This window comes from Miniopterus natalensis, chromosome 4 (genome assembly GCF_054644295.1).
Source record: "Miniopterus natalensis isolate mMinNat1 chromosome 4, mMinNat1.hap1, whole genome shotgun sequence".
Lineage (NCBI taxonomy): Eukaryota > Metazoa > Chordata > Mammalia > Chiroptera > Miniopteridae > Miniopterus > Miniopterus natalensis.
In genome coordinates this window covers 87,029,762-87,173,940 of record NC_142084.1, presented here as the reverse complement: position 1 = coordinate 87,173,940, position 144,179 = coordinate 87,029,762, and the positions used below count along the sequence as shown (strand labels likewise).

Sequence of the window (144,179 nt, the reverse complement as noted above, 5' to 3'; positions counted from 1 at the left end):
AGGTTGAGAAATGAAGCCAGTGGGCCCCCAACCAAACCCCACAGTTGCCCCCGAAGGACTTCGAAAAACTCCAAAATCCAAAATGTTCTTCAGATCACACTTTGAGGACCTCTGCTCTCATGTCGTTTTCTTCACTCTGTTTTCGAAAGAACCTTCCTCAGCTCCATGTTCGTGTATGTCGCAGGAAGCCCACAATCCCTCTGACGTCAGGGGTTGTGCTTTTATCCATTTCAGTCGCGTTGCCCTTAAGCTGCCTGCTTTCCAAAGTGAAAAAATCCTAAAATTTTCAATAAACCAGAAAATTACTCTTCTTATCCTATCATCCCTTATTCTAATCATTGGAGTGATTAAGAAGAAGTAGACTAAAATTTTCAAAAAAGTTTTTAATCTGGAAAAAAACACAAGTAAAACTTTGGAAGTATTGAAGTCCATGGCTCATCCTGGGGCTGGAGAGGAGGTAGATGGGTGACTTCAGCAAATTCTCCACTGAGGCATCTAGGGGTTTCTTCCTTGTAACTTGACATTAAAGATCCACACGGAGTATGAGGATTTATTACTAAAGCAAATATAGATCAGAAATTGAAATGGCTTTTTTAAGAGGCTGAGTGGATTAACAAAGATGATAGATAAAACTGTCAGCGTTCATTGCTCATCAGTCCTGCGAGGGCAAATCTCTGACACGCAAGCCCCATTCCCATCTCCAATGCCCTACAGAGCCTACAAGGCAGAGGTCACTAAATGATCAGTTGCCCCCGAAGGACTTCCAAAAAATCCAAAATGTTCTTCAAATCTCAGGTGCAACCCCTGAGTCTTCCACAGCACAGAGTTCCAGGCAGCCACTACCAGGGGCCCAGCTCATCCTGAGAGAGTCCTTGGTGGTGGGCAGGGTAGTCATTGGATTTCAAGTGTGCGGACCTAGATCCTCATTGAGCCTGTGACCTTGCTCTGTGACCTTTGGTAGGTCATTTAGTCCGCCTGGACTTCAGGGTAATCCACCATGCCTACCTTATAGCATGGGCGACCCAAATGAGAAATGGCCCAGGGAAATCTAAAGACTACAAATGGAAGGAATCATATTTTTGTCTTTTCCCTGAAAAAAAAAGGGAGTGGGGGGGGAGACCTGCCCCCTGGAGTTTGAATCGGCTCTACTTTATCTTTATTGTCTTACATGCACAAATGTCTTTTTACATGAAGATTTTTATTTTATTTTTTTTTACTTAAGGTTGGAAATGTGGCTGCCTTACTTAGAGTCAAAAATGTCTATGAGCAGCCATCTCTAACTCCTACACACACAGCCCATTAGAGGATCCATCCTGATCCTGGGCCTCAGAGAACCGGCTTCTGATCTTTAGAGTGAAGGCTTCGTGTTCAGAGAGTCCCTGAGTTATTCCATCTGATGGCCCAGCTCAGCCAGGACAAAAGCCTGGAACAGATCTTCCCTGCCCCCTCCCACCACACACACACACACACACACACACACACACACACACACACTCCCTCTCTCCCTCTCTTTCCTTTCTCCAGACCCCTTTGTCGAATACTTCAGAATTCCTCCTGCCAAGGTTTTGTGAGACCCCAGAAGGATAACCAGGGGGAAGGCACCAGTGACAGCATTGGCCCTGATGGACCATTTTGACCAGCAGCGAAGAGTTTCCAGAATGATCCGAAAGCACTAGGTAATCGAGCATGAGCCCTCTGGGCTATTAGGTCCCTAGCACACGGTAAGATAAACCCTCATCTCTGGCTACTTACAGAAAACAGACGTATATTTTGCCCTTCACAAAGAAAGTGAGAGGACTAGCCGGGTGTCAGTTACCGTGGCAACTCGGACGCACTACGTGGGGCTCCTCCTGTCACTGGGAAGACCAGAGGAGAGAAAACAACACTAAGCTCCTCTCTGTTTTTTTGTCAGATGTTTAGAAGTGACATTTTGTGGCATGAGCCTGAAACAACTTTTTCTGAACAGAAAGGAGAGGGGGGGAGGAGGCAGGGGGAACAGAGGCCCTGGGCGTGTTTGAGAGGCGACCAGCGAAATGAGAGGCATGGAGAAGAAGGCAATAAATACGTACTGAGTCCCCGCCACGTGCCTGGCGCTGTGCTTGCTGATGAGCCGTCTGCAGCCTCTCGGAGCTCTGTGTCTGGAGAAGAAAGGCAACTAAAGGAGTGAGTGAACCGGGAGGGCCGCGTTCACCCAGAGCACAGTCCAGGGGTGACCAGGACAGGTGGCAGATGGTGCTGGTACCGGGCTGGGGCGTGGGGGTTAGATCCCTCGGGAAATGTCTGTGCCGGCCTCTGAAGACCAAGGAGGGGAGGTCAGCTGGAAAAGTCCTGAGACATCCTGGCGAAGGAGTGAGATATGCCGACGCCTTAAGGAGAGAGGCTCCTGGGACCTGGGGACTGCAGGAAGGTCATTGTGGAAAGTTACGAGTGTGAGGGGCGCATTAGACAAGACTAGACGCAGCGGACAGGCGTGGGTGGATCATAGAAATTCTAGGGATTGGAGCCCGCGAAGGTATTGGGGATGAAAGAGAGGCAGAGAAGTGAAAGATGAAGCCCACGTTGCCGGTCAGCTGAGTGACTGGCAGGCCCACCCGCAACGGGGGGCCAGTGATGAAGGAGAGGGTGTGGCCTTCCGTTGTCCGGTTACAAAGGAGCCAGGTGGGTTAAGTCGTGGTAAGCTTTTAGCATGGACCCGTCAAGCGTTTGCGTGAGGTTGTGTGCTCAGAGTTTGAAAGAGACCTCGTGGGACACTATGAGAAGGTGACATGTTGAGCGTAGAACATGACAAGAGGGATCCTGTGTTGACCCCACCACCAGGGGCATAAGAGCAACCACAGCAGGACAACTCAGAGCATCTTTCTACTCTCTGTCTTTAATTACAGCCTGCATCCTTTCTGCTTCCTTCATGGCTGCTACCAGCATACGAGCGACTGGCGGGCATCCTTGGCCTTGGAGGAAGGGGGGAAACTTAACTCGCCTGTCGCTATTTGCACTGATATCCAGGAACTCGGCTCTCACGGAGTCAGACTACCTAGATTCAGCGCTGACGCTGACTAGGTGTGTGGTCCTGGACAAGTCATTGAACTTCTGGGTCTGTTTTCGTCACCTGTAAAACAGAGATTAACCTCCCCGATGTTCTTATAAGGATTAGAGATCATTTATGTAATGGCCTGGCACAGACCGGGCACTCAGTAAGCAGAAACAGTAATCTTTCATTTATAATAATTTTTAATAATAAAATAATAGGAAGATATTCTTCCCCAGATCCTTGGCCCACCCTCTCTCAGACTCTCTGTGACTTACTATGGCTGTGTAAGGATTTCTTCCTGTCCTGAGAGAAGCATCTGAATTCAGCGTTATGAAACCAGTTGGCATGAGAAAGGATTGGGGAAAATTCTGTCTCTGACTCTCCTGCTCAGAAACCTCAGCCAGCATCACTGTAGCTGGTGTCTAAAAGTCACGCCTACCTCTCAGAGCACCTCTGCAGAGCCAGGTCCCATGGGGGGCCTGGGGGTGGGGGGAGCGAGCAGAGTGGGCGGGAGAGAGCCAGGGAGAGATGTCCAACCGGGCCTGTGCTCCCCAGCGCTGCTCCTTTCCCAGCCGCTGTGTAAAGGGCGGATGAAGGGTATTTGGCTTTAATTGGGAAATGCTATCAATTGTTCTAGGTTCATTTAAAAACCCATTAGCATCAGGAAGTGGACAGATTAAGCAATGAGGAAGGGAAAAAAGGAAAGCTGTCAGCGGCCGGCTTTGCAGGGAGCGGGCGGCCTCTCCAAGCTTCACCGGCCAGGGCTGTGCTGAATGCTAAGGAGCTACTGGAATTGGTCCTGAGATGCTGGGGAGGGAGAGGGGGCGCCTGGGCCAAGTCACACGCAGTCCTGGGCAGGCTTGTTGTTCTCACAGCTTCCGAAGGTGGTACTACAGTGACCCGCAGGACACATCACAGGTTCCTGGCTGCTGTTTCTGGCATCCTGGCAACGATGCCACCCAGCTGTGAGCCATATCAATGCCTGCAAGCAGTCACTCCCCTTTGCCAAAGCTGGAACTGGGTTCAGAGGCCTTTTCATCCTGGGAGACATCAGTCAGGCGCAGAGCCCTTAGTGGGCCTGCGGCAGTCAGGGACAGGAGTGACCGAGATGTACCAGAGGGTGGGTGAGAGAGAAGGGTACAGAAAAGAAAGGAGGACTGGGTTTTATAAGCATAAGCTGTGAGAACAGGAAACGCAAGGGTTATGTGATAGGGCTGTGTTTTCGTTTCCAAGGTCTGCCGTAGCAAAGTTCCCCAAAACGGTGGCTTAAAACAACAAAAATTTAATCTGTTACAGTTCTGGAGGCTAGAAATCAAAACCGAGGTGTCTGCAGAGCCATGCTCCCTCTCCAGCCTCTAGGGCAGGAGCTTCCCTGCCTCCTCCAGCTCTGGGCACCCCAACACTCCTTGGCTTGTGGGAGCTTAACTCCAGTCTCCCTCCCTCGTCACGTGGCTGCCTTCCCCTGGGGCTGGGTCTATGTCTCTCTCTTCTTGCAGGGACACATGTGGAGCATCCTAACTATCCTAACTCAGTATGACCTCATCTTATCTTGATTACATCTGCAAAGACCCTATTTCCAAATGAGGTCATATTCACAGGTCCTGGGGGATAGAAGTTTAACATATCTTTTTTTTTCTTTTTTGATGGTGAGGGGACACAGTTCAACCCATTACAGGCTGTTCAGAGGGCTGCCATCTGGTTAATCTAGTCCAGTCCTGTAGAAATCACTGGGAAGGCTGGGAAGGGACTAGTCAGGAACTCAGGGTCACAAATTCAAATGCCTGTAGAGGCCAGACAGGTAGAGCACTGGGCTGCGGAACAGGAAAACGGTGGCCTGTCCCTCGAGTAGGAGTTCGGGCGAAGGCAGTGAATGGGAATGCTTATCTCAGATAAGGGCAAAGGCTCCTCAGCTCCAGCCACTGATGCCTTGTGGGGCGAAGGCCCAAAAAGGCCAGACCTAGTGAGAAATCCAGATCTGTTTATGACATCTCACAATTTTAAAAAAAAACTTTTGGCAACTAACTTTTTTCCCCCCCCAAAACATGGTGTAGACCAAACTAAGCCCATCTGTGAAACAGAAACAGTCATGAGTGGTCATTTGCCACCACTGATAAAGAGCCTTGGGTTAAAGTCCAGACTTGCCACCTGCTGTGTGACCTTGGGTGACTCACATCCCATCTCTGGGCTGCAATTTCCTAACAGGGCATGACATGATCTTGATCATCCCACAGAGTACTGTGGAGAACATTCAGAGGTGCGGACCCCAGGCCCACACTGGAGGTGCTCCCAGATGAGTCTGAGAAACAGCATTTATACATTGGAAAGCCTGAGTGACCTTTTCCACTTGTTCTGAGGATAATACAGGTGGATCAGCTTAAAGCCACTAGAAAGTGCCTGCCCCAGCCTAATGCTGAATAATCCTCTCCTCATGCTAACACCTTCCAGGGCTCCTCTCTGAGAGAAGAAAAAGCATGGGTTCCAAATGCGGACATGTGGGGGCGCTATGACTGAGTAGGGGGGAACGACAGCCAGAGGGTAGAGACAGACAGAAGCTGGCTTGAGCCCTGCTCAGGACAACAGCTCCTTGTACATATTCCAAATGTGAGGCATTGCACCAGAGCTTTTAGGATCGTTCACAATTACTCCTCATGTCAGCTCTGGGAAGCAGATTTTATAATGATCCCTGTTTCAGTGATGAGGAAACAGAAGCCGGAATTCCAGAGTTTCAGGTGAAATCCAATTCCTTTCCATCACAGCAGCTAAATCAAATATTTCTCAGAACACAGTGCTACCTAAACAAAGCCCACCTATAAACTGAACCCAGACCTTGGGCAGCCCCTGGTCCAGAGCCTGGGGTTCCGGTGCCAGCTGTGCCATTTTCTATGTGACCTTGGGCTGTGGTTGAGATGCTCAGTCACTTGCCAAGGTCACAGAGCTTGTAAGTGGCAAAGCCCCGGATTTGTACCCAGGCAGTCAAGGTCACTAAATGTGTAGTCACTGTACTACAGTCCCCTGAAAGTATTGCTAATGCTCTTCTAGGATCCTCTACCAGCCATGCTACTGGATCTAGGGGGACATGGGGTGCCAACCCCTTGCACTGTCTGGTATCCCAAACAGAACCCCACGATGAACAGGGACAGGGAGCATGGTCTGTGCCTGAAGAGCTGTGTAGGTTTCTTTAAACGTGAAGGGCAAAGAAGAGGCGGGGAGGCCCCTCTTAGCACTGAGTGATTTGGCCTAAGATTGCACTATTGAGCTTCCCCCTCCCCCCCCCCCCCCCCCCCCCCGCCATGTGACCATTTTGATTCAGGCCTCTGAATAAGAGAAATCTGGTTTTTAATATTGGGTGGCATTTAGTCTAAAAGGCGCTTGATGTGAAAATGAAGCTTCCCAGTGGTTTTTTCATATTTATTTTTAGCAGAAAACCTTTTTTTAAATCTTTACTGTTGAAAGTATTACCGATGTCCCCTTTTTTCCCCATTGACCCCTTCCTCCCCGTACCCACCCCCACCCAAGGCCTTCACCACGCTATTGTCTGTGTCCGCGGGTTATGCATGCATGTGAATTCTTTGGTTACTCCCTCCTCATCCCCCCACCAACCCCCACCTTCCCTCTGAGACTCATCAGTCTGTGCCATGCTTGAGAAAACAAACGCAGCCTTACGGAGCACGTGGGCCTCTGCGGTGGGGTCAGCTGCTGTCCACTGCATGCTGCCGAGGCGTAATAACAGCCGTGATGAGGACAGGGGCAGGTCGTCCCTGCCGAGCACTTGCCGCATGCCGGCACTGTTTATTCTAAGGCCTACGGTGAGGCAACTAAGGCACAGAGATGCTCGGTAATTTGCTCAAGGTCACGGAGCTCAGCGTGGGAGTCAGGCAGGCTGCCTTGACCTACCCGTGACCTTCCCCGTCCTACTGCTCTGCTGCTTACCCTGGTTTACTACACCCGGTCGTTACACCCGTAGAAGCAGCAGCCGACCGCAAACCAGGACCAACGGTAGAGGCTATGACTAGGGGTCATATCAAAACCGCTGTTTGAGTTTATAGCCACAGGGACTTCATGCACCTGAGACTTCTGTCCCCATTGACAGCTACTCAGGCCTGTCAGTCGTAGGTAATCGGTCCTTGAGGTGCTTCGCAGGGTCTTTCAAAGACATGTTTGTGTCTGCCCCAAAGAGGACACTGGAAGTCAGAATATCCCAGATGTTAGTCTTCAGAGTTGGTGGGAATCTGGCCAGCCTTTAGATTAGGAACAAACAGGCACCATAGCCACCGTATTTATATAGATTTTTTTTTTTTTAAAGAAACTTCCTGATCCAAAGGAGAAGGGGCCCAGCAGCAATCCATGAGTTACCTGCAGGGCACCTTGAGTCCTGGTCACCTCGTCAAAAAGCCGTGGCTCTAGCCAGGAAGAAGCATGCTTGTGTACCGTCCAGGAAAGGGAGGGAATAGTGTCCTGGCTGGGGAGGGAAATCAGCATTTGGGAAGAGAGTCTGCTTATGGGAGGGCAGAGCTGGGAGACACAACAGTCCGGGCTCCAACCCGCGGGCGGTGAGCTTTGCCGCCCCCATGAGACCTTGGTCACGGCTGCCCTCGGCCTTGCAGAGGCACGGCTGGCGTCTGGCTTGTCTGGGACCAAACATAACACGTCTAATTTGCATCAGTCTGGGGCTGATGGTACAACTAACAAGTTGAACCTCTCTTGAGTTTTATTTTCTTTGCACTCTACTGATAAAATATGACTTTGAAATAAAACATGAAAGTTAAACATTAAGCTTCTAGAGTCAAACCACAACAGGTTTCTAAGCTTTGGGGTGATTGACATCGGGGCTGGATGATCCTTTCTCGTGGGAGCCGTCCTGGGCTTTGGGGGATTGTTAGCAGCATTCCCGGCCGCTACCCACTACGAACCCGGAGGATGACCCTCCTCTCTCCCAATCTGTCACAATCCAAAATACCTCCAGACATGGCCCATGTGCCCTGGAGGGCAAACTAAGTTCCAGTGAGCACACTGAGTTAGATGATGTCAGAGGCACCATCCAACTGGTGTCCTATGAGCCCTACGATAATTTCAAGTAAGTTTTAAATAGAAAGTTTAACTCAGTGTATTTTTCCTCCTGCTAAACTGTTCATTGTCCAAATGCCCTGGTTCATGGGTTGAGGCCAAGATCACAGGGGTTTGCCGTCCATCCGGTTGCTCCTGGCTACTCCTCCTCAAGTCAGTTACTTAAAAAGTTTACTCCTGAGAAGCACAGGGTCTTGGCCTGGGAGCCGATCAGGCAGGTTCTGCTCAGCCTTGACCCTGTGCAGGAGGGGTTGCTGCTGGAGGCCTGAGGGTGATCCTGAGAGGGGACCAAGCGGCTTTCAATACTAAGGACAAAATAGCTAACATCACAGGAAAGTGTGGATCTGCCCCCCCGACACTCGTGCATCACCTGCCCAGGATATGAGCTGTAAAGTGATGAGAACTTTCCTCTTTGTTCCCAATTGATGGTTTATTGTCAGGCCCAGATTTTGAGCCTAGGACAGCAATTCTCAAAGTGTGGTTCATGGACCCCTGGGGATCTCTGAGACCCTTTCAGGGTGTCTACAAGGCCAAAACTATATTATTGTAACACTGTGTTGTTTATTTGTCTTCTTTACTGTGTTGACATTTGCACTAAAGGTGAGTAAAACTGTAACATATCAAAGCAGGGCCACCAAACTATACTATTGGTCTTTTTTTCTTTACCATCATGACTTGTGGTTTAAAAAAAAAGAAAGACAATTTCATTTTAAAATATCCTTGACGAAACAGTAAAAATTATTAATTTAATTTTTTTTTAATTTACTCCTGAAGCTCTTCGCTTCGGTTTTATTATCTACACGATGGGGACTGTAGTAGCAGCTCCACAGGGCGCTTGTGAGGGTTCAATCAAATACGGTGCGTAAACAGTTTGGCAAATGCTGAGCATGTAGTGAGCATTCCGTGCACACTGTGACTGCTATCATCACCATTATAATTATTTTTCATTATCACTCATTCCCTTTCCTCCCATTTCAGCTAGAAGGATTTGGATGTAATGACTTCAGGCAGCCAGACGATTGCTTTAGGGAGTTTTGTAGAAGTAAACATTTTTAAAAAATCAATTAAAAATTTATTTCATCAGACCTTTCCATTATTATGAGATCACCAGCCAAAGCATCCACAGGATGTCTGCCGTGAACTCAGAAGCAGAAGCCAGGAATCACCAAAACTCCTCAAAGTCCCCCCCAATCTCCCTTTCTTTCTTTTGTTAGGCACCTGCAAGGCCTCTCCGATCCCTCCTCCTTTCCAAATGTAGCTACTGTCAGCATTTGAAGTGGCTACAATTGAGTTCAGAATAACAGGAGAAAAAAAAGATCTTGTTTCCTTGGTGATACTGATTTGCTCAGCTTGCAAGAAAGAGGTGAATCTCAGGTGCAGCCCAAACAACTGTTGCCTCTTTCTCACGGTCCAGCCTTAAGTCCTTGCTGCCTGCGTGTCCAGCGTGAAAAACAGCCCTTTGGGATTTAAGGACTCAAAAGACTTACTGACTTTTTTTTTTTAAATCAACAAAGATTTGAGTGTTTACTGTGGAGTCCTGTTTCTGCTGTGTAGCTGCCCAGCAATGAGGGGTCATATATATATATATATATGTCTATCTGGCATGCTGTATAGAAAGCATCGTGCTCACACCCTCAGTCTGAAAATGCACAGGCCTGGGTCTGAATCCCACCTCTGCCACCTACTAGCTGTAAGAAAACATCACCTTGCACATTTCAGGACACTCTCCTGTCCATTGTCACAGAAGGTCCCCATGCTAGCCAGCCCTTGAGAGACCAGGAGTATAGACCATTAACTCCATTAAACCAAGAATCACAGAAGTGATCAGTTGCTCAAGGTTACATATCAGTTTGTTGTGGATGAGAGAAGAACTCTGGGAAGTTATTTCTAATAAGTGCTCGATGAATAGTTCTGAAAATAATGGTTATTTAGATGAAGATAATGGTGGTCTATGCCGACCAGTGTATCTGAAAAGACCCCTGCACTAGCATTTAGGAGACTTGACCTGACCTAAGTTCCTAGATCGGTCCCTAATTGTTATCTTGAGCTACTCTCATCTCAACCTCTACAGCACAGTTTTCTCTCAGGGTAAATGGACTTAATATTTTATTGGCCTCCTAATTGCTTAGAAAGATAGTGAAAGTCTCCAGGGAGCTAAAGAGAAGAAAGTATCCTTGAAAAATGTAAAGTGCAAAACATATTTGACTAGTAACAGTTTTCTCATTCTTCTCATGCTGCTGTGGTTATTTTTGTTGCATTTGATCCAGGGGATGGCAATTTACTGCTAGAGACCACTGCTGGAGACACCTCAAGGCAGAGTCAGGATTGGGGCCCAAGCCCCTGACCTCTCATTTCTTTCTCACTCATGGAATGGGAGGGGTCCCCTCCTTCCTTTGGACCTCTGAGGGAAGCTGGATAATTTGACTAATGGCATTAACAAAATGAGAGGCATCGGATGATTCTGTGTAACCATTCTAATTTGCTAAGTTTACAGAAGCATTTCTTCAAAGCTACTTGTCTCTCCTTCCCTTTCTAGCTCTTCGGGGTAAAAGCATGTGCAGCGGCTGACAGCTGGTGATGCGCTTACCCCGCGAACAGTTCATAAAACGTGACTGCTTCCAGGAGAGCTGTTTGCACAAGCCTGGGAGAGGGCTCAGTCCACTAACGGAGGCAGCAGAGATTGCCTGCAGAATAAACACGCAGCTTCTTCCAGATCATTACTCTGTATTGAATAGCTCCCTGATGGAGGCCGGGGCGAGGCAAGTGAGGATCCGGGAGGCCACTTCCATTCCTTGAGCTTATAAAGTTCCATTGAAATGGGAGCTGAGTTGGTCAAAGGGCTATCAAGGGATGGGGAGCTCCCAAAGCAGATCAGTGACATGTTGGGGATGGAGGTCAGGCAAAGGTCCAGAGACTTCCACCCCTGCTCCTTCTTGCAGAACTCAGCTCGAAAAACGCAATGGGTGCAGGAATTCTTGATATTCAGGGCCTCCTGTGCGTCGCAGTAGGTAAAATTGTTACATAACTCGAGAACAGATAGTGCTCATTCAGCATTGGTTTTGGGTTGAGGCCATAGGCCATTGCTGGACAGATTACAGAGGGGAAGAAAAATACTGGAATTGTTTAGTATTAGAAAGGAAAGAAAAACAAAGGTAAACCCAGCAGCCCTTCGGATATTTGACTCAAACACTCAGGGGAAGGATGGCAGTTTTTCAGCATCGCTCCATAGAGCAGAGCCAAGGCCAGTGAGCGATCATTGTGGTGAGATGGCCCCACATCTGGACCACTGACAGTTTAGTGGTCCAAGTGGAATGAAGTGATTTGTGAGCTAACGAGTTCCCCACTTGCAGTGCTCAGGCCCAGGGTGGTTTACAAACTTTTGTGCATAGCCTTAGGTTCTCCTAAATTTCAGTAAAGTCACAGGATATGCAGGAATTAGCATTGACAGTTGGCCTTGGAAAAAAGTTACCTTTGCTCAAAATTACTTTTGGCAGGTGAGTGTGTGGCACGCACGGTTGAGTGTGCCAACTTCGGATGAGATCTGCTGCTGGCTTAGGACTCTCGCAGGATGAGACAGGGTCAGCTTATCTGAGAGGCTGCCTGACCTTAGTGCGTAAAATAACAACCACACTCCACTACCTGGCACCCTTACCCTGCTTCATTTTGCTTCATAGCACTTATCACTACCGAATCCTATATACCTGTTACACACACACACACACACACACACACACACACACACGTGGAGACAGGGGTCTTGCTTCCTTTGTATTGTTCTGTTTTCACCGATATATCCCCGGTGCCTAAAACAGTGCCTGACATAGAACAAGCACTCAGTAATTATTTGTTATTGATGGGATGGATGGATGGACGGACGGATGGATGAGTCGATAATACTAACTGAGGTCTCATCACATTGCCTAGAGTGTAGTTAGCACTTAATAAACCATAGGTTTCATTACCAGCCCTTGATAAATATGTGTGGAATGAATGAATGAATGAATGAGTTCAAAAATAGCAATGAGAACTTTATATCAAGCCAGGATCACCATCTGCCTCTCTATCCTATGTCTCTCCTGATACCACTTCACTGATTCTCCATCCAGATGCCAGGTACCCAGAAAGTCATTGCACCGTGCTTGCAAACACCCTCCTCATGGAACCTCACCCCAAGTCCAACACGTGCAGAGGGGTCAGGGACAGCCCCCGGCTCGCCCGTCGGAGAACGTCCCTGTGCAAAGTCAAACTCACTCGAGCAGGATCAGCCTGCGTACGGCTTGGCTGGTCTTGGTGACAGAGGCTGGGCTGGGACCACATCAGAGTTAACACTTTTAATGTATTTAATATAATGCTGGTGTGTAATAGGTACCCAGTCAATTAAAGTCTTCCTCTGTTCTTTAATCCTTGCTTTACCCTTCCCCTCCTCCCACCCCCCTCCCCCTGGATCTCTCGCTCTATTTCTATCACCCTCCCACTGGCTTGGCCTCTCGGTCTCCTTTTCCAACCTTCCATCTTCGCTCAGGATCGGAGGGTGTCACCTCAGTTGCTGTGACTAAGGGAACGCTAAGCTCACGGGAACCACATTCCTGCAGCAGCCTCAGGACACCCCAGCCCCTAGAGACAGTCCCCCGAGAGATCTGTTGAACAAAGCTCACCATCCCGGCGGGATGATTGAGAGCTAACACATTGTAACGATTTAACCCCACTCCAGATCTGGTGTAAATTGAAGAGGAAAATGTGTTTCCAAAAATACCCGGGCTGCTGCAGATGTCTGAGCCTCTTTCACCTTTGGGTTCAGAGCAGTCCTGCCTGGCCTTCTGCGCGGGGCTCTCGGGGACGGCCGGGCTCACAGGGACAACCAGGCTTGCAGGGACGACGGCACTCACAGGGACGACGGGGCTCACAGGGACGATGGCACTCACAGGGACAACGGGGCTCACAGGGACGCCTGGGCTCACAGGGACGGCCGGGCTCACAGGGACGGCCGGGCTCACAGGGACGACGGGGTTCACAGGGACGGCCGGGCTCACAGGGACGACGGGGTTCACAGGGACGGCCGGGCTCACAGGGACAGCCGGGCTCACAGGGACGACGGGGTTCACAGGGACGGCCGGGCTCACAGGGATGACGGGGTTCACAGGGACGGCCGGGCTCACAGGGACGACGGGGTTCACAGGGACGGCCGGGCTCACAGGGACGACGGGGTTCACAGGGACGGCCGGGCTCACAGGGACGCCTGGGCTCACAGGGACGGCCGGGCTCACGGGGACAGCCGGGAAACTTTCCTAAGACAAGCCCTGCCCTGCTCACAGGGCTGGCACTCAGTGCACCCACTGCGCGGAGAAAGCATCTGAAGCACCCGAGGGTGACACCGACAGCGTCCTGAGGCCGAGCCCCAGGCTGTCAGGCCTGTGCCGCTCTTGGCAGCTCTCCTGACGCTGCCTGGAATCGCTCTGCGGTTTGGGGAAAGGCAAACCTGCCCCAGACCCATATTCTGGGATTGAGATCAGCCTTCTGCGTACATGTCCCCTCAAAATATCTCCTCCTCCAGAGCTATAGGCCTGAAGGGTTTAAAAATGCCCCAGTTCAGGGCCTGCCTTCGGACTGGTAAAGCTCTGACTCAGATTTGGCCGCTTCCTTCCCAGCAACGTGGCAGCCGGGATGATCCCTGACAAGGAGCCTGCCGGGTCCCTGCCTGAGAATCCCTTGATGAGCTGTCACGTAGTCCGGGGCGATTCCAGAGGTGCCCTGCCCTTGTCTTGCCCACAGGGCCTAGAGAGGGAGCCTGGGAGGAACCAAGACAGAGGCGGCTGCAGCTCCTTGGGCTCTGAGGTGGCACATGTCCGCTGCACCCTAAGAACAAGTGGGGGGACGGTGTGCCTGCAGCCGTGAGCAGGAGGGGCGATAGCTTAGGCGGGCAGTCAGCAGGGTGGCGACCAAGGAATCCGGACACAGGGGACTCCTGCTCTGAGTTGTGAAATGACTTGACTTATATTTTTAAGCTATGGCTCCTCTTTTAAGAGGCTGTAAGGAGCAAGAGTAGCCACTTAGGAGCTTCTTGCAACAAGCCAGTCAAGAGATGATGGGACTCTGACCAGAATATATCACTGGAGGAAGAGAGCAGTGCTCAGACTCTGTATATACATTGTGGCAAATCGCGTATTATTGGATTTAGGGTCTCACAGAAAGGCAGACAGACAAAGGGAAGTAAAAAATGACTCACGAGGTTTTGGCCAACGATACAAGGATGGCGTTGCCATTTGGGAACAAATGATGATTAACCTCTCTCTCTGCCTCGGTTCTCTCATCAGCCAAACGGGGAAATGAATCAAAATGATAAAGTTGTGAAAGTTAAACGAGTTGTTACGAACAAATGCTCGTAACTGAGCCTGGTGCACATGAAAAGAGTGTCAGCTACTGTTCTGGTGATTGGTCCTCTCCGTGCTCGATGCCTTCACAGAACTAAGTACCACCTGATAGGGGCAAGTTTATTTTTCTTTACCCTCTCTCCACTCCACCAAAGCATAAGCTTCACGAGGCCAAGCCTCTCGTCTGCAAGCTCATGCTGTACCATCAGCTTCTCCAACAGTGATTCAACCTGAACATGTGCTCGATGACTATTTATGAGGATATAACACTCGGACAGCCTGGATTTCCTGTGACAGACACCTCTGCTTGACATATGTACCGTCCAGTTCTTACTCTCGTACTTGTTGTCTATGTGCAGCTTAGAAAATTCGGTCACTAACATTAGGGAGGGATTTAAAAGGACGACCACACAGAGCGTACACAGCTCACTCGGAAATATCTCTGTGCAATGCCTCAATGAAGGGGAAGGTTCTGCCTAAATGCAGCCATCAGCGGGCACTCTGAGGTTCCAGGCTACACTCTATGGATGAAATCAACGTGCTGGGTTGTTCTTTAATTAGCAGAGCCGCTGCCCTGCCTCCACCCCCTGGTTCCACTGTCAAGATGCCTCTCATCTCTGGGCTGGTTTTTCATCCCTAGATGGTTTAGCTCGCTCTGCATGGCTGGAGGAAGGCAGGAAAAGGGCAAGGAGCCAATTAGATTGAAATGGAATCTGGTCTTTGGAGGCCCCTTGTCAGGGTGAGGAGTATTGGATGTTCCTGAAGATGACAGATGCTTCTTTATTTGGCCTGATCTCAGGGGTGAGAGGTCATTTGTAAATAAGATTTGCTCTGTTTGGTACGGCAAGTCCTGTTCTCCATGCCTTACTTTTTTTTAGTCCCTGAGCCTTTTTCTCTGTGTTTTGACATGCTCGCTGCCAGCAGAAAGGTCATTTGGTCTGGAATGAATATTTCAAGTCCTTGGGAGCAGCTAAAGTAGCAACCAACAGTTAAACAGATTCAGTGAGTACACCAGTCCTCAGTTCACAGGAGCTAAAGCAACCCAATGGGAAGAGAAAGGGGGAAACAACTGCTGTGATGGATGGATGGATGGATGGATGGATGGATGGATGGATGGATGGATGGATGGATGGATGGATGAGTGGGTGGGTGGATGGATGGATGGATGGATGGATGGGTGGATGGTGGATGCATGGATGATGGGTGGGTGGATGGATGAGTGGGTGGGTGGGTGGATGAGTGGGTGGATGGATGGATGAATGATGGCTGGGTGGATGGATGATGGGTGGGTGGATGGATGAGTGGGTGTGTGGATGGATGGATGGATGGATGGATGGATGGATGGATGGATGGATGATGGGTGGGTGGGTGGATGGATGGATGGATGGATGGATAGATAGATGCATGAGTAAATGCATGAATGAATGAGCAAATAGATGCATGCATGCATGAATGAATGCATCAGTGAACTAATAGATGCATGAATGAATAAGTAAATGAGTGAAGCCTCAGAAATTATTCCTTCTGATTTGAGCTAAGAGGAAAGGAAGTAAGCAAAATTCTTTTATTTAGTCTTTATGCTGTTGGCCTTTATAATTTAGTATTTATATAGATTATATTCCATGAAATGTAATCTTCAGGTAAATAATAACCCAATCTGAGTATAAACAAAAACTTTAATCCAAATCAGGGACTTTTTAACTCACACCCATGGACAAATAAATATCCGTGAATTACTTGAAATGTGTTTTTTTAATGTATTTAGTTAGCAACAACTTCTAAAAAAGGCACTTAATATAGGGCAGTCATTGTTGTAATGTTTTAGAAACATTATCTCATGGAATCCCCACAAACCTAAAGGGATTTAGATATTACTATCCCCACACAAGTAAGATCCCTGAGATACTAAGAGGATAAGTAGGACTCGCAGCTAGTGAGTGGTAGAGTTGGGGTTTTGACTCAGGAAGTCTGGCCCTAATTGCATATACAGTGTCAAAAGTGTTGGCTTTGGTCCAGGGATGGCGGTGTTGAAGATGCAGCAGAACCCTTCTCATAAACTTTGTTTTTCCCCTTTGGTAGGCTCAGTATTATAAATCAGGTCAACCTCCCCATAATTACCTGTGAATCCTCATTGCTCAGGAGGCGCAAACATTCCATAAGGACAGAGCACCATTGTCCATGGATTCCTAGGTGCCTGATCCCAAAAGAGCTGTGAGGGTAGACTGTCCCGGCCTAGGAAGGCCCACCTGGCGACTTCCCACATGTATACTGTTTCAGTCATAACACACACACGCACACGCACATATACTGACACACACACACACACACATATACTGACATACATTCACACACACTCACTCCTCAGCACCCACGACCTGCATTAAAACGGGGGGGGGGGGGACTGGGAAGGATCAGTGGGGGAAAAAGGGGGATATCTGTAATACTTTCAAAGATAAAGATAAATTTTTTTAAAAAAAACTGACCTACTTCAGTCAGTGCCACACAATTATCAGCTGAGTGAACTGACACCACCAATAATAAAAGGCAGTTGCCGAGTCAAGAGGTGGAATAATTTCTGATCACGTGGCTTCATGCGCAAACATGCAAATCATAGGCTTGTCCACCAAAGCTACAATTTTGACCAAGCGAGTTTCTCTCTTTGAAAAGCTAACAGATGTGGTGACATGAAGAAAGGAGTTTTCAGCCTGAGGAAAGGGTAGTTCCAGCTCTTGGGGAAGAGAAGCCTATGAACTGAGGGAAACCACCGGGGCAGGAAAAAAGCAAGGAACCGAGCTGACACTGTCGGAGTAAAAGACTGGTCATTGCAGAGTGTTTGATACCACGAAACAAGAATCAAGGTTTCTGGTCAAAGCTGCTTGCAAAGGTTTCCAGACGTCTTAACTCTGAAGGAAAGTTTCAGTTGACTTTAATTTTAATTTGGTTTAAAGAACCCTGGAGCAAAGAAGAGTGCTTAAGAAGCTTGTTAGAGAGAGATTTGCCACGGAAGAAAGCCAGCATTTCCATTTCAAATTTCATTGCACTCAGATTTTTGTAAAGCCTCTTAAAAAAAAAAAAAAAGAAAGAAAGAAAAAAATTAAAATGACAATATAGCCTTTACATTCAGTATTTGTGTTTGCAAAAGCATATATTTGGGGGGTTCTTTTTCCATTCACATCTTTTCATGACTAGTGTTGGTATTTTTATGGTATATAAAGTTTCCGCAGGGTAATACCAATTCATAACATCCCTCCCGTGGGAAATAAGGGCTCACATTAAGTCAACTGGATGTGCCAGCCGAAAACAATTAGGTTAGTGGTTGCAGCTCAAGTATATTGAGAGGAGCCGTAAGATCGCCAGCGCCTTGGGAGGAGTTACAGGACATTGCAGAACTTTTCTCAAGGAGACGGCCAACGTCTTCTGCCCTTGTTGCTGCTGAGAAAGGAAAAAATTCTGACCTCGCCAATAACTTGGGAGCCCGAGAGACCTGCACTTAAATCCTAACTAGGCCCTTTATGATCCGTTTGGTCTTCAGCAGTCACTTTAACTTTCTGGGGCTGGGCCTCTTTCACTGTGAAACGGTAACTATAAAATCTAAGTTTGAGAGAGAATCCACTCAGCAGGCCTACAGTATGGACCAAAGAAATGGTGGCCATGGTTATTCTGCTTTTGACAATAATGATAAAGATGTATTTTTAAATGTTTTTATTGATTTTTTTTTTTTTTTTTTTTAGAGAGAGAGAGGAAAGGAGAGGGAGAGAGAAATAGAAATATTCATGAGAGAGGAACATCAACCTGAATCGACTGCCCACTGCACGCCCCCTGCTGGGGACCGAGCCTGCAACCCAGCCTGTGCCCTGATTGGGAATGGAACTGGAGGCCTCTTAGTGCCTCAACCACTGAGTCACACTGGCCGGGCACCATAAAGATGTTTTTATTAGAGGTTTGGGATCATTTTCAAACAACCTGGCTCTTTATATATGGATCTCTGGAAGGTCTCGTACAATCCCAGGCCATTGTGAAGAACCGCTATTTTCGTTCAATAGTTGATCTGAATTCAAGCATAATTCATCAGCCTTTGCCCTCAAGGAACTTAAGATAATTTGGTATTTCTTTTTCTGGGTGCTCAGTCCCAATTCAGAGGCCTCCACCGAACCTCAATCCTATTGAACTGACTTATTCATTTATGTGTTTGCTTGTTTATACAACAAACATTTAGGTTCCTGCTGCGCCAGCACAGTGGCAGACCTTGAAGCGGACATAGTCTAGACACAGTCCTCCAGGAGCCCTCTCCAGGGGAAAGGAAGTGAATGGACAGGGAGAACACAGGGGTTGGCACTATGCCCTGTTTAAACGTCAGGGAGAAGTGGCACCGAGGACATCAGTGTGTATACAATCTTCCCTGCCAAAGCTCCACCTTGAGCACCTTCCTGCGTCCTGCCCTGCAGAAGCAAGAGTGTGAATAATAAGAGGCGTAAGAATCCCTCATTTCTTTAGCTTTAGACCAAGTCCCCACTCTGAGTACTTGGTCCCTTGCTTGCTTTCGCCTTCGTCTCAGCCCAGCTTTCCTCACCGCTCACACTGAGATACAGAAACCAAAGCCAAGCTGTTCGTGCTGTGCATTTGGAAACCGATGTTAGCTCTACTATTGCACTTATTTGTGACCTTAAACAAGTCACCTAAACTCTCTTCGTTTTATTTATTATCCAGAGAAAAAAAGAGCAATCAGATTGATCTTTAAAAATAGGGAAAATTTCAGAATTACCCACAGCCACATCCTCCAAGCCATAGTTGCACCAAATACGAAAATTCTGTATAAGCAAATTTACTTCTGCAGATCTTCCAGTTAACCGGACCATTTCAGTTTCGGTATATGCAAATATCAAGTCATTTCTAAGAAAACAGGAAAGAAGAGGGCTAGGCATAATAAAGGTGGTGTACTGGAAGTAAGGATTTGCATGAAATAATATTGAAAGCAAGTGAATTGTGATCTTAGGATTGCACCCTGGGTCTGTAGGGAGAGACTTTGCTGAGAGGTGGGGTAGCATCCTGTTAGAAGCCCTTTGCTCACAAATCCTCCTGAGCAGAGGTAAGGACATGTAACCCCGTGTCATGGGAAGGGAGTTTCAGAAATACTTCCCCAGTAACGTGCCCATCTCAAAATTCCAGTCATTCAGAGTCACTGAGATCTAAGGAGCCAGAAATCAAAAGCCCTGGGTTATAAATCAGAGCGATTTTGTTGTTATGCTTCGTAACAGATGTTAGCTATGAACAAAATTAATTTCTTGTGCTAGGAGAGGCAGACATTTAAAAAGTTCTGGGAGCAGATTCTGGGGGAAATTATGCCCTACCTATTGTTATTCAAAAGGATGAATGTCATCTGTATTGACTTTATTTAGTATGCCACCTTGATTGTTTTGTTCAACATCTTTTTTATTATACTCTCAAAACTATAATAAAACTTTTTTTATACTCTTCTTGCTCATGAGGAAAAGGAACTTCTATGGGTTGTCAAGTTCCTTAACCACAGATTCTTCTAAACGGGCATATTGGGGAACTTACCTTCCCCCCGCCCCCCAGCTGGGGAGAACCAGTCTACCTCTGAGGATTCTTTGGAGGGTAAGATGGAAGTTCTTTGAAATTTTTAAAAATAATATTGAAATGCAAATTTTTTATTCATCCAAGAAATCAAGCCTTTCTGGGTGCTTTTCATTGTATCAGGGAAGGCGTGGTATAAAGGGCTAACTGCTCCTAGAAGGTGCTGGGGTAAAATGACAACCGACCGCACCAGGCCCTGGAGTAGAGTGGTCGCCACCTCCATGAGACAGTGGGATGCAGGGGTGGCTGCCCTGTAGAGCCCTTAGTCCAGACAAGTACATAGTGTCCACACACGGAGTAGGAGCTCACACGGGATACGGACAGAGTACCGTGAAGCCCGTGAGTAGCCCCTCAGTCACATTTCGGGACCAAGGAAGGCCTTCTGGGAACGGTAGCCTCCAAGTCCTAGAAAATGGGTAGAAAGTAGTGCTGGTGGTATTGGTGGTGACAGTGAGGGACACAAAAGGAAATCATTTCCTATGACTAGAGTAGAGCATGAAAGAGAGATTAACAAAAGATGAGGCCTGTAAGAGAGGCTGGATCTAGCTCACGGAGGGAAGGAGTTGTGAATTATGTTGAAGTTCTAGTTGGTGTCCTGTCTGAGGGAAATGGAAAGCCAGAAAGGGTTCTGAGCAAGGTGATGACATGAATGGATTTCCAACTTGGTGACACCTTTCTGATGCCATTGTGGAAAAACAGATTGGAGGGGAGCAAAATTGGAAGGAGAGGAACGAACCAGGAAACCTTTCGAGTAATCGAGGCAAGAGATGAGAGTGGCGGGGACTGGTGTGGTAGCGAGGGGCCCAGAGAAGAGAGACAGAACTGACATATGTATCGGTTACAAGCAACAGGACTTGGTAATAGATTGGATACATCGGGTAAGAGAGGAATCAAAAGCTTGGGCAACTGAAAGGTAGCACTGCCATCCCATGAAGCGGGAAAGAGGGGCCGTAGCAGATGCCGGGGTAACAGTAATGAGTCTGTTCGGAGGCAAACTGGAGTGGACATTCTTAAAAGACACCCCGATGGTGATGGCCAGCGGGCAGTTGGGTCTTTCTTGAAATTCCTCTCCTCTTTCCTGCTTTGGGAAGAGAAGTGTGGGACATAGGGAGGCCTTTGGGGAACCTTGTTATTTCTATATTAATCTAATAAAAGAGAAGAAAGAAGAAAGATGGGAGGGTTCAGTTATTTCTTTGGAAAAAATAAGAGAATCTTCAACCCAAAGCATGTTCAACCAAAACATATGGATTTTAAAAAGGCTGCATTTCTGAAAAGAGAAAGGATTGGAAACTTAGTCATTATGTGCTATGAGATCACTTACGTTTTATGGATTGGCTGTCCTATGGGGAGGAAATAATCTGCCCTCTGCAAGGTCCCTCATCCCCTTGAGTTCAGAAAAGTCAGGGTGAGAGTTAAACTTGAAGACAAAGAACACAGACCTTAGTGATCACCTGGTCCAATTCCCTTGTTTTATAGAGGAAGAAACTAAGGCTCAGGAAGAGCAACTGACTTGCCTGTAGCCACATAGCTTGTTAGTGGGATGTGTAAATAAGATGCCGGCTTGGCTTGGCTTGCCGTGACCTTTAACATCCAGATGAAATCGACTTGAACCCCCAGCTCATATCCTATGGAAAACCCCATGCCACTGCTTCCTCCCACTGCCAACGCCTGTGAATTCCTACGGGACTTACGTTTCTTCTAGTCACCTCTGGTTCAGGTTTCCAGCATTTGCTATGTTTCTCATTCCCCACTCTTTCTTGTGGTCCTTCTCTCATCTTCTGCCCTTGCCATTGAGCCAAAGATGAAGACAACTTCTTCTCAACTCCTAGACCTCTACCTCCAACCAAAAGATACCATTCATACAAGGCCACTCTGTTGCAAAAGTTTTACTAACAATTTTAAAGTAACATGGAGGTACATTCCATCATATTTGAGTATCATACATATTTTAAGTGAATGTTTAACCTTTTTAAAAATAAAAGTCTCGAATAAACAATGGAATATTATTCGGCCATCAAAGAGAAGGAAATCTTGCCATTTGTGACAATGTGGATGGATCTTGGGGGCATTGTGGTAAGTGAAATAAGTCAGAAAGAGAAAGACAAATGCCACATGATCTCACTTATAAATTTTAAGGGGAAAAAAGCTCATAGATACAGAAAACAGATTGGTGGTTAACAGAGGTGGGGGTGGGGGTGGGCAAAATGAGTGGAGATAGTCAAAAGGTACAAACTTCCACTTATAAAATAAATAAGTCATTGAAATGTAACATAGAGCATGGTGAAATAGTTAATAATACTGTGTTGTATATTTGAAAGTTGCTAAGAGAGTGGATCTTAAAAGTTCTCATCACAAGAAAAAAAGATTTTTGTAGCTACGTGTGGTGATGAACATTAATAAGACTCACTGTGAAGATTGCTTTGCAATATAAGCAAATGTGTCATTATGTTGTATACCTGAAACTAATATGATGTCATATGTCAATTATACCTCAATAAAAAAAAGTTTCTCTGCCCTTTTCTGAAAACAAGCACCAACCTGCTACCATCCTAATGTCCATTTCTCACGCTCTCGCCGGCCCGTTCTCCCCAGCCCTTCCCTCTCCCTTCCTCTTTCCATAATCCTTTGCCTTTGCTTCCATCCCAAGCGCTGATCAGAGCATATTCCCACCTTAAGAAAACTCTGGAAGCAGATGCTAACATATCCGTTTTCCCCACCCTATTTCACAAATCTGGCCCTACCTACATTCTTTGCACTCAGCCCGGTGCTTCATGCATTTGACCTTGAGGAGCTCCTGCGGAATGTCTCAGGCCCTGCTCCCCACTCGGTCCCCTCTGGGCGGACTCGTCGGCTCAGCCCTCCCGGAGCCACGCGTGGGCCCCGAGCGAGCTGAGCCGGGCCCGCCAGCCTGTGCCGTTGTCCTGTGACTGCCTCAGCCCTGCAGGCTGCACGCAACTCTCTTCACCCTTCGGCTCAGCACTGATTTATTCCGTTTCTGCAAGCAATTTATTCGCTTTTAATTAGACCCGACTTAATTATACTGTCAGTAAAACAAAACCAACACAATCTATAAAACAACATTTAAGTGAAATCACACGTCTGCCTGGAGGGATGTAAGAAGTGAAATTACGCATTTCATTTTACCTGCCTCATACCAAAAAAACCCCAAAGATTGCTCACGTTGTCTTTTTTGGTTTTTGAGATCCTTTGCCTTTCATTAGGAAGACACTTGGGAAACCGGGCTGGGATCAGAGGGAGCAAAATGGGAAAATGTCGTTTCCGATGGAGAGCAGATAGCTGCGTGCGTAAGGCAGTGTCTCTCCAGGTTTGCTCTCTGACAACCCTGCTTCAGAATGATCTGGGAACTAGTTCGAGGGGCACATTTCCCACCCCGGCCCCAGAGTTTCTGAGCAAGAAGGAAAGAGGTAGGCGGTGCTGGATCGTATGGAGTAATACAGGCTATCCTGAGAAGACTGGATTTTATAAGAAGGCAATCATAAAGAGCATGAAGACATGATCTGATTTATACTGTAGAAGAATAACTCTGGCTGCTATGGGGGGACTAGATTGGAAAGGGAAGCAAGTTTAGCTGCAGGCCCAGGTAGAAGTCTGCTGCAGCAGTCCAAGGCAAGAGGTGGCAGAGCCTTTAGATTAGATTGGAAGCAGTAAATGTTGAGAAGCAGATGAGTCTGAAGACTATTTAAAAAGCAAAAATGGGTAGAACTTTAAAAATAGACTGGCTCTAGCAAATGAAGGGGAAACCTAGAAGTGCCTGGTCATTTGGGTAGTTGGAGATGCGATTCATAGAAATGGGGACTACTGAAACCACAGTGAATTTTGGAGGGAATCCAAGAGTTTTAGAGACGTTAAAGTTGAGATACCTAGGAAAGAAGTGGAGACGGCAAGTTAGTAGTGGGATGCTCCTGTCCAGAGTTCATGAGATAGGTCTGAGCTCCAAATACACCAAACGGGAGAACAGCTCGCTGGGTGACTGGCGATGTCCTAAACGCTAGTGAACTTGGGGGGTAATGAAGCATGACATGGCAGACTACAGAAGTATCTTCTTGTCTGCTTAAAAAATAGTTGTCCTTGAAAAATCTATTGGGTACGGCTCCTATGGACTGAGCAACTAAGAGAAAAACCAATCAGGGATAAAATGCATTAAGTAAAAAAGTTGAGATAGAGGCTGGGCATGGTGTGCTGATGATGCTTGAGTTTTGTAAAGATCTACCCTTTGACCATTCCTCCCCCCCGAAGGCCCATCCTGTAGGATGTCATTTGTTGGGTGTTTTCATTATCTTCTGGAGAATTGCTCCCTTTGGTTAATTTTCTTTTAGGTGATTGCTATTTCTTTCTTATCCTGCCCCCCCTTTCACAATAGCCTTCGCTCTCACCGGCCTCCAAAGGCAACCATTCCCACCCCACCCTGTGCAAGGGCCCAACTCATTTCTTATTCGGCATTTCTTCCTCTCTAGAGGAAGTCAGCATCTGGCATCCTAATTATAGGACACGTTTTGTTAGTCTGTGAATGAGGCAGATCACAGCTCTTTCTCTTCGCACTGGGAAGGACAGAGCACTTGCTGGTGCTTGCAAGGACTGATGCACACAGCAGCTCTCTGGAGACCCGGGGAGCTGAGAACCCAGCCAATGGTGGCTCTGAAGTCCAGCTGTCCCCAAGGCGGCCAGATGACCTAAATGTCATAGCACAGTAAGGCCTCTCCTTTGACCATCCTGTCCCGCGAAGGCCTTACTGAACTTCCCTGGGCAGGTCCCAGGACTGGAAACCTTGGTAAGGGGTTTTCAAACTGTGGTTTTTATATTCTGGCCTACAACTAAACATATTTCTTTGAGCCTAAAATGCCATCAATTTAATAATACGTTGTGAGGGTAAAAAGAAAAAAAGAAATGTCACCATATCAATTATGTTGACATAGCCTAGGTTCAAAACATTAAAATGGGAGTGGGGGGGCACATCTTGGATTCTAGTAAATGTAGGCTTCCCACAAGGGGAGTAGGAAGAAATGACAGAGTTTAGAGAGGAATTATTCTGTTCCCCTGACTTTTGTTCCTTTGTCTATAAAATAGGTATGGGTAAAACAGGTACAAAATTGCACAAAGTGATGGCAATTTCCTCAAGCAAACCTAACCAAAATGAGTGAAAAAGGCAAAATGAGTAAGAAATTGATAAGATTGTTTTACTGCAAGTCTTTCCTTGATTTAGTGGAATGCTTGTGGCATGGCTAGGAGTCTGGTTCATTGGGTTTTTAATTTAATTCAGGGTTGATGAAAAACCTTCTGTTGCTCTTGCTGTTGTTGTTTTGACACTTCTGTGGGAAACAAACAAACAAAAAAGCTTCCAAAACATGTTAGCAGCCTTTTGTGCATTGGTAAGTAAGCCTCAGATAATGCAAATGACTAGTGCTTTCTGGGTGATGTGTGATGTTTCTGAACCTGGTCCTCAGAACAACAAATAGATATAGCAGGTCTAGCACAAGGTTGTAATAATAGGACAACAGTTTTTATTTTAATAAAAGCAGGTCTTATTAGTACCTATGGGGGCGGGGGAGGTTAGTGTGTCAAATTCCTTCATTGTAGATAGCAATACTTTAGCACAAAGCCAAAGTTGATGTTCTAGCTTTTAAAAAGTAAGTTGACAAAATATATTGCATTTAATAAAACAAATGACATTCTGGTATGGCAAAAAATAGCAAAAGGTGAGTCAAGAATGATTTCAATTTGAGGAAAAGTGATATAGTTGATTGATCTGAGGATACGCTGACTTCAGCTGATTCCTTCTAAGGTGCTTATTGTTGGTTAACTAGGTGTCTAACAGGAAATCATTTTTGTGTGTGTGAGAGATTTACATATTTTGTCCTCAGGGTAAAGTGCTTTTAAAACCCCTGTGGTTAAGACCCAACTTTCTTAGATTCTAATTAATGCTAATAGCAGGAGAGTGTACTACTTGTTAATAATCTAATTGTAGATTAAATGTCATAGGTTTTTCCCCCATAGTCCTAACAAATTCATATACTTTTTAGAGGACTGTATATGAAGAAAAATATTTTTTTATTAACCACTTATGCCTGCTTTCTAGCCCTACTTGAGTCTTCTTTCCATTTTCTTCCCATTTTTAAAGTCAACCTGTTTGCTCCAGCCACAGGATGCTCACTTACTTCCAGACACACATGCATGTGCATGCACGCACACACACACACACACAATACATACACAACACACACAAATACTGTACACCCAACACACACATCTACACCCAACACAGACAGATGCACACACCCACATACAAGGACAAGGTCACATTCCTCCATAATGCGGTCGCATTGTGTCCTCTTCTCTTCTGTGTCACTTACCCTGGTTGGTGAATAGATAGCTGTTTCTATGGGAATGTGTTTAAAATGTCTCAGCCTCGCTAGAGTGAAAGCTCCAGCAAGAGAGGGATAAATGAGTAGGTTTTCCTCACCAGGTGTAAAACAACGGTTCACTCAGCAAGTATTTGTTGATTCAAGTAATTGACCCCTGACAGTGAAAGTGGAATTTGCTGGAGGTGGGGTTTACTGGGATTCATTAAAATGAAAAAGAAAGGAACTGGGTTCATTGGAAAGCAGGCTAGGGAAAGTTTGGGAACGAGAACAGGATTTCTCAACAAACTATAATTAACCCAGTATGTTGCTAATGATCCACCATATAGGAATGTCCCCCAACCACCCTCTAGGGGACATTTTGTGAAGGGAAAATGATGTTGGAGAGGGTCACCACTTCAAGCCAGAATTCTCTGAGTGTAAATTAGCAAAACTAGAGTTTATTGTTAGCGAGAGGTGCCATTTCAAAAAATTAGAAAGGAGAAAGACTTTACTACGGGGAGGGCCTTGGCGAGGTGCTTCAGGCCCGCCCCTCCCTCCTGACAGCAGTAATAAACCACACCTCGCAAAAGAGGTTACACAACCCCCCTTTGTCTTCTGTTCTGCTTTTGGACAGAAGTAATTTATTTGAAGGAAGGTAGGAGCCTGAGTTAAGAAGCTGCCTTCCTGTCGCCAGTCTTGGCCCCTGCAACCCATTCTCATGTGCTTGGGCCAGAACAGCTCCGATTATGCCCCTTCCCTGCCGAAAACTCTTCAGGGTTCCCCTTACTCTCAGCTCAGGAGACAGCCTTCCCGAGCCTCTGCAGCCTCGGCCTCTGCCACTCTTTGCCCCTCACTTCTACCTACTCGGTAGGACACTCCTATGAACTCTCTGGGCCTAGAAACAGTTCTACCTGGAACAACCTTCCACAACCTCCCCACCTAGCTAACTCATATGCATTTCTTTAGGAGACAGTAAATAAATATTCCTTTTTTCAGGACGTCTTCCTGACCCTGCCAGCTTGTGTGTGTGTGTGTGTGTGTGTATGTGTGTACACATATCTACATATGTCCACACATATAAATAAATATGTACATTATTTTCTGAACCATTGAGATGTCTTTTTCTTTACCTGTGACTACTTTAGAATGGATTTCCTAGAAATAAGAATATTTTCGCCCGGCCGGGTGTGGCTCAGTGGTTGAGCATCAACCTAGGATCCAGGCGATCAGGGTTCGATTCCCGGTCAGGGCACATGCCCGGGTTGCGGGCTCGATCCCCAGTCAGGGGCGTGCAGGAGGCAGCCCATCAATGACTCTCTCATCATTGATGTTTCTATCTCTCTCTCCCTCTCCTTTCCTCCCTCTGAAATCAATAAAGATATATTTTTTAAAAAAAAAAAGAAATAAGAATATTTTCTTATATAACCACCATATAATTATTAAAATCAGGAAATTTGATAATAGTAAAATACTATTCCCTAATCTGCATTTATATTCAAATCTTACCCACTGTCCTATAATGTCCTTATACCTATATTTACCTCCCCCAAGTTCAGGATTCAATCCAATATTACACATTGCACTTAGTTGTCATCTCTTTTTAGTCTTTTTAAATCAGACACAGTCCCTCTGCCCTTCTTTGACCTTTGACATTTGAAAAACGTAAGCTAGTTATTTTGTAGAATAACCCCTAATTTGAGGTTTTTCAATGTTTCCTTGCAACAACCGCAGAAGCCATATCCTATCCTTCTCAGTACATCCCATCAGGAGGCCCAAGATGTCAAGTTATCCCAACATCGGTGACTTTGGCTTTGATCTTTTGGGTAAGGGGTACCTGCCAGGTTTCTCCACTATAATGCGATTCTTTTTTTACCATTGTAATTAATAATTTGGGGTGGGAAGAGAGGGGGGGAGATACTTTGAAACGATGGAAATGTCCAATTGCTCATCAAAGTCTCATTCACTGGTCTAGGGTTCATTTTATATCTGCTTTACTTTTAAGGAAGCTTATTTTACATTGTCAATAAAGAAAAATAAAGAATGTGATGATGACAAATGGGCCCTTAAACCACCCCACTGGAAATACCTGCATCTCCCAAATCAACCCAATCTCTTCATTTATGAAGCTCTTATCACCTAAAATTGTGAGAAGTCTCATATGTGTGGCACTAGCCAAGGCAATAGTTCTCATTTGCATTTTCAACTCTATTCATGAATTATCTTTTCATTTCCTTTTCTTTCACAATAAAAAAAGAATCCATAAAAAGAGGCATATTTTTTATAACGAGAAAGAAGAGATACAGTATTATTTCTGGTTTCTAGCTCATCAAATGTCATAATACGACTTCTGGTCGCATTATGATGGGCATCAGTAATTGCATTTATTTTTTTCATGCTTGCTACAAGGACTCACTTAAGACTCTGAAGAGCTTCTTGTAGCCTTGGGGCCTGTGGATGGAAAATCATTTGGATTGATTAAAGTCATGAGGAGAATTATGATAAGGGTCAGATCACATGGGCACCAGGAAGGGAAAATATTACCATTTAAACTAGAAATGGGATTTTTTCTCCTTAAGTGAATCATATTTACAATGACAGCCGGGGTAGCCCCTTGTACAATTAATAATACCTGACATTCGCTCATCCATTTATTCAAAAGAAAGTCATCCTGTGAGCGTACTAGATGAGAAACACCATTACATACCACTTCAAACTTTACTAAGGATGTATCTTGGAATAGTGTCCTTCTGGGGTTTTTAGCAAAATTTGGCTAAAAGGAACCTTTAAGAATTGCTTCTAGGTTTCATTTAAAGAGCTCATAAATGGAAATAACCTAGATCAAGCAGCATTCGTCCACTATCCAGGGAGATCATCTGCTTCACAAGTGCTCAGTTTCCAAAACCACCAAATGGAGTAGAGAGGAAGGAAGGGATCTCCCACACCCAGCCCCAGTTAACTGGATCAGAAAAAGGCAGCCGATGTTCCTGGAACACCACACAGCCCATCCTTGTCACCTCAGGCCCAAATGTCCTGTCCTGGAAAAGAACCTCTCTCTTCCGTCCCATCTATCACTGTCTCTCGAGGTTCTGTCCACACATGGGGTTCTCGGAAATATCATCGATATCAGAAAATGTTAGAGCTGGAGAAAACCTAAAGAATAGATACCTTTCCATGAAGACATGTCTCAACATACTTTTATGTACTGTTCAATTTGTTTCTCATGAAAAGCTCCTGAGAAAAGTCAAGTAAGAATAGTTTTCTTCATATTATGATGAGGAAACTGAAGACCAGCAAGGTGGAGGGACAATCCAGTGTTAGCAACGAACCAGAGCTAGAATTCTGACCTCTGGGGTCATAGCCCAGCAGGCCACAGTTCTGCTGATAGCCCCAACTGGGTTATCAGAGCCCCCTCCCCCTTAAGTGCTTTCATGGGGCTTATCACAGTGTTAGTTGTATATTATTCATATAATTATTTGCTCAATGCCTTTCATCCTAGAACAAAAATGGATTGAACTGATTTTTCTCATGTCGTATCCCAGAGTCTTCCTTGGATGGATGGGTGGGTATATCGGATGAGCCGATATACCACATATTTCTCCTGACCACAGCGACCTTGTGTGTCTGTTTTCAGCCCGGAGCTTGCTTCTGGAAATGGCCCTGTCGGTGGACTCGTGTTGGCACCGGTGGCAGTGGCGCATCAGAGATGGCCCCCTCCAGTCTCCGTCGGAAACCACACCACTGCTGTCGCCAGAGAAGGAGAAGCGGAGCTACAACCTCACACGGCAGAGGGTCGTGTTCCCCAACAACAACATATTCCACCAAGACTGGGCAAAGGTCTCCAGGAGATACTCCGGCAACAGAATCTGCACGACCAAGTACACCCTCCTCACCTTCCTGCCCCGGAACCTCGCGGAGCAGTTTCACAGGTACGCAAGCACTTGGCCGAGCAACACGCCTGGACCAAACACCTGCCGCTCGCTCAGAGAGCCTCAGAGAGGCACACGATGAGCCACCTTTCCTTTCACGTCCAAATGCATGTACATTGGGAAGCCTTGTCATTCATTCACTCATCTACTCGGTAAATATCTATACAGATTCTATTCAGATATTACACAGATTCTGTACAGCTTCTACTCTGTGTTAGGCCATGTGTTGAGTCCTAGAAACACATGAGGAACAAAAAGAGACTGTCCTCAGTATATTGTCCAGTGAAAGAGACATTAATTTTAAAAATTATACAAATAGATGTAAAATTATAACTCAGATATTTCCAAGGAGAGAGAGATGGTGCTGTTAGAGTAAGAGGGAAATCTGGCCTAGTTAAGAAAGTCAGGGAAGACTTCCAGGAGGAACTGATTGTTGAAGTCTAACCTGAAAGAAGAGAATGCATTACCTAGGTGAAAAGAGGCTGAGAGCAGCCTGAGAAGGGAGCCAGGAGACAGATCTTCACGTGCAAAGGCACTGTGGCAAGGGGGGAGCAAGGTGTACTTGAAAAACTTAAAAATGCAAGCCACTTTTTTGAGATAATATATGCAAAATCATCTTTTAATCGTAAAGCAAACCCTTTGATATCATCCTAAATTTTGTAATTATTATTATAAATGGGAGCTTATTATTATAAGCTCCCATTTATTGAACAACTGCCATGCTCCATAACCTTCTATTGTGTACATAAATATTACCCATGTAATATCTATAAGAGCCCTTTAAAGTAGGCAGTACTATCCCTATTTTACACAAGATGAAACAGGCTCGGGGGGGGGGGGTCACACAACCAGTAAACAATAGGAACCAAGCATGAATCTATAGATATGGCCAAGCCCTTACCATAATGTTCGAGGTGACACTGAAAAAGAACGTCATTTTGGCTGGTGAAGGGCCAACAGTCGGGAGGAAATGGTGTGGAGGGAATGTTTTCTTCTCCGTGACGTGCACTCACACCTTGCTCGCCCCTTCCAGGTGGGCTAACCTCTATTTCCTGTTCCTGGTGATTCTGAACTGGATGCCCACCATGGAAGTTTTCCACAGGGAAATCACCATGTTACCACTGGCCATTGTGCTGACCATCATCATGGTCAAGGACGGCGTGGAGGACTTCAAGAGGTACTGCTTCGATAGGGAGATAAACCGCTCCCACACCCAGATATATGAAAGGTAAGGGGAACCTGACTTCTCTTGTCTCTCTTGCAAATGGGCTGTGCAAGCTCATCAGCATTTTCAAAAGCTCGGTCTCTCATCTCACATTACATTTTCTTGAGTTCCCTTAATTTAGTGATTCTCAACCAGGGCAAGTTTGCCCTGCAGGGGACATTGGACAATGTCTGGAGACATTTTTGGTTGTCATTTTGGGAAGGAGGGTGCTACTGGCACCTAGCTAGTGGGTAAAGGCCAAGGATAATGCTGAACATATTACAATATATGGGACAGCCCCCAACAAACAATTATTATCCAACCCAAAATGTCAAAAGTGCTGAGACTTAGAAACCGTAATTTAACTTGTGTAAACACTCATAGAGTTAAACACAAGGATGTTATATTAAGAGTAGGGCTAAGAGCTCAAGAACTAAACTCTAGTATTGACCGGATCGTCTCAGGAGACCAAGTTTAGGAGCAGATCTTTGGAGGGCGATAGGCAATGTTGCCCAAACAAGAAAATGAATATCGTTTTTAAAACACCTGAGCGTCTTAGTTAAAAATTCCTTGCTTTTAGAGCTTAACCCGGTGGGCTTTAGGACCCAGAGCCGGCACACCTGTTCAGGCTGCCCGGGTGGAAAGAGAGGTACCTGTGGGTGGCGTCTGCATTCCGGCAGGTGGAGTCCCAGCGGGTAGGAGGAAGCGGCGGCAGGTGCACACCTGCCCTTCGCAAGCTCTTTCCTTGTCAGGTTTCTCCCCGGGGCGTTTGTGCACCGGCTTTCTAAAAGAAGAGAGACGTTTTCAGCAGAGAAGGGGGCGAAAGGTATCAGGGACATGACTCGCTGCTTGCTGAGCGATGAAACGGATCAGGGGAGCACCTCTTTTTCGGGGAACTCCCGTGCCATCCTGTGAGAATCAGAGAGACGGGAGTGAGCAGAGATGAGAAAGGAAGGGAAGAGAAAGTGGAAAAAGAAAGACCACAAGAAACAAGTGGTGGTCTCCAACCTGCCCTTTGAAGGATGTCCCCAGAAAGAGAACCCCAACAGACATTATTGTGGGAATCACATTAAGACCAGCAAGTACACTGTGCTGTCCTTCATACCCAAGAACATCTTCGAGCAGCTGCACCGCTTTGCCAATATCTACTTCGTGGCCATCGCCGTTCTGAATTTTGTCCCCGTGGTCAACGCTTTCCAGCCTGAGGTGAACCTGATACCCATATGCATCATCCTGGGGGTCACCGCCATCAAGGATGCTTGGGAAGACCTCCGGAGGTACAAGTCCGACAAAGTGATCAATAACAGAGAATGCTTCATCTACAGCAGGTAAAGCAAAACGCTCCGGGGCCGTCGTGTGGGCCCAGCTCCGCTCTGTCTGTAACGGCTGCTCCTACGGCTGCTGTTTAGACAAGGGATGGATGGAGTAGGGAGATAACATGATCTTATCCCAGCAAAGATGTTCAGTTCTTCCTAGTGAAGATTATAGCTTAAAACAAAACGACAGCAACAAAAAAACAAAACGAAAAATAATAATAGAGGCTTGACTCAGTTGTTCGGTTGTTTATTAAAATTAGGAGGTCTTTGTTATGTGGCATTTCCTTTGCTGTCTCAGATGTGTTCAGTATTTAAGAATTTTGCATCAAGTCTCATTTATTCTTAGTCCTATGTGGCCATGAGCACATTGGAGCCTCTTCGGAGCCCCCCCCCAGGGCAAGAGGCATCGCTGTTTGTTGGGGGAGCAGTAGAGTGTTGTGTTAGGAGAAGCAGCATCGGACACACAGGGCCTGGGCTGAACAATCTCGGTCACTCGGGAACTACGTGACCCCAGGCAACTGACCTAATCTCTCTGAGCCTCATTTCGTAATTCATAAAATCGGGACACTTTCTTGGGTGGTCCTGATAATTGCACAAGATAATCCTTAGGAAGTGCTCCGTGCTACACCTAACATATAATAAATATGTAAGCTGTGACTGCGTTATGTTTAGGATGTAAAACTCCCATTAGCTCCGTCACCAAGCCTGCCTTAAGCTTCCTCTCTGACGTGGTCCCAACCAAAGCAGAAACCGCACAGCACCTGCTTTGCCACATTTTTTTGTTATTTGTATACGGGTCATTGTTTTACAAAGGTTCCATCGAGCAATTGACCAAACTCATTTGTTAAGAAAAAGAAAGTGGTCTTGGTCAGTAAGGGAAGAAAATAGAGCTACCGTGTGTCTCAATTTTGTGACAATTCACATGGCCTGGGAGAAGCCAGGCAGCGAGCCTGGTCCTGCGGAGACTGCCGGGCCGAGGACACCCCGGGCCAGCAGGGAGGCGCCTTAGCTGACTGACTCACTGGCAGCTGAGGGCTTGACTACTTGGCAAGTCAGGAAGATGTCTGTCTGGCTCGAGGAGCACCGGCCGTCGGACGTTTTCCCTCTGACCTTATGGGCGTTAATTCAGCAGCAGGGAGGCGGTTGCTCGGCCGTTACCCGTCCAAGGTGTGAGCTGCAGCAGGCTGCGCAGGGGCTGGGCCCTCCTAAGGCGGGGTCCTCTGCCTCGTGGGGTGGGTGGTGACCCCCTTGGAGCTGGCTCATGGGAGGGTTTCTGAGCCAAACTCCACTTGGAAAGTTGTCGCCAGGGAAACTTCTAAAGAGACACCTACTGCGGGTGACTCATTTGTCCCCAGGGCTCCCCTAAGAAAAGCTCCAGGTTTTCCCTCAGCTTCAGATGGGCTATGGGCCACAGCTGAGTCTAAAAAATTTAATCTCAGGGCTTTTGTTTTGGGTTTGTTGTTGTTTTCTCAGCTAGACCTAATTGTCTTGAGTGTCGTTGGCACACCTACAGGCGAGATTTAGCCATTCCTCCCCTGTGACTAAGGAACTGTAAAGAGAGGGGAAATAACTGCCTTTCTCTGAAGAGACTGGTTTTGAGGAAACATAGCCTTTGAGAGGTCACCAACCCACCCCATCACATTTTGTGTTCCACCTTGCTCCGTTGTTATTTTTCAGGGAAGAGGGTGAGCCAGGAAACTGGTTCCTCGGGGAGGAATGTGTGTGGATCTCAACTAGCCTGGTCCTGCTCTCCCTGCTCTGCCAGAAATCTTCTGTCCTAAGCATCTGAGAATAAAGGGCCTGTTCAGATCATGTCAGTGTTGATTAGACCATAGACTGGCCTGTGCTGGGTGCTGGCCTGATGGAGACCAGGCTGCTGAAGCTCTGTTCTCAAAATAACTTCCAGGGAACAGCAGAGAACCGAGGTGAAAAAAATCCTAGCAAGAAGAGACATCCGCCCACAGACTCCCTGGCAGGGAGGGACATTAGGGGTCTTAGTGACAGTATTTCCCAAAGTGTATTTAGTGGAATAAATAGGGACAAACAGATAGTCTCTAAAAAGGAACATCCATGCCCCCCCCCCCAAAAAAAAATATGCTGACCCTCCTAACCCATGGCCCATGCAGGACTAAGAAAAGATGCATAGTAAAGAAACTATACATCGTTGATTTACTCAGTGTTGTTACAAATTTACTGACCCTTGGAAATATTTTTTAATATTTATTACTTTTGCCAGGATAGCAAAATAATTGACTACAGGGCCAGGAAAGTAATTGAATGAAATAGACTGGGTACAAAGAGGAAAGCAATATTTTGTGTGTGTGTGCTTATAAATGGCAACTGACACTTGACATCAGTGTTAGGATGCAATATAGAGTGGTGGGGACTGTGGCAAGCAGGGGTTGGGGGAGCATGTATTCATCTCAGAAGGGACAGATGGCCACTCAGCTCTAGCTGGTTACCATGTGGAAACAGCATAGGCCTAATGTTGCCAGATTGCCTGAGTTTTATTAGGGGAGCTAGAATGAATATTTTTATTTGAAATAACCTGATTTTTAAATGGTAACTGGTTGACATTTTTCAAATACTTCAGAGCTGTTTTATTGGACATAAAGTTTTTATGTTGCTTGTGAGCCCTCTAATTTTCAACTTTGACATTATAATATTCTAGGAGTCTGGAGTTTCTGCAAAAGAATTATTAGATTCTTCTTTTGAGATTTATCTTCAAGAGGGAAGCTCTTAATCTCTTTGAGCAGAAAGGGGGTGAGATCTTGAAGCGAGAATACAGGCCTAGGAGCCAGAAAACCTATACTCTAGGCCCAGATATGTGACTGGCTACTAATACAGTCAACTCTTAAACAGTGTGGTTTTGAACTGCACAGAAATCCATGTAGAAGTGGACCTGTACAGTGCAAACCCATGCTGTTAAAGAGTCAATGGTAATAATTTAGAAAAGCCATTTAAATCTCTGGATCTCAGTTTATACTTTTGTAAAACTTAGGAGTCACACTAGATCTTGTGCTGTGAGATACCCTGTAAAAAACAGAACACTCAGCCAGAATAAATTTGGGAAATGGTTCAACAGTGCTCATTACCATAATAAAGGTTCTGGTGGGCTCTCAGTAAGTAACCTAACCAACTATATTTAACTCAGTTGTGTCCATTGAAATGTTTTCTGCTGCAAGCAGCAGAAAGTGCAACTAAGCAAGTTTGAAGGGTAAAGAGACTTGTTGGCTTAAGCCACTGAAAATATCCTGAGGTGGGCAGGTGATCAGGCATAGTTCACTCTGCATCCTAGTTCCAGCAGTTAGCTATCCTTTCCATTGAGTCCCCCTCTGTGTCATCTTTATCCTCAGGCAACCTTCCCTCATGGCAATAAGATGGCTGCAGCAGCTCCAGCCTTCACATCTACATATGATAATTCACGAAGGGAAAAAGAAAGACATTCTGGAAGCCTTCTTGGAAAGCTGAGTCCCTCCTGACACCTCAGTGACTGCAGTGGGTCACATGCCCATCCCTGAACCAGTCCCTGTGAGCAGGAGATGGGATTACGCTAATTAGGTTATGTCAGAGCCACATAGTCCAGTATGAAGCCTGCTTCCCTGAAAGCATATGAGCTACCCAGAGAAGATGGAAAACCCAAGTGAAAAATTAAAACAAGATGAAGTAGTTGCTGAGACAAGGGGAAGAGATATTAGAGAGGCCACGTCCATGTTCTCAACATTTTCACTTTAAATTTTTTTGAGCCTAGACTTTTATTTTTTAAAAATAGTTTATTGATTTTTTAGAGAGATGAAGAGAGAAACATTGATGTGAGAGTACACCACCAATCTGCTGCCTCCTGCACACCCCGCACTGGGGATCGAGCCCGAAGCCCGAGCATGTGTCCTGATCTGGAATTGAACGGGCAAAGCCACACCGGCCAGGGCAAGCTTAGACTCTTTATAAATTGCTTTCCACATATTAACAGACAGAAACATACGCACTTTGGGACATTGTATCCCTAAAGTTCTTCCAACTCTGAAGTGGATTGATCCTATGAAAGACCCCAGACTAGGAAGCCAGAAAGTGCCAGACAGTGTTAGTTATTATGTTAACTGACGGATGTTCAATGGCTCTTCCTGTCGATGATACATGACAGGATGTCAGACAAAGGATACAAGGTCTGAGAGGGTAATTTTTTTTTTCTGAGAAGCAACATAAAAGCTTATATCTCAAGCACTAGCTCTGTCCCTTTTGTCTGACACATTTGAGAAACGAATGTCCTTTTGGGGGGGGATATCATTTTTGTGCAATTGAATACTAGGGCCCTTCGAATTTTGCTCAACCTAATCCCATGCATCATCCAGCCTAGACATGTTTAGACTGTGAGGGGGTCTTCTGGCAAACACCAGAAGCCTTGTTAACAGACTCACAATCCTGTTAGAGTAGTTTCTTTTAATATAGCAACTGTGCTTGTGGTCTAAAGGTGACCCATTAATCAGATCCATGGAATGACTTCAAGGAGAGGTTAGCTTCAGAACTGTAGTAGCTTTGTTTCTCCCAGGGCTCAGTTTAATGAACCTAGAAACTGTACCCAGCAAGAGGTTTTTTTCATCCAGCTTAGTAAATTTTTTATTTGTATTCAGAAAACATGCAGTAAGGAAGCAGGAGTGGGAACCAAGAGAATGTAGGCCATTTTTATGATTTTGTATATTGTAATATAGCAAAAGTGCTTAAGGGGCCAAGCACTCACTTATTCGTAGTTTAGCAACTATTAATTCAGGACAGAGTGGGCCCTGGGTGCCCTCGAGGGGCTCTCAGTGGTCCTGGGGTCGAGAGGAACTTATGTGACTCATCTGCATGAGAGAAACACCCAGGCCGAGGGACGCTTCCCAGAAGAGGTAACATTTCAGGAGGGACTGAAGGATGCGCAGCATTCAGCCAGGCAGAGGGGACACTTTTCAGCTCACAGCCTGTCCACGTGACAACTAAAGGTTTCTCGTGTGGCTTAAGTGGCTATCAAAAGGACCAGGATCACCACTCAGATGAGAAATTCTTAAATTCTAACTTTTGACCAAGACTTGGAGACTATCTTTTATGTAAGTTAGGTGGTTGATGCCACATGAAAATCATTGCAGATGCTGCAGGAGAGGGCCAGTCTTCTGACTGCAGGGGGCCAATGACCTGATTTCCTGGTGGGCACAGGCTCCGCTGGAGGAAGAGGGTGCCTGGCCCGCAAGCTGGTTCTGTCTGTCTATCAGCTGCCCTTTGCGCCGGTGCCCCCCCTGGAAAGCCTGAGAATGAGGAAGCCAGAGGTCCTGCTCCTGGGTCTGTCACTAATTAACTGCATGACCTGAATGAGGCCACTTAAGCAGTGGGGCCCCTGTCTGGTCTTTAAATGCTGATCATAATCTCTCTATGGTTTATTTTTGAAAAGATGTACAGATGACATGCAAGAGGGCTTGAAAGTAAGGCAGCTACAGAAGCAAAGTATACAGTGCAATGCGAAAGAAGCATGGGGGTAAAGCAGTCTCAGCAATATTTAAAATGTGACATTTGACTGGGTACTTGGCATCAAGGACTTTGACATCAGACCTGAGATTAGCTCAGAACTGCCATGTGCTAGATGTGTGGATGTACGTAATTCCTTGGTCACTTGAGCCTCCATTACAACATCTGTAAAATGGGGGCAATACTAGCACCTATTTCGTTGATTGAATGAGACAATCCTTATAAACCATTTAACTCAGGGCCTGCACCATAAGTAGTAGCACTAAGTAATTTTTTTTTAATTCCAGGCACTTCAACTCTAATCTTATCAATGGCAGGCCCAGCCTGAGCCGTCTTCTTTCTTGCTACATTCCCCACACACACAAAGGGGGAATTGCATACTTTATTAGTAAAAATCAAGGACATTCACAGAGCCACGTTTACCAGTGGGGAGGGTAACAATGTTTGAAAAGCAAAAACCTGTGCTCTGCTCTCTCATTTCTCATCTATTCTATGGGCCGAATTTAAAATCTGAATTCGAGAAATCCCTCTGGAGCCTGAATCTTCCCCCCACCCCCAGTCCCCTGCCCTTCCCACACCACACCTGAGCACACTCATACCAAGACTCAGATTCAGGTGATGGATGTAGGTGGTCTCATCTATCCCAGGGCCTAAGCCACTCTTTTCAACCCAACTTCTAACAGAGAGCGTGCATTAGAATATCATAATTGGGCAGCTATTACATCCTGGGTTATTGCACATGTTAAATGAGAGAATGCATGTAAAATGCTTAGCAAATGCCTGGCATTCAGTAGCACTCAGAAAATGTTAGCTAAAACATTGCTAAGGAGGATTCTATAACCTTGATAGCCAGAAGTCACCATGAGCTTGACCCAAGGGGAGTAAGAAAGAAAGAACCACTGATTGGCTGGGGTTTGGAAACACAAACTATTTACCATCTAACTGGACTGCAAGCTGTAATAACATAGAAAATGGGCCTGTGGGAAGAATCTAAAAAATGCAGACAACAAAGAAACATCAGTCACTTGAAGCATGACTGTGAATAGCACCCCTGGCTGGAGTTCGTAGACCAGCAGACCATTGCATCCCTCCCACAAGTCTTGGCTCTGCATTCAGCGCCAGCAACCTAGGCTCCTCTCGGAAGCATTAATTTTGCAAGTGTTCACCCTCCTCCCACTGCCTCACCCTGTGCTCACACAAGCCCATAAACTATTGCGGCCAATTCCGATTGTCATTTCAGGATAGGATGCATTAGGTCTTCCCTGAAACTCAATGAGTAGACGAGTCATAAAGCAGGAATTCAGGTGTCACCAAAGCTCTGCACTTGTGTCAGCAGGCGTGATTAGTATTTCAGCCGGTGAGGGTTGCGGACCTCTCTTTTGCCATTAATGAGCTCACAGTGTCAAAAGGCGAGGCTTCTGTCCTCAACTCAGCCTCCTTGATGTCTATGACGCCAGCTTCTGAGGCTTCAACTGCTTTGTACCTCCCTCCCTCCCCAACAGAACCAGGAGACCACAATGGGCCACGAAGCTCTTACGGCCGTCACTCCTATGTCCTGGTAGACACACCTATGGGACCTCACACAAGTTAGATAAACTTTCTGGGTCTAAGTTTTTCATCTATGAAATAGAGATAATGGTAATAACAAAAGTTTTTTTGTTATTAGATAGCTAAGTGGTCGTATAGATTAAGTGCTGGCTTCATTACAGGCACTCAATATAGATGTAAGCTTATTATATTTATTATATTAGATTAAATTATATATTATATGTTATTTATATTACATATTGTGCATATTATTTATATTTATATTATATCATATTATATTATCATTATTGGAAGTCTCCACTGATGAGTCCATAAAAAGAAGAGATAGATTGGATGTTAAAATGACTAAAGGTTAGCAAAGCTTTCCTTCTGCTGCCTCAAGTTCAAGAAGAATCTACAAGGGATCAATACTTAATATACACTGAACAGTCCCTTGTGTACTAAACACCACACAAGGCCCATGTAAGTACAGAGCCGCAAGACCCAGGGTCACCCCAGCTCTCAGCAAGCTTCTTACAAGGTTGGAAATAGAAGACACATGAGACAATTAGGAAACAGGACCATCATAGATAAGGAAGCAGAGCAACAGGAGGTACACCATTGACACCCAAAGCCTTAGAGCATGGAAAGAACAGAGGTTCCAACCCAGGCTTTGTCCAGGTCACTCCTAGCCTTAGTTTCTTCACCTGAACAACAGGAGGTTGAATTGGACATCTATCAGATTTCCCCCAGCCCTGCATTTTTTTTTTTAATATATCTTTATTGATTTCAGAGAGAGGAAGGGAGAGGGAGAGAGAGATAGAAATATCAATGATGAGAGTCATTGATCGGCTGCCTCCTGCACGCCCCCTACTGGGGATCGAACCTGAAACCCTGGCCTGTGCCCTGCCCAGGAATCGAACCACAGTCTCCTGGATCCTAGATCGATGCTCAACTGCTGAGCCACGCCCGGCTGAGTCAGCCCTAAACTTTCAAAATTAAGGGTCTGTTTTTTTAGAGCAGTTTTAGGTTCACAGTTAAATTGAAGGGAAGGTAGAGATTTATCAACATCCCCCGCCAGGGTGGTGCATTTGTTACAATGGATGTACCTGCGCTGACACATCATAGTCATCAAAGCCCACTGTTTACATTATAGCTCACTCTGGTGTTACGCCTTCTATAGGTCAGGACAAATGTATAATGACACGTATCTACTTGAGTCTCACTGCCCTAAAAATCCTTTGTGTTCCTCTTTTTTTTTAATCCCTCCCCTCAACCTCTGGTAATCACTGATCTTTTAACTGTTTCTATAGTCTTGCATTTTCCAGAATGTCCTAAATTTGGATCAGACAGTGTATAGCATTTTCAGATTGTCTTAATTCACTTAGTAATGTTCGTTTAAGGTTCTTCCATGTCTTTTTGTGGCTTGATACGGTAGCTCATTTCTTTATAGCCCTGAACAATATTCTATTGTCTGGATGTACTAGTTTATATACCCATTCACCTACTGGTGGACATCTTGGTTGCTCCCAAGTCTAGGCAATTACACATAAAGCTGCTATAAACATCCAGGAGTTTTCAACTCCTCTGGGTAAATGCCAAGGGGTGCAGTTGCTGAATTGTGTGGTTCGAGTAGGTTCCATTTCATAAGAAACTGTCAAACTGTCTTCCGAAGTAGCTGGACCATTTTGCATTCGGACCAGCAATGAGTGAGAGTTCCTGTTGCCCCTCAGCCTCACCAGCATTTAGTGGTGTCAGTGTTCTGGATTTTGGTCTTCCTAATAAGTGTGTAGTGAGATCTCATTGTTGTTTTCATTTACATTTCTCTGACGACATGTGATGTAGAACATCCTTTCATATGCTTATTTGTCATCTGTATATCTTCTTTGGTGAGGTGTCTGTTCAGATCTTTTACCTATTTTTCATGGGGTTGTTTGTTTTCTTATTGTTGAGCTTTAACAGTCCTTTGTATACTATGTGCTTTTACAAGTCACATATTTTCTCCCAGTCTGTGGCTTATTTTCCCTTTCTCTTGATGTTATCTTTTGAAGAGTAGAAGTTATTAATTCTAATGAAGTTCAGCTTATCAATTATTTCTTTTGTGGATTGTGCCTTTGGTGTTGTATCTAAAAAGTCACCACCATACCCAAGGTCACCTACATGTTTTTTTTTTTCTTATGCTAATGTCTAGGAATTTTATAGTTTGCATTTTACATTTAGGTCTTTGACCCATTCCGAGTTAATTTTTGAGAAGGGTGTAAGGTCCGTGTCTAGATGCATTTTTTTGCATGTGACTGTCCAGTTGTCCCAGCACCATTCTTTGAAAAGATTATCTTTGTCCACTGTATTGCCTTTGCTCTTCTGTCAAAGATCAGTTGGCTATATTTATGTGGGTCTGTTTCTTGGCTCGCTATCTATTCCATTGATCTACTTATCTGTCTGTCCTTTTGCCAATACCACACTGTCTTGATCACTGTAGCTTTACAGTAAGTCTTGAAGTCAGCTAGTGTCAGTCCTCCAACTTTGTTATTCCTCAATATCATGTTGACTACCCTGGGTCCTTTGCCTCTCTATAGAAACTTTAGAATCCGTTTGTCAGTATGCACAAAAGAACTTGCTGAGCAACCTGATTTTAAGGGTACCCTTTTCTGGGAGTTTGTCCCAGTAGCCAGCATCCAGAGCCCTAAGTCTTGGGTTTGCTGAGCTTGGGTCCCTCTCTTCTGGGCTTAGAGAAGAGGTTTGCATTTTAGAGTTTCTTGTGTTTGTACATTGTGTGCCTGGGCTCAAGCCATAAACTATAATCACCGGCATAAAATGGGTGTCCCAAGGGAATGAAGAAGAACGCGCTGGCTTCGTGGTGTTTAGCCTTCGCCAGGACACTCACGGCCAGTCTCCTCCTCCTCACCATAAAGGAAGCTTCCATTTATTGAGCACTAAGTGCAAAGCCTTCAGCTCAGTACTTTTCCTGCGTCACATCACCGATCCTTCTGAGGCAAATGCATATATTACATTTCATTGAAAAAACAGAGGCACCGAGAGGTTAAGTAACTTGCCCAAGGTCACACAGAGTCAGTGGTGAAGCTGGAATACAAGCCTGCTCTTAACCCTGCCGCTGCGCTCTCCCTGGCATCCCCTTCACCCTGGGGTGGCAACACTGACCATTCTGGGCTTGACGTTCAAGCTTTCTGACCGTCAAGACAGCCCAGGTCAGCACATCGTTCTATGTGGAGTAAAAAGTCCCACCGACAACTGATCCTCCTGGTAAGTTCCCTCCACTCCAGTTCCTTGAAACCCTTTTTATAAAAGCAATGTACTAAGAAATGAGGCCTTAAGCACCCACTTCTCTCCCACCCCCTTTTTACCTGCTTCCCCTCAGCATCCAGTTGGTCACAGATCTCTCTTGCTGTTGTTTATTTACCTCTTAATAAGCCCTATCTCCTCTCAGAAAGCCGTTTAACACAACACCACTTAATTTCTCCTGGAGGCAGAATCTGCCAGATGGAGTCTGCGTCCCAAGCCACGTCGATGTGTCTTATTTTTAAACATCAGCGAACATTCCATGAAATTAGAATAGCAGTCGGTTCCCAGGTGTGGACTCACTGAGCAGGGAGGTGATCAGGAGTGTGTGGACGTGTCCACCTGGGTCAGCTGTTCCGAACAGGCTGGATTACCAAGGGAATGGCTTCCTCAGGTGGCTGCCAGCCAGCAGCTGGCCTCGTCTCACTGTCACTCGATGCAGGGGCACGCCGCTCTTTCGTGTCAGCTGGATTCAGCCGCTCGTCACCTCCTCTGGCTGGATTCCCTTGGGCAGGCTGTGCATCCTTGCCTTTTCCACAGCTGTGCTCCTGACAGCTGAAGAGAGAGAGGGAGACCCAGGGGATCAGGAGACCAGCACAGAGTGGCCCAGTGCAAGAAGGCAATGTCCCTGATGTCTCTTTTTTAATCTCTAAAAGTCCTACAAAATTTAACTCTGATTTTATAACATAACTATATTTGGGTTAATATAAATATAATTATTTAAATTATGTGCCAGCTAAATTACTAAACCATGTCACACACACACACACACAAAATCTTTTTTAGGAACTAACACCCCAAAATCATGTTGGTTTCATATCTTCATTACTCCCAGACACACACGACAGGTTGTGTGCCTGAAGGCATGTGTGTCTCTGCCCGAGAAGCACAGCCCGGGGAGGTAAGCCTGCAGCAGGACTGAGAAGGTTTCTTTGCCACCACGTGCCATCCTGAGGAAGAGAGGATCACGTCTAAGGGAAGGACAGAGGCGATTGTTACCAGTATCGCAGTGACCCCCCTGGGATCCAAGGAATCATAGAAAGAAGGCAGAGACTGGTCTGACTTTCAGCTTCTTGAGCGGCTCCCGGGACGTGTGATACCTGTCATCACGATGGCAATTGATGAGACAGCCCTCCAGCCCAACTCACAGAAGTGACTATTCATAAAAACATGTACCGTAAGCTCAGCTCCATAACCTTCCGTCTCCCGTCACCTTGGTAACCCACAGCCCATAATAAGCAGCGCAGCCCCCGTAAGAAGGGGGGACACTGAGATCCGGTGTTCATCAGTTGAGGCGCGTTGGCCTTGCCTTTGCTAAGCCCATGTAGGCCGTGCTCCTGGCTGGCGTTTGCAAACCGGCCCCAGTGCGCTCTGAAAGAGCTGGCTGGCCATCAGAGGATTGCTCAGAGTCAGTGTTCTCGTTAAATCCGACCTCAACTACTAGGCGGGATGCTGAGGTTATAGCAATTAACTGGTACCCACCCACCCCCAAAGGCCTTATCCGATAGAGCACATGGAAGAGGGAAGGTGGGGAAGAAGAGAGACAAGTCAAATGATACGTCTTTGTTTCTTGGAGGAATTTTGCTCTCAATATTTTAGAATCCTTTCTTAAAGCACGCTCTCAGAAAGGGAAAAAAAGCAACAGAGAAAGCCGTCACTCGTTACCCCATGAACCCACTCCTGTTCCTTTAAGCAGTCTTGTATTTGGACAGTTAACAGGTGTTCCCAGGGCTGCTCTAAAGAAAGACAAATCTTTCCCTGAATCCTTTCTGAATGAATTATTTGACAGCAACAATGACACTCCCAATAGAGGAGTAACCACCCTAAACACATCAGTAAAAAGATACACGTGTTTCTGGAAGGACACTGAGAAGCAAATGTGAGGTGACTGTCCCTATTCTTTATGGGGGGGAAGGGACATGGGGCACAGAGGAAGCATAAAAGAAGCTGATGGACTGAAATTGATTAAAACCCTGTGACATGCTTTCCCATGAAAAGAGGAATTATTATTAAAATTCTACCACAGGTGCATCGCCCCACTCCTGGGAAGTGGTCTCGGTAGCCAATGGGACGACGTTGCCCATGGATGGATTTAACCAGAGCACTGAGCTCTGCGGGACCACGGGCCCTTCGCAGAACGCTGTGGGTCTGGAAACTTGAAAGGCTGCTCCCCAGTTCTGAGGGCCCTCATTGCTGTATAGACTCTAATGAGACCTCCCTTGGCTTTCCAAAGGGAGGCCCATTCATTTCAGGGGACTGAGAGAGTCCTCTGGGAGGGTCTTGCATAGCAAGGAACATGGGGTCCCAGGGAGGCTTGCTTGGGATTCCCCAGGAGCCCCCAAAGAAAGGAAGTAGACATCCAACCGCTTATCTTCCTCAGGGACATTGGTGAAGTCAAAGGAGAAATGGGAAATTCCAGCCATGCCACTTTCTCTGGAAGAGTGGGTTCATCATGCCCAGGGCAGCCCAGATTCCAGTAGAAACTGAAGCAATAACATGCCCAGAGGGGCTCATCAGCAGAGAAAAACAGCAAAGGAGAGCCTGCCTCTCCAGGCCTGGCCGGGCTCAGAGGCCTCCAGCTGCAAGCCAGCTGGGCTCAGTTAAAAAAGACCCCCATGTGGAATATCAGTTTGTTTCCAACTCCCACATTTAAAGAGAGACATTTCTAAACCCAGCCTGAGACAGAAGAGCCCACACCTTCAGGGCAGGTCTGGAAAGAAAAATTGAGGGCACTTGGAAAGTTAAATTCGACTCGACATGTCCAAACGGCTTCATGGGACACCTGATGAATGCCTTAAATTATTTTTAAAATGGTAGAAGACGGGATGGATCCGGTTGCCTGGGAGAGCAGAACTAGTTCCATGTTTGGCTAAGCAGAAGGGAGACTTTCCAAAATGAGTGCTCCTTGAGGAGGAACACATTGCCTTGGGTAGTACCACACGCGTCCTTTTGCTGGCGGTGGACAAGCTGAGGCTGCCCTAACACCTGAGGGGAGAGGGGGGCATGTGTTCAAGGTGGTGAGCTATCCAAGCAGTAAAAACTGTGGGATTTGGTGTCAAGTCGGACCCAGGCTCAAGTTCCAGCTCTGTTTTCGTAAGAACTTGGGAAATTTTTCTTGGACCCTCAAGTTCCTCATCTGTGCAATGGGTACAATAGACTCTACTCCAGTGGGTTATTATACAAGCAAGTGAAGCAGTTATTAACACCAGTATTTGGCACAGTAGAAGTGCTAAATTTGCCATTCTTGCTGCCCTGTTATTATCTGAGCTTGATAAATTTGATGGGAAGAGGGATCTTATACTGGTGGGGTTCTCTAGATCGTGCTTAGCTTTTCTAACGAGATTCTGGTGGTGGCCATTTGGGGCAAGGTCAAATACAGAGCAGTCTTGTGGCAGGCTGGCTGGGAGATGTTTCAGTGCGGGTAGGACTTCCTCCATTCACTCATCAATGTCCTGGGGAACCTCAGGGCTCACTCTGACCCCTGTGTTTCTCCCACCCAAGAAAGGAGCAGAGCTACGTGCAGAAGCGCTGGAAGGACGTGCGCGTGGGAGACTTCATCCAGATGCGATGCAACGAGATCATCCCGGCTGACATACTCCTCCTCTTTTCCTCGGACCCCGGCGGGATCTGCCACCTGGAAACTGCCAACTTGGATGGAGAGACAAACCTCAAGCAAAGGCGTGTGGTGAAGGGCTTCTCTCAGCAGGTAGGGCTCCTTCTAACATCGCCAAGGGCCAGGTTAAAGGGAAGAGGCGACCCAAGTCCAATGGCACATAATCGGGGGGGGGGGGGGGGAAGCAGTGGCTGCCACCTTTTCCAAGCACTTGGGTACCATCTTCCCGGCAGCCCTCTGAAATGGGTATTATATCCCCTTATCACAGATGGGGAAACCGAGGGTAGGCAAGTTCAATAACTTGCTGAAGGCCTCAGGGTTCCTAAATGGGGACCCACTCTGTTCATCAATGAAACAATGCTCTCTGCTCTAAACCCAGGAGTCTGATGTCTGTTCAGTTACCCTTGGGACCAACCCACCTTCCTGTGTTTATCTACTCCCTGCTCATCCTGCCCAGCTCAACTCCAGCAATCCCTCCCTCCATGAATCTTCTCTAATATCCCTTTGACCCAGCATGAACTCCAGTTAGGTATTATCAACTGTTTCCATTTGTGTGTATTTACCTTCTCAGTAGTCCTGAAGCCTCTCTGAGGACAGGGGGCAATCATTGACACTTTTGTTTAATCCCCACACTTACATGGGACACCACGGAGAAGTCATTGTTGTTTGGTGGTTAAGAGCCCATAGCTGGACTCTAACCCCAACCTCGCCGTTTATATTAGCTGTCTCCCCTTAGGCAAGGTATTGCTCTCTCGCGCCCGCCTTCATTCCCTCATCTGGAAAATGGGTACAAAAGCAGTACACTCTCCACAGGATAGTTCTAAAGACTAAATGATATGTACGTGAATTACTTAACACGAAGATAGATACAGGCGCAGAGTAAGAGACCAGTAGGTAGTTGGCAGTAAGTGTCAATGGTGATCATAGGCGATAAGTGCTGACCGATTGAAACTGGGTATAATATTCTAATTTCCAATTAAAATTTCCCTTGAAAGAGTTGATTTCCAATCTGGTCCCTTCCTCGGCCCGTGGAAAAACATTAAACTCCATCAGTTCTCTTCACTCCGCCGCTGTGGCTGGGGAGACACTGGATGAGTCGGGATTTAGCAGAAAGAGGGCAGGTGCTCCCCTCCTGGGAGATGCCCGCTGGTTCAGTCGCCTCTAGCGAAACCTCCCGAGAGGCCGTTCACCAAGCCTCACTCCACCTCTCCCAAAGTGCCAGACGCCCTTTTTGTAGGCTTCACCCCGTCCTCAGAAGCCCGTTCTCTCCTCCTGACAGTGGGAATGAGGGGAGCTGTCTCCTAGTTTTGCTGTGAGAGGCAAATGAGATACGGAGGGGAAAGAAAATACGGGCTTGGTGCAAAGCAGACACACAGTGAATGGCCTTTCACTGCTGCCTCGGGTGCAGTTCCTACCCTGGGAATGGAACCCACCATGGCCATCACACACACATGCACATGCACGCACACATGCGCACACACACGCATGCACATGCACACACACGCATGCACGTGTGAATATGTGTTTGAGTGTGTAAAACGGACGCCTCACTTGAGCCACATGCAAAACATTCTGAGAATTTCTATTCTATTCTATTTTTTCTTTTTTTAAAGTTTTGGGAGCAGTGGAACTTGCATCTGCTTACATGTCTCCCCCACAGCCTCCCCACCCTGGCATCCCCATCTCAACCCAGAGTCCTTTTTACTCCCTCTTGGGTAGTTGTTCCATTGATGTGGGGTTTCAGTAGTCAGTTGTTTTCTGTCTTCGGCAGCAGCTCCCAAACCATTTCTTGTATATTAATTAGTCAGATCGTTTGGGATTTGACTAGAGGGAAGGGGCAGCTGGAAGGGTCACTCACACGCCAGCGCTGAAGACCAGCCAATTTAATAACATCGCTCAAACTCGAACCCGCCGTCCTCACAGGGCGCCTGGCGCACTGACTTGCAAAGAGGGGTAAACTCATTTGTGGAGGGAGGAAGATTTATCTGAGCTTAAAGTTTTTCAGAGTTCTCTCTTCTGTTTCAAGTCTTGAATCTCCCCCCCCGACTTTGCTCAAGTGTACTTTTTCCATTTCTAGATAGTAATAGGAGTAATAATAATGCTTTTATCAAGCCCTTACTGAGGGTTTGCATGATTACCCCATGAGATGGGTGCTGTTATTTCTCATGCGGAGACTGAGGCAGAGAAGCTTAAGCAAGTTGCCCAAGGCCACTGAGCCGGGAAGTGTTGGAGCCAGGATTTCAAAACCAGGTTTGTCCAGAGCCTCAGCTCTTCAGGTTTCCGTAGCTCCTCTCCCTCACCCTTTGACTGTCACCTCGAGATTACACAGAGATGCTTATCTGAAAGTACACATTTGTCATTTTCAGTAATTTTCTACGCGTAAGTAGTAAGTGACCGGAAGAATAAAAGCAGGCATAGCTCCCTCGGGAACAGGAGTTTGGCTGCTCTTAACTACCTTGCTTCTCCCTTATATCTTTAGTGCAAAAAGGTTTCTGAATATGAACAGAATTCTCTTTGGCTAACTCTAGACTATAGTATTTCTCAAATGTGTTGGACAAAGACATTGATGAGAGGTGCAAGAAAAATGCATGCTGCAGTCAGATAAAATCAGAAGACAATAGGTCACGAGTTTGCAAATATTGGGCGCTGCAGGACTTCTCAGGTACTTCAAAAAGGCCAAGGAAGTGAAGGGACAGCTACTAGTGTGTAGCATTTCTAAGCATTTGACCATAGAAATCCTTTATTCCGAGAAACATATTATAGGGCTACTATAAAAGAGATGAGATTACAATTTAGGGATTTGCCCCCCAATTACCTTTCATGTATTTATTATTTTTTTAATGCTCATGCCCTGGGTCTGGACATGCATATTTTTAAAATGCTTTCCCAGATCTTGACGTGAACCTACCGCCATCTCAAGTGCCACCTCAAGTACTTCCAAAAAAAAGCCTGAACAGCAATGAGAACGAAACTCCCACCTTTGCGCTCCTGGCCTGTGGGGCTGCTTCTCCACCTTCTCCACACATTGTCTCTTTTAGTCCTTGCAGCCGCCGTGTGAGGTGGACATTACCATCCCCATTTTACAGATGAAAACGCTGAGGTACAGAAAAGGCAACTTCACCAACTCAGAGAAGATTTTGAACACCTACCAATACTGTTTGTTTACAAACTTAATATCTTAAATAATAAGTGTCAGTGGCTGTTCTTAGCTTGTTTTCCCTCTAAACCCTTACTGTCCATGAGGCTTTCGCCTTGCCAGAAGGGTTTTTGCTGACCACAGAGATTCCTGGAAACCTCTCACCCCACAGCTATCCCCATACCCATTTTCACTGTCTCACAGATGATAAGAGGTTACTGCATTCTGTTCATTCAAAGTCAGTAAGATGAACTTTGTCCCAGCTCCCCTAGGCCAGTATTTCTCAAGACGGAGTCTGCCAAACCCTTATCTCAGGAGAGTTCTTGAGAAACAAGGTTCATGGTCAAATCTAAATAGGAAGACGGTGTCCTGTGGACTCCTCTTGGACGTTCGGATACATAGCAACACGCTAAGGTCTCCAAGAAGACTTGGAGTCAAGAAGCTGGTTCAGCTCTCCAACTCTGAGCTTTCCAAACTCAACCTCAGAGCCAGTTTTCAGCACAATCGTTTTTAGCATTCCTGTGGAAATTTGGGGAAAATGTTAAGCTTGACTGTGGAACACCCATGGTCACAACAGAGGAGGAGTGACAGAGAGGTTGACAACCCTCAGAGCTGAGGCAGTTCATTCTTCCCTTTCCTGTCTAGATTCAAGTGAAATTGTACAACATGAAAGAGTTTCTCAAAGGAGCCTTCTTCCTATGATAGAGCAGGTCATTCTCAAGGTTGCCAAAGCGTTGGTTTCAAAACCCTCTTCTCAGAATTCAACTTGGACCAAGCCAATTTTTTTTTTTCAGTTGGAAGTTTTATTGTGATGGGCCGTCTTTGAATTCACAAAATTATTGACTTTGTTCATGAAATATTTATTTCCACATCCCATTGCTGGGTAAAGGGCAGAAAGGGAAGGAATTCAAAATCAGGATGATGCTAAGAGGACAGCCTTAGAGAATTAAGTTGTGCAGTTTTCTCTCTGGTGACATTCTGATACCCGAAACCTCTTCTTTAAAAATATTTCCGAGATGGGCACTAGGCATTTAACATCTGGAAATAAGCGTGTGCCCTTCATTTGGGGAAACCGGGCAGTTACCAAACCAAAGAATCAGAAATGAGTCCTCCCCGTTAGGATTCCACATCAAACACATTCCTGGTGTTAAAGAACAAAATTCAACTGAGTAGATTCGAAGATGTAATTGGCTTTATTAAGGGACTCACGAATCAGGCAGAATCCCATCTAGCAACTGGAATGCGCTCCGAGGGGCTGTAAAATGTGGAAAATTTTTATAGGAAGAAGGCTTGGCAAGGGAGCTATGAACAAAAGAAAAGAAAGGATTCTTTTTAAATGAGGGCATCTATTGGAGGGGAAGGAATGGTGAGGGGTTTTTACTGTGCCGATTGCCTCTTCTTTTTATGGGGCAGGAGGTGGGGGGTGGGGAGGGGTGGGATGGAGAGAGCCCAACATAGCAGATTACCTCACTGATGTTGACCAGAAAATTTTGGACTGGTTGATTAAGGTTGCATTAGTGGGAGAGGCTGAAAGAGCAATTAGGTCAGGTATGAAATCTAGGTTTGGTATCATGGGCTTTGGCACAAATGACTTCATTTTCAACCTGTGGTTTTCCTCTTTAGCAGTTTTTACCTTTTATCCAAATCACTGGAGCCTAAGTTCTATGGAAACGTTTGCCAGATCATTTCCTGGTGCCAACCGAGAACTTGCGACACCAAGGGAGGCATGGACTGGCCTCTGCAACATCACTTGAGAGTTTGTGATAAATGTGGAGTCTCACGTCCTACCCCAGACAGAGCCCGAGTCTGCAGCTTAACAGGATCCCCATGTGATTTATGTGCACGTTAAAGTTTGGAAGCACGGGCCTCGGGCATCATTGATTATTGTAATAATTGTGCTTACCTGTTTATTGCCCGGGTTAAAGATTCTTAATTGGCTCTCCCTTTTAATTAGCTTGGATTCCACTGACGGCTAGTGTTTTTAAGCCATTTTCTCAGTTGTGAACAGCTGTTATAGCCTGGACCTTCTACAGGGAAAGTCTGTGCTGACTCGAACATACTATTTAGGCAGGGCAGCCTTTTGCTGACAGATTGGAGGTGGGATAGGGAGTCATTTATCGCCATCCCAGTCCAGTGATGACCCGCCTCAAAAGGTAGCACCTGTCACCTCAACCTCGCCTGCCCTGAGAGCCAATAAGGAATCCTCTTTCCTGTCCCTAACAAGCTGTTCCAAATTTCTCTTAAGAATAATACTTAGTCTTTCTACCTGCTGACCACGGCTTACATGTTGAGCCAAAATCATGCCGTTTAGGGCTCTTTTAATATAGGATCTACATTGTAATATATAATAATAACAAGTAATCTCAATAGGTAGCTTGACGGAGCACATAAAATAGGCATGGATAGTTCTTCTAAGCGCTGTGTACCTGTTATCTCTTTCCACTCCTCACAGCATCCCCGTTTCGCAAAAGGCAAGAGGAGTTAAGCAACGTAACAGCAACTGACTGAACTCAGAATTTAATCAGGCAGACTTCTCTTTTTATCTCTTTTTTTCTTTTTACTTTTCATTATGGGAAATTTTAAGTATATACAAAAGTAGACAGGATACTATAAATTTTTTATGTACCCGCCACCTCATTTCAATAATCAACACGTGATCAATCCTGTTTTATCTCTATTTCCACCCTCTTCTCTCTGCAAATTATTTTAAAGCAAATCTTCCATCTATATCACATTTCCATTGTAAATATTTCAATATCTATCTCTTAAGGATAGGATTTTTAAAATAGACTGTTATATCATGGTCATGTCTAAAATATTAGCAATAATTCCTAGATATCAACTTTCAAGTCAGTGTTGAATATTTTTAATTTGTCTGAAACAGGATTCAAAGAAGGCCAAATATTGAGATTAGTTTCTTAAATCTCTTTTACTCTATGGGTTGCTTACTCTGCTCTCTCTTTTTTTTTTTTTTTTTTTTTTTGCCTGTTGAGTTTTTGTTGCTGAGTAAACCAGGTTGTTTTCCTGTAAACTCTCCTGCAGTCTTGATTTTGCTGATTGCGTGGTCTCCCTGTGGTGCCGTTTAACACGTTTCCCCGTATGACGTTATTTCTAACATTTGTAGTTAGATCTGGTGCCTAAATCAGACTCCTGTTAGATTTGTGTCTGTGCATGTTTATGTCAATGTTACATGAGTTGACTCCCTAGCATCCTCCAGAGGTGACGGATGAGTTTTTCTTTTTATTATCCAATGAACTTGTGGATTTAAATATATTGGTGGATGTCAAATGTGTGCAGTGGTTATCTTTATCGACCATCCATCCCATCTTTACTCAGTGGGGACTTCTTCAAATTGACTCCCGAGTTCTTTCACCATGGCCTCAGAAGTCTTCTGTTGACACCTAAAACTAATATAATTTTATCTCCACTTAAAAAAAAAAAAAAATTCAAGATTAAATTTGATCAATATTTGTCCACTTAAGAAAACGGAAGGCAGACTGTAAGACACAGCCTTCCTCCCACAGCCCTCTAGGCCGATCCGTGTGCTTTTGTGGAGCCACCCAGCAGGCAGGGACCCAGAGTGGCTGAATGTGCAGACCATTTCCTCCCCCATATCGGAGGGGACAGTAACTGCCAGTCCCCCGACTGTGGCTGATCTTGAAAAGAACTCCTACCCCACCTGGGAGCAGGAAGGTTGTCAAGTGCTGGTAACTGCCATTTGTTTTCAGATAGGATTCTCAGAAATCAGCAGGTTAATTTGTTTGCCAGGAAGGAAACCTCCTCACCTGGCTCAGCAGCTGGGGCGTGAAGAACATTTGCTTCTGCAATTTATCCAAACGAGTATGCTTTTAAAAAAAAGCAAAACTTAAATAGCATTCTGGCAAGGTGGCAGCGTTCCTTCTGCATAGCGGCAGGGTTGATGGAGACTGTGTACCTGTAACCTGTAGTTCCTGAGGAGTCCAGGGCGCCGCTCTGCAGACGAGTTACCGCTGCCGACTGGCCATCCTAAGCCCTCTGTGGGGCGGTGGGGGTAGTTTGAGCCTGAGGGTTGTGCGGGAAACAGACTCTCAGAGCTGCACAGAGGCTTGGTGATCCCTGGTTCAGCCCTTCTTTTTCACAACCTTCCCAGGCTCATAGTAAAAACTCCACAAGTAAATGCATCTGTGTTTAAGGAAAGAGTTGAGCTGATTTCTCTTTTTTCATTTAACATCATTCTTGAATATTTCCTAATGGCCATGGAGGGCTTTCAAAGTCATCTAAGGCATACTTCCTGTCCTCTAAGACCCTAGGACTATGGGTCCATTTTTTTTAATATAAAGACCCTTGTGACTACAAAATATAATTTGATAACCCTAACCCTCCCCCCCCCAAAGCTCTCCTCCCTGAAAGTAGTTGTCCTTTCACAGTCCATTATTTTAGAAAATAATACGAAAGTTACCAGGAATTTGATGACTTTTTTAAATGGATTTGTAATTTATTGATTTCAAGAATTCCTATAGAAATTGAAAAACTGCATCTATGTGAAACTTATTTTTACTCTGCCTACAGATGGCATTTGGGAATTTGTGGACCCGTTGCAATGCTTAATCTACTGAGTGGCTTATAGAAACAGCTTGGTACTTGACACTTAAAAGTCTAAGACAAGTTCAAAATACAGATTTTTAAGAATTGTCTAGGTTCAAAGGAAGGAGAGATTGCAGCGGTCTGTGATGGACAGATGGGTCCTTAAGAGGTGTAACTCGAGCTTGGCTATGAAAATTTAAGAGAATTGTCAATATGGAAAACTTGCAAAGAAATCATGAAAAGAGCCCAGAGGGTTTGCTGTGTGGGCGAACAGCATTAAATGGCTCCATCGAGCAAAGAACAGTGCACCTTTCAGAATCAGACAAACCTGTGTGCTCATGAGCGGTGCGCCCTTGGGCAAATTACTTAGTGTAATCCGAGTTCTGTTTTCTCTCCAATAAAATGGGATGACCTGTCCTGAACATGTCACAGGAGAGCTGGGAAGATCAAATAAGATCAGATAAATAAGAGGCAGCATTTTCTGAACTGTAATTTTACCCAATCAATAAGCATCATTCTTTTTTAAAGGCCCAGATATGCCCATGGGACTGAGTAGTCCACTGTGCTGATTAGAATTCTTGGTCTGCAAGCAACAGAAATGATCTAACTTAAGCAAAACAGAATTATTGCAAACATGTGGGGGGGGGGGGTAAGAAGCACACAGTACAGCTTGCAGAATCAAAGGAAATCTGCAGACCCAGGCTCAGAAACAAGAACCAGGAAACAGGGCAGAGGGAGATATTGGTAGCAGCAATTACTTAATGGTCGCGTTAGTTTTTTCTTCCTCAAGTCATTCCATTCAAGTCAAAGTCCCACAGTGGGAGAGTCCAGTGGGCAGGGCATCTTGACTTACATTCCTACTGAGATTAAGAAGCCGGGAAGGGGAGGTAGTTTCTGAAAAGGAAGTGAATGGGTTGTTAATGAAAGGGGAGTATAATGGACAGCGAGTTGCCAGGAAAAAAACCAAACTGCTACAAAGAATTTCAAGAGTGTTCATACTTTTATTATGCAATTACGTAACCATATGTATACACGGACTTGAAATTCAGCTGTGAAGAACAGTGGAAACTAAGCCTAGAAAAGTAAAAGCGAAATGGCCTATTCCCGTTGCTGGAATATCCGCCAGGCTGTCTGCCTCACCTTGGCCTTCCCGGGGCCTGGGGGAACGCAGCTGGCCGTATGTGGGCCACCGGTCACGAGGAGCACCTGGACCCGGGGAGCTGTCACACACCGACCTTTGGCCTTGGCCGGTTTTCCTTTGCTTCCATTGATACCCAGGAGCTGAGCTGGCTGCCCTGAGCGTTAGGGCTGCCGCTTCTGATTCCTGTCACTCTCCTCCCCCCTCCGACGGCCCTCGCCCGGGTTCAGGGAGCGTGGACGCTCGGGGACCGCCTGACTGCGTGACTGACCGAGCGGGAGGCCACTCGGGCCCGTGCTGGGAAATTAAACAAAACAGTGTGCATGCAATACTTAGCTGGTTCTTGGCACAAAATAAGCATTCAGTAGATGCTGGGGCGATAATAATCGTAATAACAGAAGGAAGAAGAAGAAAAATAAATACGGCGATGATGATGATGACAGTGAGGATGGTCACGATTGGCTTTGGAGCCCGGTTGTGTGAATTGCGATCCGGGCTTTGTTATTTATCAACCGTGAAAGAACGGCTTTCATTCGGTCTCCATTTGCAAGTCTGTCAAAAGCTCTTAAGGTGACTGGGAGGACTTGTGACAGGTGCCTGGCTCATAGTCAGTGCTCAGGGTGGGTAGGCTTGGCCCGGAGAACACAGAGGCATGCGCTTTCCTTTCTGGAAAGGGTTTGTCTTTTCCTGGATGCTGACTGATGGCTCCCAGGCCATTTTGCTGCTAGTGAGCCTCCCGTCAGGGACAGTGCCTTAGCTAGAAGGCGGGGTGGAAAGAGAAGTTGGTCAGGTGGGCTTCGTCCACAAGCTGAGGGGAGCTGAGAGGCAGGGAATCCGAAGGAACCGGCACTCCTGATTAAATCAAGGACCCGGCAGATCTGGAAGGCCTGGCAATGCGCTCCTGTCCTCGGTCTCTCCTCACGGCTCCCTGGAGTGAGCTTTGGCAAATCCTTCAAGCAAGCAGAGCCCGAGGGGTTGACTTTGGAGACAATGGGGCCCACACACCCCTCTCCACAGGGAGGGAAGGAAGGTGCCCGGGGCACAGGTAGCTAAAAAGGACAAGGTCACTTCCCCATGACGAGAGGGAGACAGACAGAGCACCCAAGGCCAGTGCCAGGAGCAAAGCAAAGCAAGGAGCCCTTCAGGCGGAAGGCCACTGGGAAGCCCCTGGGAGGGATGAGAGGGGAGCTTGGCCAGTGCCAGGGACCCGCCAGGTCCCAGCAACAGGCAGCGGGCCTCACTGCAGCGGGATCATTAGCTCTCAGACCCCACGGCCACCCCTCCCTGAAACTCCTTTGGGCTGAGGAAGCCAGCCGTGAGCCGAGGGGTATGGATCGGGAGTGAAGCACACGGCTTAATCGGGGGCACGCAAGCAGCTGACAAATTACAGCGTGATTTGTCATCATCTCAGAGCTCGGCAAGTGTTTGTCCCTGAAAGAATCGATACCTGGAGGGGAAAGGGCCATATTTTTAGAAACTCCTGGATAGGTAATTTATTTCGAGTGACTGGAGAGTTTATTTATGCGGGTGCCGCCACAGATCCAATGGACAGTATATTTACGCGAAGCCAGAAAATGCTATCATTTCTTCTAATCAATTTGCCCCTTTGAACAGCTGTACCTTGGAGCCTTCAGCCGTAAATCCACTCCCTGTGCTAAAAGCTCTGCCCAGGAAACGGTTTGAAGTCCCACCTCTAGCGCTCCTTCCTTCTGTTTGCTCAGCACCCTGCACCTCTCCCAACTTGCCCATGTGGATTCTGTCTCCTGGGACGCACATGAGATGGACAGGGGAGGTGGCACTAGTCCCATTCCACACATGGGGAATCCGAGGCTCCGGAGTCGAACGCAGTGGTAGTCAATGTGGGGTAGAATTAGAAAGCAAGATTTCCCCACCCCGTATATCCCACCCCCACTGGACTATAAAAGATCGTGCAACTAAAATGCCTAATAAAAGAGAAAAAGTGGAGAAAAAGTGAAGGAAGTGTTTCAGGTACTTTGCTCCAAGAATGTTCCCCGGGGGAGGGGGGGGCACTGTATAAGTTACACCAGACGGTCTACATCAGACTTGCATTCGAATCCCAGCGCCGGTGCGGCCACGGGCAGCCAGTCAAACCCTCCTGAGCCACAGTGTTTCCAGCCCTAAAGAGGGGTTAACTAAAATTCCCACTTCACAGGATAACCATAAGCTTGAAAATAAGCAGTGTATGTAGAGTTATGGTCATAGCGTCTGGCAGAAATGAGATACAGTCAATGCTATTTATTTTTTTATTAGCAACTATTTTCACAGAATTTTTACAACAGCAGAAGAAACCGAAACAATGTAAATGTTCAAGAGTGAAATGATGAAGTGAGACATAGTAGCATTCAGACAATAGGGGTCTGTGCTGGTATTAATAAAGATGTAGAGAATTTTAATAAGATGTAAACATGTTCAAGTATATGAACACTAAATCTCAGTTTTGAAATGCATAACTGTATATGTGTGTCCATACATAAATGTGTGTGTGTGTATATATATATATATTTAGACCCTGGGAGTATTATATACACAAGACCATTAACTGTGACTCTCTCTAAATGATATGATATATAATCTCTTCTTTTTGATCATCTATTTCTGTGCTGCCCAGTGTGGTAGCCACTAGCCACATGTAGCTATTTAACTTTAAATTAATTAAAATTAAATAAAATTTAAAAACCAATTCCTTAGTCATCCAACCACATTTCAGTAGCCACCTGCGATTCATGGCCTCTGTAGTGGACAGTGCAGAATAGGACATTCCCATCAAGGTCTGTCGGGCAGTGCTGGTCCAGCGCCTCAACCCCAGGCATTTTCAGTTACCACAACTAGGGAGGGTGCTGCTGGCATCTAATGGGTCAAGGCCAGAGATGCTGCTAAAAACCCTACAGGGCACAGGACAGAGAAACGCAGCCATCCAAATTCTCTCTGCTGTAAACCCAAATTTTATTTGCATCTACTTTCCCCTCCTTCATGAGGATTTAATTTTTTCTTCTAATACATTGCAACTGTCACAGTGCGACAAAGCCACTTATTCTCAGTGGCTCTAACAGTGATTAGCTCCCCAACGATCCCATTAAAAGTAGATCCCTCTTAATAACCTCGTGATGTCCTCTCTCTCACAGGAGGTCCAGTTCGAACCAGAACGCTTCCACAACACCATTGTGTGTGAGAAACCCAACAACCACCTCAACAAATTTAAGGGTTACATGTAAGTATCTCATGCCCACGTGCTGCTACTAAATATCTCATCCGTGGCAAGAAAACATATTTTCCTTAAAATGGCCAAACAGATAAGCATTCAGGTCCTGAGGAAATTTCTTTCTTTTTTATCACAAAGAAGGGGTTGGGAAACACTTCTGATTCTGTTTTTTTGCTGGAGTGACCATTAATTATCTTGCTGGGTTAAATTCAGTAATGTTGTTTCTTAGAACTCTGGTGAAACAACATCAGAATGAAGCCCACACTCTGATTCAGGGGAGACAGGCTTGATTCCATTAAGATCAATTTTCTGAAAAAGCCTGCAGTGCGTTGTAAGTAAGAACAAGGACTTTGGAGTTGGACAGACCTTGATTTGAAACCAGATGCTACCACTGACAAAGCTGTGTGACCTCGAGTTAATTAATTAACCTCTCTGGGCCTTAGTTTCCACATCTGTAAAATAAAGATTATAATATCTACATCATAGGATTTTTCTTTTCAAAGAATAAATTTGCTTATTATATACAAAGCCCTTAGCACAGCAACTGGCACAGAGTAAATGTTCAGTTTATATTGGCTGCTGCTTCCCGGCTGGTGTGGCTCAGCCGTCGAGCATTGATCTAAGATCCAGGCGATTGGGGTTCGATTTCCAGTCAGGACACATGTCCGGGTTTCAGGCCCATCCCAGTAGGGGACGTGCAGGAGGCAGCCGATCAATGACTCTCTCATCATTGATGTTTCTCTCTCTCTCTCCCTCTCCCTTCCTCTCTCTGAAATCAGTAAAGGCTTTTTTTTTTTATATAGTGGCTGCTGATGCAATTGTTATTCTTATTCCTCAGCTTTGGTGCAGCCTGAGAATTTCACCGTAATTCTGCTCCCACATCAGACTACTGGTCTTACTGAAAAAGAAAAACAAAAAAGGTAGCAGATATGAATAGATAGATGCCCATACACGGTGCTCTAACAGTTTTCAGAATAGTTTCACAGAACAGCATCTCATTCAACCTGTGCAACAAGCCAGGGGGAATGATTTCGTTTTTCAGATGGGGAAACGAATGATCTAAGACTTTTCAAGATTCACCCAAAGGCACACAGCAGGTATAGGACGAAGCTGGGGCTTGGATCCGGGTCCCCCCACTCCACCCGCAGTGTGTTTCCCGCGGCTGGTCACGCAGAGCGGAGCTCAGCCTTGCTGCGGCGGCTTCTCTGCCTCCTGGGGTGAGGCGAAAAGGCTCCTTGGAAGGCGGTGTCTGCGCTTTCCCTCCATCCACATGTTTCCCGACCATACGGGTTGTCATGAGGAGCAACGTGAGAGGGGAAAGGGGCAGGCAATACAAGAGAAATAGCAGCTTTTAAACACCAAGGACTTTTTATTAATATGTTTTTATTGATTTCAGAGAGAGGAAGGGAGAGGGAGAGAAAGACAGAAACATCAATGCTGAGAGAGTCATTGATCGGCTGCCTCCTGCACGCCCCCTGCTGGGGATCGAGCTGAGACCCAGGCATGTGTCCTGACCGGGAATCGAACCACGATCTCCTGGATCCTAGGTTGATGCTCAACCGCTGAGCCACGCAAGCCGGACCACCAATGACTTTTTAAACACACAGCAGATGTAGACGGAGAAGGGCACGAGCTCCTAGGGGAGAGAGGGATTTGTTGCAGGCGCCTGGCAAAGCAGAGCTTGCCATCTGCCCCCCAGCTAGGAGTCCGTCCCTGGTGCCCGAGGTCTGTGGGTTTGGTTCATCCCGAGTCCCCCGTGTCTGGAGTCATTCCCCTTCCTCTTAGAGCACAGCCTCCTGGCTGCGTTTCTTTTCTGCCCCAAACGGCTTGTGCCAGCAGCCGGCCTTTCTGAGCTTCCCACCTGGGCTCTGTCCCCCCATCTCAGACAGAACATGCCCATCTCCACTTAACCCCCAGCACTTTCTCCTCTTGGTTGCTGCCCCTAGAGACGTCCTTCCCCCGCCTGCCCAGGCCTCATGGGTGAGCCCTTAAAATCCAGGTGGTCAGCCCAGGAGCCAACCGGGGAACCGATGGAGAATTCCCCACGGTGGTCCTGCATCCCTTTTAATGCTCTGTTTGAAGGTTAGGGGTGTCAGATTAGAAAATGCAACTTTTCAACAAAAAGATCTCCATAGAGCAGTGGTTGTGAACCAGGGGCAATCCTCCCACCCCCACCCCCTGGGAATCTTTACAACACCTGGAGACATCTCTGGTTGTCACGCCAGGGAGGGTGCTGCTGGCGTCTAGTGGGCAGAGGCCAGAGGTGCTACTGAGCATCCTGCAAGGCACAGGACAGTCTCACAACAAAGAATGACCCCGCCCAAAGTGTCAGCATTGTCAAGGTGGAGGAAGGCTGCTCTGACCACAGGCTATTATTTGCCAAAACCGCCTCTGTGTTGAAAAGTTAGATAAATAAGGGCTAGAAAAGAGTTAATTATATACCAGCACCAAATGGGGACATTTCCTTGTTACATTCAGAAGAATTGCTAATGGAAGTGATTGATTCAGTGTAAGTTAGCGGGGCCCTACTTTGGGAACCCACGGATAGTGAAAACCGCACGAGGGCTGGTGTCTGTGTCCTGGGTTCCTGAGTCCCAGGCTGTCCCACGTACTAGGTATGTGTGGCTTTGGAAAAATCTGTCACCCTCTCTGAGCGTCACCTTCTTCATGGGGAAGGGTGACCACCTTACTTATTTCCCAGACCTTGAAGGGTCAAATAAAATAACACAAGCAAATGTGGCTTATAAACCCAGTAAGGAATAATTTGTATTCAAAGGCATACTGAGTGACCATAGAGAGTTCCAAAGCCAGACTTCCTGGGTTTGCATCTCTGTTCCTCCCCTTACTAGCTCTACGAACTCGCCTCAGTTTCCCTACCTATAAAGTGGGTGCAATCGCATGACCCTATCTTACAAGGCTGTCATGATGATTAATTGAGTTTATATATGAAAAACACACATACTAGCCCTGGAAAATGAAGTATTGAAGAGCCAGAAGGAGAAAACGCCCTAAAGGTTCCAATTATTATTTTTCTGTTCTCCCCAAGGTTGTGGGAAAGTTATGTGTAAACGTCCTAAAAATCCCAAAGGAAAGGCATCAGGGTGGAGTAGGGCGCATAGTACCTGGTGTTGGTTGGAGTCAGAAGTTCCAGGTGCGAGGTGGGAAAATGCGGTGCTCCCTGAGGCTGGAGCGAGGGAAAACTCTCCCGCTCTAAGCAGCCTCCCTGCGCATCACAGCGGGGCCCCTGCCCACCGCCCGGGGGGTCTGTTTTGTAAGCAGGGTTGGTGCAGGGGGGAGGCCGGGAGAGAAGGAGCTGGAAGGAGAGGAGCCGCCAGCTGCCCTGCCTTTCCTGGCTCACGTCCGAGGGGCAGGACGGCCCGGGGTCTGCCGTGGACTCGGACAGTCAGCTTGCGCAGTACTGTCCCAGCAGCCAGGGGACAGCGAGCACGTGGGCGCGGCCTGAAGGGAACCCCACGTCCTGATAGTAGGGCCAGAAGCCAGTCCTCCCCCAAACCTCTCTGAGGCTCTCAGAGTCCTGCCTTTCAGGCGGGGCACCAAGGACTTCCCTGGGGGCGTAATTCCCTTCCCACGCTCCAGCCAGCCTCCCCGGGGGGGGGGGGGGGGTCAGGGGTGCCCTTGAACGTGGAGATTAGTCTCCGAGTTAATGTCGCTCTCCCGTAAGAGAGGGAGACACGGATCATGTTCACGCTGCCAGTTCTGGGACCCACGGGGATGCCATTGGACCCAGGGACGGCATACAGAGGCCCCCCGACGACTCCCTGTCTCTCCTCTTCCCCAGGGAGCACCCCGACCAGACCAGGACCGGCTTTGGCAGCGAGAGTCTTCTGCTTCGAGGCTGCACCATCAGAAACACCGAGGTGGCGGTTGGCATCGTCATCTACGCAGGTCATTGTCCCTGGACAGCTGCTTTTTGTCTCTGTCCTTCATCTTCCCTCCTCCATCCCCTCCTCCAAATCCATCTCCATCAGGGGGAACTCGCATCAGTTCTAAGGGGTAGAGTCAGGAAACTTCCCATTTCTCAGCTAAGCAAACTGAGGCTGGAACCACAGCTGCCTGCTCGGTCCACAGGAGACATAATTAGATTCCAAGATCCTGTCACTCAACTGAACAAGACAGGGAGGGAGATTCCTGCTCACTCACCTCCAGTGGTTTTGCAACACTAACTATAGGTAGGATGGATTTTATCTTATTGAGCCTGAGGACTAACCTCCCCAAACTTAATAACTGCACCTTTCTTGCCTCGGTTTCCTCATCTATACAGTGGGGAAGATATTTGTATCTGCCTCGGAGAGTACTCCTAAGGATCAAATGACCCAACACATGCAAAACACTGTATCTAGCACGATGGGTCTTCATTGTGTTGTTTTTGCTGTTACATTTTAACTCTTTCCTTTATTTGTTTTATGGCTCCGGTTATGGTGGTCTGTCTCTCCTTGCCACTGCAGTTTGGTTTCCAATGAAATTTTTAAAAAGACAGCAACACTTCTTACAGTGAAATCTAAAGCCTTAGAGGGCAGCCTTAACACCGCTGTATCCCTGGGCCCTGGAGCCTGGGGCTCGGTGGGTTCTCAGTAAAGTCTGTCGTTACGTTGGCGACTGCAGGCTCCTTCCTCCGTAGGGGCAACACCGTCTCCCTGAGGTGTCTGCTTTCCCTGGAAGACTCCAGAAGACATTTCCCTGGGTCTTGCATTCACCGGGACACTTTGTAATATTTTGTTAGCTTGTTGTTTTTGTTTGATTTGTTTTGGTCTGAGTAGAACCCCCCTTTTGGTGGACATAAAAGAGCATTTTAAACACCAGCCTACCCTAAGATTCACTTTTTGGGACTGTCAGCAAAAATCAGGGTTTGAAACAAGTAATGTCACAATCTAGCTAGCTTTCCCTCATTTGGGGGAAGGGAGGTTGTGTCTATCATTCAGGTGACTGTTTTCAAGGGACTTTGGTAATGAGTTCAGTGCCATCTGGTAGACCCACTAAAGATGAACTCTGCAGTAATCCCTGTCCTACCAAGAAAACCCACGTGGCCTTAGAGTTCGCTTCTCTGAGTGATCACAAACAAAGAAGAAACTGTGCGGGTGACGGGAGTGGCATAGGAGGGGACAGACATGGAGAGAACATTCATTATGACTTGGGGCAGGGGGCGGGGCAGGCTGCCTGGGGTGAAATCCACTCACCGGCTGCATGTTCCTATGCTGGTTGGCTAAGCTTTCAACATGGGGGAACTAAGAGTTCCTACCCTGTAGGGTTATAAGGTTCAAGTGAAATGATCTGTGAAAGGGGTTTAGCCGACGCATAGTAGGCTCTCAAAAAGTGTGAGCAAAAGGGGTACTGATTGTCTCCAGTGTTAGTATCTAGAGCAGGGGTGCTCAGCCTGGGCAGGTTGGCATGTAGGCCCAGATTGTTTGTGGCCAGCACTGCCATGTAGGATGTTGATCAGCATCCCTGGCCTCTGCCCACTAGATGCCATTAGCACCACCTTCTCAAGATGCGACAACCACAATTTCTCAAGGCATTGCCATATGCCATCTGGGGAGTAAAATCCCCCTGGTTGAGAATGGAGTGTGTAGAGTTTGTCCCTGGATATGTGTGGACAAAATAGGAGCAGCTCAGTGTCAAAGGCCCAAAAAAGCCCAGCTGAGCTTTCCAGAGGAAGAGAGTCAGTGTGGAGGTGTGTGCCCCTACTGTGTGCAAGGAATGCATTTAGGTGCTTTGTGTATATTAATCCCCTCCCCCACCCCAAACACACACACACACACACACACACACACACACACACACAACCGTTAGCTTCCATTTTGCAGACAAGGAATTGAGGTGCAAAGGGATTAATTCACTCAAGGTCATTTGTCTGCTAGTATTAATTCATGTAACTCAAGGTCCAGGATCTGCAGAGCCTAGCTCTGACTCTAGAGCCCGTGTTCTAACTGCTACACCATATTGCCTCCCCCTTGAGTCCAACTCTTGCAAAAGAACAGAGACCTCGAAGGTGAGGAGCAGGTGTTTGAAGAGGGTGGTCGCAGGGCCCCTTGAATGGGATGCCCCTGAGGCAGGCAGGAAGGCCCCGCGTTGCCAGCACAGTCGCCTGTGCTCACTGTGCCGTGCAAACCCTTCACAACGGCAGTGACTCGAGTCTAACTTAATAAGCCTAGAGTTTGCTACTCCTGCTGTTTTGTTGCCACTTTAAATCCACAGGGCAACTAGCTAAACAGCATTAAACCCATTCACTGCTGGAGCTGAGGTATTCGTTTTCTTTAATTTTGCAGAGAAAATATGTGCTTGGTGTTTTTTTAATTTGACTGCTAAGGAGTACAGTGTGGTAGTTAAAAGTTAGCAGCCCCAAAGGACAGGCTCTGTCCAAAGAGAGCCTCCGTTTGACTCTCAGCCACTTGCTTTGTGGCTTGGGTACCAGGGGTGCTGCTGGAAGGAGAAACAGGCAGGGAATAGGAATCTGGGGTTCTCAGTGTGGCTCTGGTGTTAATTTATTTTTTATTTTTTATTTTTTTTAAGCAGGTCCCTTCTACTTTGCTCCAACTAGAAAAAAGTGTGATTGGGTGAGATTGGTAGTTTTCAAATTTTGTTGTCCTTTCTCTGGACAAAACTTTATGCACGCAGACCTCCAGTAGGAGTGGAGCTGCACAGAATTAATGTTGGGGTGGAGGCCTTTGGCCCTGACCACTCTTACCCAGGCAACACAACATCTTAGGCAAAGAGACAAGTATGAAAATTACTGGCCCCAAGTAGTGTCCTGCCCCATGACCTTGGCACCTATTGTTCCCCCGCCGAAAACCCTGTCCTTCCAGCTCTTCTCTCTCCCTTCAAGTCTTCCTTAAATGTCACCTCTTCTGAGAAGCCTTCCCTGGTTATGTTCTCTAAAACCATCTCTTATTTATTAGCCCTTTGTTTATTGTTTATTTCATGGGACTTATTACTAACTGCAATTATATTATTTATTTGTTTCCTTGTATATTTTCACCAGAAGGCGAGTCATCTCTCTTAGCACCATATACCACCACTAGTCCACAACAGTGCCATTGTGCAAATTACAAAAAGGTAGCCCTTCCTTAAAACAGCTTTCTGTCATTCGCCAGAAGCGTGTCATAATAAACTTACAAATCTATGACAACTACAAAATGAAGGGAACTTCTAGGCTTGTGCAGGGTATGATCTGAACATGGTAGCTCTGTCTGTGCCCACCAGTGGCTGGCATGTCAGGGATGCTCAATAAATACCTACCGAGCAATTGTGTGAGGCCTCTCCAGCCATACTCAGCAGCCTCCCTGAGGCAGGACAGAGGCAGGTGAGGGCAGGAAGCCTCTCTGGGACTGTGGGCTCCTGCGAGCAGAGCCCAGGCTATGATCCAGGCCAGAGGCAAACAGGGGCCAAAAGACTGATAACCTCATTTTTGCTCAAAGGCCACGAGACGAAAGCCATGCTGAACAACAGTGGCCCACGCTACAAACGCAGCAAGATCGAGCGCCGCATGAACACGGACGTCTTCTTCTGCATCGGGCTCCTCTTGCTCATGTGCCTCATCGGAGCAGTAGGTATGGAATGTTCTGGAAAGAACAATACACAATGCCACAGTAATCTTCTTTTGCTTTGAGCAAGTTGCTTTGACTCTCTGAGCCTCAGTTTCCTCATCTATAAAATAGAGTTAATAAAAAAATAAAGTCTCCCCTGTATTGTAACAGGATGCCAATGAACTAAAAATGCATGTGAAAATCTGAAAGTATTAATTACTTGAAATATTAGGAGTGTTATCTATCATTTATTTGTCCAAGAAATACTTAGGAAGCCAGGGACTCTCTTAGTGTGAGAGGCTAACAAGGTGAATCTGTCCGAGCTCTTGGTCCAGCAGGAAGGAACCAGCACATGGACAGGACCTGTGACAGTCTGTCCCCTCAGTGAGGTCCACATACAAAAAGTTAACACAAACTTGTTGGTTTAAAACAACACAATCTATTCTGTTCTCTCTGGAGTTCAGAAGTCCAAAGTCAGTATCACCCTAATAAGATCAAGGTGAGGGCAGGGTGGCCCCTTCCAGAGGCTCTGAGGGGAGAATCTGTCCCTTGTCTTTCACCTTCTAGTGGCCGCCTGTATCCCTCAGTCTATGGCACCTTCTCGTCTTCAATGTGTATTTCTCTGATAACAGCCTCCGATAATTCACATATTATTCTTCTTACTTTTTTTTCCCTTCCCTCTGCCTCCCGTTTATAAGGACACTTATAATTACACCATTGGGTCGACCAGATGACCTAAGATAATCTTCCTCATCTCAAGATCCTTAACTTAATTGATGTTATCTACAAAGGTCCTTCTGCCATAGAAGATGGCACATTCACAGGCCCCAGGGGCTAGGGACATGGACATCTTAGGTGGCATTATTCACCCTACTACAGACTACAGGTGTCATGGGAGCTCAAAGAGCTGGCAGAACTGATTCCCAAGTGCAGGAGGCCTTCTCAGAGAAGGTAGAAAGGTGGCAGGGCCAGGATGGGGCGGGCAGATGTGAAAAGAAAGAGAGAGGTCAGTCAGCCCCAGAGACAGCTCAGGTAAGGCACAGAGGTAGAAAAGAGAGTTCTTTTGGGCAGAGGAGCATGTGCTGTCCAGTGTGGCAGGAGCAAGGCGAGAATGGAGCCCTGGTTAGAACCTAGCTGTGGCCGGGATCCACCGCTGCAGGGTGTGGAGAGCTGCGAGAGCCATTGAAGTTGGTCCTCAGAACGCACTTCATCTTATTAATCCTCAGATGATGGGTGTTTTTATCCCCATTTGCAGACAAGGAAACAGAGGGTTCAGTCTGCCTTGGGGCCTCCCTTCGGTCTGCCAGAGGGACCCTCATTCTCACCCACTCTCCCCCTCTACGGCTTATCTCTAAGGCTGGTTCTCAGGACCCTAAAGGAGACCCCAAAAAGAACCAGAGAAGATTAAGGGAAGAACGTGTGTGCTGGGTCCAGAACCCCTGTCGACCCCACACCAGTGAGCAGCCGTGATGTTCACTCTTCAGTTGCCGTCGTCAGAAATCGTGCCCATCACAGTTTTTAAGGGAATGTCTAAAAGGCCAAGGCCTCCCTAGGGCTCAGAGAGATTCTGTGTGCTGCCGCAGTGCAGATGGTGAGATTTAGTCTTCCCGGTGGCCCGGAGTGTTTAATTAATACTCTTCCCAGATGTGTCTAATGGCAGTCCCTGTGGGAGAGGCCTGCTGCTGGGAGGAGAGCCCCTGGAGGGGAGGGAAGCAGACACGCAAGAGAACTTTCCCGAGTGGCCGCGGCTGCGCATTCGGGATGCTGCAGGACAGGCTTTTTTTTTTTTAAGGAATGTCAGGGCTGGAAAGGACATTTGAGATCATCTCAGTGTCTCCAGAGAAAGGAAGTTAATGATTAAAAGTTCACACGGTGAGATAAGATGCGGGCAACCAGAATCAGCCTGGCAGGTTGCGCAAATGATACAGAAATTGGGAAAGCTGTGGGAGGGGCAGAATTCTGGTCTTTGTAAAAATAATGATTCATGCACAGTGAGGGCCCCTGCAAGAGGCGAAAGCAGCTAGTCAACTCTGTTCCGGGTTCTTTATCACACGTTTACTTTGATTGTGTAAATATGGTATCTCTTTTTCCTTCGCCCAGAATGCCTTCCTAAGCCCTTGAGGTCACCCCATACCCACCCAGGCTCCAGGGCCCCTCAAGGCCTCCTCCACTATGCAGCCTTCTCTGACTTCTCCCAGAGTCTCTGGCTCCTCTGAAGGCCAGTGTCCCTTACTCTGCGCTAGGTATCAGCCCCTCACTTCATGCCTGTAGGTCTCCTTTCTCCTGCAACATATGATGGCATTTGGCCCAACCTCCTGGGCAATGAAGTATCTTGGGGGCAGGGCAGCATTTTCTATGTCTTTTAGTCTCTATGGTTCCTACCCTAGAGCTGAGAGCATTATACCCATCAGGTTATTCTATTCTCACAATAACCCTGCAAAGAAGGTATTATTACTGCTGACAGATGAGGGCGTTGAGATTCAGAGAGCCCAGTAGCAGGTGCTGGATGCACTTTATCTTATTAATACTCAGATGGTAGGGGTTCTTATCCACATCTGCAGACAAGGAAACAGGGGGTTCAGTCTGCCTTGGGGGCTGTCACTATGGACGCTCAGAATTTCAGACTCTAGCAAAGCACCTCTCACACTAGGGGATTTGTCTCTTTGCATCCGACTCCCTAACTTGGTAGGGAACTCCTCAAAGGCAAGGACTAGGGCCAATTCCTTCTTGAATTCATACATATCAGACAGAGGGAGGGAGGAAAGGAGGCAGGGAAGTGTGGGTTAGCAGAGGTGTGGATGGATGGGTGGGTGGGTGAATGGGTGGAAGGAAGGAAGGAAGGAAGGAAAGGAAGGAAGGAAGGAAGGAAGGAAGGAAGGAAGGAAGGAAGGAAGGAAGGAAGGAAGGAAGGAAGGAAGGAAGGGTGGAAGGAAGGAAGGAAGGAAGGAAGGAAGGAAGGAAGGAAGGAAGGAAGGAAGGAAGGAAGGAAGGAAGGAAGGAAGGGTGGATGGAGGGAAGGAAGGGTGGATGGAGGGAAGGAAGGAAGGAAGGAAGGAAGGAAGGAAGGAAGGAAGGAAGGAAGGAAGGAAGGAAGGAAGGAAGGAAGGAAGGAAGGAAGGAAGGAAGGAAGGATAGATGGATGAGTATGTACCTGGGGGAAGAAGAGGAGCTAGGGTAAAGGTCTGTCAAGATTCGCCAGCCATGCACTTTCCACCGCACAACTGAAAAGAACTTGTGTCCTTTCCCCTCTTTCCAAGCCTTATACAACAGAACTTCATCAAAGTGTAAGTCATCCGCATGCTCTCTCCTCCGGCAGGACAGACTTAATGCCTATCAAGAGACTGACACGTAGGCTGTAGGAAGGCCCACTTTAGAGCTAAATGGGCACACACACAGCAATGTTATATAGAGCAAGGGGGACTCCTCCAAAGCCCACTCATTTCCAGGAATAGGTCAAGGGCTGATGTAACTGAGCAACCTCAGGACTAAGTGGAGATTCTGTCTCATCCTGGCTTTGCCTCCTCTCAGGTCACAGCCTCTGGAACGGGACCTTCAGAGAGCACCCTCCCTTCGATGTGCCAGATGCCAAGGGCAGCTTCCCTCCCCTTGCCCTTGGGGGCTTCTACATGTTCCTCACAATGATCATCCTGCTCCAGGTAGGAAGTCCTCTCTCATTAATGGTGAAGAAGACCTGTGCCCAATACCTGTACAACTCTGTGAAGTAAAAATCAGCGCTGGCCCGAGAAAAGACTGCGCTGAGATGGGGAAATGTTCGTCGCTTTCTTAAGAGTCTTTGAGAGTATTCTCATTTGGGATCATGTCAGGACCAGCCCTGATTTGTGAGGGGACCCTGATCCCAGATAATCGTGGAGAAAAATGTTGATTAGGGTTTTCTCTATAAGAGTAAAGTTACAGCAGTGACCCACGTGTGCCTGGCCCTTTGCCAGATATTGAACAGGTAAAACCTAATGACCTGGGAGTAAAAGAACATAAACTAGCAGAGAGAACTGTGAAGCCCTCAACGCTGAGAGAAAGACTCCACAGGTTAGTGTTTTCGTATTTGATAGGTTGAGATTTTTTTAAAAAAAAAAAAAGAGAAAGAAAACAAACCCAGAGCACCTACGTGAGAGGACAAACACTTCAGGCTCAACTACAATCTACGAAAAGATGATGCAGCTCCATCTACGCTCAGTTTCTTGTACTATTTGAAGGTGTTCCGTTGTCTTCTTACTGCTGAGCTCTTCTGAATCATTCGTCCGTTCGCTCACTGAGCAGTCGTCCTTTCTGCGTGTGCGTCGGGCCACACCGCCGCTCTGCACAGGCCCTCCAGCGTTTCACACCCTCTCCACGCGAAATCCGAGGTCCTTACCGCAGCCAACAAGCCCCGGGGGGTGTCAGCCCTGACTCCCTCGCTGTCCTGCTCACGCACCTACTCCCTCTCACCCGCCGCCACCCCGCGCGGGCTCCCGGTGCCCAGCGTTTGCCCGGAAGGCTCCTCCTCCCGCAGATAACCTCACGACACACCCGCATCTTCAGGTGTCTGCTCAAAGGTCGTGGCTGGTGGAAGAGTCCCTCCCAGCCGTCGCCCTCTACCCTCTGTACCTTTTCCTTATGAGACTTACCACCACCCAGTGTATATGTATCCGTTTGTTGGAATTTGAGGTCCTCGAGGCCAGGGGATTTGTTCTGCCCACTGCCACGTCCAGGACCTAGAATAACACGTGACACACACGAAGCGTTCAATAGACATGAGGTATTGAGTCAGTGGCCGGTAATCAGCAGGGGGTCTGAACGCCTGTGAGAGTGGGAGGCTGCCCTCGGTGGCACCGAGATCCGGGTGACACTGGTTGTTCCTCGTTAAGCAACCGGTGGCAGGTGCCCGCCTTGTGCCAGGCACCCCCGCTTGAAGAGGCACATCTCTTTTCAGATTCCCCTAAGAATGTCAAGGGAGGCATGAGGCACCGCCTTTAGTTTCCCAGAGGAAGTCCGTCACACGGGCCCACCTCAGCTTTCCATTCAGTGCCTTTGCCACCCAAGAGAGAGGCCCCTGGGACGGGGAACTGGCCCAGTTTCCCACTCGGCAGGCATCCGTCTCTTGCAGGTGCTGATCCCCATCTCCCTGTACGTGTCCATCGAGCTGGTGAAGCTCGGGCAGGTCTTCCTCCTGCACAACGACCTCGACCTGTACGACGAGGACACCGATCTGTCCATCCAGTGCCGCGCCCTCAACATCACGGAGGACCTGGGCCAGATCCAGTACATCTTCTCCGACAAGACGGGGACGCTGACCGAGAACAAGATGGTTTTCCGGCGCTGCACCATCGTGGGCGGCGAGTACTCTCACCAAGAAAACGGTGCGAGGCGCCCGGGCCCGGCCCTCCTGAAAGAACCCCTGCTCTCCTAGAGGGTGGTGACAAAGGGCATCCTCCTGGCCCCGAGGCTGTGTGGCTGCGGAAAGCAGCTTCCTGTGTCCCTGCGGCACCCTTGTCACACATCAGTGCTGCTCTTATCACCTGTAAGCTTTCATTTGTTCGCAGGGCTGGCAGTGATCCCCTGGGTGGCCCTGCAGTCCTCTGTCCCGTGCCATTTACACACAGCGCTTTTACCTGTCAGGAGCGGCCTGGGGACATGTCCCAATTCTGTATCAAGGTTTAAGAATTTCTCGGGCCGCCTTCCCTGAGAGGACAGGCCCAGGTCTGGGCACGTGGTCAGGTTTGATACACCTGGGAAATGCTTTCCATGCTCCCTGGTCTCTGGGATGTTCTGGTGGGGAGATATGGCCATAAAGTGCCCGGACCGTCATCCTGTGTGGACTGAAAGTGGCCTATGAAGCCGCCCTGATTCTCTCAGCTCCGTCTCCCATACACACACACACACACACACACACACACACTTTTTAACTAAGAGAAGAAACTCTCAAGAGAGCAGCATCCATTCTTTTGAGTGGGAGGGATGGAGAAAGAGCGAAGAGGCGATATGATAGGGAACCCAATTCCCTTTGCCACGGTGGGAACCATGTACATGGGAACTTCTGATCCTTTCTCATAATAAAAACAGCCGCCATTGTCAGGATTTCGGGTATTCTAAGTCTCCAAAACAACCCTTATTATTCAGTACTTTTTTAAACCCCTTACTGGGGAAATAGAGGCACGGGTTTAGCCAGAGTTCAGAGCCAGGTCGTAGAGCCAGGATCTGCACCTGCGTGATTTGGGTGCACCCCTTTCTCCAGGCAGCGTGGCCAGCTCCCTACTTTCCAGAGCAGCACAGTGTTCTTCCTCGGTGTTCTCACCTCCGCTCCCAAAACATGAGGTCTCCTAGCCAGGCCCAGCCCAGGTATGACGGGGACAATAACAAGGCTCCTTTCCCACAGCCAAGCGACTGGAGGTCCCAAAGGAGCTGGACTCAGACAGTGAGGAGTGGACCCAGTACCAGTGCCTGTCCTTCCCGGCCAGATGGGCCCAGGGCCCAGCATCAATGAGGAGCCAAGGAGGGGCCCAGCCTCTGAGGAGGTGCCAGAGTGCCCGGGTGCCCATCCAGAGCCACTCCCGACAGAGGTCCGTGGGGCGCTGGGAAAACGCACAGTCTTCGGTGGCCTTCAGCAGCTCCATAGTAAGTCCCCCGCCTTTTCTCTTTGCATTGCAAGTGGTCTCAATTGGGAAGAGATGGGAGAGGGCTCGGGGGTGTGACAGACGAAAGGCTGTATAAACCTTGAGAGCTCTCCAAATGCCAGCCCTTGGTCTTGTTTGTAATCCTCATACGTGTGTTATTGGGCATACACAGTTCTTGTTCATTTCCAATGTTCAGTATTTAGAAATCAGAATATTTCATATGAACATAGATTTCTAGCTTCTATTTAAAAAATGGAATTGGGAAAATTCTCCACACTAAGCCAGCATTTCCCTGTGGAAGTAACTGGCCTGATTTAAAGAGTTGATGCCATTTAGTCTGGGCATGTCATCTTCAGTTCATCACAGTCCCCACCTGTCTGTCCCATCCCTGAGCCGAGGGCCAGCAGCAGGCCCATTATGCCTGTTTTTCCAATAATACAGTTAAGAGGAAAGATAAATATTTGCCATGCCTGTTTCTATAAAGTGGAAAACTAAAGACAAGCCTACAGACTTATGCATCTCAAGAAAAACGGGAGAGTATCTTTTTCATGATCATCAAAAAGAATCTTAAATTGTTATGAAGCAAAGAACATCTATGTCAGAATTACCCAGAACACTTCCCTCCCTCGGGTTGACTGCCTGGCCCCTATGGTCCTTTGACTCAGCAGCTTTCTGCATATGGTCCCTTCACATTTGACCCACTGGGACATCCATCATGACATGTCCAGGGAGCAGGTGAAGAAGTTGAGTTTCTTCTCCAAGATCTGACAGCATTCCCTAGAAGTCAAGTCCAGAACCAAGGCCTCTGACTTCTGTCCCAGTCTGCTTTCCTCTGTACCACGCTCTTTCTCTAGGGGACACGTCATCTTCTGCACTCACAGAAAAGGCCACAGGGAACCCCAACATCTTGAACAAGTCACAAACTTAAAGAGGAACCTAAAGTGCTAGTATCCCATTATTAGAAAATAAGATTTTCAAAATGATCCTTTCGGTGAATTTCCTTCCAGTCTTTTATTTGCCCCATTAATGCACACACATAACTCCATATATTTAACATTTTTTTTGCAAACATAATACATATATATTTTAGGTTCTGTTTTTTTTTTAATCTGACAAGATGTCAAAAGCATTGTCTATGTAGCTACCTCGTGTTCATAACCCAGGACTGTGTTTTCTGACTGTAACAAGGAAGAAATACTATGAGTCCGTGTGCTCTGGGTTGTTATTTCTCTAACTTTGAATGATTACAATGTTGAGTTAACTCTGCCCTGGCCAGGTGGCTCAATTGGTTGGATCGTCGTCTCGATACCCCTAGGTTGTAGGTTCGCTCTTCAGTTAGGGGACATACAAGAATCAACCAATGAACCCATAAATAAGTGGGACAACAAATTGACCTCTCTCTCTCTCTCTCTCTCTCTCTCTCTCTTTCTCTCTCTCTCTCCCAAATCAATAAACAAACTTGAGTTAACTGTCTTCCGCTATTATGCACAGAAATGCAACATTAGTGAGGATCATACAATAACAATGTGTTAAGATATCTGATGCTCATAAACATACAAGATGAATGATTCGTGGATGCCTTTAGGAAGCTTTTCAGTTTGTTTTTATTTTCCCAAATGAGATAACAAGAGGACTTGCATATTGCAAAGTCTTTCTCTTATTTAATTCTGTCCCCTCTAAATGGAATGCCCTTCCCCCAGCTCTTTACCTAAATATTTAAACAGTGAATTAGTGAATTCTCATTAGGCATAGATTGCAGGTCTTGCACTATGTGTGTCTTTTGGGCATTTTCCAGTTCTAGACACCACGGGTGTCCCATGTGCCTGAGAATGTCTCCCCCAGGACACGGGGAGAGAAAGAAGCCTTTCCTTTGTAAACCTCAGTTGGGGCTCACAGATTCACTGCCCCCTGTTCAACCTGACAAATCTGTCGCCCAGAAAACTGCCCCCTGAGCCAAGCCAGTCTAACCTTTATTCAGGGCCCTTAGCTGCTGGTCCGTGAAAGGGACCCATTAACCTCTGAGCTATCTCCAGGTCCTGGATGTCACCTCCCGCCCTGGCTGGCACATTCAAAGGCAGTCCTAAGTTCATTCAGGAGCAATAAGGAAATTGACACACAGATTAAGACCCAATTCTTGTTGCCTGGGCAGGTGTGGATGGTGACGTGTTCTCTTTACAGACTGCCATGTACGTAGTTCTCCAGCCTGTTGGCTTAAAAATCTGGGGTTAGTAGTCCAGTAGCGTCCCCAGGTAGAGAGGGCACTGGGCTAAGGGTCAGGAAACACAGGTTCTTATTTCAGCTCTGCTGCTGGCTTGCTGGGTAACCATAGCAACACATCAAACCTCTTTCCATCCCTATTTCATTACCTGAAAACACTTTACTTACAACTCTCACCAGCTGTTCTAGAACTCAGATAGCATAACGTTTGTACTGACCTACAAGGTCCCTTCCAGCTACGAGTTAGGCACGTTTGGGGTCATCTCAGCTCTCACATTATTAGCTCCGTGGCTTTGGTCAACTCACAGAACTGGAAGCCTTCATGTTCTCACCTTTAAAAAGTATCGTTTTGAGGATTTAGTTGTTCAGATCATGTATTCTAGATGGATGGGTGACTAATAGGAATTTCAAGTGATCTTTCTGAAAGAAAGCTCTCTGCGTTGGACAAACGCTCACATATCTGGGGACATGGGAGAGAAATGGGAATCTTTGTAAATACAATGCTGAGCCCTCCCCCCTGAGATTCTGGTTTATTTGGTCTACGGTAGGGCCTGAGCTGTCATATTTTTATTTCTGATACTTCTAGTGAGCAACCAAGATTGAGGACCTCTGTAAGCACACCACCACTGCCCACCCTCCGCTGGGACATAGTCTACATTTGGCTCAGATAGGCCCCTTCTCCAACTTAGAAGGTGCCTGAAAGGGCTCTGATCCCACCTGTAAAATATCTGTAGCTGGAATGGCAGATCCTGGAATCAGTTCACAGACCGTGTCCGGGGCAGCCCCGGAGGATCTCCTGGTCCCTCCCCTCACCCTTCTTGGAGGGCTCCTGAGCTTGCCTCTCTCCCACCTGCCCCTCTGGCCTTCGCTCTGGTCTGATCATCTCCTGGCACCACCAGCTCCGTACCGTCCTTTTGTACACGAGTCAGAACTTGCCTCTGAGCCCCCCGGGGTGCCAAGTCATCACAGAGCACAGGGCCACATTCCAAAGGAGCTTGTTCTTGGGCTCCTTGGCTCTTTGCTCTAAACCAAAAATAAAATGAGTATCGACAATACCGACAGTATCATTTTACTACCGAAAAACAAGGAAGCATGGGTCATATTTTGCCTCACTGGCTGCTATAAAACCTGTGGCTTGGAGGTGGGGTCATACTTATGAAAATGGTGAGTGCTGAGCCAATATTTAACATCCTGGCAGATAGAAAATGAAATGCCTTTTTTCCCCCTGGTCTGTAGGCAGCGAAGACTTGAGCAGGAGTCTTTGTTTAGTAGAGCCACTTGCACAATGTTTTCCAGAACCATCAGACCAAAGAATATCTTCTTAGTCATAAAATTTGCACTGGGGACCAGTTAGCCCCCAACGCCATCACCAGTCCCTGCCGTGGGCACGCCCCTCTGCCCCTCCAGAAGGAATGGCCGGCCTCTGCCTCTTCCCTCGCCTTGGTCTTCCCCGCTTCCTTTGGAAGAGATTGGTGCAGCCTCCCGTGGGTGGACAGCCCCCGTGCGCACGCTGCCACCCCCGCCGGGCGGTTCGGTAAGCGTCCTGATTTAAGCGGCCAAGCACAGAAAAATATTTGGGGAGTGATGTGACCACACAGGCAGGAACAGATGAAGGCCATCCCAGCTGTGCTTCCCTTGATCCCCAGGGTCCCCAGTGGGGACACAAGGCTGCAGTGACCCTGTTCACATAAGGTGGAAAACTCCCTTCTCGCCAGGCCACTGAGGGTTTTTTCCCCCTTGGGACTTGCGTCCCATTTGGGAAAAGCTCACCATAACAACCCATGTGCTTCTGTTGAAGAGAAAACTTACAAACATCAGGCCCTAAACAATATTTCAGCCTCAGCTCCTCAGCAATCAGGAAAGTTTGTTTCCACGATAGTAATGTAACCACACAGGTAAGCAGTCGAAAGGAACCAAGGGGTAAGTGGTAGAAAGCAGGTCTCCCTCCCTCCTCTGTCCCCCACCTCCCCAGTGACAAGCGTTCACAGTCCCCTGTGTCCTTCCCAGAGGTGTTTTACCTGCACAGATGCAAACAAGCATTGTATCCATGTGCTCACGTCTTTACCGCAAACAGAGGCATATCATACACACTGTTTAGACTTTGCTTTTGCTTTTTTACCTACTGAACCTTGGGGAATATTTCATATACAGGGTGGGGCAAAAGGAAGTTTGCAGTTGTGAGTACATGAAACATAGAGTTTATTGTATTATTACTTATTCATCATTGTATTATTTCCCATATGAACAGCTGTAAACCTACTTTTGCCCCACACTGTATGTAGACAGATGACAGACAGATATTCAGTGGAGTGCTGCTTCATTCTTTTTTTAATGGCTGTTAGCATTTGCTGGATGGCGGAGCCATCATCTGTTTACACCTGTGTGTGCGTTTTTCTAGAGTATTTATTCTTAGAGCATCACTACTAAATTGTGAGTGTGTGCACTTTTTAAATTTTAATTGACACTTGCCAAGAGGCTGTACCAATTTAGATCCTCACCAACAACAAAGAGAAGTGTCTGCTTCCTGCCACCTCTGCCAGTTCTGTGTATCTCAGCATCTGCTGCTCAAACTGTGGTCCTTGGGCCAGTGGCGTGAGCAGCACTTGGGAGCTGGTGGAAGTGCAAATGCTCTGGCCCCACGCTAGACTTGCTGAATCAGCACACACATGCCCGGTTGATGTGTACGCACCTTAAGTTGTGGAAGTCCTGGCGTAGTGTTTAAAGGTTCTGGTTTTGCATCAGGTGGAACTGGATCCAGTTCCCAGCTCTTGTGTTGATTTTGTGGCCTTGGACCAGGTACTTAACTTTAGTGAGCCTCGGTCCCCTCTTAATTAAAACAGGAGACTGAGAGTAACTATTTCACTGCTGTTCTGATGATGAAATGATGTAGGTGAGAGCACTTAGCACATCACCTGACTTTGCTCTAAGTTGCCAATAAATGTATCAGTTGATAACAGTTGGACCCTTGAGAGTGAACTGTGGGATCAGAGATCACCTTCCTCAAAGGGGGTTTGTAAGAGCCTTAGGTCTCTTGCAATAGAAAGAAATCCAACTAGTTGGATGCTTGGCTCCCATAAAGCACTAATCTGAACAACTGGTAGCCCCACAAGTTTCTATTTTTTTTCTTCAGAGAAATAGACTGACCAGAGGGCCCAAAGGTGGGTAGGGTACTGCTTTCTCTTTAACTGTCCTAAGTGCCAAGTCCCTAAATGTTCATGGACCAGACAGAAAACCAGTGGGCCGCGGGCAAAGGGAACTGTGGAGAACCTCACCCTGTGGAAGTGAGCCTGTGGTGCCTGGATGAGGCTTGGGTAACATTTGAGGCTGACACCTGCAGGCTGGGCCTGCCGCCAGCACTGGAGAAAAGTAGGCCCTTTGCAGAGATTTTTTTTTTTTTTACTTTTTAAATTTATCTTTATTGCTGAGAGTATTACAGGTATACCATTTTCCCCCCAATTGACCCCCTCCACTTCCGTCCCACCCCCTTCCCAGGCCTTCACCCCGTTATTGACTGTGTCCATGGGTTATATATATAACTTCTTTGGTTAATCTCTTCCCACCCTCCACTCCCCTTCCCTCTTTCCTCTGAAATATGATCGTCTGCTGCATGCGTCAATGTCTCTGGATCTATTTAGTTCGTCAGATTCTTTTGTTCATTAGCTTCTTCTTAAAGAAGACCCTTCAACATTTCCTGTAGTGCTGGTCTGGTGGTGATGAACTCCTTTAGCTTTTTCTTATCTGTGAAGCTCTTTATCTGACCTTCAGTTCTAAATGATAGCTTTGCTGGGTAGAGCAATCTTGGTTGTTGTTCCATGTTTTTCATCACTTTGAATATTTCTTGCCACTCCCTTCTGGCCTGCAAGGTTTCTGTTGAGAAATCAGCTGACATTCCTATGGGTGCTCCCTTGTAGGTAACTAACTGCTTCTCTCTTGCTGCTTTTAAGATTCTCTCTTTGTCTTTAACCTTTGGCATTTTAATGATGATGTGTCTTGGTGTGGGCCTCTTTGGGTTCCTCTTGTTTGGGACCCTCTGTGCTTCCTGGACTTGGAAGTCGATTTCTTTCCCCAGGTAGGGGAAGTTTTCTGTCATTATTTTTTCAAATAGGTTTTCAATTTCTTGGTCTGTTTCTTCCCCTTCTTGCACCGCAATAATACGAATGTTGGCCTCTTGAAGTTGTCCCAGAGGCTCCTTATACTATTTTCATATTTCTGGATTCTTTTTTTTTTTTTTTTTTCTCTTCTGATTGGGTGTTTTTTGTTTCCTCATGTTCCAAATTGCTGATTTGATTCTCAGTGTCCTCTGCTCTGCTGTTGATTCCCTGTAAATTATTCTTCATTTCAGTTCCTGTAGCCTTCATTTCAAATTGTTATTATGTTATCTTTATTATGTTATCGATTTTCTCAGTTATTTCCCTAACAGTCCGCTTAAACATCCTTATAACCAAAATTCTGAACTCTGTATCTGTTGGCTTGCTTGGATCTATTTCATTTAGTTCCTCTTCTAGAGATTTCTTTTGTTCTTTCCTTTGTGACCTGTTTCTTTGCCTCTGCATTTTGGCTGCTTCCTGGTGTTTGTTTCTATGTATTAGGTAGAGCTGCTCTGTCTCCTGGAATTTGTAGAGTGGCTTTGTGTAGTAGGTGTCCTGTAGGGACCAGTGGCTCAGCCTCCCCAGTCACCCTAGCTGGGCCTTCTAGGTGCTCCCCTGTGTGGGCTGTGTGCACTGTCCTGTTGTAGTTGAGCCTTAATTGCTGTTGGCGTCCCTGGGAGGAACTGACCCCCAGGCCAATCAGCTGTGAGGACCAGCTGCAGCTACAGCCAGAGAGCTGCTGTGCTGGAGACACCCCTATGGAGCAGGATTTACTTCAGTGGAGCCTTGGTGTTCACCAAGTGCACCCCTTGAGTGTCACTCGTGGATGTGGCAGGGTTGTAATCCAGGGTGGTCGAGTCTGACCACCACCTGCACTGTCTCTGGGGCCTCCCGGGAGGTGCAAAGTCAGCCTCTGCCAGTGCCTTGCCCAGGGCCACCCACCATGAGCTACACAGCAAACCGTAGTTGACTGCTGCTTGTGCTGGGCTTGGAGGAGCCCAGGAGAGGCCCAGCTATGAGCCAGTGCAGCTGCCGCTAGTGCCAGGCCTGGAGCCACTTATCAAGCCGTATGGGGCAGCTGCTGCTTGTTGGAGAGATTTTAGGAAAGTCCTAAGCATGAGGCTCGAGAGGCCCCTTGCACAGAAAAGCCCCTGGAAATGGCCTGGATGAGCTGCAGGTGGGGAGGGCGGGGCCTCCGGGAATCACGGGGCGGGGCCAAAGGTGCAAGTCAGGCGCTGGCGACTCAAACATGGCTCCTGCCTGCGGGCTGTGCGGGAGGACTCGCCACAGGAGCCATGGCCTCCGCCAGCCCTTCTGCCCGGGAGGAAGCCGCCCTCCGCCTCTCGCCCGGATCTCAGGCAGGTTAGTTCCCCCCGAGTGTCCCGGGTCCTTTCAGGCTGCTGCCCGGCGCTGGGCTCAGAGGGAGCGTCCGAGTGAGTCCGCGCCGGGCCCTTAAGGGGAGCTGCTGGGGCTCCCGCAGCCTCCTCGACCCTCAGGGACAGTCCCCGCTGGGTTCACAGCCCAGAGCTGTGGGGACGTCTCTTCCCGGCCTGGAGCCCTGGGCTGGGGGCCTGCTGTGGGGCTGGGACCCCTCCCTCCTCCAGGAAACCTCCACCCCGAGATTCCCTTCCCCTGTTTACCCCGCGGCACCGGGTGTGGGCCCGGGGCCTCCTCTCTTGGATTCAGCCCTGACCCGCCCGCATCTCCGCCCCTCCTACCGTCTCAGTGCTCCTTCAGCTCCCTGGCTGTGGGGCTTCTGTGCAGCCAGATCCCAGGAGGCTCTGAGTGACGGTGGTTCTGTATTTAGTTGTGATTTTGATGTGGCTGCGGGAGGCGGCGGGCGCAGCTGTTACCTACGCCGCCATCTTGTTGTTCCAGTCGAGATTTTTTTTAATGCATCCCTGTGACTGGGTGACACTAAAGAAGAGTCCTGTCAAAGGGGCCCCGTGAGTTACTCTGCGGTGAGGCGACATGGCATCCTAGATAGGAGCCAGGCAACACAGGTTCGAGCGGCTGCAGTCTGCCAGGCACTGGGGACACAGCACAGTCTCTTCCCTCATGGCACTTAGACCAGAGGGTAAACGGACATGCAGCGAATAAGCATTGAGTCATTGTAACTGTGTCACCGTTTGGAAATACAGAATGCACAGCTTGGAGCCAAGCAGTGTGTTGTCAGATGCTGGGAGTCAGGTGGTCTGAAAGCTGCCCTCGCTCTGACCTTAATTCAGTGTGTAGTCTTGAATCGTTCACTTCCTGTCTCTCTGGCACTCAGTGTTATCATCAGGAAAACAGAGGGTTTGGCTTTGAGGACCTCCAAGCTTGTTCCCGACTCCAGGTATCTGTGGTAAAGATTAAAAACACCCAACTCATGTATCTTCCCCCCACCAATGAAATCTATTTCCTGAAAAAGATTCCTATAATCACTGTCTGCTGGGCCCTCATGATTAGATATAAAGCCCATCAGTTGTGTTTGGGATGCTGGACACTAAAGGTGCTAAAAAAGAGATGTCTTCTCATAGGGATCTTCCCTGGCATGGAGGTTGAGGGCGTGAATTCTAGAGTCAGATCATCTAGAATCAACTGAAGGAATCTGTCCCACTTACTGTGTGACCTTGGGTGAAACACACAGTCTCCCTGGGGAACAGTTTCCTCAACTGAGGTACAGAGGTAACTGGCAGGGTCATAATACTCAACAGATAATATCCAGGAGGCAGCAAACAGACCAGCCGGCTAAGCTGAGGGTCTGCGTTGAGATGTGGTGAAAGCAAAGAATGGGAATTCAGACAGTGAGAAAATTTAGTAAATTGATCGTGCTAACAATGAAGAGCTCCAGAAGGTCTGTTGAGATCAAGAGTACCTGAGGGAAATGGTGTTGGGGAAGATGCATGGGTGACACATATGAAGGGTTAGAAGGAAAAGAGGCGAGAGGCAGCAACATCAGTTTAGAGGTGATGCAGAAATCCAGGGCTGACGCGACAGGATCTGAGCCTGGTTGGTAGCATGAGGAATGAGGGACAAGTGGTGGGGAGACACTGAGGGAAGAGTTGTCAGATAACCGATGGACATGTGGAGTGAGGGGGAGGGGGGAATCAAATAAGAACCTGTAGGGAGTGGGCTTGCAGGCGGGAGAGACTATCATCCTTGCTCCAGGCATGCAAAGAACCTTCTGGAAAGGGCCCTCCATTGTCCCTTTAGGAAAGACTCACCCAGGCCTTTCTCTCTCAGGAAAAAGATGTGACTCCAGATAAAAACCTACTGGCCAAGGTGCAAGACGCTGCCCTGTGGCTGGAGACGTTGCCAAACTCCAGACCTGCCAAGCCTTCCCTCTCTGCCACCCCCTACATCGCTGACTTCTTCCTGGCCCTGACCATCTGCAACTCCGTCATGGTCTCCACGACCACCGAGCCCAGGCAGAGGGTAAGGACCGGTGATGGTGGGGGCTGCGGGGGAGGGCAAGGGTAAGGGCAGGGGTGAAGCCCTGAACAGGAAGACAAGACACCTGGGCCCTAGCCACAGTGGCACCATTTCGTTACTCTGAGACCCTTTTGGGCCTCAGTTTCCTCATTTTTAAATAAAATGGAAAAGGTTATATATGAGCTCTCTCTGTAGCTTTCAAGTTTAGTGTCTGTCTGTTTGCAGGGTAGATATTAAGAGTTAATACTTCCTGAGCACTTGCTACATGTCAGGCTCCATGCCAAATATTCAGCTGCATTACCTGTGGTATTTTTTAAGATTTTTTATTAGAGGGAGAGGGGGAGAGAGACAGAAACATCAATGTCAGAGAGAGACATTGATCAGCTGCCTCCTGCCGGCCCCTACCAGGGGATCGAACCAGCAACCTGGGCACACGCCCCGGTCGGGAATCTAACCCGCAAACTTTTGGTGCACAAGGCGATGCCCAAACAACTGAGCCACGTTGGCCAGGGCTCAGCTGCATTTTCATTCAGTCCTCACAACCCAACAACCCTATGAGGTATGGCTTTGGCTTTGGCTTTGACCAGTGAAGAAACGGGCTGAGAGAGCTTGAGTAACCAACAAAAGCTGTATGGTTAATGCGTGAAAGGCAATCTATATGCCTCCACAACAGCATATCTTACTGGCCTCTGCTTTTATATGGGGTTAGAAGAAACACCACAGTGTGTGATGTTCTGCCAGTTGGGAGATAATGCAGCTGGCTGGCCATTTATAGAAGGTTAGACTTTGAGTCACTTTTTACTACTGAAAATAGCTATGTCTTTAATTACCTACCGATTCTCATCCAAGTTCTCCTGTGAGTGACTGATGAGAATAATTGGGTGCTGCAACTTGAGGCTGTGAAATTAAGAAAAAGGTCCACCTGAGCACCAAATCAGAGCCTCCCTTTCTTAGGCCCAGATCCCAAACCACCCTGAAAAGTCACTTCAGCTGCTGAAAAGTCCCCAGGTTCTCAGAAGTCTTCAGGGAGCTTTGAGAGGAAGGTGGCATCCTCTGAGAAATTAACTCTACTTTCAGAGTCCCACTCCGGGGAGGGCGGCATCCACCTCTCAATTTTTAAGTCAATAGGGAGGCTTCAGCTGGCTGGGAGCTGAAGATCTCAACCTCTGGAGTCAGAAAGAACCATATCTGAGCCCCAGCTCTACTCCCTATATACGTGGTGATGGTGGCCAACTTATTTAACCTCTTTGTGCCTCAGTTTCCTCATCTACAAATTGGGGTAATGATAGCATCCCATAAAGTTACAGAGGATGGAATGAGATGATACGCGCAATGATAAAGGCTATGGTAAGGGTGTGGGGAATGTGGACTCTTTCTATGGGCCTGGCTTTTGTCCCCTAGTCGTTCCTTTGTCTCTGATCAGAGTGGGATGGTCATTACCAATCCCAAGGATGTCAGGGCTGGAGGAAACATCTGGCCTAACACTCTCATTTCATAGGTGGGTAAACTGAGGCTCGCCCAGGGGAGAAGACTTGCCCACCACCACAGAAGTCCCAAATAACCCATTTATTGCAAAATGACCTGCAGATTCTGCCATAAGATAGCTTGGTATTTTTTCCCCACATTAAGAGTCATGTTCTCCTTCCCTCCCTTGATCTCAAGGTCACCATGCCACCCTCAACCAAGGCTCTAGGGACATCCCTGGAGAAGATTCAGCAGCTCTTCCAGAAGCTGAAGTTTCCGAGCCTCAGCCAATCATTCTCATCCACTGCGCCCTCCGACACCGACCTGGGGGAGAGCTTGGGGACCACCATGCCCACCATGGACTCAGAAGAAAGAGATGACGTGTCTGTGTGCAGCGGAGGCTACTCCACTGACACCGATGGCGGCTATAGGAGCAGCACAGGGGACCAAAGTGACGTCCTGGCGTCTGGATCGCGTGCTTCCTCGGAGGAGGTGCTGGAGGAGCCGGCCCTGGGCCTGGCCAGCCCCGAGCTCTGCTACGAGGCCGAGAGCCCTGATGAGGCAGCCCTGGTGCATGCTGCCCGGGCCTACAGCTTCACGCTGGTGTCCCGGACTCCCGAGCAGGTGACCGTGCGCTTGCCCCAGGGCACCTGCCTCACCTTTGATGTTCTCTGCACCCTGGGCTTTGATTCTGTCAGGAAGAGAATGTCCGTGGTCGTGAGGCACCCGCTGACCGGTGAGATCATCGTCTACACCAAGGGCGCCGACTCAGTCATCATGGACCTGCTGGAAGACCCGGCCTGCAGTGAGTCCCCCCCTTGCCAAGGCTCCAGGAAAAGGGAGCTCTGGTTTAAGAGAAACTTGGAAGGGTAATGATGAGCTGAGTTATAGTGTCACCGGCCCAGTAGGTCCCAAGGAACATGGGCCACAAGCTACTCTCCTCAAGCAGGTTCCTTAACACACTCTGCATTCATTCCATGTCCCCCTTAACCTGGACAATGACAGTGCTCGTGAGCTGAAAGATTTGGGGCAGTCTTGTAAGAGAAAAAAAAAAAAGCCTCTTTAACTCCTTTTTGCCCATTTCTAGTTTTCCAAACTCATCTAAACATGGATCATCCATATGCTATTTTTCACCAGGACATCCATTAACATATCCCAGAACATACTGCGGTCCTAACTCTTAGTTGTGGAGAGAAGCTAACTGAACCCAGAGAGGGGAGTGATGTCAGAGAGGTGGCATAGTAACTAGTGACAAACCCTTGGCCCTGGTACCCTGAAGTCGCACTCAGAGCCCCTTCCATGCCGCCGGACTCCCACGCCAGGCCCAGTTCACTCCGGAAAGCCTCGGTGGCCTTCTCCACTGTCCTTTACCCCAGCCTCTCCCAGATGGATTTTCATAAACTTGCACCAAGCCAGAAAAATGTTCCAAAGTCCCTACCTATCGGTGTCCAATTTGGGAGCAGCATGAATTAGTGCGTGGCCGTCTCTTGGTTGCTAACAAGGAGGAGACAGCTATGGGGCTATGACTCTCCCCGGATAGCAGATCCCAGCCAAGCTTTAGAATTGCCCAGGCAGCCCTGGGCCTCCTGCATTATCAGCTGTGGATCAAAGCCAAGAGGTTCATGAGGATGGATGAGTGTTTAGAATGGGAAGGGAGCTAATTAGGTCTCTTCATCCCCAGACTCTGGCAGAAGAGTGAATTCAGTGTTTCTGAGTCAAGGGAGCCATGGCACTCTGTCCCTGGGTGACGGCCATCAATGCTGCCCTGGAGATGTTGTTTTTTATTATTTGTCCCTCACCCGATTGCAAAATGGATTAGAGATGCTTCCAATAAAGGGCTCATGAGCAATGTTACTATTAAGAATTGAGAACTAAAGCTTTGAAAAGGAGGGGAGAGTATAACCCTGGGTTTAACGTATTTATGGTGTTTGAACATTCAGCTTGACCCTGAGGTTTCTGTGAGCCTGAGTAAAAAAGGTCAATTCAAAAGTAACCAGGTAGAAGGCAAAGTTTAATCTTAGGAACAGATGTCTTGGAAAATGAAATATTGCAAATAGTGCTCAAATAAGACACTGCATAAAGACTGTGCCTAAGGCACCAGGAAAACAGTACCACCTTCTGAAAAATGAGAAAATAATCTTGAAAGAATTTTTGCAGTGTATAAAAACAGCCTTAGAAGAGTATCGTGGGGGAAATCAGAGCTCGTTGGGCTTTCTTATACTTATCTACTGTTAAACATTGTATTTTTAATTTTGGATTATATGGAGGGAAGGATGAGATGCACGAAATCTGTTTACTCTGAAGATCTCAATCTAGCCCAGGTTTAAAAAATGGCTGGAGCTTTTTCCGAGCTCAGCTTTACAAAGTGCTGCAGTTGATTAGTGATGTCTGTGGCATCTTAGATAAAGTAAGTGGCGATAGCATCAACCCTGCCCCGTACCCGCAAACCCAGGATGAAAAATTCTTTTTATCTGGTAGATGAAAGTACTGGAATTTCGAGAGAAAAAGATAAATTTTTTCTAAAAGAAATGTATTATGTAAGACTGCATAAAGGGAACTTTGAGCAACACAATGAAATATTTTTCATTCTAAACCCTATGTTGGTAGGAAATGCAAACAGTTTTTTTCTAAGTCGACTCTTTGTCTAGAAAGAAAGCCCAATTCAGCAAACCCAATGTGGCAGAGAACTGAGCAACAGGGTTCAGGTCCAAAGCTGTCTTGGGACCTAACTTGATATAAGGACTGAAGCAGATGACAGAGAAAGTGAGGGATAGTATGTCTAACACTTAGCAAACAGATGGTCATCCAGGGCTAAAGTGGCTGCAAAGAAAACACCTTAGGTCATAATAAAGATGAAGATTTCTGGTCCCCTGGTTCAGCAGAGCTTTACCTGGACCTGGGAGTCTCTATTATTTAACTTCCCAGGTAATTCTGATGCAGACAGGTGTTTGGGAACAACACCTTGGACCACCTGCCCTCCTTAAGTAAAGCTTTTCTCAGCCGGGCTTTTGATGACCAGCTACCGAGAGCAGACAAGTTAAGGACTCTGAGAGTTACCTGCTGGGCACCCTGACAGCCAGGAGAGCTCCTCTGGTTCTGGGGAGGGCTGTAAGGGGATTTCTCCTCTACAGATTCCAGAACGTTAAGAATGGGGATCCCTAAGCATTTGTACATGACCTCATGGGGGACAATGATTATTTCACAGTGACTGACACTGATGTGGAAAAGAAAGTGAGGAAAATCCGAGCCCGGACCCAGAAGCATCTAGATTTGTATGCGAGAGATGGCCTTCGAACACTGTGCATCGCCAAGAAGGTGAGAGCAGATTCCTCATTAAGTAGCTGAAGGGCCTCAACCCCAGTTCTGTCTTTTTTATTTCTTTTTAGAAGACCCTTAATGTCAGTTGCTTTAATATTTTCAAAATTAGTTATTTTGACTCACCACAAACACCCATGACTTTGATAGTTTTGCTGGGGCAGAAATCTGAATGGCAACATTCCACATCAGTGTGGCTATTTGTATATATAATTGGTGACCCCTAACTCATAAAATAATTTTTTAATGTTATAATTTTGCCTTCAGTGTATTCTCTTCCAATTTGCATTATTTGCATAGATTTGGAATTTGGGAGATTTTATGTGATCACTTAAAAATATAGATTTTTGGTTTCTCTTGAAAATTTGGAGGATCTGTCAAAGTGGATCTCCATTCTCAGATGGCAGCAAGTAACTACAGCCATGTAGCAGCCGATCCCTGAGGAGGAATGTATTCTGTTGTGTTGTGGTTGGTCATAGTCCCTACCATTCCCTATTGTTGCCCTTGGCCCAGTTATAGTCATGTAGATTATCTACCTCACCCTCTGCAAGTAGGTAACTTGGCAGCCCCTGCAGGTAAGGCAGACAGATAGCTATTAATCCCAGAGCAGAGACATCTAACGAGGCACCTAAAATCAGATAGGGGAGCTATGATCGGCATATATTTCCAGATGGCTGGATTTATTTCCCCTCCGTAAATCCCTATAGCCCATCTCTTTTATGGTGCTTAGGCAACCATAAGAATGTAAGAGTTTATGAGCACGCACTTTAAAGCCAGACTTACCTGGGTACAAGTCCCAATCTCACCACTTATCTGTTGTGTGACCTTCGGCAAGTTCCTTCACCTCTCAGAGTTTGGATTTTCTTATCTATGAGATGGTGTCAGCACTCCTTACCTCATACAGTTGTCATGAAAATTAATTGAAGTAACACACGTACGTGGGACAGCAACCAGTACTTACTACTCTGTGGATTGTAACTATACCCTTAGCACCTTCTATTTGCCATTGAAATTAGGTGTGCCTATTTTGTCTCCTCTAATGTGACTGTGAATTCCACAAGAGTAAAAGGCCTACCAGTGTCCTCTTGGTTTTCCCTATAGTGCCAATGACAGAGAGAAAATCAAGAAATATTCATGGCTATAAAAAACAGTATTCCTGTAATGCAAACAGCGGGATCTAATAGCACAATGAGGCTCCAAAGGAGGAAGATACGTCCTCTAGTTGTATTCTTCCAGCTTTTGGGTACCACCTCCAGTAGCTGGTGGGACATTCTACCAGGCTGTGCAAAATCAGGTTGCTGCTTACCTTTCCAGCCTCATTGCCGGCTGCTCTTTACCTGGCTCTTCATCCTTCGGCCAGCTGGTGTGTTCCAGGAACAGACAAAACCAAGTTCACTGCTTTTTCAGAGCCTTTGCACTTGCACCTCCCTGTGACTGAACTCTTCTTGTCACTGGATCTCAACTTGTACGACACTTTGTCTAAGGGACCTGAAGATTCAAATGAAATAACCCCTCTTCCCACAGCTATCCCCCCTGCCCAGTCACACACACATCATCGTATCCCCCTGTTTAATTTCTGGATAGAACTCCTTGAAATGATCTATTCTTTTAAATTATTTACTTGGATAATGTCTCTTGCCCTCCAGTAGCCCATAAGCCCAGGCATGCAGGGATCTGGTGTGTCTTGATCACTGCTGTATCTCCAGGGCCTAGAGCAGGGCAGGAGCTCAATGGATGTTTGGTGGTAATGGAACATAAGAATCATTGATTCATGCACTCGAGAAAACAATCATTGAGGAGAAAGCCCCATCAAGTTGTGTAGAGAAGCTCCAACAGGCAAACAGGAAGGCGGAGGAACTCCCTCAGAGCTGTGAACAAGCCTATTCCTGTCCCATAGGTCATAAGTGAAGGGGACTTCCGGCGATGGGCCAGTTTCCGGCATGAGGCCGAGGCGTCCCTAGAACACCGAGAGGAGCTTCTGATGGAGACCGCGCAGCATCTGGAGAATCAACTCACCTTGCTCGGTAGCTAAAAATAAGTCCTCATTAAATAAAAAATAGGAGTGCTGCAAGCTGGAAGGGAGTTTTTGGCCCTGATTCTGACACTGCTAGAAATGTGTCTCAATTAGGAGCCTTTCCTGAGATTTGGTACAAACAGGCTGTGCCAACATGCAATGCAGCCTCCACATGCAGCCTCCTGAGGGTGGCCGGGAACATCCTGCACTCGCTGCTGGATGAAGCCTAGGAGCCTGGTTGCTTCTCCTCTATTTGTTCAATTGTTTATTGAGCACCTACTATGTGCCAAATAGCATACTAGGCACTGGGGCTACAACAGGGAGCAAGAGCCACAGGTCCTGTCCTCCCAGAGTCCAGAGTCTAGTGAGAAAACTGATTAAACAAGTAATTAAACAGAGTGTGATGAGGGCTGAGCTGGAAGATGTACCAGGTGGGATGGAAACACTAAGTAAAAGGTGTCCACCTGGCCTGAGGCCTAGGAGGGTGCAGGAAAGCTGGACCGAGTGGAGAAGTGGTAATCAGGCCAAGCAGGAGAGTGTTCCAGGCAGCAGGAAGGGGCCGAATGCAGGCCTGGAGGTGAGAAAGCCTGGGCTGGCTGCTGATTCAGGTCTGCTATGGCTGGACCATGGAGTATGGGGGAGAAAGGATGTGGGGGAGAGAGATTGGCAGGGCCCAGATTAGGAAAGGCCATGTAAAGCACATTCTATTTGGAGAGGGGATAGGAGTGAAAGCAGGGACAGATTTGTAATTTCTGTATAGAAGTGAGATTGATACACTAGGGAAAGATGAGCAGCATGGAAGCCACAGTTAAGAGAGTGCATTGTTTCTCAAGGACAAAAAGCATTGCTGGGGGAGGGGGCGGGGCTTTATCAGGATTAATCTCACAGCTCGGGAGCAAGATCTAGGAAGGCCCTGCAGGCCAGCGTGCACACACTGGCCACCCACATGGGGACTTTCTTTCATCTCAGAAGATGATGCTGATCTGGGCACAAGGGCTAAGTCTGGGCCCTGTCAAGGCCTTGCTGTGTGCCCAGGGACACATCCCCACACCCCTCTGAGCCTCAGCTTCTTCTCTGGATAAAACACACTGCTCCAAGCTGGCCAGCCAGGCTGGGGTGCAAGGGGAAAAGTCCAGCATCGCTATAAGAAGACTGTGACTCCCTTCCATATAAAAGTAGCGGTGAGATTTGGAAAGATGGGTGGCCAGTGGAGGAGGGAGTTTTGCTCCCCCCCTCCTCCAGCCTTTTGTTTCGGTGTTTCCACTGCAGGGGCCTTTGTTTGCTGCCTCACAAGGCCCCCTTGAAAGCTGATCACGAGAACTCCTTTCAACAGGAACTGAGGGTAACTAGGCCAGGCAGCTACACCCACCACACAAGGTCACCCGAGTGTCATCCCAGGATGCTGACACCCCCCTCACCCCCTGCGGTGTCTGTTTCAGGAGCACTCTGGTCCCAGTTGGTGGGACGTGCTCCCCGGCCGGTCCAACAGGAGAGAGAATACACTTGTCAGGACCTGCAGGCTCCCTTGGTGGGGAAAGGTCTTCATGGCCTTCCTGTTCCTGTTTCATTTTCTCTTTCACACAAATAAATGTGCTTTTCCTCCTCTCTCCTCACTCTGCCTCCCGTAATATCCATCAGCTTCAGCGGCCCCCCTTGCCAGATAACCCTTGGAGGGAAAGACGAGGCCAAGCCATCACTCTTCCTGGGGTTGTTTGCCTGGGTGTTCAGGCTTCAGGTACAAAACAGGCACATTTCGTGACAGCGAGGCTGTTTTTCTTCCCTCAAGGTGGCTCTGGAAGGAGAGGGCTGGGGCCGGGCAGAGAAACCACCTGCCTTCCAAGGCCGCCTTGCATTCACGCTCGGCCCCACAGTGAAGTGATCTTACTGTGCATCCAGCGTAGCTGATTAGCCAGCCTCTTGTTGCTTGGAATTATTGAAAGAAATGAAATGCCTGCTCCTGCCCAGGGTGAAAGGGTCTGTGCTCTGAGATGAGTCTCAATTTAAGTGCCGGCTTATTTTTTGCTTAATCGCTGTTATTCAATATTTGGGTTGGTGCAAAGCTGGAGATGATTCAAAAAGTATGGACACTGCATGTTTAATTCTCTCCAAGAATATTAGCAGAACCCTGGGTCTCTATTAATTCTGCTGTGAGCGGTTACATAGCAAAGATGTCAGCTTCTCTGTTTCTTTCGACTCCCATTGCCACTGTCCTGGCAGCTCTCTGCACTCCTGCTCGGCTTCTCACAGTTAGCCCTGAATTCATTCATCCTGCCTGCTGCAAACTCCAATCCGTTCTCTAGAATGATGTTCTTAAAACTCAAAACTGATCCTGCCACTCTCCAACTTAAATCCCTTTAATAGCTTTCTCGCCTACCAAATAAATTCCAATCCTTTAATGCCCTGCTCAGCAAAGCTGAGTCTCCTGGCCTCACCTCTCACCCCACTCTGCCTCCTTTTCTGTCTTCTCTTACTCTGACCCCTGGGCCTTGATACATGCTGAGCCCTCTGCCTGGAATTCTCTTCCTTCTCTACCTCTTGTCTTTATCTTCCAGGTCTGAGCTTAAAGGACACTTTCTGAGCCAGGCCTTTTCTGACCTTCCAGATGCAGTTGGGTCTCATATGTTCACATGGCACCCTGGGCTTCTCACATAGCTCAGTTATAAACCCCCATTCAACAGGCCCTGGGGCTCTGAGAGGGCAGGGACCAGCTCTGTGTATTTTACTGCTGGATGCTGAGTGCTTAGCACAGCCTAGACAATGGCAGATATTTAATAATTATTGCCTGGCTTGATAGGACTTTGGGGAAATTAGACAGCCACTTTTCCACCATAAATGTGATCTCCGGTGTCTCTGATCACTCCAGGAGCCACTGGGATCGAAGACAGGCTGCAGGAAGGAGTTCCAGACACAATTGCTGCTCTGCGGGAAGCTGGGATCCAGCTCTGGGTCTTGACTGGAGATAAGCAGGAGACAGCGGTCAACATCGCCTACTCTTGCAGACTGCTGGATCAGACCGACACCGTTTACTCCATTAACACAGAAAATCAGGTGAGGCCAAAGGAGGGCCTGGATGTCCGAGTGCAGAGTAGTCCACAGGCCAGCAGGAGACAGGCTATGGGTGGTAGTTGGGTATACGAGGAAGCCACCCTACCAAAAATCTTGGAGCTCAGAGGGCCCTGGAAGTCATCCAGCCCAACATCCTCTACCTCATGCCCACATGTGGTGGACCAGTGTATGCATATTATGCCTAACAGTACACATTCGCAAGTTCTGCCTCTCCCAGATTCTAACCTGGGCCCAGCCTCCTCCTACAGATGAGGAAACTGAAGGTCACGAGGCTGTCACCTGCCCAGGGTCACCCTGTGGTTTCTGATAGACTAAGTCTAGAATGCTGTTCTCCTGCAGGCCAGTGCTGACTGCATGATACCAGGCTGTTTGCTCTCAGAACCTTAGTGGTTTACTATACTGTGGATTAATCATCCATTGAAAAACGCCTCAATTAAATCAAAATCATTCTAAGTTCAGAATTTCAGCTTCAATTTGTAAGTCAAGTTGGTTTGCCACAGAATACATCCTGAAGGGAATGACACACAAGACCAGTCCGTTTTGATGGGTTAGGAGAGAGATAAGCAAAGGTCTAAAACTGTGATTTTTTTTAATCCAACTAGGTTGTGAGTGGCCTAGAGCAAGGTTTGGAGAGAGGGCTGTGTACCGTCTGAGGAAGTGTACTCAAAGTTGTAACACAATTTTATATTCAGGAGGAAAAATCTATTTTCACAGTGCAAACTGCAGCAAGTAAATTTCCACGATCTTCTTGGCCGATGAATGTGGGAAGCGGACGTTGACTTGTATGGTCCCATCAGAAGGAAGGGACTGGGTCAGATGTGGGGCACTAATGAGGAAGCACTGCGTTGCAGGGGTGGTGACTAGGGCTTGCCACAGCGAGAAGGGTAGGGCAGGGGGAGGAAGATGGGAAAGGGAAAGACTGGCACAGGAAAAAAGGCAGGAAGACGGTAGAATCTCAGGCTTTCAGTTTTGCCTGAAGCAGATCAGGATCCAAAAATTTGCGAGTTTTAAATTTTGTTTTTACTTCATGAAGAATCTACATACTCATATATAGAAAAAAAAAAGGTAGTGAATACCATGGAAAGTGCCTGAGGCCCTCTAGATGAATTGGAAAAATCATTTACTTTCTTGTCAGGTGCACAGATGATGCTATGATTAAATTAAACCCCAAAGAATTTTCAAGATGAAAATAATCTTGGGGAAATCTCTGGCGTTAATATGATGCTTAGGAGAGAAAGTAATTTGCAGCTTGCTTGATCCCTGTAATAGTGTCGATGTCTCCCTGCCCCACTGACAATGGAAATTTTGTTTGCAAAGATCATTTCACTCAAGGTGATTCCAAAAGGACATCGCAACATCTCAAACCCATGAGCCAGCCAGTCTGGGGGAGTGGGAGGTGGGGGGCTTCTGTGAGTTCTGTTAAATGCAATGCATTCCTATAAGAAGCTGAAGATATTTGTTGATTAATTAGCCAAAGCTCCTAAGGAACAGTAGGCCACAGTCCATATTGAGTTTGGTCACTGTCAACTCTTTTAAAGTTGTCCAGGACCCTCCGAGATGGTGCCTGAATGCTAGCCCTGCCCACACCCCTGGGTGTGCTAAGCCTATGAGTCTTTCTCACCCTCTAGTCTGGGGAAAAGGGGCCTAGATATGTCAAGACAGACACTGGGGAAATCCATTCTAAACCTCAGATTTATTTCAACCCCCACTTAATGTGATTACATATTCAGTGGTATTTCCTCCAAGGGTTTGTATCTGCCTAATTCATTATAAACTGATTTAGGGCTCCTGTTTCTTTATTAAGCATCTTAAAGCTATGAGCAAGTCATGAGACCTGTCTAGACCTCAGGGTTCTCATCCGCAAAATGAGAGAATTAATAACCCATTGCTGGAAGTGTTGATCTGTCAAGGAATCTTAGGAGGAACTGTAGTATTAAATAGGAACTAATAATAGAAATTATTATTGTTATTATTAACATGTTTGGAAGCTTAATATTGTCCAGATACCATAACTCTCTGAACTTCATTCTCTTCTTCTATAGAAAAGATTCATTTCAGAGGCTATTTGGGAGAATTAAATAAGATCATAGGAGGTAAATATTTATTAGCACAGGATTTATATTAGTTAGAAAATTATGTCAAAACTTAGCCTCTGAAAACAATGGACCTTTGTTACCATATGGTTTCTGTGGATTAGGAGTCCAGGAGCGGCTTAGCTGGGCACGGACCTCTGGCTCAAGGTCTCTCTTGAGGTTTCAGTCAAGCTGTCAGTCAGAGTCGTGGGCTCCGCTAAACACTCAGTGGGGTGGGTCGGTTGGAGGTGGAGGGGAGTCCTTCTTCCAAGCTCATGGACATGACTGTCAGCAGGCCTGTTCCTTGCCGTCTCCACAGAGTGCTCCACAACCCGGCAGCTGCTTTTCCCCAGGGCGAGCCATCCCAGGCAGAGCGAGAAAGAACACTGTATCGGTAGCCAGTCTTTATGAACGAACCTGGAAGTGAGATCTGATCACTTTTGCAGAATTCTCCTCATTAGAAAGGAGTCCCTAGTCCTAGCTGGAACTCCAGGGGAGGGCATTGCATAGGGCATGAATTCCAGGAGGTGGAGATCACTGAGAACCACCTAAGAGGCTACCACCACGGTATCTGACATACACTAAATGTTAAATGATTGGTAACTATTGTGATTATTACATAGAAAATTCGAAATAAGTAAATTCAGAGGTTTTATTTGGAAGCTTACATTTCCAATGATGTGCTGGGGGAATTTTTATAATTTATGCCAATCCCAACTTCCAGCAAGGAGTATCTCAATCGCTTCCCCAAGTATTTAATGTATAACCAGTGGCTCCTTGAACGACTTCCTGTGCCCCCCTAGTGTCTGTACACACCTGATTGCCTGTTCAGCAACCCCTAAAGGAAGGCTCGGAAATAATGAACTGCAGTCCTACTCCCTCTGGAAGAAATTATAACATTCTCAGAAACTTCTAGATCAGTGGTTCCCAAATCTGTCATTTCAGAACAACTTCCACAGTTTTTGCCCAAATCCACATATTACGTGCACTATTTTTTATTTAATGATTTCGTTTAAATGGACTTAACTTTGAACATTTTAAAATTTACTTTTAGAAGAAATTTTTGGCACAAGAGTAAATGAAAAATCGTCGCCCTGTGCCACGCAGAAAAGAACACTGCTAAATAAAGACCATGTGAACTGCACAATGCTATTAAAATCGATAATGCAGTTGACTGCACGGCTTTTCTCTAGCTTTATTTAAAAGTGATGTTTATGGAACACAAAGAGGATTAAGAATATATTAAGAACCAAAATCTGACTTGATATTTGATATAACCAAAAGTAGCAGAGGAGAACACCAGAAAAAATAAGTTTATTTAAACCAGTAAGACTTTCACATCCATAGTCAGCCACCAGCACACTCAGACCAACAGATAAACACATAGTTCATGTATTTTTTCAGTTAAGAATCCACAATTTGAGTGGTAATGGTCTGCCTCCAATACTAAGTTGGATGACCTTGGGCAAGTTACTGAAAATTTCTCTGTTTCCATTTCTTCATCTCTAAAGTTGGTAATAACCCCACTACCTACCACACTGGAATGTTCTGAGGAACAAAAGAGAGCTGAAATGACTGTGACACACAGAGAGCATTACACATACTGTCCTTCCCATCGCATAAATATGTTTATTATCTCATATCATCCCTATATCAGTCCCCGTCTTGCTGAACTATTTCCATTCTCAGTCCCAGGCAGTCTCCTTCATATTTTTTTGTTGCTTTTTGAAATATTGCAAGGAAATGTAAAAATCAGAGAATGATTCCTGGTAGGTGATCTGCATAATGGTACAGTTTGGTAACTATTTTACTGAAAGATAAAGTGAGATTTTACACCTACGTTTCCAACATCGATTACTAATACCAAATGTATAATTCTGACTCTTTACAGGAAACCTGCGAATCCATCCTCAACTGTGCCCTGGAAGAGGTAAAGCAATTTCATGGACCACAGAAGCCAGACCGCAAGCTCTTTGGGTCCCGCCCACCTTCTGAGACACCTCCCCTGGCCTCAGGAGCCGCAGTCCCAGAAGTTGGATTGGTCATTGATGGGAAGACGCTGAATGCCATTTTCCAGGGAAAGCTGGAGAAGAAATTTCTGGAGTTGACCCGGTACTGCCGGTCTGTCCTGTGCTGCCGTTGCACCCCGCTCCAGAAGAGCATGATGGTCAAGCTGGTGCGAGACAAGTTGAGCGTCATGACCCTTTCCATAGGTACCCGTCATGCTGAGGTGTGGGTGGGAGTTTGGTTGGGTTGATCTGGCAAGAGGCCTGGACCAGAGGTGGGGAGTCAAGTATCAAAGTCAAGATGCTTAGGCTGAAGGCCACTGTCTTAAAGGGAGATCAAAGTGACAAGATGTGGCAGCCAAGAGATGAAGCAGAGGCTGAGCAGAGTGGGAGAGTGAACCAGAGCTCTCAGGATTAGCAGGTGAACTAAGGAAAGATCAGGACTTGGATGGAGGGCAGAGCCAAGAGATGCCTCAAATTGGGGACATCCCGGTAGCTCAATAATATACACCCAAGCCAACTCATTTCTGGGATGTAGACCATTTCCCCCTCAATACTTATCACATGGCACAATACTATGAACCTCAGGTGTTTGTGAATTTGATATTCTGAGTATTGATGGCTGATGGGGAGATTTAAAAGCTGGGCCTGTCCCATATTTACTTTTGTATGTCCATTCATAAATACAGGCCCCAGCATAAAGCATACATTCAATTAAATGCTGGCTTGTAGGCTGGTGAAGAATTCTTCATAGGAGACTAAACTTAAATCATGGTTGAGGCAGAGAAGTAAAACCTGTGCTTCCTTCAAACCTTCCAGCAACAACCAATCCTGGTTTACAAGAATCTTACTGATCTGGTCTCCATCAACCCTCCAGCCATCTTTCTCAACACAGCCACCTTCCTCTCCCCAGCATGCCACACTCCAGGTTCCAACCCAAAGAAACTGCTTCCCATTCCCCAAGAGCCAAATAATCATGGGAAGAAAATTCTCTCCCCCAATCGTTTTCTGCGATGTCTAATGTAGGTTTAATTGCAAATCATGAGGACCTACTGGAAAAAGAGGTGGGGGTCAGGAGGTGAAGGCAATGTAGTCTACAAGCCCCAGCCCGCAGGCTGAATCCAGCCCACTGCATGTTTTTATAGGGATGCTAAGAATAGTTTTTTTTCCTACATATAAGGACAGTTGTTTAATTTTGCTTCTTGGCCGACAAGGCCTAAAATATTTATTATCTGGCCCCTTTACAGAAAAAGTTTCCTAAACTCTCATGTGAACAGATAAGGCATTAAGAAGAGCTAGGCTTGTGAGCTATACAGCTCACTGTGTAGAGCTGTGCTGTCCAAAATGGTTGCCACCTAGCTAGCTGTGGCTATTTACATTTAAAATTAAAATTAAATAGAATTTCACCAGCCATGTTTCAATAGTCCCATGGGGCTAGTGGTTTCCATGTTGGACAGTAAGGATATATGACATTTCCATCACTACAGACAAATCTATTTGGCAGTACAGGCCCTAACAACCTCCAGTTTCCTGAATTAGTTCATTGAATGGGAACTCAATGTGACTAAATGTACCTCAACCAAAAAATTAGTCAATCTCATTTGTCTATATTCAAAAACAAAACTGAACACCTTCTTGGTCCTTGGATACCATTGACAATCTGATGACTTAGCTGTCCAAACATCCCAGTTGTCTTGATATTGTCAGTATTTCCTGTCATCCTGAGTTAGGGAAGGTATACCAGCCTCGGAATTGGAAAGATCTCAGCTCCAGCTTTCCTGGGTCTCTTCACTAGCTGGGTTACTCTTGCCAAGTCCCTATGTTGCTCAGTTTCTCCATTCGCTCCTCAGAGTCCATTGTAACACTAGCAAAGGCCTTTTGTGTAAACTATAAGCACAGCTCTAGTCTCACTTACCCACCATTGTATTCTCAGTTCCTAACAAGGTGCCTAGAAAAAGGACCCAAATATTTGTTGAATGATAAAGAAGAATTTGAATGTCCAAAGAAGAAAAGACATGTTTTTGGCCAAACACCGTAGCAATTGACTTTTCCCTTAGGACCAGGGTAGTGTTTGTTAAAAGGATTCAATCAAGCACAAATAGGACACTTTTGAGCCACTGGTATAACACCCTTCTCAGTGTCCCAAAGATACCTCATGACTTCTCTTCTTTCAGGGGACGGGGCCAATGACGTGAGCATGATTCAAGCTGCTGACATTGGGATTGGCATATCTGGACAGGAAGGCATGCAGGTGCGGTTCCCATCAACTGTTCTGGTCTCTCCCTTGCTCTCCTGATCCTTGTGGGAGTTAGGGCATTCTTCGCAGTGTCGGGTGAACTTCTACCCAAGAGTTTTGCAGAATTATCATCTGATAGGAGACTTCCAAGTCAAACCTTCATCACCAGCTCCCTACTGCCCGGTCTTTCAGAACACAGAGATCAAAGGATGCTCAGCTTTTTACAGACAGCTGGCGATATCTGTGTTCTACAGCCAGATAGTACCCACCCATTCAGGGAAGTGTTACCACCAGAAACTAATGTTTTTCCTTAAGTCCTGTGTACACTCACCCCAAAAAATGCATGAGCAGGAGTTTGGAGTATAGAAAGTTTAATATTGAACTGGCCGATCCAGAGACAGGGAACTAATGTTAAAGCCCAATGCCCCAAAGTCATGTAGGTAACAGATTATACAGGGCAAAATCACAAGACACCATGGTTCAGGGGTCATGCAGGGAGCTGATTGTCAGAGGTGAGATAAGGGTGATGAATTGTGTCTTCAGGTCTTGAGGGCAGTTCTGAGGTCTCTTCTCATGTCCCTCTGTCCGAGCAAGGAGTCAGGGGAGTCATTCCACCCTAGGGCTCAGGAGCTGAAACATAAGTTAGGTCAAGATGTTATTATTAGCCAGCCATGTTATCCAGACCATGTGACCATTGGTCAGGTCTTGGCTACTGTTTTCTGCTGCCTTGGGGGTTGCTGATTATCCAGAGGAAAGTCTAGGGGAGACAGGGGGAGAGGGAGACAGAGAGAGAGATTTCTAGAGTTAGGATTTAAAGCTAAATTTACTCAAAGTCATAAGGACCCCCAGTTTCAGGAGACTAAGCCTTCCTCTCACTCCATGCTTCCTCCCTAGATGAATGCAGACTTATAACCAGTCTTGTCCAAACCTCACAGTCTTAAGAGTACTAGGGACTGTGTCTTGTTCTTAGTGACCCCAAGGGCAGTAGACACATGCCGTCAGAGAGTGGAGTGAATGGCCTGCCTCAGGAGTGACCAGGGATGGTCAGAGGTTTGAGGACAACTTGCCTAGAAGCCCCTACTCTCCGGGTAACCATCGCATCCCTGGCAGGGTGCTCAAAACATACTGGGCCACAGTAAATGCTTGTTGGATAAATGGAAAGAGATGAAGGGCCAAATTAGAGCACTGGCCCCTTCTGACTTGCCCTCATTGGGTTCTAGTGAGGTTTGGCTTTCCCAGGGGAGAAAATGGGGTGTCAGAGTCGAAAGAGCCCCCAAGGGCACCACATCATGGCAGAAGGTCTTTTAGACTCTACCAGTTATAGACCTAGAACAAAGCCCTGCCCTCGGGAAGCCTCTCCGGTGCACTGGCAGCACTGATGGACGCAGGGTCTCTGTTCTGCCCTCACAGGCGGTCATGTCCAGCGACTTTGCCATCTCCCGTTTCAGACATCTCAAGAAGCTGCTGCTGGTGCATGGCCACTGGTGCTACTCACGGCTGGCCAGGATGGTGGTGTACTACTTCTACAAGAACGTGGTGAGTGCCCATGGCGGCCTCCCACCCGGACTGTGGGAGTCTTTGCCGGGGACCAGTTGTCCCCAGAGTCACAGACAATCTCAGCAGGAGGGGAGGAGTCAGGCTCATCGGGATTGTGAATCCCGATACTGTCCCTTACTAGCTCTGTGTGACCTTGGGCAAGGCAATGTACTTCTCTGGACCTCAATTTCGTCTTTGACAAAATGGATCTAATACTGTCTACTTTGTGACGTTAGTGGGAGGATAGCAGTACAATGCTTGCCGAGGAGGCAGCATGCGCAGTTACACAGATGCACTCTGGAGTCAGGCATGTTGGTTCGAATCTATGGTAATTTGGTACTGGCCCTAAGCCTTCGCTTGCCATCGATAAAATGAGACTGGTAAAAGTACCTTCCTCATATATTTGCTAAGAAGATTAAATGAGAGTTTGTGTATAAAATGATAGGCACGTAGTAATTATCCCATAGAGTTAGCTATTATTTTTTATCACTGTCGTTGCTGCTGTTACTCTTAGAGGGGCTCCATAATGAGATTTACTTTCTGACTGCAAGGAAGAGAAGGATTTGAAGAACAACTAGCATGCTTTGTGAATATGGAGAGTCACTTAACCTCTCTGAGCCTTGGTTTCCTCATGAATAACATGGGAGACTATGACCCTCTCTGTCCCTAGTAGTATTATCAAAAGGCCTTCGTGTCACAGCTCTGGACTGCACGGAGCACTCTACAAACAGAAAAATTTGTTTCTCCCAAAAAATATGTTCATTTGCCTTGTTGATAAGGGCCCAGAGCAGGCACATACCAGCTGAGGTATCAAAACTGTTGGAGGCTCTTGTCTGGAAATCTCTTGATTAACAAGGGGTATAGGAAGAAATCAGAGCATTGCTGTCTTAGGGGAGGGAAAGGGGCCTGAGATTTTCATTATCTAGTTCAAGGACCTTTGAATAATCCCCAAGAGTCTCCAAATAGAATCCACTCCTGTTTGCATAAGGCAAGAGGGAGGAGTGAGACCAGGGGGATGGAAGAGAAAAATATTATCCAAGTAGCAGCCTGAAAATTACATTTTTTCCCTCTTGCTCCATCCCCCAGTCCTGATCGCAGGCACTGTCACGGTTACCCTTGCTCAGGAGTGAGCATTTCTGTGCAGAGTTCAATGTGTGCGTTTACATATATATATAAAGAGCATGGCAAAAATAATGTTAATCCGATAAGCCGGGTGATACTATTTCAGCAAGTCTATGCAAAGTCACTCAATTTGACTTGAAACTCACTCTGAGCATAAAGGACTTTATTTAGAATTCAGCATGCCCGTTTAATTTCTTCCTCTTGGCCTCTAAGGGAACAGTTCTTTTGAATAAGCCCAACCTCTTCTCCGCATTAAATTTGTGACATAGAAGAGGCAACGCTGCCAGCCATGCTTTCAAAGCTAAAATGATATTTATTTCCAGCCCGATGCTGTGCTCGCAACTGCGATACGGACGCCGCATTATCTCCCTTTGCAATTAGAGGGTGGAGAACTCTGACCTCTGCATCTGAAACTAATTTCCAAGGACTAAAACCCTGCCTGCTCTGCGATGTGAGCCGTGAATTCATTACTGCACCGTAGTTTCTTGGGAGAAAGGCAAGCACCCGATCTGGCAACGCCATCATGGGGTTCAGTGCACCCTCCAAGGTGCCAGGGCTCCAGACAGGCAGTGGAGATACGCAAGGTCCTCCCAGGGCCTCAGGGGAGGAAATACTCTTCAGTGTTAGAACTCCAGCGTGAGTGTTAGGGAGAAGAGCAGCTGAGATAGACAAGTGATTATTCAAATCTCTGTCAAACATCTACTGTGTTGGGAACATTATCAGGCACTGGGTATAGAGACAGATGCACTCACTGCCCTCAGGAGGCTCACCATCTAAATCAGGGCTCAGCAAACTTGTTCTGCAAAGGGCCACATGATAAATATTTTCAGCTTCGTGGGCCATCCAGCCTCTGTCACAAGTGCTTAACTCCTCTGTGGCCCCATGAAAGCAGTTATAGCCACTGTGCAAATGAATTGATGTGGCTGTGTCCTGGCATTTATGGCTGGATTGGTTGGTCATCTCCTGGTCTCAATAAATCTTGCTTCTCAAGACATCATTTTTGGACCAGCAGCATTAGTTACCTAGACACTTCCACAAATGCAGATCCTCGTGCTCCACCCCAGACCTGCTAACTCAACCTGCATTTTAATAGAATCCCGATATGATTGCTATGAACCTTAAAGATTGATAAGCACTAGTATAGGGGGAAAGAACTTTTTAATATCTCCCTAGAGTATGGACACCTCTCTCAGGAGTCGGGAGACCAAGGCTCAGAGAGGTTAAGTGACTCCTCCATGTTCACATAGCTTACTGGCATCAGGCAAGACTAAAACCCAGATAACCTCCCTACTCTAAACATTTTTGCCAACAGATACTTAGTGTCCTGACCTCTGTGAGCTCCCTGTTGGGAAGTGACATGTAGGGTCTCAGGTGGAAAGGAACAATAACCCAAAGGTAGACTGAGAAGGCTTGTGGGCTGGGGGAGGTCAACGAGAAAACCTTGAAAACTCAGGTGCTGCTTGTAGCCCTTTCCAGCTCTGAACTTGGACAAGGGGTAACTGATTATCTTAGAGCCTCAGATTCCTCATCTGTAGAGTGGGACTAGTAACATTATTATCAAGATATATTATATTAATACTATAACACATAAATATGATATTGTATTATTAGCAATAATATTAATCTTGCAAGTTTGTTGGGACAAATTATAATGTATATCACACATCTAATAATGTACAATATACTATACCACACAAATAGAAGGTCAAATAATAATTATTGCATTACTAATAGTATTAACATGTTTATATTATTTTTACAATAATAAATAGCAAATCTCTTCAAAATAACACTGACCCAACAGTTGGGGAATGAGAATTCCAGCTTGAACACAAACCTGCTGAATGCTGTCCTATAATAACCTTTGCCCCTCTGGGACTCAGCCACACAGCAGAGAAGTTCTAGTCCTAACTCCAGGACCAGCTGCTAATGTGACCTTGCTCCGGTCACCAAAGCACATCACAACCTGCATCTCTGTCCTCAGAGACAGTAACAGTGGCCCAGCCCATCTCAGGTTGGAGGGCTTGAGTGGGAGAGAGCTTTAGAAAGCAGAAAGCAACAGTTAGATTTCCTAAGTCACCCCTCTGAGCTGCGTGACCATTAGGAAAGGGTTGAGAGAGAAACCTTCTCGTGGAGTCATCTTCCCACCAGGCTTCCTGCCCACAGTCCAGTGTTTCTACCATCCCGCCCTCAGGACCATCCCTCTCTCTTTCCATGCTACTACTACTAACCGCTGCCTCTCTGTACCACGTGCCATGGTCTAGGCACTACTGCCCCCATCGGAAAGCTGGCAAGGTGACGTTCAGAAAGGTTGAGCAATTTGCCCAAAGTCACACAGTAAGTTACAGAACTGGGGATTCAAAACAAGTCCTCTCTGTCTCCAAAACCTGTGCTCTTACCCACAACAGTATACTTACCTTAACAAAGTCCTGAAGGACATTAGTAGTGGTAGTAGTAGTAGTTAGTAGGTAGTAGCAGTAGTAGTTAGTAGTGATAATAGTGTGAGGAGCTGCTGCTCCGAGGATGTGAGTTATCTCCAATCCTTACCTGACTCTTCACGTCACCGATGTGGAGACTGATGCTCCCTGTCACTAGGTGACTTGTCAGAGGCCCCAGGCAGCAGCTGAGGACGAGCTGCCTGTAGGTCCTCGCTCACCAGGCCGCTCTGTCTCCCTGCAGTGCTACGTCAACCTGCTCTTCTGGTACCAGTTCTTCTGTGGCTTCTCAGGCTCCACCATGATCGATTACTGGCAGATGATATTCTTCAACCTCTTCTTTACCTCGCTGCCCCCTCTCGTCTTCGGGATTCTTGATAAAGACATCTCAGCGGAAACGCTCCTGGCGTTGCCCGAGCTGTACAAGAGCGGTCAGGACTCCGAGGTAAGGGGCTCGGCTTCTCCCTGGAGGTGTCAGAGCAAGAGCCCTGGGCTGGGGGTCAGGAGCCCTGCCTTCTGGTCACCACTCTACCACTCACCTCCCACGTGACCAAGTAACTTCCCTCCCACTCATGGCCTGTTTCTCATTTGCTGCTGAGACTGATGGACCAGACCAGTGAGTATGTTTCTTTTCAGTGATTTCTTAATTTTATCACCCATTATGGGACTACCTTAGTGGAAGGGGAAGAGGCATGTAGCTAGCCCCACCCCCACCCCCCATCTCCAGGCCTTAAACAGAAGCCCCAAGGCTTGGTTTGGGAACCCCTGGGACTAAAAACCAGTTTTCTCATCACCGGGTGAGGCATTCATAAATGAGGGCTTCCACTCACAGCAGGGAAGGCAAAACTCAAGATTACACGTGATCTAGACTTGTCGGTATCAAGTAGACTAAAGAAGGCCTGGCGCACCATCAGAATGGTTTTTTTTTTTTTTTTTTTTTTTTTTTTTTAGCATTCCAATTCCCTTTAATGGTTATTTAACTATCTAGCATTTGAGTTATATCCTTAGTGGTTGATCTAAAGCTTACAAAATGCATCATAACTTACACACTAGCTGTATTTTAGTGAGACAGAGAAAGTTCACTTTTATAGAGCTCTATCCATCACCTCAGGGGGTTGGATGCAGGAGCCAGACAAGGAAACTGCCTCACAGGAGGAGCTCTAGGAAAGGGGACACTGAAATGCCTGAGAGCACCTTCGCACCTGGGGGAGAGGAGAGCAAAGCCAGGTGGGGTGCCCGAGAGCTGGCGTTATATTGTGGATAGCCAGCAAAGAAACAAGCCCAGTCCTAACCCAAAGACAGGAGAGCACAGCAGCCCTGCAGCTCAGCCAAGGGGGACATGCGATGGCGCAGGTGCATCCTAGGCCTTCTACCTGCCCGCTTCCCACAGGCACACTAGCCAGATGATGCATTCCTTGAGTATCTAGCATTAAAAGAAGTTAATGTAGCAAAAGCGTAAACTGTAAGTAGTTTCACTTTTCCCAGGGAAGGCACAAAATCAGAAGGCTTTGAGCTCTGTCTCTTGGCAAACTGTGACCCTGGTCTGCGACAGATCTTCCTTTCAAATGTCATTGAGGAACCTTAGAATCTCCACACTTACCAAGTTATTTTTTTATTAAAAAGGCTTTTTGTCATTCATTTATTGTGTTTTCCAGATTCCACATATAAGCGAGATTGTATGGTATTTGTCTTTCTCTGTCTGAATTATTTCACTTAGCATAATGTCATCTAGGTGCACCCTGCTGTCACAAAGGGCAAGATATTCCTTTGTGTGTGTGTGTGGTGAATGTAGAGGTACATATTTTTTCAAATTAGTGTTTTTGTTTTCTTCAAATAATACCCAGAAGTGGAATTTCTAGATCATATGGCAACTCTATTTTTAATTTTTGAGGAACCTCCATACTCTCTCACAGTGGCTGCAGCAATGTGCAATTCCACCAGCAGTGCACAAGGGCTCCCTCTTCCACATGCTCACCAGCACTTGTTGTTTGTGGAGTTAGTGATGAAAGCCATTCCGGTGGTGGTAACTGCTGGTGTGTTCTTTCTTTGCAGTGTTATAACCTGTTGACTTTCTGGGTTTCCATGATGGATGCGTTCTACCAGAGCCTCATCTGTTTCTTTATTCCTTACCTGGTAAGTCATACAGTTCCATTCTAACCATACAAATCGCAGGGTGGAACTGGTCCTGTTTATAGGAAATCCTAGACTAGTAGTATCTTTCTGGATACTTCAGATCAGAGGCTCAAAACAGGTGGCCTGTGGACTACATCCACCCTAGGGTATTTGATGAGTCAGAAAGCTTTACCCAAACATTTTACTTTCTGCCAGGTTTTGGAAAACTAAACACTCCTGTTATATTGGATCCTTTTTCCCTCATGGCAGAAATCTAGAGTTGACTCACAGCCCTGCTCAGATGGAGCCCATATTCTCCAGTTTGCCATAGTCCCCACCACTCCATTTTGTCTCATGCCTGGCCTTCTCCATTCATTGACTGTTTCCTACTTGAGCACTGAAGGTATTTGAATTTACAACCCTTGACTTAGATCTGTGCTCTATGCATTCAGGCAGCAAGTTCTGATAATAAAGAATACCACATTGCCTGAACCAAAAGCAGGAACGCATACAGGAAGGACACCAGCCCCATCTCAATCTGGTTCGCCAGTGTAGAATGAGAATTTAGATAGCGAAGGATTGTTGTATTTCTCCTGGACAAGGAACTAGAATGTGGGGCCATTGCTACCCGGTAAACAGAAGTGTCTGCCGGGCCTCAGGGCTCATATCCTTTTGCAATTAGCAACATGGGGGTAGAGAAAGCAGCCATTTCATGCTTTGTTTGAATTTCCCGCCTTATACTACCCTGGCCAGTCCTCCGCTTGTCTTTCCTGCTGAATCTTTTGTTCCTATTGTGAGCTCAATTTAAAGTTCCATAACCCACCACATCCACCCTCAGTTCTGGCCTTTGGCTGGACTACCTTTCCTCACTCTCTTCAAGAGATTAACTCCTTCTTACACTCTCAGCTGATACAGCCCCTCTTCTGTGCTCCCAGGGTGTCTATACTTGCCTCCATTGTAGCATTTACCCCCTTAAATTGTACTACATTTACCCTTCCAAGAAAGCTGTAAACCCCTTGAAGCTGGACACAAAAGTATCTTCACCAATTGGCCTCACGCCTGCTCGATAAATTATTCCATTCATCCCAAAACTTCTGGAATGCCCACCATGGCTTCCTGGGAAAATGTGTTTTTAAATAATTTAGCCCTGACAACTCACCCCTCGCCTCCTTTGTTCTGTGAGCTAGTTGCACACAGATGGCAGCTGGGTGTCTTCTCTCCATTCCTCCCCAACCCTTGACACCTGCCTTCACAGACGCTATGGAATCACGGTGTCAAAACCAAGGACTTGAGCCCACAGGCGTATCTGACGGTATCAATTTGTTCCCCCTCTGCAGACCTACAAGGACTCTGATATTGATGTCTTCACCTTTGGGACACCCATCAACACCATCGCCCTCGCCACAATCCTCCTGCACCAGGCGATGGAAATGAAGACCTGGGTAAGTGCCTCCTTGGCTTAAAATTTGTGTTCCTGTTTACTGCCCACAGTCAGATTTCCGAGCTGTTGGGCTTTTTATCATTCATCCACTCGCTAAATACATATTGAGCTTTTTCCCATGTCTCTCTTGTGCAGGGGTGAAAGGTATGTAGAAGAAAAAGTTCCTGGCCTCAGCATGTTTATCGTCTAGCCAGAATGATGAAACTAACATATATTACACAATGAGACAATTAGCTGCATAACTACATAGCAATAAAAAAATTGAAGGGTGTTTTCAGAGACCAGGAGAATATTAGACTGACCATGCTGTGTGAGGGAGGTATGCTCCCCATTTAATTTCAAGGAGAAAAGATTAGAAAACTGTCTTTACATAACCGCATCTCAAGCCGAAATATCTCATTTTAGTATCTAAAAGGGCAACACCAGCATTTTCATTAAGTTCTTCTCATTAATAAATATAGAAACAAAGAGCTTAAAATTATATGCCAGGGACCTATCTACACAATTTCTAATGTACTATCTCATTTAACTTCCCAGAGCCCTTTGTGTTCAGTAGGTTTTTGTTTTGAAATTTAACTGACCTATGGTGTAATGACTTGACATATATACAAGGTGTCCCCAAAAAAATGTATACACACTTATCAGCTGATAGCTCAATGTTGGAAGTGAAATGTATTATAATAAACACTGCCTTAATAATTATTCAAAGAGTGTGTGTATGCATTTTGGGGGGACACCCTACGTATTGCAAAGTGATGGATGTTAACTAACGTTATTGTGGTCATCATTCTGTAATACGTCTATGTGGTAGGTGTTTTTTATTCCTATTTTATAGATCTAGAGATAGGTATAATGAGGCTAAGAAACTTGCCCCAAGTAGTTTGAGAGAGAAGCATGTTCGAACTGGAAAGTCTGACTCTTGAGTTTGTAACCACTTGTGAGCATATGAGATGTCACGGTAAGAGGCCACTTTATGGAAAGCTTTGTCCTTAGTCAAGGTGAAATGGCTCTTTCTGAAAACTTATGTATTAGGAAATTTTTTAACTGCCTCAAGTAGGCTCAATGTGTCCCCTGCATTCTACATGCTCCCCGCCACCACTGTCACAAGCTACACCTGGCCCTGATGTGGCTGATCAGAGCCACCCACAGGACTTCGGGATGGCAGAGTTCCCATTTTGCAAACCTCTCTGCTCCAACTCATGCCCATGACAAATAGGACAAAGGGATAAAACCAAAAAGGCATAGTCAAGGTTAAGTACAGGGTAAATTTCTTCAAGAACCACCAGCACCAGAAGAGGCTGCAACATGAGGGTGGCGTGGGGGGCGGGGGATGGACTGGACAGGTTCAAACTGCTGGCTTTCTGGGAGCTAGGACAGGAATTCAGACTGCAGCAGTGGGGAGGCTGGATCCTAGACGGGGAGCACAGCTTTCTGCTGGGTCTGAGGCCTGGGCTTAAGAAAACAAGCTAAAAAATAAACAAACAGAAAATGCCAATCACAAGCATTTGGAGTTCCAGTTTTATCAGAAGCTATGAAAAAGGGAGGCAAGAGCCAAAGGTATAACTTTAATTCTAGGAACTGAGCCAACCTAGGAAACTTTTGGAACTCTTGAAATTGAAAGATTGTCAGTAAATTAAAAATGCAATTCATGGGATCCACTCTAGATGGGACACCGGCGCAGAGTAAGCTCCTGAACTGGACGGCCGTCTCTGGGAGCGCATGCAGAAGCCACGCAAATCTGAAGCAGTGAGTCAGAGGAATGGTAGCCTGAATGAGTGGCTCCAGCACCCACATCACAGGGGTCAGAACAGAAAAATGAAAGGCTGGTAGAGAAGACTAGTTGAAGAGAAAATCATTAAGAATAAAAAGTAATCAAAATAAATCTGGATATAACATAGTGAAACGGTACAGTATTAAAGACACAGAGACAGCTTATCTGCCAGACACTATGGACCAGTTACTTGAAACGGAACAGCAGCTGAACTGACATTCAAACAACAGAAGCCACAAAACAATGGAGGTCAATGATCTTCAAAGACCTGAGGGAAATAACAGCTACACTATCACTTAAAACTAGGGCAAAGTAAGTGGCATTTTCAGATAAACATATGCTATGCTATGAGGTTTAGCACTCATAGACCCTCCCTGAAAGGAGGAATGCAATGCTGCAGGAACATAAAAGCTAAAACTGTAATAAACAACACAATGGTGAGGAAGGGGTATGTATTAAAATTTTACAAAAGTGCCCCGAGTAGGTTCAGTGTGTTCCTCGGTTCCTGTTAAATGGGTAATTAATTTATGCCAAAGCTTTCATCGTGGATAGGAAGAGATAGAAATACATACTTAATTATAATTTTTCCATAAATTTTTCCATAAAAGTACACATTGATTTAGTATCTTAAAAACTTAAAGTTAACCATAAAGGAATGGGGGGGGAGTAAAAGATATATAGGAAACTATCAATTCTGTAGGATGGAGGCAAGATGAAAAGGTGAGAACAAAGAAAATAATGGAAAACAAAAAACACAAAATAAGATGTTCAAAATAAATCCAAATATGTCAGTACTCAATAAATGTAAATGGACTTACTCATAAAAAGCAAAATTTATCAGATTGGATTTTTTATCCAGCAAATATAAGGAGAAATGGACAAGTTCACAATAGAGATTTTGATGTAATTTCCATCAGAAAGAGACTAGATCAAATAGAATAAAAGGACAGAGAAGCTCTCAATGATCACACCTGATCTCATAGAGTTAGGTCTAATATATAAAGTCCTGCTTCAAACAAATAAGCATGTCTATTCAAACACAGAGACCATCTACCAAAAATTAAAAAGACCAAATTCTGAATCACAAAGGAATTTGAAAGAATCAGTATCATAAGCAATAAAGAAACAAAAAAAGAACCAAACCAACCCAACATGCTTGGAAATTTCAAAGTGCACTTTTACATAACTCACGGAAAAAGGTGCTATGGAAATTATAACATACTTGTTACTGAATGACTATAGAAACACACATGCAAATTTCTGAGATGTAGCTAGTTTTATTATTAAAAACGGAGATAAAATCTTACCATGTAAACCAAAAGGAAACAGAAGATGAGAGAAATGAATCAAGGAAACAATGGAATCAATAAGAACAAAACTAAGCCCCTCAAAAACATAATAAAAACTAATGTCTGACTAAACAGGTCCAGGAGAAGAGACGAAAAGATGACCACACGAACAATGCTAGGAATGTATAGATACGATCAATTCTTTAAAATGTAACCAAGTTGATAATTTCTTTTTAATATTATGTTTGCCTTGTTTATTTATTTCCTTATTTTAATATGCTTTTATTGATTTCAGAGAGAGGAAGGGAGAGGGAGAGAGAGAGAGAAACATCAATACTGAGTCATTGATCAGCTGCCTCCTGCACGCTGCCTGCTGGGGATCGAACTGGAAACCTAGGCATGTGCCCTGACCAGGAATTGAACCACGATCCCCTGGATCCTAGGTCAATGCTCAACCACTGAGCCACGCCTGGCCGGGCAATAGTTTCTTTAAATGTAAAATTTACCAAAACATAGTCAAGATCATTCAGCAAACCTGAATAAACCAATCACCATTAAAAAAATTTTGAATTTGTAACCCTGTGACCAAACTTATAAGGGAAAGATAATCTCTATCTTATACCAATTTCTTCACAGAGTAGAAAGTGAGGCATTTTATCGTGGCTAGAATAATCCTGATACCAAAATCAGCATGGACAGTTCAAGGAAAGAAAATTATAGGCCAGTCTCACTAAATGAACGCAGATGTAAAAATTCTAAATAAATTACTGGCAAAGCAACTTAGCAGTTTGTTAAAAACAATAAAGCCCAACCAGGGAACTTTCATATCCTGTTAGTAGACTATAAACTGATACCAGCACTCTGGAGAGCGATTTGAAAATAGCCAGGAGTTAAGTGTTCATATGCTGTGACCCAGTTCCACTTCTAAGTGTGCACCCTGGAAATACTCTTGCACATGTGTATACAGATGTGTGTGCAAGAATTATACCATGTTCTTAATAGCAAAAAAAAAAAAAATTGGAAAGTACCTAAATGTTTATTCAACAGGAAAATAAGTAAATTGTGGCATGTTTTTACAATAGAGCAGTTAAAATGAATAAACTAGAGCTGTATCTACCAACGAAGATAAAATTCAAAGCATAGTGTCTCAATTAAAAAGGTACAGAAGGCCATCCACACATGATGAAGTAATGAGGAATCCATAAGCATGACTGCATAAATATGTATGTATAAAATATGCATCAGAATGGTGAAAACTGAATTTATGTTCAAGATTAAAAAGAAAGCATTTACAGGGGATACATAGGTGCTTTGATTATACCTAAAAGATAATTTTTTAGCAAAAATCTGAGGCAAATATTACATAAGGTAAAAATTGATAAAGCTGGTTGTTGGGTATATGGAGTTTATTGTCTATATACTAGAAATATTTCACAATAAATCATATTTTTTTAAACTAGCCCAAGATATTTCCCAAGAGGAACTCTGCCCTCTATGACCCTCTTAACCATTAGACATTTTTTTACCTTTCAAAATGCCCTGCAAAGTATAATCAGGCCTCGAATGGATATTATATGAGTGATAATAAAGATTCTGCATCCTCTGACTGCGCTCAGCCCACTTCCTGAAAGCTCTGCATCCATCTGCTTTGAAAGAGGAAACCTGTTCCCTTCACTCACCATTCAGCATTATTAATCCACCAAATGCATCTCTAAGACCAGATGTCCCCATGGTTACCGGTAATTTCTGGTGCTCTTGGGAAGGGAGTCAACCATCAGAATTATTATGAAAAATGTGAACTTTATGAAAGTTCTTGAAGCATGGGGAAATTCTGTTTCTAACCTGGGTACAAATCTAACGTGAATTTTAATGGCTGTGTCAGTTGTCCCAGTCCCCACCAAAGCAACTGAAAAAAATCAGCTGGTTTCTTCTTCTGGATTATTAAGATCACCTCTCCAGCTGAAAACACTAAAAATAATGAATAATTTCTTTAAAAAACACACAAAAACCTCCTTAAAAGCATGAAAGAGCTGACAACAGTAAAAACAGACACCTTTGGAAAAGAAGGTTTCTAAGCCAAAGCCTCTGTTTTCCTTTGGGGTGTTTGTAACCCTGCCCAAAGAGAACTTTGTTTTGTGCAAACTTGACTAAGTAAAAGGTTCAGAAATCAAAGCCCAGCACCCAAGATGGGAGTCTAACAAGAGATCACATGAAATTAGAGCCCCCAAATACCATAGCTTCCAGGTAAGGGCACATGCAAAAATGGACCTGCCTGTACTCCCTTCCCAGCAGTAACCATGCATCATTCCCACTGTGCTGAACAGAGAAGGAAGAATCGGTATAAAGGACCTGGCCTTGGAAACAAACATGGGCTGTCTCATACAGATTTGCAGCCCAGGCTTATATCACCTGGGTGAGCCAAACTCTAGAGAAAAGTATTTTAGCCTAAATCTCAAACTGTCCCTACTAACTTTTCAAGGGCAATTAGCACCACTTATCAAAACTAACCAAGGGTCGAAAAAACAAACATCCAAAGCTAATATTTCAGGAGTTGATATTTTCAGATATAAATTATAGAAAAGCTATGTTTAAATAAAGACTAAACTTTAAAAAATATCTAGAGATTGGTAAACTATATAAAGCAATGGCAGCAAACTTAATTTATTTTCATAGCTGGCTTGACAGCTGAGGAGGAGAATTAGCGAAGTGGTCAAAAGAAATTATCCAGAATATAAAACAGAGGAAAAATGATGAAAATATATAGAAGATAGTGTGGTGTCTTAAAAGGTCTAACATACATTTGATCAAACTCTTAGGAGGAAATGAGAAAGAAAGTGAGACAGAGGGAATGTTTTTAAAAAGATAACGACTTGAGAATTTTGCAGAAGTGATGAAATACATAAATCCAGTTTCAAGAAAGTCAGCAAAACCCAAACAAAAAGAAATCCACACTTATTATATCATAAGGACAGTATAGAATACTAAAGACAAAATAAAAATCATAAAAGCAGGCCAGGTTTCAAGTGATACATTTCCTTCTAAGGAACAAGTGAAGAGCTGCTAACTTATCAGTAGCAACAATGGAAGCCAGAAGACGGTGGAATGCTATCTTAAATATGCTTAATGAAAATAACTTCCAAACAAGAAGGCTATATCCATCAAAAATGAGAATGAAATAAAGCAGAAGAGAATAGATCACCACCAGACTGCCACTAAAGGCAATTCTAGAGGATGTACTTAAAGCAAGAGGAAAGAAATCTCTGATGGGAGGTCCAAGATGCAAGAAGAAATTAAGGCATAGAAAGTGGTGAACATAACTAAATCTTAATAAATACTAACCATATTAACCTATGATAATGACATGTCTGCTTTAAAAAGATGAGAATTAAAATATACAGTAGCAATAAGATATGCTGGGAGGGAGATTAAACAGAATAAAGGATAGTAAAGCCTTTGTATAATTCAGGAAGAGAGAGAGAATAGTTCTAAACTTTAGCCTGTGGTAAGTTAAGATTGCTTGTTATCATTTATTGAGTAATCATTGAAAGAATAGAAATGGAGTACCTAACTTTCAAACTAGTAAAGGGGGGGATAAAATTACACAAAACAGTAAGTTTAAAAGAAGACAAGAATAGGAAAAGAAAACAGCACAAAATAGGACAAAATAAGATTAGACAATATCACTGAACTTGGAAAACAAACTACAGCCACGTGTGGAAATTATACAAAATATGATTCTACTTACTAGCATTTTGAAAACAGTCTATGTAGAGAAACACAGAAAGGTGGTAAAACATCAAAGGGCAGCTTGGAAGTTGTCACCAAAGTCAAGGCTGAGACAGAAGATTTAGGGGTGTTTGGGGTATGTGTGTTCAATTTTTATATGTGTGCTGCATTTCCAAAAAAAAGAAGTTTAAAACAAAGTTAGCCGAGCAGCATGACTGCACCCTGATCTAAGATCCACTTTCAACAGCATTTACTTCTTCCCTCCACAGACCATCATCCACGGGCTGGTTCTCATAGGCAGCTTCCTGATGTACTTTGTGGTATCCTTAGTGTACAACGCCACCTGCGTCACCTGCAACAGTCCCACCAACCCCTACAGGGTGATGCAAGTCCAGCTCTCAGACCCCACTTTCTACCTCGTCTGCTTCCTCACACCAGTGGCGGCTCTTCTCCCAAGGTTTGAGCACAGGGGCTCTTTTCTTCCTAGAACTACCAATCTCTCCTCAATAAGCCATTTTCAAAACCCAGGAGTCAGGAGTTTGCCTCCTGGCTGGACCCTTGAGGCTACTGTCTCAAAGACAGTGTCCTAGGACAGAAAGAACAATGAACTTGGAGGTAAGCACCACAGTCCCTGGTCCCAGGTCAGCCATAGAGTAGTCAAGTCACCAAATCTGGCATGGCCTCAGTTGTGGCATCTGTAAAATGATAATTTCTATCTTCCAGCCTTACAAATTTTGTTGTGTATAGGGATCATTTTGAAAAGCTCTGAAGTTCTTTATTAGCTCAGGAGCCTCGCACTCAAATGCCTACAGAGACAGGCAAGCAACTGCAGCAAACCAGCTGAAGGACAGGCATGGGGAGAAAGACCTCATCTTCCCCCATCACTGCCATCAAGAATGATCATGCTTAGCATTCCAGAGCTTCAGATTTTTCACAGAAATTCAAATTTTGCATAAAATAGCCGACATTTTAATATTACTCAAATTTGTTGATACACACAAGATGTATGAGCCAAATAAATCATTCATACCCAGGGACTATTTCTAACATTTTCAGCCTAAATTCTCTGCATTTGCCTTTCCCAGAAAAACAGCAACAATGCCTTGTGTTTCCTTGGAGCTTGCTCTTAATACACAGTCTCCTATCTAGCCCCTCATTTTGTTTTTGCTATTTGGTTGTGATCACCTAGAAGTCAGGAGGAGCTGTGATTCTAGTCCAACTTGCTCATGGGACAACTCAGGTCCCAAGAGGGACCAGAATGTTTCCACAAGCTTACCACAAATCCCAGTGGGAACTGGATTCTCCCAACTGGGTGGCCAATGGTCTAGTCTCTGTCCACACTCTCTAGTCAGAGCAGTCAGTGAACTTGATATTGACATACCTGTAGACATGCCTTAACCCCTCTTCATCCTCATGATCTCACCACTCTGAACATCAAAATTCAGCCACTTTATCATTATGAGCTGTAGTAAAAACAGGCCATCACTACACTGTGCACAACATTTTCTAATCCAAAAGCAGCAGATAGCGCTTCCTTGAATAAATTTGTCAGCTTGCTTAACCTAGGTTGGTCTCCACCTCCTCTTCCTAAGCCACCTCAGAACCTTGACTTCTGATGCAGGGTTGGAGACTGAAGATAGCAAGACATCAGACACACATGTTGGTTGCATCTAAATGTGTGCTGTTTGCATGGCCTCCCTGCTTGGCCCCTCCTGGTCCCCACAGCCTCATCTTCCCACTTTCTGCCTCAAACTTTGGGCTGCACACCACCAAGCTGCTCGTACTTCCCTAAAGGCCCATGTCCTCTTACCTTCCTACCTTACCTCATTCTGTTCCTTCTATTCAGAACACCCTTCCCATCACCAAAGCTCCTCACCCTTTGATATTATTTGAGGTAGCACCAAGTCCAGACCTTCTGCAACTTCACCTACCTTCCTCAGGCTAAAACGTGTCCCTGTTTCTCAAGTGTTCCAGCACCTGGGTGTATCTCTGTCACTGCCCTTTACCCCATTTGTTATAAATTGTCTGTCTCTGTCTGAACATTAACTCCTGGATAGAATGTACTCTCCTTATTATATAACCAACACTTAGCGCGGTTCCTGTCACAGTGGCTGCTCGCAGAGATACATGAGCAAAGGATGTTAAAGGAACAGAAAAATGAACAAAACAGGACCCTTGCTCTCAGGAAGCCTGCAATCCAGTGAATGATTCAGACCGAAGTTTGACTACAACACAAGAGTCAAAGAGATTAGTACTGAGGGCCCTGAGAGTAAGGAGTGGAGACCGCTAAGAACAAGCACAAGCCTCAGAGGACGTATTTCCCACCATACCCCTTCTTCAGCCCGGCCCCTCGGGAGATGGACCCTGGGAGAGACCAGGAGGATTGTGCCCTCATTGGAAAAGGGCATCAAATATGTGAGTTAAATACTTTAACTCACAGTTTTGGGGTTAAATACAGTTGTGATCACCACTGACCAAGGACTGAACTCCTCTGTTCTGTTCTGTGTCTTTTGGGGAGTATAGAAATAGAAATTTATCAGCCCCATATTCTTTGTCTTACCCTTGGCTAGAAAACACACTTGGTGCCAAAAGCTACCAGCCTCATGAGAATCCTTGAAAAGTATGGAAGACTGTTGACACGTGCTTTGAAAAGACAAGCATTGAACAGTACAGCTTGTTAAGCAAAGAGAGACAAGTCAGGGGAAAGTTAGCAAATACTTAGTTGTTAGTTACCATGGCACATAAGTTAAATCTTTGCTTATTTTATATTATCATGAAGCTGAATTTCCATTTAATTTTGTTTACTAAGAAAAGCAAAGAGGTTTCTTCTGAGAAAGGATTATTTTAATAGTTCCAAGGACTGTTGACTTGTAACCTTGGAAAAATTAATGTTTGTTATAGATATCTACATGATAGAATGTTTCCTGTAGAAAACTATTGGTTCACTTATTATAAGATGTATTTATCATAATGGAGGTAGATTTCACTCACCAACCTTGTGATAATTAGACCACTAACCATGACCTCACTAATCTTGCTCTAATTAATTCAACTAGTATAAAAGAACTGTACAGTCTCTCTTAAAACTAGGAACATGTAAGTTTTTTTGCAGATAAAAACAAAAGAAGCTAATACATAAACTTTAAAATATAATGAGCATCTTACTTAGCTACAATAAAGGATACCAATCTTTTTACACTCCCCAACACTTGTTTGTTTTTTCCTACTTCACGGTCCTTGACATGGTATCGGTCAAGCCTTGGTCTTAGGTTATTTTGTCTTCTAATTTTATAGTCTCTCTGTAGACATAGCAACCACTATTGTGAAGATAAATATTTTTAATAGTTGAATCTCCAATATAAATTCCCAACCCAGACCTCTGCTCTGAATTCCAGATACATCTTTCCAGCTACGTATTCATCACCTCCACTAGGCATGTAAGTTCAAAGAAATTGTGAGACATCCATAACTTAAATCATGATCCTCTTTATCACCACCACCATCCAAGAAACCTGGGCCTCTTTCAGAGGTTCTTCCATCAAATGCTACCCAATGAGGACCAAGGCGGACCCCTGGGAGTTATCCTGATGCCACCCACCACCTCATGCCCACATCTAGCCCATCGCCAAGACTTAGCAATTCTATCTGCTACATGTTTCTCAAATCCATCTGCTATTTCCATTTCTACAGCCACCACCATGGATAGGTTAAAATCCTTTCATCCCAGATTACTTCAAAGTCTCTTAGTAGGTTTCACTCTAATCCATGATCACTGCGTCAAAGTGTAATCATGTGTTTCTCAGTCCTTGCCTGCTCTGGCCCTGCCAACCCCTTCTGGGTCATTTCCCACTCTTGTCCTTACTCTCCACATTTCAGCCACGTGCATGGATATGGTTCTCACTTCCTTTGTCTGGCCACCTGCCATGTATTCCTCAGTCCTCAGCTTGAATGTCTCTTCCTCAAGGAAGGTGTCCCACACCAGGTCAGATGTCTGACACTCTCACTGTTCCTTCTGCTTATAACTGTTCAGGTGCCACAGGAGGGCAAGAATCCTGTCTGTCCTGTTCTCTGTTTAATCCCTTGGGGCGTAGCCCATTGTAGGGACTAATATGTATCTGCTGTTACGGTAAATGGATGGAGAAGGAAAGTAGTGGCTTGGGGGAAAGGTTTAAACTGAGACAATTCCAGTTTCCAGGCAGGAAGTTGAGTCTTTCCTGAAACAAACACCCCCACCCGTACTGTCTCTCTGGGTGAGATGAGAAAGAATGGGGGAAAGTTTACCTGATGCCGTGGGGTCTTCAGAAACCCTTGTGCACTGTGAGGACACCTAAAGCTTTTGGAGGGATGGCAGCCTCACTACTTAAAAGGCTTTAGAAATAAAAATATTTTAAAGGATTATTTTTGGGCAAGACTTTAGATGTCTACTTTTTAGACAGACAAACTGACACCCAGAGCCCAGTATCACAGGAGGGCATGTGCTTTCTCCATAGACCATGCAATTTTATTCACCTTATTTTTTCCCACCCATGGAACAAGAGTCCAGGCACAGACAGAGACTCCCAGTCCCAGAGTCCGATGCAGGCTCCGTGCAGCTTGGCCGGGAAAAGGAACCTTGTGTTAACCGTCAGGGAGACCTAGCAACTAACTGCTCAGGAGACCTTGGAAAACCCATCTCATCTCTTGGAGCCTTGGTTTCGCCATCTGAAAAATGGTGAAAATACAGCAATGCTGTGAAATTAGCATGGCCCACAGATTCAAGAAGAGAGTATGTATTTAGAATCTACTTACGTTCCACAAAGGGTGCTTCGTTCCGACCATGGCTAGACCACTGTGTGGCTCTGGACAAGTCACTGAATCTCTCACTGCCTCAGTTTCCTCATGTGTAACATGGGAAAACAAAAGTACCAACTGCCTGGGATGGTTGGGACAGATGAGTTGATAATACTTAAAGCATTTAGAATAGTTCTGGTCCATAATAAATGTTAGCTATTACATATTGTTATTGAACTCCCAAATCCCAGAGGTGCCCAAGCATAGATTTGCTAACCATCGTTCAGGAGCCCAGCAAAAAGGGTCTTGTCCTGGGTGGGGAGTTGGACTCTAAGCCCCCTTTCAATGCTAAAATTCAAGAAGTAAACAAAAGTCAGAGAACAGCTTTATTCTGTTGTTTCTTATTTCCCACCAGGTACTTTGTCTTATCTCTACAAGGGACATGTGGGAAGTCCCTGATCTCAAAAGCTCAGAAACTTGACAAACTCCCCACGGACAAAAGAGACCTGAAAATCCAGAGTTGGAGAAGCAGACAGATGCCTGCCCCCGTCCCTGGAGAGGCTCAGCACACCCACCGTCCAGTGCCACCTGTCCCTGAACAGGACTTCCGAGCCAGCACCCCAAAGAGCTCTGGCCCTCCCAAGCAGAAGTGCAAGGAGAACCGAGGGAAGCATGGAGAGAGAAGCAGCAGAGACCACAGGAGGGATGAGCCATGCTCAGCGGACTCCTCAGCTCAACTCTCCCCTGGAGATCGCTTTCTCCTGGGGCCCAGCAGCGGGCTGGCATCCGGGGCCTACCCGAGTGGACAGACTGATAAATGCCAGCGCTCGAGCAGGGGCAGCCATCGCCGATCCCAGAGCTCACTGACCATATGAGGGGCCTGCAGAAAGCTGTACAAACTCAGGGAGGCCGCCCAGTCCCTGGCCTAATTAACCCAAGACTCTTCCTCTTCGTGGAGGAAAAAAGCCAGTCTAACTCTTCTTCCCCGCCAGGCTTGGCTTCCTTAGAGGAAGTGCTGGCCCCAAGGGGGCTGACAAAAAAGGACTGGAAACCAGCCGACCTCCAGTTTTCTCCTGCTGCCAGGTAGCACATCTCGTGAACAGAGTTTTATAAAGAAGCTGTGTTTCTATGGCATTGAGTTCTCAAATTTTTTAGCTCAGAGATGTTCTTCTGATCCTCTAGATAAGTACAACCTAGAGCACAATGCATGTTTCCAAGATTCCAAGAAATGTATCAGCCCAGGCAATCTCTCAGGCTATGGAAGTTTCTGGGCTTGTCACACCATCACCTCACAGCACAGGTACGAGAGTTTAAGTTTCAGAAGAGACTGGCACACACAAGTGCTGCATCTTGATTGTATTGCAAAGACGGCCATGTTGGGGTTAACATCCCTTCCATTCGCAAAGAGCTGTGTCACTTTTAGCCTCTAAGTCAAAGAAAACCACATCTAAAGATTAAAACTACACTTGAACTCAGTGCAACAGACACTTCAGAGGGTTGTAGGGCCACAGCTAGTGTAAGAGGCAGAAAACAGATGCATGCTAAGAGAAATGGATAGATCAGAAGGCCCATGCTTTAGCTGGCAGACCACGTGTCCCACAGCCTTGAGAATTTACCAAGGGGGCAGCACTTTTTTTTAAAGCTATTTATTTTATTTGTCTTTATATTAAAGGACCCATCCTCATTCCACTCTCAGAACAGGAAAACTCTAAGATGAGTAGATCTTAGCACACCTGCACACAAAATAGACCCATATGACACGAGCAACCCTGAGCCCGAACAATGACATCTTAAAGGGTAGGGCCAATGTTAAACCCTGTTCATTAAGCCTATCCCGGAGGAGCGCCACCTGGAGGACACTAGCAACATGCTTCCATTAAATTAGGGGGAGTCACAGATAATCTCACTTCACAGGGAAAAGAAGGATTACATAGGCTTCTTACCCCTAGAGGTAGCAAATACCAAATATGTCGGAGCTCACAACAGTGTTGGAATAAAAGAATGGATGACAGAATTCTGATAGGCTGTCAAGAGAAGCTAACTCTACTGTGGGCAAGGATAGCCTGTCCCTAGTCTTTTAAGATAAGTCAGGAAGTTGCTACTAAACCCTTTCTCCTTAAGACAGTGCCTGTATGTTAGGAAAAATCCCTATAGGTTAGGAATGAATGCGACAAGTCTTTGAGCCTAAGAGTCATAGCCACCTCATTTGAGTAACTTCTCAACAACGATGCCCAAAAAGATCTCAACAACCAAGATGGCAAAAGGCAGACTGAGCTGGTCTCTGACCACCCTACTGAAAAACCTGAGCTGGAGAAGCCATTTGGAGCATCACCCTGGAGCCAAAAACACTGGGTCTCTTCCACTGAATCTACCACATGGCACCAGCACTGGCCAGCTGGTGGGCATTCAGGGGAATCCTACATGAGGACTGCTAAAGGGGAAACACAGCCAGCTAAGCAGTAATAACATGAATTGTCCCAAATAAGGGGACTGAGCCAAGACTCGGATTCAGTGTCCCTTTCTCCATATGATTCCTGCCCAGTCCTGAAAGCCAGGTGAGACAGGATGCTTCAGGAAAGAACAGAGGCATGGGAAGACCACTAGCCTCAGGAGATCTAGGACGTAGATCTTTGCTTTCTAAAGCCAGGAACCTTGACGCTGGATGCCACACCTACAAATTAGGGTAGAACTGCCCTACTACCCAAGCTTGGCATAGGAGACAAGTCAGAGTACATGGGTGTGGGGATGGGATGTGAAAAACATTTGAAGCTGTAACACCCTCGATAATAACACAGGGATGTTTATTTCAGAGCTAAGAGAAAAAGAGGTGATGGAGAAGTTGAGAAAATGTCTGATCCTGACACCAAAATGCCAACCATGCCCATCATTGTGACGCTGCTCTTTCTTACATGACCAACCATCCCAGTTAGCCTGAGATTTTCCCAGTTTTAGCACTGAAGACCCCACATCCTGGGAAACTCCACAGTCCTGGAACAACTGGGACAACTGGTCACCTACTCCTGTCCTTCTTTGTAAGCAACTGTGACCATCCAACATGCCACCTTAGGGGAAAAGGTTATAATGACTATTTCCCTATAACATAATGCTAAAGATTGTACTTAATACATTTTTATACTTTTATGACCTTGTACTGATTGACCAGAAATATGTCATCCTTTATTAGAAGAAAAAAATAAACATGGTTTTCCAGAATTGCTTGCAGTTCTGAGTACTCTCTCATCCAACCATCCTTCTGTGCATTCACTCATCTGTTCATTCATTCATTCACTTCACCCATCTACCCCCTTATCTACCCAGTAGACTTCTGTTAAGCCCCTACTAGATGCCTGGTGACGTGCTAGGTAGGGGCTGTGAGGAACTCATCCCTGCCTTAAAGAAGCTCATGGCCTTGTTGGACATAGAGCACCAGGACCATATTTGATCCAATGTAAGATGGTGACACACTAAGACGGCTACAAGGGTCAGAAGCAGCAGTCCTCCCTCCCTGAAACTCCACCCTGGCCACTCCCCTCTTCCTGGAAGCCTGCCGCCAACCTCAAACCCCTATCGATTAGGGGCCCCTTTTCATTCCCTCGTTCAGCAGATATCAAGCCTGTGCCTGCTGTTCACAGCGAGCCTAACAGAGGGAACAAAAGCAGGCCCGGCCCCTGCGCTCCAGGGATTTACAGTCCAGAAGGGGAGACAGGGAGGGAGGAAGGAGGTTCGCAGGGTGATCAGAGGAGGCCGCTCCGAGAAGGAGAGGTTCCAGCGGACACCTTAACCATGAGAGGATTAAGTGTGAGAGCCTGGAAAAAGGAAAATAGTTTGGTAGATTCAAAAAATTAAGGAAAAGAAACAAAGAGGTCATTGTGACTAGAACCCACTGAGCAGGACAGAGTGCCCCCTGACAGCGTTGGTAGTAACAGCGGTATTAGGTCACCGTGGGCCAGGTGCTGGCCTCAGCGCATGTCACCATGTAACCCTCACGGCACCCCCGCTATTTCATTTAGCTTTGGCAACACAACAAATCACCCCCAAAGTTTAGTAAATTAACACAATCATTCACATGCTCACAGTGCTATGGGTGCGCAATATGGGCTGGGTGGCTGGGCTCTCCCTCCATATGGTCTCTCATTCTCAAGGACATCTGCCAGCCTTGTCACATGGCAGCTATGTCCTGGGAGTAAGAACAGAAGCTGCAAAGCCTCTTGACACCTGGGCTCAGAACCCACAATCTTCATTGCCACCACAGTCCATCAAAACAAGTCACAAGGCCAAGCCAGTTGGAAGGGGGTGGGAAAATATACACCAGCTTTAATGGAGGAGTTGCAAAGAAACTTGAGACCATGTGCAATCTACAACATCCCATTTACAAAAGGAGAAACGGAGGCAGAGAGCAGTTACATGAATTTGGCAGTCACACCATTAACAAGTGGGGAGGGGGCATTCTACTCCCAGAAGTCTGAAACCAGAGCCTATATTCTCAGCCACAGAGCTACACAAATGTGACACAGGGACCAGACAACAGAGGGCCCTGTCTTCTCGACACTGTCTTGAGACACAAGGTAGCACTGTGCTCAGTGAGTCTGAACTCCACCCCAGCTCTGTCACAGACTGGCAAGGGGACCTGGGGAACGCCCACACCGTGTTCCGCTGGGCTGTTCAGCCAGACAAGACTTCAGGAAGTAAGGAAGATAACAGGGCCTAAGGGGAGCCCGAACTCAAATATCTCCCCGAGCTGATCACCCAGCCAGAGCTTTCCATTCTGCACACAGGGCCCCCAGGAGAAATCAGTCCCACCGGAGTGAATTCTCCCAGGTAACCGGAGAACCAAAGGGGGTTGCGCCCCAAGCAGGACAGCACTGATACACAAGGTGGGGACCATGAGCTGGGGCAATGCTCCAAGCAGGCAGGTCTTTTGAGGGCGCAAGAGCTGCCCAGTCAAACCTCAGGACGTCCGCAAGGATTCAGGCATTTTCAGACAGGAGCCGAGACCTGCAGCCTTTTTGTTCAAAGGCGTTCTGGTGCCACCTAGCATCCGTGGAGGAGCTGCTGCACCTGAGGGCCTTCCTGCAGCCAGAGCAGGGGACCAAGCCAGGAGTCCGGAGGACAGATGTCTAGCCTGGCTCTGCCAGTGGTTTCTGCTGTGACTCTGGGCAAATCCCTTCACCAGGCTTTAACCTCAAACTGAGGTTCAGTCAGTTTCTTCCAACGTTCAAGGTAGGAACTGGGCTGGTGCTAACATCCTGTGGTTCTAAAAGCTATTTGGGGGAGGCTGGTTCCAGTATAGGAATTACCCCTGGTGACTCCATTTACTATTTGATTCTCACACATGCATGCACAAGCACACATGCTTGCACACACACATCTGTTCTTTGCTGTGTGCACAGCACTGGGAACAATGTTGTGACTCTTGCTGTTAAAGAAAATCATAGAGCTCAGCCGGCGTGGCTCAGTGGTTGAGCATCAACATATGAACCAGGAGACTGCAGTTTGATTCCTGGTCAGGGCACATGCCCGGCTGTAGGCTCAATCCCCAGTAGGGACCATGCAGGAGGCAGCCGATCAATGACTCTCTCATCATTGATGTTTTTATCACTCTCTCCCTCTCCCTTCCTCTCTCTGAAATCAATAAAAATATATATTTTTAAAAAGCAAGAAGTATATCTTACCAAAAAAAAAAAAAAAAAGAAAATCATATATGGGGCTGGTCTCAGCGGTAGTGGAAGAAGGCAGGAGGGCAGCACCCGCATTTGTGAAGATAATGGACCTCCAAGCTGTTTCGAGGCCTCAGGCTGCCTTTTTCAGTTCAGGACATATTAAGGAGCTTCAAATGTCTACCGAGGGGCAGGGCAGCGCAGCCCCCATTTCCTGCTGTCAGAAGGGAGCTTGTGCTAGGATGCCTCTTTCCCTGACACAGGCTTGGGCTCATCCCAGGTGGTAACTGTATAAGGAGTGGGGAAGAGGAGCTTTAATCTCCTGTCACCTCCATCAACATCTCCAACCACCCCCAAAAAAGAAGAGCTGCTCACCCCCTAAATAAAGCACCAAGACAAGTCTCCAGTTCACCCTCCACGCACAGCACTGCCCCAAGCCCACCTCTGCCCACAATTTAGATGCCACCATCTCTCCCTGGTCTCTCAGTCAGTCTGCTAGAGGGGCCAGCCCCACACAGGTCACGCCAGGGGACAGGTAAGCACAGGCACCTCAGGGATCAAGACCACCTGGACCCAGCAGTATCCTCAGTACCTATCTTCAGACTCAAGTTCAGCAAAGATAGGGTAGCTGACAGACACATGACTGAATTTTGAGAAAAAATGGGGTGTGTTTTTTCAGTGTCATGAACTCTTCCTAACCCAGCTAACCTATGTTCCCACAAAATAAGGCGAAAGATATTCCTGAAGATGACAAAACTCAGGTAAGAGATAAGTAGATGAGCCCAGGGTCACCCACTAATTTAGATTTAGAGCTGAGACTAGCATGGGGTGTCCTGGCACCCTTCAATGAGGGCCCTTCAACTACCTCATCAGCCAGAGATGAAGTGGCTGCCTGGGCATTTACAAATGAGAAGATTAACACAAAAGGGTAAAATTTAAAAATAGGCCACATGGCAAGTGAGTCAGAGATCTGTTTCACTATGGAATCCTTCCAGAACTCCTTAGATCACCCTGTTTGCAAAGGGCAGCTTGCAGGTGAGGCTGGGGCTATACCAGTAAGAAGTCACCTCTCAGAGTTTCCACCTGCAGAGGCAAAAATGAATTCTGAAGCCCCAATAAGTGCTGCTTCTGACCCTCCAATCCTGCCTTTAAAACAACCCACCTTTTTCACACACTATATTTATATATTAACATTTGTCCCTCTTACTGGATGCAAAAGACAAAAGTGTGAAGAGAAGCACACATGTGCTTTCCCCATTTATAACAGACTCGCATGTTGGGCAGTGAGAGTTTTCTTCCAAGAAGAAAGTACAAGAAACCTGGGCAGAGGGCCACTTCCAGCAACCTTTCCACACAAGTGGCCTGCGTTGACTCACACTGAGGACTTTCCTAAAATTTCTCAATGGTCCACAAATCCCAAACCAGCAGCAACTGACCTCAGCGTGTACTGCATCTTGTGCTAAGTGGCCCCAAGCCTGGCACAAGCAGAGACCAGTCTCAACTTGCATTGTAACTCCCATCAGGTGGCACCAAATCTGGTATAAGCTGCAGCCAGTGTTGTCTTGGAACGGAGCTTCAATTAAGTAGCCACAAAACTGGCACAAGTGGCAGTTGGCCTCAGCTCACAATGTGGTACCCACCAGAGGGTCCCAGACTAGCACTAGTGGCAGCCAGCCTTGATTCTCATCATAGCCTCTCTCAAGTGCCTCTAAGCCTAACACAAGTGACAATGACCTTAGCCTGTATAGAAGCCCCTCCCAAGAGACTCCAGAACAAACACACCCAGTGGCCAGCTTCAGGCCACATCAGGCACCACCCAATCAGCTTCACAAATGACAAACCAAAGTACACACTCAGAGCCCTGCTAAAGCAACTCCTGCTCCATGAAGTCACCCTCTGATAATACCATGTTCAATATAGTCTCAATCAGCCTTCACAGTCAGTCAACCAGATGGCCAATCCCAGCCACTGAGCATGCCAACAGCAATCAAGGCTCACCTACAATAGGAGAGCACACACAACCCAAACAAGGGATACTGCTGTAGCACTGGGCTCCGGTGAATAAGGAGACTGTCACTGGGCCTCACAAGACACCTACATAAGGTTACTCTGCCAAGACTTGGATTCATAGCAAGTCTACCTAATACACAGAAACAAACACAGGGAGGCAACCAAAGTTGGGAGACAAAGAAACATGTCTCAAAAGAGAGAACAGGGCAAAACTCCAGAAAAATAACTAAATGAAATGGAGGCAAGCAAGCTACCAGACACAGAGTTCAAAACACTAGTTATAAGAATGCTTAAGAACTTAGGGGAAGAATAGATGAACTCAGTGAGAACTTCAACAAAGAGATAGAAAACATAAAAAAGAACTAGTCAGAAATGAAGAATATATTAACTGAAATGAAGAATACATTAGAGGGAATCAACAGCAGATCAGATGAAGCAGAGATTGAATCAGCAATCTGGAAAACAAGGTAGCAGAAAACATTCAATTGAGACAGTAAAAAGAAAAAAATAATTTTAAAAGATGAGGAGAGATTAAAGGGCCCCTGGGACAACATCAAGCATACCCACATTCACCTCATAGGAGTACCAGAAGGAGAGAGCAATGGAATGAAAACCTATTTGAAGAAATAATGACTGAAAAATTTTCTAACTTGGCAAAGCTAATAGACATATAAGTCCAGCAAGCACAGAGTCTCAAACAAGATGAATACAAAGAGGTTCAAACCAAAACACATTATAGTTATAATGCCAAAGGTTAAAGACAAAGAGAGAACTTGAAAGCAGCAAAAGAAAAGCAATTAGTTATCTACAAGGGAGCTCGCATAAAACTGCTGATTTCTCAACAGAAACTTTGCAGGCCAGAAGGGACTGGCAAAAATTATTCAAAGTGATAAAAAGCAAGGACCTAAAACCAAGATTACTCTACCCAGTAAGACTATCATTTAGAATCAAAGAGAGATAAAGAGTTTCCCAGACAATAAAATACTAAAGGAGTTATCACCAATAAACCAGTTACAAGAAATCTTAAAGGAACTTCTTTAAAGAGAAAGATTTTTAAATATATGAATAAAAATATATAGGCAAGAAAAATTTGTCACTGTCAAAGACAAGCACATAATAAAAGTAGTGGATCAACCAACTATAAAGCTAGTACAAAGGTTAAATGGCAAAAGTAGGAAGATCATATATAATTCCAAAATAGGTTAAGAAATACACAAATACACACACACACAAAGTAAAAAATAATGACAAAAATATAAATGTGGAAGGGGTGGATAAAAATGGTAGTTATTTTAGAATGTGTTTGAATATAAGTGACAATCAACTTAAAATAGACTTCTGTAAACAGCTTGGTATGTAGGAAACACATGGTAACCACAAGCCCAAAATCTACAAGAAATATACAAAATATAAAGAAAAAGGAATCCAGACACAACACTATATAAGATCATCAACATGCAAGAGAAGAGAGCAAGAGAATAAGAAAGGAACTGAAAACTACAAAAACAATCTAAAAATAATTAATAAAATGATGATAACTATATACTTATCAATACCTACTTTAAATGTAAATAAACTAAATGCTCTAATCAAAAGACAGGGTGGCTAAATGAATTAAAAAAAAAAAAAAAAGACCTCTATATATGCTGCCTACAAGAGAAACACTTCAGATCAAAAGACACACACAGACTGAAAATAAAGGGATGGAAAAAGTCATTTCATGCAAATGGAAACAAAAAAAAGCTGGGGTAGCAATACTTATTTCAGGCAAAATAGATTTTAAAACAAGGGCTGTAACAAGAGAAAAAAAGCGCATTTCATAATGATAAAGTGATCAATCCAATAAGACAATATAACTCTCATAAACATCTAGGCCCCCAACATGGAACACCTAAATATATAAAGCAAATCCTTATCAAAATACTAGTGGCGTTTTTCACAGAACTAGAACAAATCCTAACAATGTATATGGAACCACAGAAGACCCCAAATAGCAAAAGCAATCTTGAGAAAGAACAAAGTTGGAGGTATCACACTACTTGATATCAACTTATACTACAAGGGTATAGTAATCAAAAGAGCATGGTACTAGCATAAAGACATACAGAAAATATAACAGAATAGAGAATCCCAAAATAAATCCATGCCTATATGGTCAATTAATCTATAACAAAGAAAGCAAAAATATACAATGGGGTAAAGACAGTCTCTTCAATAAATAGTGTTGGGAAAACTGGACAGACACATGCAAAAGAATGAAACTGGTTCACCTTCTTACACCGTATACCAGAAAAAACTCAAAATGGATTTAACACTTAAAATGTAAGGCCTGAAACCATAAAACTACTAGAAGAAAACATAGGCAGTAAACTCTTTGACACCACTCTTAGCAATATTATGTTGGCTATATCTCCTCCAGCAAGAGAAACAGAAAAAAATAAACCAATGGGACTGCATCAAACTAAAGAGCTTTTGCACTGTGAAGGAAAACCATCAACAAAACGACGAGACAACCTACTGAATGAGAGAAGGTATTCTCCAATGATACATCCAGTAAGGGGTTAATATCCAAAATAGAAAGAACTCATACAACTTAACATCAAAAAAAACAAACAAAAACCAACCCCCCAAAAAGCATGGGCAGAGGACCTAAATAGACATTTCTCCAAAGAGGACATACAGATGGCCAACAGACATGTGAAAAGATTCTCCCACATCATTAATCATCAGAGAGACACAAATCAAAACCACAGTGAGATATCACCTCACACCTGTCAGAATGGCGGTCACCCATAAATCAATGAACAAGCGTTGACAAGGATGTGGAGGAAAGGGAACCCTCGTGTACGGTTGGTGGAATTGCACATTTGTGCAGCCACTGTGGGAAGCAGTAGGGAGGATCCTCAAAAAATTAAAAATAGAACTACCATATGACCCAACAATTCCACTTCTGGGTATTTATCTGAAGAAATGCAAAACACTAATTCAGAAAAATATACACGTCCCTATATTCATTACAGCATTATTTACAACAGCCAAGATATGGAAGCAACCTAAATGTCCACTGATAGGCAAAAAAGATAAGAGAGGGTGTGGTACATACATGCAATGGAATATTACTCAGCCATAAAAAAGTAAAATACAATCTTGCCATTTGTGACAACATGAATGTACCTAGAGGGTATTATGCTAAATGCAGTAAGTCAGACAGAGAAAGATAAAATGTTTTCACTTATATGTGGCATCTAAAAAACAAGATAAGTGAACAAACAAAACAGAAACAAACTCATAGACACAGAGAATAAATTGATGGTTGTCAGGTGGGAGGGGGTAGGGGGATGGGTAAAAAAGGAGAAGGGATTAAGGAGTACAAATTGCCAAAAGCAAAAATAGTCAGAGGGATGTAAAGTACAGCATAGGGAATATAGTAAATAATATTGTAATAACTATGTATGGTGCCAGATGGGTATTAGACTTAGCAGGATGATCACTTTGTAAGTTATATAAATGTCAAATCACTATGCTGTACATTTGAAACTAATAAAATACTGTATGTCAACTGTAATTGAAAAATAAAATTAAAAAAATAAAGAAAACGAACCCTGGGCAGCTTAACATTTGCTAGGCTTCAAGTCAAGCCATTGTCTTTTTAAGGAGCAAAGGAAGCAGAAAGGGGATGCAAGACCTAGAAAGGGGACGTGAACTTGCAGGAGGTTGAGAGTCACTTCTCTTGTTCTCAATTGTCCAATGAGCCTGCTAATTACTCATCTATTTTTCTTTTTTTTAAATCACTCCTAGAATGTTAGAGCCTGAAGTCATAGGTCCATGAATGAGTACCCTCTAGGTCACCCTCGGGCTAGAACCAAGCCTTGGACTGGCTCATAAGAATGTCTTCTCATCTAATCCTGACCACAGATCCAGGAGGCGGAGGTGGGGACATTTCCCCCGCCTCTCCCATACCGGGAAGCCTCTATCTCAGTTGCCCCGTCTTCTCTCCCCATTGCCAGAGACCAGATGATGACCCAATGATAAAAGCTCCAGGAAAATCACTAGTTCTTGAAGACCTGTTTAAAAGGGTCCCATACATATCAGACTCCTGTCTATTTTAGATTTCCCCCTTCCATGGGATCAGCCACCACAACTAGGCTGAGACAGCCTGGTCGTGAGGAAGCCAACGTCTCTTTCGCTCACTTTTCTCTCGTCTACTTTGGGCCATTGGACTCAGTTATATATAAATTTTTTGTTCCCATTCTGCTCATGTTTCTTGTGGCACTAGTCTGGACAGAGGGGAGCAGGAGAATGGGGAAGTGGAGGCCCAGAGAGAGGGGAAGTGATTGTCCCCGTGGGGTACAGACATGCCTGAGGGCTATATCCATTATGCCATCAAAATTCCACCAAAATTTCAATTGTATTTTATTCCCATTTTACAGGTAAACAAACCGAGACTCAGGAAAGTAGCCTTCCCAAAGATGCACTACTCATAAGATAGACCAGTATTCCAAACCCAGATCAAACGCCCAGCCCACTGTCATTAACAAGCAGGGCAGCCTGGACTTTGGGAAGTAGCAGGACATGTGATTTTTCCAAACAGTCCTATCTCATAACTTCCCTTCAAGGCTTCTCTGCCTACTCAAACTTTCCAGCCACCTTCCCTCCCAGCTTCTCCACAGGCACACCCTCCAAACACTGCCACAGAGCCTGGGAGACAGACTGGCACCCTGAAAGGCGTGTTGACATTGGACCAGCTCTAATTACAGCTCCACAGCCTGCGCCGTGCCTAGTAGACAAACCATATAACAAAGGCACATTAATTTCTGCCCCAGCTGGCTCCCACCATGGGCATGCTCACATCGGCATGATCAGGGGGCCCCTGCCTGAACCCCTGACGCGGGAGGAATGCCCCCAGCCCTGCCTCTCTTCTTATTTTTAATTAGAAGTTCCATTAAAACCACTACAGCAATGAGGCACACACCAGGCAGCTTACTTCAGGACAATTAGCACACTCCTCAGGTTGCTAAAATGGCCTGGGCCCTGGTCTGAGCCGACATAATTACACCAAAACATACAGTCTACCAGGAGGAGCCCACTGTAAGGGGAAAGAAACAATTAGTCACACAATCTACCGCGGAACTAGATCTGCAGGAAATTATTCTGTACACATAAGAGATTGCCAGGGATTGAGATGCACGGAGATGATCTCTTGCCTATGGCTCAGGGCGACCATAAGCAAACCTCTATGGTTGCGCACCCGGCCCCCACGCTTTGAGTGTTCTGTGTGTTTGTGCGTAGGCAAGACTGGTTGTCATTATCTAGTGTCTGGATCACTGTAGACAGGAGCGTTCCATTGCTGGACTGTGGGAAATAATCAGTGGGGCAAAGAGGTTTGGGGATCCCCACCTACCTCCTGGCCACTTTCTGAATCCCCAAGCCACTCATTATAACCTGCCCCTGAGGCAGCTCCTCGACAGTCATTCTGATGAATCTAAGGAGTAAATAAAACGTGCAAATCAGAAGAGCAGAAGAGCTCCCTGAACACCAGGAGTGCTGCAGAAAAGCGCCCGAGGCCCCCGGGCCCGGCTTGAAGCCACGCTCTTGGATTCCCCAGGCAGGAGCGTGTCCTCTGCCTGCGATTGTCCCTCTCCCGCTCTCCCGCCGAACCATCCGCAGGCCAGCAGGGCCACTGCAATTAACATTCAACTGGCATTTCCACTGCGCACTCCAGGCCTGTTCTTTCAGCCTTTTCAAATCCTATTCAGACCAAGGTAATCTTTGCCCTTGACTTTCGGTCTGAGCGGCAGCAATTATTAAGACTGCAGATGATGGTTTATTAACATTTATTGAACAGCAAAGGAGCCCTGCACCATAGCGGCTGTCACCACGTCTCCAACTCCCAAGTTGAAATTAACAAGGCAGCGGGACACAAACACAAATGGCAGAAAGGAGACCATTTCAGGAAGAATTCTCATTTATAGTTTTTCATACAAGGTTGTGGATGGAGTGGAGGGCTGTGAGGCTTGGGAAAGGGAGTGGCCAGGTCACTCACTTTAGAGCCTCCAGAGTCCACTTCAGGCGTCCTTATTTGTGGACCTAGAGAAAGTGGTCAAGTGTAAGGGGGCCATGACTCAAATCTTGGATCGATCCATGGAATGACCTTGTGCAAGGTACTTTTCTGCTCGGGGACTCAGGCCCTCATGTTCAAAAGGAGAGTTTAGCAAGATCGGTGGTGTTTAACTCATCTCCGCAGGGGGAGAGCAGGGATATAAGCAGGGTGGAGATGGTCAGATTCCCTTCCCTACAACCCCGAGCAACTCTCAGCCTACCTGCTTCATGTACCAGGCTTTCCCCTGACATTTAAAGAAAATTCTCTTCAATCTGTAAAATGCGAGCCTGAAGCTGGGTGATCTCTAAAACTCTTCGCAGCTCTAGATAGTCTATGAAGTAGGAACTGAAATGGCATAAGGAAGCCACCAGGCGAGTGCAGAAGCAGCCGTGTGAGATACCATGAGCGACACGAGAGGGAGGCAAGCAGCAGATGAACATGGAATCCCAGCAGAGAGAGAAAACACCCAGAGGCGGCATCAGTGACCGCAGGTATAAAATCAGAGCGCACAAGGCGCCTGAAAACTATGACTTTGGGGATGTGTAAGCTTTAACAGCTGATAGGATTCAGTAACATGCTATGGCAGATTTCCTGGGCTGATGCAAGGCCCCCGGTCCAGGCTGATAGGCCCAGATTGATGAGACTCTGCCCTTTCTCTGGTGCACGGATGCATTCCTCACCCATGCCAGCTTTGACAACAGGGACGGTATCAGCTCCTTGGATGAAAATCTTCTAAAGACAAATTCTGAAACCTTAAAAAAAAAATCTCCATGGGTCTTCCAAGATGATATCACAATAAAGTGAGTCATAATCTTCTTGCCTGCTGTTTGTAAAAAACTCAACATCTATGAAGAACTATAGAAAAAAGCACAGTAAAACAAGGTCTGCCTGTGGTTTTACATTTTCCCCAGACGATTCTAATTTGTACCCAAGGTTGGTGACTACTGCTCTGGTCTCTTCAGCAGTTGTTCTTGTCCTCCTACATCATTCTGGTTCTTAGCAGATCACCGACTCCTGATAAGTTCAAATCAACTTTTGGAAATCCACCCCAGCTCCCTAACTCCCCACCAGGTTTACCAGGTAGACAACAGTAGACTCCATGTTTATAGCACATTTCGTTTCGAGGCATTCTCAGGTGTCTTTTATCTCAAATGAGTCTCACGACTGCTCTATGAGGTAGAGGGCTCAGGTGTAACTGTTTCTTGTTAAGAAAACAGACTCAGGTGACAGATGTGCCACGTGCACACAGCAAGTGAAAGGCACAGCTGGGCAAGAACCCAGATCTCCATAGGGCCCTGATTCTCCAACTTCAGAATGACTAAGATACACTGGGATTCTTGTCCCAATACCATGTCCTTGGCTTCAAACCCCAGGTTCTGGCCCAGCAAGTCTTGAATGAGGCACATGCACCTGCATTGTCACCAAGGTGATTCTGATGCAACGGTCCCAAAATCTCAGCTGGTGAAACACTACCAGTGAGGAAATCACCTCTAGCCAATGGCTTTGAATGTAACCCTGCCCAGAAGAGAGTATACCAGCTGACTACTTCAAGATGCTTTCCAAACCTATGTTATTTCATTGGCTTTTCCCTTCATCCCCTTATTACCTACTAATATTAGCTTTCCAGAGAAATAATAGTCAAAGAGAAACTCCAGGTCAGTGATGTTCAGTGAGTTTCAGTTTAATGTGAGATCTCCAGTCAACAAGCAGTGGCTTCTTAGAGCCTTGGATTGAGAAGCAATGAGACTGTAACAGAAGAGCAGGAAAATACGATGTGGTAAGTTAGTGATGATCGTCATGGACACAATGAGGATTCTGGTGCTAGCACTGCTCTAGACGGTTCTCTATCCCGTTTTCTCTTTTTTAGAGAATAGTTCTACAAAGAGAGACCTCGTTTCTGACTACTAATAATGAGAAATTATTTTTTTAAATTGCCTCCATGCTGCCCGTTACTCCGGGTTCTGCCTAACACATCCTGGACACCATAATTCAGATGTAAATATCCCCTGAAATCCATCAATGTCTTGGTAGCTGATTAAGTACCATGGACTATAAAGTCTGATCTTCAGGCATTTTTATTCTTGGGAGCTGATGTATTACCACGGTGAGGGGACATTCTCACGCATCCTGCTCATGATAACAGATGAGGTGTGAAATTGATTCCGAGCACCCAGGAGTGTTATGATTTATCATCACGCATTAGGCCCTGTGGAGCTTCGCTGGATGAATCCCAACCACACTTGAATCCAACCACACTTCCGGAAAGAGGACACTTGGTGACTCAGGAGACGTCAAGTTCAGCTACTCCAAGCTCGCCCCCTGGAGCAGCTCCCTTTCATTGTCAGTCAACAAATAGTTACTGAGCCTCTACCATGTGCCAGGTACTGTTTTAGGAGCTTCAGATGCCACACTGGACAGGAGATACTCACTTATCCCTACACCTGCCTGCTCCCCAGGAGGAGTGAAATGCCAAGTATCATGGCAACTCACACTTGCCATTGCGTAAACACGCCAACAGTCTGGTACCTGGGGATCAATATTTGATGTGGCTTGAATGAGACGTCATCTTACAGTTTTCTGGATGACAGACACTTGGAGGAGCCAACCTGACAATGGCTAATGTTGCACCTACATCATTGTTCCTCTCAGAGCAAAGGATGGGCCCGTGGAAATGTCTAATGAGGGTGCACAGCACATGAGCCCCACGGGAAGTCACTCAGCGCGGGGGCTCCAGGCAAAAGCCTTCCATAACTGGAACTGTGGGGATATCTGGAAACAATTCTCTCTTCTGCCAGCCAATGCCTAAAACCATGTTCTTACACAGGGTTGGAAGGGTTGGGCACAGGAAAAGGGGAAGAACATCAGAAATGCCTTGGGAAGTTTTCTGAAAACACACACTCCTGAGGCTTTGTTCTGACACCCCAGAATTCTGCCTCTGAAGTTCTGGGCTGGGCATCAGACAGATGTGTGTTGAAAAAGTACCCATGGGTGATTCTGATGAATCTAGAAAACACTGTTTCATTCAGATACAGGCCTGGCCTCTGTCAAAATACAAGGTGCAATTTATAGCAAAGGGCATAGACACCTATGGGCCTGGGAACGATGCTGCTGGAGTTCTAGTCCTCAATTTGTCTTTAATCCATGTGTGACCTCAGGCAAGGCACTTGGGCTCTCTGAGCCCCATTTCATTAGATGCACATGAGGAGAGATGGCTTCTAGTGTGTCTTAGAGAGCTGAGGTTATGTAGTTATGTTTTTTCACATTTGCAGGCCAATTTCAAACTCTAATTGATTAAGCCCGGTATAAATAATCAGTTAAATAGTTCTTAGAGAAAAGTAATGCATATTTAAAACACATTTATGCCAGATCAGTCCATTGCATATTTAAATGTCATCATGGTCCATAACTAAGCCCCTGAGGTGTTCAGTGTGGGGTGTTTATAAACCTCCCAGCAGCAGTCACACTTGGGCTGTTTGTCACCCTGCCTTCTGCCCTCCCAATCTTGCCCCATCTTGTGGATGTCCCCAAAGCCATGGTACTTATTGTGTGTGGGAGCTTCCAGATTTCTCCAAGGATATTTTCTGTAAATTCCATCTCCTCATTAGAGAATCCAGAGTTGTGTCCTCTTACACACCTGTAACACTGAGTTTTTGCCTGATCATCTCCATCTGATTAATACCCTTGCACTTCTCGTTCTGATCGCCTGCCTCTCTGTGCCTCGCTCACAAATACCTGCAGGCAAATACTCGTACTGACGGCTGAGCAACAAATCAAGTGGCAAACATCGAGGTTTCTATACCTGTTGCTCCTCCAGACAGATCATTTCCTTTGCTGAACGGGACTGAAATCTGACTTTCTTGCCCATTCAAGCTGATTGGCTTGTCCACACCCCTGTCTCCAGCCACGTTGTAGCTCAAACCCAGCAAGAGTAATTCCCGGGGAAGTCTTCACCAGTTCCCACGTGACCCGGCCAGCGTCCACCTTTGGAACAGGGCTTATATTTCACTTGCATTAGGATCAAAGCATAAGAGAACAGGTGTCAAAACTTCCAGGTGACAAGAATTCCTCAGGGGTGGGGCAGCCCCACACTGTCCCTTCTGTTCCCTCCTCACTGCCAGGCCCAGAAGCCTGCACGCCGGGCTTCTCAGATCCTCTCACCAGGGACTTCTGCTTAGGTTCAGCCAATGTGAGTCCCTGGCAGGCAGAAAGGAGAAGTCGTCCTGGTCCCCGTCCTGGTCCCCCCACGAGCAGAGGTGGTGTCTGTGTAGCATACCAGCAGCAGCCTGGCAACCCTCCCTCAGAGGTCCCAGCACTGCCACTGTGGGCTCCAGACCAGCAGCTTCCTCAAGTGAGCTCCCCAGTCCTCTTTTGGCCTTAGCACACCCCTCCTTCCTTTTACTCCCCCAGCCCTCCTAACACCATCAACACTATGATAACGTGTTGGCAAAATGGTCCCAATTCATCTATCTATTCCCGTTTGTGATGTCACTATAAAGCTCCTCCCATCAAGAGGTGGACTCTATTTCCCCATCTCTTGAGTTTGAGCTGCCTGATGACTTGCTCTGGCCAATAAGTGGCAGGAAAGCAATGTTGTACCAGTTCTGATTCTAGACCTAAAGATCTTGCATGCTTCCTTTCGGAATCCCTCTGAGCTTCTGCGTGAATGAACCTGGGCCAGACCAGTGGAAGGTGAGAGACCCCACGGAGGAAAGCCAAGTGCACGAGCCAATCATCAGCCAGACCCCAGAATCAGAGCCACCTACCTGACCCAACACCCACCACAGACAATGAGGGAGCCCAGAAAAGACCAGAAGAACAACCCAGTTGACCAGTAGACTGGTGAGCAATAATAAATGGTTGTTCTTTTAAGCTATTAGTTTTAGGGGATTTTGTTACTCAGCAGCACGTAACTGATACAACAACTAATTCCTTTCATTAAACCTCTCTTTTATCGCTGTTTCTCTGACTGGATCATGATTGATAAAGGAAACTTCTTAAAATGGCCAATCCCCAGTTGAACATCCCAGGCAATTTTGATATATGTGACTTCAGAATATTCTTTGCCAAGCACAACCCTCAAGCGGCTGTGAGGATCCTTACTCCAGAGCCTATACTCTGACCTCTCAGGCAGTTTATACATAAGATCACGTTTAGGCAAAAGCTCAGTCTGATTAAATAAATGCTTAGTAACCAATTCCAGTATCGAAGGAATGTTATGTTCTTGTCAAGGATTCTTTTCTCCATAGTAATGGCTAGCCTCATTCCCTCAGGCTGCAAGTTTGTCTCTTTCCTCTTATTTCCTACTAAGAAAAAAATATATTTATAGCAGTTGGTAGATATTTTCTATAAGTAAAGCACTTTTTACCCCCTAGGTTAAATAGCCCCAACCAGATTCTTCAAATTTTCATCTCTGGCCCCTTGGAATTAAAAAGAAGAAAAAAAAAAAAAAAAAAAAAACTTTAGTATCAGATTGATTTTGAATAACTCAAATCTACTGTGTGACTTTCTGCAAGTCATTAACCTCTCTGAACCTCAATTTTCTCAACTGTTAAAAGTAAGATCTGTTGTGAGAAATAAATGAAACAGAGTTTGTAAAAATTTAATGTGTTAGGGCTTGGCTTTCGCCTCTCCAAGGTAGAACTGCAGAATAAAAAATGAAAAACAAAGAATCTGACATGGATCCAAATCCCCAAATCCCGGACTTATCAGAGCATCATGAACAGACTCTCCCGTAATGACAGGCACCCACGCCTATGGCAACTGATGCAAGGACTAGGCTTAAGCCAACCACCTGTCCCTGCCCTATGGGGAGAGAATGCCCTCTGGACACCCTTTCTCAAGGGAAGAAGCGGATCAATTCTTCCGAGTTTACCCAAGCAACAAGAAGAGATTTTTTTAAATATAAATTGATGATATATTTTATTTAAACAACAAAGAAACAGAAGTCAGATTCCTGTTGACTAAAACACTCACTGTCACCACTTTATATTCTTCCACACTGTGTGAGCTGCTCCTTCATCCTGCACTTCAAGCTCTCCCAAAAGAGGCCACAGGCACAGGACACATGGGAACAGTGTGGATGAGACTGTGGAACTCAGGGGAAGATGGTGGAAGGAGTTTTCATCCTACACTCCATGGAAGGCCCTTCCACTCTCCTCATCAGGTCTCTCTGTTCCCTCACAGTCCCTCTGAGGCTGTGCTGAGGCAGGGGAGGGGGAAATCAGGGAGGAGAAAGGAGGGAGGCCAAGGAGGAGCAGAGAGTTTCTCTTCCCTTCCCTTACATACTATCCAGCCTTGTTGGAACCTGCCTCCCTCCAAAAGCACTCCTTTACTGTCTGGGGCAAGTTAGCAGCTGTTTGGCGTTACTTAGGATTTTTTTATTATTCAGGATTCAGACCCCATTCATAACCAATGTGTTTCTTTTATTAAACACATAAAGTGTGCTCCCCAAGAGAGAGTCTAGTGAATGGAGTTGTCTTCAATGATGTGTGTGTGTGCACACAAGTCCAGTATTTTGTAATCAAAATCCCATAAACACACAATGAAGACTGTACCTATATTCCCATTTAATATAAATATATGGTCTATAATCTTATTTACATTAGGAAAACATCTTCACTTGTAAATAATTATTCTTTTACAATTTCATTTTCAAGGCTGTATAATACCTAACTGATGGTATGTATTGATTTGTTTAAGTAATTCTCTATTGTCGGACAGCCAGGCTATCCAATATTCTCTATTTTGGCTATCTAGTTTTTCAAAATTATAAAGTAAGAAGGAAGAAAAAAAAAAAACATTCTTGTACCATCTTTCTCACCTGCTCAATTATTTTGTTAGGATACATTCTCAAAGAGGAGTAGCTGAGTCAAAGGGATATAGTGGACACGTGGAATAATTTGATGTTTTCCCAAATTTTTCTCCAGGTCTGGACCTGTGGGCATCCCATCAATGACATGAGAGAGTGTGTACAAGAGAGGGTTTGCAAATCCCACTTACAAAGAACAAAGAAAGCACATGTCAAAGCCTGGAGGCCTCACCCTGGGTGCTGGTGCTTTATTGGTTCCTCCAACAAGCTGGTCTCCATCATTGTCCGTTTGTAGCCTTTAAACATCTCCGACCTTGAATCTTTGCTTTCTCCCCTTCCATCCCCACCTCCCCCCCGACACTTTCTCAGGCAGTCACAATAATAACTATAACAACAAGAAATATTTCACCATCTAGTCTCAGTGCTTACTTATACTGGTATGCACCAAGTTGGCTGTGTGCATCAGGCGGCTATTACTGCAATACTGCTGCATAACAAAACATCCCAAACTCAGCTTGTTATAGCAAGCATTTATTTTCTTGCTCACAGAACTGCAGTTTGTTTCAGGTGTTAGGGCAGCTACATTTAGGTCCAGCCACAGGTCTCTCTCCTGTTAGAGTCTGACCCATTCTATTGCCCACCCAGATACTCCTATGTAGATACTCCTATGCCCTGAGGTTGTTAAAAGAATCAATGAACCTATGTATGTGTGTATATATGTTTGTCTATATACATTCTCATTAGCATCATCATGCTCACCCAGAAGGCAGGAACGCCTTACCTTCTATCATAAGATCAGCACGCAGGCACACAGGAAGTGTCTGCAAATATTTGAATCACAGACTCATACGGCTGGAATGGACTGTAGCGATCAGGTCCACGTTTCACGTTACACATGAAAACTGAGATCTGTGCAGGGAGATGGACTTGTACCAGAGCAACCAGCTTTGATTAGATCCCAGACCTCCCCGCTGTCATTTAGGAGGGACACTGTAGCATAGGAGTTAAGAATTTATGCTGAGAGGTGTGGGTTCAAATTTCAGCTTTGCCACTTACTAGCTATGTGACCTTAATTGTTCCATTTCTTACAGCCTCTGCAAAATGTAGATATTCCTATGCCCTGAGGTTGTTAAAAGAGTCAATGAACCTATGTGTGTGTATATATATGTTTGTCTATATACATTCTCATTAGCATCATCATGGCTACTACTTCAGGAAAGTCCCTTATTTTCTCATCCTAATCCAAATATCCCTCTACTCAGGCGCCCTCTCCCACAGTCATGAAAACAGCATGAAAGGGTAGAAAGTGGGAAACGAACAAGATGACAATGGACTCTCATATAAGTAACAAAGCTTGTCTAGATACACCAAGCAATAAAGATGGCCATGGCTTTAATACCTGCTGGCTCCAATGTCTGGGTGGCTCTAGGGCACCATCATGATTTCTACAGTACTTGCAAAATTGTGCTGGGGACAGCAGGCCAGCAGGCGCACACACAGCTCAAAGCAGCCCGGGCTGGGACCTGAAAGTGCCTGCTCTTGGGTCAGCAATATCTTAACTTCTCACTGTTGGCCCAGGGAACACTTCTCAGCGAGAGCCTTGTAGACTCACAACTAGTAAAACATCTAACAACAAAATTAACTTAATTAGGAAATAAAACTAAAATCTGTAGGATTGGTAAAACCTCCACCAACTGAAACAATTCGTGGTTGGAAAGGTCGAAATCTCCTGGAAAGTCTAAGATTAGGAGAAAGCTAGCATAGTCCAAGTAAAACTAGGTCTTCCAGCCTGGGCTTTGTGGCTGTTCTCTGAAGTAAAGTCACATTCAAAATAAACACAAATCGTTCTCCAAAAGCCTGAAAGACTAACATTCTTCAGAAAAGACATCTTGAAGATGCACAAAAGGGGAGTTAATTATATCACAACCGAGAACAATACTGAACTCTCCAAAAATCCCCCCTGGCCACCCGCACCTGCTCCCCACAGGTGCCCTGTGCACCGCAGCCTCCCAGTGTCCCATCCCGAGCCTCTGTCCTCGCTGGCCTGGGGCCTCCCTCCTGCAGAGCAGCCTCCTGCTCGCACTTTCCACAGGTCGCTGCCCTGCCCACTGCCCGTGTCAGCACCGCAGAGGCCGGTGGCCCAGAAGTGATGCCCCTCGCCCTCAGCAGGCAAGGCTGGGACACTGCAGATTGGTGCATTGCTACTTTCTCCCCTAAGAAACCATTTTTAGTGCCATTAAGTACATTTTCAGGCCTCAGTCAAGCTCTAAAGGTCAAGATCACAAGCAGTGAAAATCGGCAACTCGTTTCCTGAGCCACTGTCTCCTGTTGCCCAGGAAAGATCGCTGCAGTTCCGGAAGCTATTCGGGCACATTCTCCTCCAGGTTTTATATTCAACAGACTGTTCGGGTCTTTCTAAGGTTTTAAAGGAACCCCTGTTGACTTGAAATTTAATCTCTTTTTTTGCTTTCAGTCTTTCTTGTTTCATCTTCTCAAGCCTCAGCCGAATGCTTGGGAACCACACGACTGTTATTCAAACCTCACCTTTTATAAAGGGCTTATTTTCCTAGGCCTGGATTTCCACGAACAATCGAGAAGATGAAACCTAAATTAAGCCACCCGTGGGCAGAGCGGTTCTCCCAGAAGGGAAAACCATTGTCAGGTTCTTATTTCAAAGCATCTACACTGAATTACACTACAAAAAATATGAATATTCTTGTATATAAATGAAGAACTATGTTATGTCCAAACCAGTGTCTTGGAATTATGACATTACTCAACAGACACACCAGTTGCCCCATGTCCCACGAGGTCCAAGGGTGGAAAAACCCTTGCCTAATCCTGCACTAAGTTTACATTTGCAGCAGAAGTGGTCTTGTTATAAGAAAAAAGGCCTCAATCCCCAGAGCCACAGTCACCAAGTTCAAGTCCTGCCCTGACCCTTATGGGTGCTGGGACCTTGGGCAAGTGCTAGTAAAAGATTACATTTGCTGATCTCCTAGAAAATTAATGTAGCTATAAATGCTTCACAGCTTCTGTCATCAACCTTTGACCCTTAGCTGGTCTTACAACCTGCTTTGACTCATAGAACATTGTGGACGCAACATTGTGTAAGTCCCCAAAGCCTTGGGGCTTCTGTCTCCACTATCTTGGAATGCTTCCCTGAAACCACCACGTAAGGAAGCTGACCTAGCCTCTGCAGAGGCCAGTGGGGGGAAAGCAAGGCAGAGCCCACATCCAGCACCAACTGCCAAATAGACAAGAGAGGCCTTCTCCTACCTTCCCGTCCAATGACCCGCCAGCATCCAACATTTCGAGTCCAGGCAAAACCAGCAGAGGCACCTTGCCAACCTAGAAAAGCATGAATAATAAATAGGCTGTGTTGCTTTAAGCTCTGGAGTGGTTTGTTCCATAGCAAAGGCTAACTGAGTCCCTATTTCCACATTCAAGTGGGATCAAAATGCCCATCCAACTATTTGTTTATCCAACAGCTATTGAAGGCCTGCTATACAATATCCATAGGATATATACTCACACGTAATGTTGAGAATCAAATGAGAGAATGGATGTTAATATACTTGGTAATATTAGCTTTTATCATTGTAACTGGCACCTCCCTTTCACTGAGCTCCCACGTTTTCTAAGCACTTAAACTAAATTCACTTTGTATTGGATCCTCTCAGAGGCTCAGACAGGTGGTCTCCAGCCCTCTCTGATGGAGCTGATCCTGTGACACCTGCCCTTCTACTCTCATTAGGAGACAGGTCTGCTCTGAAATAAAGGAGCTCTGGGACTTTGTTTTTAAAGGGCCAGAAATTCACTCATGATGAGGAACACACAACCACTGCTAAGACAGAGAACTTTCCCATTACCATCCCAATAGGAGCCTTTCAAACAATTCCTCGGTAGCAATAATAGTAGCTAAAATTTACTGAGCACTTACTCTGGGCCAGGCGCAGTGCTTGGCTTTTTAGTGAACTGTAGTCTGCCGCAACAGCACTCTGAGGTAGGCACCAAGACTATCCCTAGTTTGGGGTAAGGAAATTGAAGCCCCAGCAATGCTAAGTAACTTGCCCAGGGGCAGAGGCGTGAGGTGGCCTGAGATACAATCGCCGGTAGTCTGAGCCCAGAGCGTCACTCTTAGCTCCCGCCCCGGCCAACTCACTTGAGTGTCCCATGCCACATTTCACTGTGGCTCCCAATACTTGTCCAGGACTAAGAACATGTCTTTTTTAAGCTGCACTCAGAGGAGGTCAAGTTCTGTGATCTCAGCCAAGCCGCCTTCGACTCTAAACCTCTGCCCCACACCAGGCAAATTATGCAGGTTAGACCAGGTAATAAAAATCCCTTCGAGCCCTGAAAATTAGAATGGTAAATTCTTCCCCAACATCTTGGTGTAGTCCGAGTTTGGCTCTTTCCTACTAAGGCAACTAAAGAGCATTCGGGGAGGAAAAGCAGCAGCAGGTGCTGTAAGTGTGTTTATTAACTAACATAAGAAAATGAAAGGCAAGCAC

The 144,179-nt window shown here is 46.0% G+C and overlaps 1 protein-coding gene across 3 annotated transcripts; it reads left to right on the top strand.

The window, feature by feature from the left end:
- The first annotated feature begins 30,059 nt into the window (after positions 1 to 30,059).
- Positions 30,060 to 119,965, top strand: ATP10B (ATPase phospholipid transporting 10B (putative)). Of its 3 annotated transcripts, none has more exons than XM_016213988.2 (22): positions 30,060 to 30,340; positions 31,374 to 31,568; positions 46,679 to 46,883; positions 58,771 to 58,856; positions 62,647 to 62,753; positions 66,281 to 66,412; positions 69,917 to 70,044; positions 71,490 to 71,742; positions 72,759 to 72,997; positions 82,527 to 82,718; positions 84,378 to 84,984; positions 87,385 to 87,494; positions 89,392 to 89,518; positions 92,372 to 92,556; positions 96,538 to 96,859; positions 98,827 to 98,903; positions 100,299 to 100,424; positions 104,226 to 104,426; positions 106,034 to 106,114; positions 107,431 to 107,535; positions 114,590 to 114,777; positions 119,506 to 119,965. In XM_016213988.2, exons 1-22 carry the CDS (start codon positions 30,066 to 30,068, stop codon positions 119,963 to 119,965), a joined length of 4,401 nt encoding a protein of 1,466 aa, XP_016069474.2. In that variant the 5' UTR covers positions 30,060 to 30,065. The 3 variants fall into 3 exon arrangements, with proteins under 3 accessions (XP_016069474.2, XP_087672223.1, XP_087672224.1); XM_087816097.1 differs by having other exon boundaries at positions 30,066 to 30,340; positions 71,526 to 71,742; XM_087816098.1 differs by lacking the exons at positions 30,060 to 30,340; positions 31,374 to 31,568 and adding an exon at positions 32,487 to 32,872.
- The last annotated feature ends 24,214 nt before the right edge of the window (positions 119,966 to 144,179 follow it).

Coding starts and splice junctions, on each gene's coding strand:
- ATP10B (XM_016213988.2), top strand. CDS start 30,066: ATGGCCCTGTCGGTGGACTCGTGTTGGCACCGGTGGCAGTGGCGCATC. Junction 84,985..87,384: donor GCTGGAAGACCCGGCCTGCA/GTGAGTCCCCCC, acceptor ATTATTTCACAG/TGACTGACACTGATGTGGAA. Junction 106,115..107,430: donor GTTTCTTTATTCCTTACCTG/GTAAGTCATACA, acceptor CCCCCTCTGCAG/ACCTACAAGGACTCTGATAT.